The following is a 144179-nucleotide window of genomic DNA, read 5'->3' as shown; positions in this document are numbered from 1 at the left end:
TTTTCTACTGAGTAGAAATAAAAAACATTGAATTAATTATCGTAATAAAATGTTCTAATTAGTAGAATATTTTCTCTGAATAATAGAGAACATTTTGAAATTCATTTTCAGTTAAGGAGAGTTCTTTAATTTTATATACAGAACTTTGACGAATCAAAATTCAAAATTAATGCAGAAGTTTGTTTTATGTTATAAGTTTGTTTCATCTTTGATGACCTCTTTCTTATTTAAATACGTATATAGTTGGTCCAAGTCAAGTTCTAAAAGTCAATAAAATGCAGATGATGCTGTATATTTCTTAGCATGAACAACAATTTTGAAGAGATGTAGTAAAAAAGGTTTATTGTATATTGTGAGTTGGCTTCGGGGTAATTCTTTAAATTGCCGTAATAAAATAAATTCAAAATCGGGGTCTACTTACGGACAAAGATGTTTCCGATGAGCGTGGCTGGCAGACAGAAGACAATCACCAGAATGTCGGCAATGGCAAGGTTGACGATAAAATAGTTGGTCACGGTGCGCATACGAGGAGCACGCAGAACGACGGCAATCACAAAGCTGTTCCCGATGAGACCGATGAGGAACACCGCAATATAGGCCACACAGTAGACAATGGACATGGCCAGCGAATGACGATAGATCGGATCGAAGCCAAAGTCAACGTTGCCATCCAGTTGCTCCCAGCGTAAATTGCTATCATTGTAGGATTTGGTCGTGGACACGGATGAGATCAGGCTCGTCGTTGCCGGCGACATGCTCAGCAAGCTGGCATAGTAGGTGGATGAGGTGGCATCCGCCAGTGCAATGCCACTGTGCCCCATTGCAAGTGCCTGTTGCGTGGAGACTAAAGCCAACTGGGAAGATGTCGCCGATGTTGTTGTTGCTGCGATACTTGACAACAAGGAGCTGGCGGCGGGTGCCACAGTCGCTGTTGCCGTGGTCAAAATGGTACCCAAAAGTGTGTCCGTAATGGTGCCGTTACTCAATTTAATAGCACTGGATGTGCTCGAAAAGTTACTGCTGCTGCTGCTGCTGCTCTCATTGAAATTCAAGAGTTTCTGCAAGTCGACGACATTATGCGTGAAATTATTTGCGCGGTTGGCGACATCCTCCATTATTTCATTTTGCTCCGACATGGGCCAAGCCTCGCCAGGATCTACTGTTGGCATTGTTTCTCTAACTGTGCCATTGCTGCTGCTGCTGCTGCTGCTGCTGTTGGTGGTTAATCTTACTGTAGTTGTTGCCAATGTAGTTCTTGCTGTGCTCGTCACCATGTCGCCAGCTGTATAATTTCGATGTTTGCGTTTGCGAATCTTGCCACTGGAAGCCATCATATATTAGAGAACAAATCTGGCTGCTTTTAATGGCGTCTCGACTTCGGTGTCTGGGCAATTTTGATGTTAGCTCTGATTGCTGTTACTTTTGCTGCTTATATTGGGGTCATTCTTACAAAAAGTCTATAAAATTGGCGTCACTTGGCAAAATGCTGACATTAAAAATAATTCCTATTTGTATTTTTTTTTTGCGTTTTCGGAGTTTATGTTTGTGGTTTGGTTGTTGTTGTTGTTCTTGTTGTTAGTTGGGGTTCGAGGATATGTTGATTTTTTCGTGGCTGTGCCGAATTAAGCAACATTCAATTAACTTGTGTGCACAACAATGTGTGTGTGTGTGTGTGTGTGTTTGGGGTAGTTTGTTGTTGCACAATACTGGCAAGTTTAGCGCTTCCCAAGGTTGATATGCAGTTCGCAAAATATTTGTAGCTGCATACATATATATACCTGTTATAGTTGTTGTTATAATTGTAGTTGTTGTTGTGGTTTTTGCTGCTGCTGCTGCTGCTGTTGTTGTTGTTGTTGTCGGCTGTTCGCCAGTTTGGTTCGGTTGTTCGGTGCTTACGGTTGCCTTGGGATGGCATTACGAAAACTCTGCGAGTCCCTCAAGGACTCGTGTGCATATTTTAGATAAGGCCAAACGTTGGGTGCCCTGGACGGCACGGACAGGCGTACCGTTAGTGGCGGTAGCATTGAACGCTAACGCCGAAAACAAGAGGCAGATGTGGAGGCTGTGAAACTGTCGCTGTTCAGCTGGCTCAGGGACAGGGACATGGCCAAACATTCACACATGCGCAGGCGACATCTGTTATTAACTAATTGAATTGCCATTATTCTTTCAATTGTTTCTTTTTTGTGGATGTGTGCGTTTACTTTTCATTTTTCTTCTGTTTTTTTTTTTGTTTTTTTTTTGTTGTTGTTGCAAGTGCACGTTGAACTCAAAAGAGGCGTGCCACAAAGTACGAATTGGATTCGGCCATGCTCAAAAATAATATAAATTCCATTAGGCACAAGTGCCAAAAGCACAAAACATACTTTGACAAGCAGATCAAACTGAGCCGAACAACCATTTATAAGAATGTTTTTTCCGTTTTATTTTCCTTTTATTTTTGGGGGTGTGTGTGACAACTGTTGGCCCTGACAGACGAACTGGCGACAACAGACCCATTAACCGAAATTCAATGTGCCAGAAAGGGAAGCAGACAGCCCAGAAAATGAAGCGTAAAAACGCTACGAATTTAATTGTGCTTGTGTGGCACTGACATCCTGTGCCTGGCCGCACATTCAATGGTCCATTGGGTCACAGCAACAATGACAACAACAACAACAACAACAATAAGAACGACAACAGCAACAACTGGGACAATTGCAACAACCACAAACTTTGTTTAACAAATCGCTTAAAGGCAATGAGGCCAAGACAAACTAATTAGTTTGCTTGCTGCATTTGGGTTAAAAGTGCAAACTAATTGAAACTGCAACTTCACACAACTCCCACACACCAACACACACACACACATAGAGATAGAGTTCGACTAGCACCTACACAATCACAAATTTTAACACTACGCGTTGTCGTTTCCGTGTTGCCGTTCCATGGCTTTTCTTTTGTTTTGTTCTTGGTTTGTTGGAGACCGCGAGCTGTGAACGGTTGCGTGTCTGAAGGAGCACTGCTGCAAATGCTGCACAGCCAGTTTGCTTTTGAGGTATACGGCTCGCGCTAACTGGCACACACACACACGATAACAGGAGCCGAATGAACGAACAGTTGGCAGAGACGAATACAAAACGACTGAATGTAGGTCCTTGTTGCCAAACCGCGCCCGCCGCCAGTTGCCAGCACTTGGCTTCGTATCCGCTCAAACGCGCCCGAGAGAGTGGGCGAGTGGACGAGTGGTTGGCGGTTGGGTGGGTGGTTCACTCGTCCTTGCGGCTTGTGTACACTGAGCTGAGCAAATTGGGAATGGCTGGTGCCTGAACTCAAACCAAACGGCCCTCAAATGCATTGACAGAGTTATGCTACAAACAGTTGTTTTTGTGGCTGTTATTTTCTCTGCGTTTTTCAGCTCTTTTTTATTTTTTTTTTGAATTTGTTATTTTCACAGGCTCAACATTGTAGGCTCAAAAATTGAAGGACCACATTTGGCAATATACAAGGTTGAATGTCAGAAAATGTCAGGGAACGTCCTGGCCAGACCCTGAGAAAAGCTGCTGCTGCTGCTTTTGCTGCGCCTGATGTGTGGAAAAACACTTTACTTAATCAGGCTTAACAAGAGCCTATGCTTACCCTTCTCTGCCCTGCCTTTGCCCTGCCCTGCCCATCATTTACCATCACTGATTATTGCCTGCCCTTCTCCATCCATTGCCCTCTCGGGCCTCATTTTGTGCCACAATAAAGCATGTTGATGCTCGGAGTCCCATTCTTTGGGCAATACGTTTATTAAGCCATTTGACTGTTTCCCCCCTCTACCTTTTTTTCTTCCTTTTTTGGTTCGCACTTTTATTGTGTGCTATCGTATTGTTGCACTGCCGCAGGAAACGAAAGAAAAGCAACAAGCATTTGCTCTTGTCTATCATTATTGCAGGATACACGTGGGCGCCCACAGCGTATACGCAATTTCCGTTAAAGTTGCCCCATTATTCTTGTTGTTGTTTTCGTTGTTGTTGCTGTATTTCGTTCCTTTTTGCTATTGTTATTGTTTGCGTTGACAATTGCCGCCAGTTTATGCGTTTTTCTCTGATGACTTCCCCAGCGTTATTGTTGCTTGTTTCCTTCTCTTTTGGAAATCGGGGTATATAGTTTTTGAGGCGCCTCCCGTTATGAACATGGATTAGGGAACTGTTAAGCTGGGTCAGCCAATTTGGGACGAGCCAACTCCCAACTTCCAACTCCCCAATGTAAGCCCAGGCTTGACCCCAATTGTGTTTAGCATACTTCTTCTTTAAAGTTTAACGGCAGTTTGCCAAGTTTTCAGTTTCAATTCAGTTCTGTTTATTATTAAACTCGTTAGCATTCGTATGCACTCACTCTCAACCAGAACTCGCAACACAATTGAGTGCTTCCCACCAACTCACTCAATGAGAGAGTGAGAGTGAGTACGCAAATACCCACCCCGCAGGATACGTTGAGCACAGGATGCGCGCGCGCTGTCAAAACAGCTGGCTTTCCTGCTGTGCCACGCAAAGGTTCAAAAACCTTGTGCTTGGTTAAATACACACAAACAAAACGATGTTGATTTCTACACTGCCCAAAATTACAAGTGCTTCAATTTACAGCTTGAGGTAAAGTTCTAAAATTTAAAAATCTAAATCATTCGTATTATGTAAGTCATATTTTTACTACGACGTTTTATACACATGCGGAATAATAACTTTAATAATAATTCCCTTTAATAAGAAAAAGCTACACATTAATTTGTTAATTTGTGAATATAGATTTATTTATTCATATATTTTTTAAATTTTTTTGTGTAATATGTCATTGCAAGGTACTTACAAATATGATTCTAAGATAGTCTAATATTCTCCAAAAAAGTTTGACTGGAACCGTCTTCCAAAACTGCAACTCCCATAGCTTTGAATACTGAATACAAATTGTGTCTATACAATTTTAAAATCAAGCTATTTACCATTGTTTTTGATGTTCATATTTTTCGGTTTGTAAAAAAAAAATATTTATATTCTAAGGTAGTCTTTTCATTGGTTTGTTTTGTGTAAAACTTAAGCAATTAATATTCTTCCAAACAAATTTGGTAAATAGTTTTGTCATATCAATTAAAAATACCATTAATGGCCATTAATACCTATCATATGCCAACTTTGAACTGATTTTCAATTGTTGCTATACAATATAACAGTATAACAGAATTTAACACAAAAGACTTTTTCAAATGTTGTGGAAATTTCTAGTTGCAGAGATCCGGCAAGTCTGTGCGTCAATTCATCCTGTCTGTCTCGCCCGCACAATAGCGATCTGGCAAGTCTGTGTGTCAAGTCAGCCCCATATAGCTGTCACGCTCGCACAAAAGCTGTCTGGCAACACTTTTTTATTAATATAAAGCGAGACAACAATTGTTGCGTTTCGCCGCAGACTCTTTAGACTGTAGACTATAATAGCTATTGAATATGCTCTTTAATATGTTATTGAGACGAATATATGCTTATTTTACAGGAATGCTTGCTGATAACTTTTCCAAGCTTAAGAATGATGACACATTTGATAAACATTTAGTGGAAAATTTATGGAGCGTGACAAAGCCATTGTAGCGGCGATAAACGTTTACCAGCAATGCGTCACGTATGCAGCACAACAGCACTTTATTCGCTCGCACTTTCGAGACACTTCCATAGCACATAAGGGAGACAAATGTATTTCTCGAAGCATCGAACAGGCCGCATGGCCAGCGTATAAATAGAGGCCACAGCTCGCAATGCATTCATTCGTAAAATAAAAGTGTTCAAGTGAAGTTCTATCGTGAAATTAAAAATTCGTTGGGAAATATAGTACATATTGTCCCAGATATTAGTGCTGCTGTACATATATATATTTTTTATATCTTAGATATTGCCATATTGGCAATGGAAAAGTGTAGAATAGCTGTTGGAATGTCGAAGCTGAGGAGTTACATCATGGCACGAAGACTAAAATAATTGCTAGTTTTGAGAGCATTTTTTGCTTTGAACAAAGAAAAAGAAAACGCCCCGTCGTCGTCGTCATCATCAGCATCAACGTGGGCACGTCAGGCAAATTTCACAAATGAGGAAATGGCGATCGAGTTGTGTTCCACCTTTGGCTAGAAAGTTGCTCTTTAGGCAGGCTGAAACTCAAACTGAAGCTGAATCAGATGCAGATGCCAGATTCCATGGCGAGGCTTAAGGCTAAGGCAGGCGAGGAATAGCGAACTCAAAGGTTGTCCAGGATTTAAGGAGTTTGCATAGCAAGCCAGGCTTGTTCTCTCTTATACGTAAGCAATATTTATATGCATAAGGTGTAGTTTTTAATACTTTGTCAAATGACTCATATGCAAAACGTTTTCAAACGTAATGTCAGCGAATTTTTTTTTTTGCTTTTTCAAGTAAACCGATTCTACTTTCAAAATTTCCGAATATTGTGTAATTAACTTTTGTAATTTCTGTATTGCGTAATATCGCATCAGTGGATGCATTTCGATTATATATCTATATATATTCAACCCCAGCGCAAAAGGCAATGTGTTGCCAACTTTGGTCTTGACTTTTGTCTCTCACTCTATCTCTGTCTCTGTTTGACCTTCCGCAGGTGAGCAGCTGGCCTGCTCTTATAAATACCTCGCAATACTGTTTGCAAGTAAATTGTACTTATTCGTATGTATACACACATATTCCATCTCACTCGCACCAACGACTGCTGTCGTTAAGCAGCTGCAGCGGCTGCGCAGTGCATTTGGACCCTCCTTTGTTATATTCATTCTTCTCTACCTGGGTGTTTCCATCTTTGTTGAATACGCAGTTTCTTTGGAAAATTCCAGAACCCAAACGTTTTATACATCTGTCTTGCTTATATTTGGCAATTTCTCTGCTACTATCTACTTATAGAAACTAGTTGTTAATCTTATTTATTTCATTTATTTATGCCATTTTGATCATTCTTTTTACAAGTTAACCAAGCAATATGTATTTCTTTCTCTAAACTTTATAGTTGGGCGTGAAAAGTTGATACGCGAATCGATCGATGGTTGAACTCGTGCCCTTTGCGGGTGAATATGGGCAATTGCAATAGCCGTTAAATGCTGTTGGGCCCGATTAGCCGAGTTTTAACTGATCTGCGATTGTGTCGCGGCCAACAAAGGGTTACTATCTACTATCGTTTCTATCTGAATGATTGATCGTGGAATGAATTATAGGAACCTGTATCGACTTCTCTGCTCTACTAAGACTTGTTCAAAAATGGCGCACAAATTACATATCTATACGGCCTTCTATCGTGTTCACCTATTATCATCGTACCGATATCAATACCGATCAGAAACAGAAATATATCACAGTACTCTGACATCGATCGATAAATAATCGTATCTGGATTAGCAAGTGAACGAGCCGATTGCTAGTTCGCTGTACACCAAAAATCTCCGTCAAATATACTTTTTTTTCTTGTTATATATTCTTTTTGTTGTAAACATAAACTTATTGAAAGTACACGTAATGTGTGGTTCTTAAGCTTTTAATTACCAGAAACTGTTTAAATGATTTTTCTGTTTTTTTTGTACACGTCAAAAATTTAAGAAAACTTGTGTCCATTATTGTTGTAAATACTATATACTTCTCCAGATTATATATACCAATAATAGAAAATGAGAAAAAAAATTTAATGAGCTCACCAAGAGAAAAGAAAAAGAAGCTGCAAACAAAAAAGAATAAAAGAAATCTTAAAGTTACAATAAATTTCGAAACAATTGTTCGCCATATTTTTATTTTAAGCTAAAATTCTAAAATTTCAGTCATCAATTTCGGCACACAAATGGAGCCAGGGCCACTGATCTCAAGAACCGATAGAGAATTGCTTACGTGAACTAAGTATAAAAATATAATGAGATTGTACAAAATCCTTCCACGAAACAAAGGTTACAATAAAGGTATAAATATACATAACGATTTTTAGAAACGATCTATAACCGAAATCCACTAGAATCAATTCTCATATTTCATTTGAATATTGCGTACATATGGCTGAAGAATGATGAATATTATCGCCCACGTTTCGAGGATAATTGAACTCAAGGCCTTAATAAATTATTTTACAGATCAAGTGCTTAAAAACTGGGAAAAGCTGCACATAATTGATAATAATCAACGACCTCTTTTTGAGTAACAATCTTACTTTCAAAAATAATAAAAAACTGAAACTTCCACAGCAAATTGACAAATTTAAGATAAATTCCAGATATCACACACCCCTAAAGAACATAATTACAACACATCGGTCTTTAATATCAATTATTAAAATATGTCGAGCTTTAAAACTCTTCACACAAATCAAAGCAATAATATCTTACGTACAATGGACTTGAAAATTTCCATAAAAAGCCAAAATATAACAAATCGTTACATACTCAATTAAATTCAACAAATATTAAGGTCCAAACGATTACAACCGCCTTAATTGGCAAATAATAATAATACTTTCACAAAGTCAGACATACGAAAACATACATTTTTAAACATACAAGTAACTTATAACATCAAAACAAAAACACATTTGTGATCTTTATATTTTCCCTAGATTATCTTTTGTGTTCTCAACCAATCTCATTATAAATACGGAAATGTCCTTCATCAACAGCTTTTGCAAAAAAAAAACTAATGTGAATATAGGATTTTGGTAATGAAATAATTGATTCAAAATATCTTAAAATATAAATGTGGCTAGTCTCTGCTATAATATTGAATATTGTGTATATGAAAAATGCGTTATATTGAAAGATTATATTATGAAGGCTATGTAGGGACAATACTCAAACATCAAAAATGAAAATTACAAATTGAATGTCTATGACAACTCTCTGAAACTCCGAAAACGGTTACGGTATTATGAAAATAACGAAAGTCTATGTGTTTATTAAAACAGCGTTATAAAATATTATGAATCCTATAAAAGTATCTCTAGGATAGGTAGGTAACAGAATATGTATTAAATTTGAAAAGTATATGTGAAAATATGATTTTGGTTATAATTTATTTATCTTACAATATGAATTTCTATGACAACTCTGAATCTCGAAAACGGTTAGGGTATGGTAAAATATCGAATATTGTGTGTATGAAAAATGCGTTATATTGAAAGATTATATTATGAAAGCTAGGTAGGGATTATACTCAAACATCAAAAATGAAAATTACAAATTGAATGTCTATGACAACTCTCTGAAACTCCGAAAACGGTTAGGGTATGGTATAATATCGAATATTGTGTGTATGAAAAATGCGTTATATTGAAAGATTATATTATGAAAGCTAGGTAGGGATTATACTCAAACATCAAAAATGAAAATTACAAATTGAATGTATATGACAACTCTCTGAAACTCCGAAAACGGTTATGGTATGGTAAATAAAAGAAAATTGTGTATATGAAAAACGCGTTATATTGAAAGATTATATTATGAAAGCTAGGTAGGGATTATACTCAAACATCAAAAATGAAAATTACAAATTGAATGTCTATGACAACTCTCTGAAACTCCGAAAACGGTTAGGGTATGGTATAATATCGAATATTGTGTGTAAAAAAATGCGTTATATTGAAAGATTATATTATGAAAGCTAGGTAGGGATTATACTCAAACATCAAAAATGAAAATTACAAATTGAATGTATATGACAACTCTCTGAAACTCCGAAAACGGTTAGGGTATGGTATAATATCGAATATTGTGTGTATGAAAAATGCGTTATATTGAAAGATTATATTATGAAAGCTAGGTAGGGATTATACTCAAACATCAAAAATGAAAATTACAAATTGAATGTCTATGACAACTCTCTGAAACTCCGAAAACGGTTAGGGTATGGTATAATATCGAATATTGTGTGTATGAAAAATGCGTTATATTGAAAGATTATATTATGAAAGCTAGGTAGGGATTATACTCAAACATCAAAAATGAAAATTACAAATTGAATGTATATGACAACTCTCTGAAACTCCGAAAACGGTTATGGTATGGTAAATAAAAGAAAATTGTGTATATGAAAAACGCGTTATATTGAAAGATTATATTATGAAAGCTAGGTAGGGATTATACTCAAACATCAAAAATGAAAATTACAAATTGAATGTATATGACAACTCTCTGAAACTCCGAAAACGGTTAGGGTATGGTATAATATCGAATATTGTGTGTATGAAAAATGCGTTATATTGAAAGATTATATTATGAAAGCTAGGTAGGGATTATACTCAAACATCAAAAATGAAAATTACAAATTGAATGTCTATGACAACTCTCTGAAACTCCGAAAACGGTTATGGTATGGTAAATAAAAGAAAATTGTGTGTATGAAAAATGCGTTATATTGAAAGATTATATTATGAAAGCTAGGTAGGGATTATACTCAAACATCAAAAATGAAAATTACAAATTGAATGTCTATGACAACTCTCTGAAACTCCGAAAACGGTTAGGGTATGGTATAATATCGAATATTGTGTGTAAAAAAATGCGTTATATTGAAAGATTATATTATGAAAGCTAGGTAGGGATTATACTCAAACATCAAAAATGAAAATTACAAATTGAATGTATATGACAACTCTCTGAAACTCCGAAAACGGTTATGGTATGGTAAATAAAAGAAAATTGTGTATATGAAAAACGCGTTATATTGAAAGATTATATTATGAAAGCTAGGTAGGGATTATACTCAAACATCAAAAATGAAAATTACAAATTGAATGTATATGACAACTCTCTGAAACGGTTAGGGTATGGTAAAATGTCGAATATTGTGTGTATAAAAAACGCGTTCTATTGAAAGATTATATTATGAAAGCTAGGTAGGGATTATACTCAAACATAAAAAATGAAAATTACAAATTGAATGTATATGACAACTCTCTGAAACTCCGAAAACGGTTAGGGTATGGTCAATAAAAGAAAATGGTGTATATGAAAAACGCGTTATATTGAAAGATTATATTATGAAAGCTAGGTAGGGATTATACTCAAACATCAAAAATGAAAATTACAAATTGAATGTATATGACAACTCTCTGAAACGGTTAGGGTATGGTATAATATCGAATATTGTGTGTATGAAAAATGCGTTTTATTGAAAGATATTATGAAAGCTAGGTAGGGATTATACTCAAACATCAAAAATGCAAATTACAAATTAAATGTCTATGACAACTCTCTGAAACTCCGAAAAACGGGTAGGGTATGGTATAATATCGAAATATTGTGTGTATGAAAAATGCGTTATATTGAAAGATTATATTATGAAAGCTAGGTAGGGATTATAGTCAAACATCAAAAATGAAAATTACAAATTAAATGTCTATGACAACTCTCTGAAATTCCGAAAACGGTTAGGGTATGGTATAATATCGAATATTGTGTATGAAAAATGCGTTATATTGAAAGATTATATTATGAAAGCTAGGTAGGGATTATACTCAAACATCAAAAATGCAAATTACAAATTAAATGTCTATGACAACTCTCTGAAACTCCGAAAACGGTTAGGGTATGGTAAATAAAAGAAAATTGTGTGTATGAAAAATGCGTTACATTGAAAGATTATATTATGAAGGCTAGGTAGGGATTATACTCAAACATCAAAAATGAAAATTACAATATGAATTTCTATGACAACTCTCTGAAACTCCAAAAACGGTTAGGGTATGGTATAATATCGAATATTGTGTATGAAAAATGCGTTATATTGAAAGACTATATTATGAAAGCTAGGTAGGGATTATACTCAAACATCAAAAATGAAAATTACAAATTGAATGTATATGACAACTCTCTGAAACTCCGAAAACGGTTAGGGTATGGTATAATATCGAATATTGTGTGTAAAAAAATGCGTTATATTGAAAGATTATATTATGAAAGCTAGGTAGGGATTATACTCAAACATCAAAAATGAAAATTACAAATTGAATGTATATGACAACTCTCTGAAACTCCGAAAACGGTTATGGTATGGTAAATAAAAGAAAATTGTGTATATGAAAAATGCGTTATATTGAAAGATTATATTATGAAAGCTAGGTAGGGATTATACTCAAACATCAAAAATGAAAATTACAAATTGAATGTATATGACAACTCTCTGAAACTCCGAAAACGGTTAGGGTATGGTATAATATCGAATATTGTGTGTATGAAAAATGCGTTATATTGAAAGATTATATTATGAAAGCTAGGTAGGGATTATACTCAAACATCAAAAATGAAAATTACAAATTGAATGTATATGACAACTCTCTGAAACTCCGAAAACGGTTATGGTATGGTAAATAAAAGAAAATTGTGTATATGAAAAACGCGTTATATTGAAAGATTATATTATGAAAGCTAGGTAGGGATTATACTCAAACATCAAAAATGAAAATTACAAATTGAATGTATATGACAACTCTCTGAAATTCCGAAAACGGTTAGGGTATGGTATAATATCGAATATTGTGTATGAAAAATGCGTTATATTGAAAGATTATATTATGAAAGCTAGGTAGGGATTATACTCAAACATCAAAAATGAAAATTACAAATTGAATGTATATGACAACTCTCTGAAACTCCGAAAACGGTTATGGTATGGTAAATAAAAGAAAATTGTGTATATGAAAAACGCGTTATATTGAAAGATTATATTATGAAAGCTAGGTAGGGATTATACTCAAACATCAAAAATGAAAATTACAAATTGAATGTATATGACAACTCTCTGAAACTCCGAAAACGGTTAGGGTATGGTATAATATCGAATATTGTGTATGAAAAATGCGTTATATTGAAAGACTATATTATGAAAGCTAGGTAGGGATTATACTCAAACATCAAAAATGAAAATTACAAATTGAATGTATATGACAACTCTCTGAAATTCCGAAAACGGTTAGGGTATGGTATAATATCGAATATTGTGTGTAAAAAAATGCGTTATATTGAAAGATTATATTATGAAAGCTAGGTAGGGATTATACTCAAACATAAAAAATGAAAATTACAAATTGAATGTATATGACAACTCTCTGAAACTCCGAAAACGGTTAGGGTATGGTATAATATCGAATATTGTGTGTAAAAAAATGCGTTATATTGAAAGATTATATTATGAAAGCTAGGTAGGGATTATACTCAAACATCAAAAATGAAAATTACAAATTGAATGTATATGACAACTCTCTGAAACTCCGAAAACGGTTATGGTATGGTAAATAAAAGAAAATTGTGTATATGAAAAACGCGTTATATTGAAAGATTATATTATGAAAGCTAGGTAGGGATTATACTCAAACATCAAAAATGAAAATTACAAATTGAATGTATATGACAACTCTCTGAAATTCCGAATACGGTTAGGGTATGGTATAATATCGAATATTGTGTATGAAAAATGCGTTATATTGAAAGATTATATTATGAAAGCTAGGTAGGGATTATACTCAAACATCAAAAATGAAAATTACAAATTGAATGTATATGACAACTCTCTGAAACTCCGAAAACGGTTATGGTATGGTAAATAAAAGAAAATTGTGTATATGAAAAACGCGTTATATTGAAAGATTATATTATGAAAGCTAGGTAGGGATTATACTCAAACATCAAAAATGAAAATTACAAATTGAATGTATATGACAACTCTCTGAAACTCCGAAAACGGTTAGGGTATGGTATAATATCGAATATTGTGTATGAAAAATGCGTTATATTGAGAGACTATATTATGAAAGCTAGGTAGGGATTATACTCAAACATCAAAAATGAAAATTACAAATTGAATGTATATGACAACTCTCTGAAACTCCGAAAACGGTTATGGTATGGTAAATAAAAGAAAATTGTGTATATGAAAAATGCGTTATATTGAAAGATTATATTATGAAAGCTAGGTAGGGATTATACTCAAACATCAAAAATGAAAATTACAAATTGAATGTATATGACAACTCTCTGAAACTCCGAAAACGGTTAGGGTATGGTATAATATCGAATATTGTGTGTATGAAAAATGCGTTATATTGAAAGATTATATTATGAAAGCTAGGTAGGGATTATACTCAAACATCAAAAATGAAAATTACAAATTGAATGTATATGACAACTCTCTGAAACTCCGAAAACGGTTATGGTATGGTAAATAAAAGAAAATTGTGTGTATGAAAAACGCGTTATATTGAAAGATTATATTATGAAAGCTAGGTAGGGATTATACTCAAACATCAAAAATGAAAATTACAAATTGAATGTATATGACAACTCTCTGAAATTCCGAAAACGGTTAGGGTATGGTATAATATCGAATATTGTGTGTAAAAAAATGCGTTATATTGAAAGATTATATTATGAAAGCTAGGTAGGGATTATACTCAAACATCAAAAATGAAAATTACAAATTGAATGTATATGACAACTCTCTGAAACTCCGAAAACGGTTATGGTATGGTAAATAAAAGAAAATTGTGTATATGAAAAACGCGTTATATTGAAAGATTATATTATGAAAGCTAGGTAGGGATTATACTCAAACATCAAAAATGAAAATTACAAATTGAATGTATATGACAACTCTCTGAAATTCCGAAAACGGTTAGGGTATGGTATAATATCGAATATTGTGTGTAAAAAAATGCGTTATATTGAAAGATTATATTATGAAAGCTAGGTAGGGATTATACTCAAACATCAAAAATGAAAATTACAAATTGAATGTATATGACAACTCTCTGAAACTCCGAAAACGGTTATGGTATGGTAAATAAAAGAAAATTGTGTATATGAAAAACGCGTTATATTGAAAGATTATATTATGAAAGCTAGGTAGGGATTATACTCAAACATCAAAAATGAAAATTACAAATTGAATGTATATGACAACTCTCTGAAATTCCGAAAACGGTTAGGGTATGGTATAATATCGAATATTGTGTGTAAAAAAAAATGCGTTATATTGAAAGATTATATTATGAAAGCTAGGTAGGGATTATACTCAAACATCAAAAATGAAAATTACAAATTGAATGTATATGACAACTCTCTGAAACTCCGAAAACGGTTAGGGTATGGTATAATATCGAATATTGTGTGTATGAAAAATGCGTTATATTGAAAGACTATATTATGAAAGCTAGGTAGGGATTATACTCAAACATCAAAAATGAAAATTACAAATTGAATGTATATGACAACTCTCTGAAATTCCGAAAACGGTTAGGGTATGGTATAATATCGAATATTGTGTGTAAAAAAAATGCGTTATATTGACAGATTATATTATGAAAGCTAGGTAGGGATTATACTCAAACATCAAAAATGAAAATTACAAATTGAATGTATATGACAACTCTCTGAAACTCTGAAAACGGTTATGGTATGGTAAATAAAAGAAAATTGTGTATATGAAAAACGCGTTATATTGAAAGATTATATTATGAAAGCTAGGTAGGGATTATACTCAAACATCAAAAATGAAAATTACAAATTGAATGTATATGACAACTCTCTGAAACTCCGAAAACGGTTAGGGTATGGTATAATATCGAATATTGTGTATGAAAAATGCGTTATATTGAAAGACTATATTATGAAAGCTAGGTAGGGATTATACTCAAACATCAAAAATGAAAATTACAAATTGAATGTATATGACAACTCTCTGAAATTCCGAAAACGGTTAGGGTATGGTATAATATCGAATATTGTGTGTAAAAAAATGCGTTATATTGAAAGATTATATTATGAAAGCTAGGTAGGGATTATACTCAAACATCAAAAATGAAAATTACAAATTGAATGTATATGACAACTCTCTGAAACTCCGAAAACGGTTATGGTATGGTAAATAAAAGAAAATTGTGTATATGAAAAACGCGTTATATTGAAAGATTATATTATGAAAGCTAGGTAGGGATTATACTCAAACATCAAAAATGAAAATTACAAATTGAATGTATATGACAACTCTCTGAAACTCCGAAAACGGTTAGGGTATGGTATAATATCGAATATTGTGTGTATGAAAAATGCGTTATATTGAAAGATTATATTATGAAAGCTAGGTAGGGATTATACTCAAACATCAAAAATGAAAATTACAAATTGAATGTATATGACAACTCTCTGAAACTCCGAAAACGGTTATGGTATGGTCAATAAAAGAAAATTGTGTGTATGAAAAACGCGTTATATTGAAAGATTATATTATGAAAGCTAGGTAGGGATTATACTCAAACATCAAAAATGAAAATTACAAATTGAATGTATATGACAACTCTCTGAAACTCCGAAAACGGTTAGGGTATGGTATAATATCGAATATTGTGTGTAAAAAAATGCGTTATATTGAAAGATTATATTATGAAAGCTAGGTAGGGATTATACTCAAACATCAAAAATGAAAATTACAAATTGAATGTATATGACAACTCTCTGAAACTCCGAAAACGGTTATGGTATGGTAAATAAAAGAAAATTGTGTATATGAAAAACGCGTTATATTGAAAGATTATATTATGAAAGCTAGGTAGGGATTATACTCAAACATCAAAAATGAAAATTACAAATTGAATGTATATGACAACTCTCTGAAACTCCGAAAACGGTTAGGGTATGGTATAATATCGAATATTGTGTGTATGAAAAATGCGTTATATTGAAAGACTATATTATGAAAGCTAGGTAGGGATTATACTCAAACATCAAAAATGAAAATTACAAATTGAATGTATATGACAACTCTCTGAAATTCCGAAAACGGTTAGGGTATGGTATAATATCGAATATTGTGTATGAAAAATGCGTTATATTGAAAGATTATATTATGAAAGCTAGGTAGGGATTATACTCAAACATCAAAAATGAAAATTACAAATTGAATGTATATGACAACTCTCTGAAACTCCGAAAACGGTTATGGTATGGTAAATAAAAGAAAATTGTGTATATGAAAAATGCGTTATATTGAAAGATTATATTATGAAAGCTAGGTAGGGATTATAGTCAAACATCAAAAATGAAAATTACAAATTAAATGTCTATGACAACTCTCTGAAACTCCGAAAACGGTTAGGGTATGGTATAATATCGAATATTGTGTGATTGATAAATGCGTTATATTGAAAGATTATATTATGAAAGCTAGGTAGGGATTATACTCAAACATCAATAATGAAAATTACAAATTAAATGTATATGACAACTCTCTGAAACTCCGAAAACGGTTAGGGTATGGTAAAATATCGAATATTGTGTGTATGAAAAATGCGTTACATTGAAAGATTATATTATGAAAGCTAGGTAGGGATTAAACTCAAACATCAAAAATGAAAATACAAATTAAATGTCTATGACAACGCTCTGAAACTCCGAAAACGGTTATGGTATGGTAAATAAAAGAAAATTGTGTATATGAAAAATGCGTTATATTGAAAGATTATATTATGAAAGCTAGGTAGGGATTATACTCAAACATCAAAAATGAAAATTACAAATTGAATGTATATGACAACTCTCTGAAACTCCGAAAACGGTTAGGGTATGGTATAATATCGAATATTGTGTGTATGAAAAATGCGTTATATTGAAAGATTATATTATGAAAGCTAGGTAGGGATTATACTCAAACATCAAAAATGAAAATTACAAATTGAATGTATATGACAACTCTCTGAAACTCCGAAAACGGTTATGGTATGGTAAATAAAAGAAAATTGTGTATATGAAAAACGCGTTATATTGAAAGATTATATTATGAAAGCTAGGTAGGGATTATACTCAAACATCAAAAATGAAAATTACAAATTGAATGTATATGACAACTCTCTGAAACTCTGAAAACGGTTATGGTATGGTAAATAAAAGAAAATTGTGTATATGAAAAACGCGTTATATTGAAAGATTATATTATGAAAGCTAGGTAGGGATTATACTCAAACATCAAAAATGAAAACAAATTGAATGTATATGACAACTCTCTGAAACTTCGAAAACGGTTAGGGTATGGTATAATATCGAATATTGTGTGTATGAAAAATGCGTTCTATTGAGAGACTATATTATGAAAGCTAGGTAGGGATTATACTCAAACATCAAAAATGAAAATTACAAATTGATTGTCTATGACAACTCTCTGAAACTCGAAAACGGTGATAACCACACCGAAACCCGAAAACGGTTAGAGTATGGTATAATATCGAATATTGTGTGTATGAAAAATGCGTTCTATTGAGAGACTATATTATGAAAGCTAGGTAGGGATTATACTCAAACATCAAAAATGAAAATTACAAATTGATTGTCTATGACAACTCTCTGAAACTCCGACAACGGTTAGGGTATGGTATAATATCGAATATTGTGTGTATGAAAAATGCGTTCTATTGAGAGACTATATTATGAAAGCTAGGTAGGAATTATACTCAAACATCAAAAATGAAAATTACAAATTGAATGTCTATGACAACGCTCTGAAACTCCGAAAACGTCTGTTAAATCGATATGAATTTTGTTTTCTGTGTTTTTTTTTAACCTGTCTTCTGTTAAATAATTACCTAATAAAACTTCCAAAACTTCTTTTTAATATACATGAAAAATAAATTCCGCTTTAAATTTGGTTTAAAAATTGGATTTGGTTCTATGAAATAATAATAAAAATAAAATCTTTCAAAATCTATGACAATTTTCCAAAATATTGAAATGTTTATGGACTTTTAAACCAATGAAACTTATGCATGTGCTTTTTGAAACTACGTTATATCTAAGGACTATATTATGGAAGGTAGATTAAAGTGTCTTTGGGATTGGGGACTTAGTTTTATTGTTTACAAAACTTATAATTTTGCTTAAAAAATAATAGGAAACTTTATGTTTTAAACAAGTCACGAAAATAAATCGTAATTTTTTCGTTTGTCTAACTAACTTATGTATTCGATGCACATATGGGAACATGACACTGACTTACTCTTACCCCTAATATCAGAATAAAAAACAGATGTCTTACGTTTAATTTTTTTTTTTTTGGTTTCCTAACCCCGATTTTAAACTTTATTCTATTATGATATATGTTGAGCATAGCTATGTAAACTTAAAGCATAATATGTATGTGAATAGCTAACACGAAAGCCAGAAACATTCTCCACCCATCCAAAATATTGTGTTAAACCGCTGCCATCTTTGCATATGTTTAATATTATCACTGCTTTTCAATTCTTAAAATTATCATAATGCCTTTATGGAATCATCAAATATTGTATGTTACAAACTAGAGAAATACTACAATTGTGTACAGATTATACCACAAATTATACTTTTTTTGCATTCGTTTATTTCCACTATATTGTAGTACCCACAACTCAACTCTTATGTTTATTAATTTTTGATTATTTAAAATACTTAAGCCATCGAAACGTCTTCAGTTTTCCCATTTAATTTTTTTTAAAGCTCTCTTACATCGAATATAAAAGTTAGTTACTCAGACTCATATAATTTCCTGCCCCATTTTTGTTCACAGCTTGAAAATATAAACACTGATTATACCCACAAGTTATACATTATTTTTATTTCTACGATGTAACCCCCCACACCTAATTTATATCCCACTTGTCATAAACATACAACAAGAAAGCAACTCCGACTCTTGTGTTTAAGTTTTGATTATTTAAAATACTATACCCACCGCAACGTTTTCAGTTTTCCTATTTTTTTTTTTTTAATTTAAATTCTGAAAATGGTTGTCTACTACTCAAATAAAGTTTTTGTTTTATTATTTATTTTTTCAGATTTATATTATTTCCTGCCCCACTTTTGTTCACAACTTGAAAGTATTAACTCCGATTATACCCACAAGTTACACATTATTTTTATTTCGTTTATTTCTACGATTTAACCCACACCTAATTTATATGCCACTTGTCATAAACATACAACTCCAGTGAAGAAACTACGAAATTTTGACCCATTGCATTCGAAACTATTATATTTTTTAATACTTGACTCTTGTGTTCGTTAATTTTTGATTCTTTAAAATACTAAGCCCATCGAAACGTTCTCAGTTTTCCCATTTAATTTTTTTTAAAGCTCTCTTACATCGAATATAAAAGTTAGTTACTCAGACTCATATAATTTCCTGCCCCATTTTTGTTCACAGCTTGAAAATATAAACACTGATTATACCCACAAGTTATACATTATTTTTATTTCTACGATGTAACCCCCCACACCTAATTTATATCCCACTTGTCATAAACATACAACAAGAAAGCAACTCCGACTCTTGTGTTTAAGTTTTGATTATTTAAAATACTATACCCACCGCAACGTTTTCAGTTTTCCTATTTTTTTTTTTTTAATTTAAATTCTGAAAATGGTTGTCTACTACTCAAATAAAGTTTTTGTTTTATTATTTATTTTTTCAGATTTATATTATTTCCTGCCCCACTTTTGTTCACAACTTGAAAGTATTAACTCCGATTATACCCACAAGTTATACATTATTTTTATTTCGTTTATTTCTACGATGTAACCCACACCTAATTTATATGCCACTTGTCATAAACATCCAACTCCGGTGAAGAAACTTCGAAATTTTGACCCATTGCATTCGAAACTATTATATTTTTAATACTTGACTCTTGTGTTCGTTAATTTTTGATTCTTTAAAATACTAAGCCCATCGAAACCTTTTTATTTTTGCTATTTATTTTTTTTTAAATTAAACTATTCTCTTTTTAATACTTGACTCTTGTGTTCGTTAATTTTTGATTCTTTAAAATACTAAGCCCATCGAAACCTTTTTATTTTTGCTATTTATTTTTTTTAAATTAAAATTGTGAAAATTATTGTTTACAAAAAAAAGAAAAATAAATCTGAAATAGTAAGTTGGGCTGCACAATGTTTATGGATATGGTAGTAAATCATATAAAGTAAACTAGATATATTTTATATATATTTATTAAAACAGCTTTTTGTTATATTTATTGAAACTGACGTGTGTCTCTATGATATGACCTATCCTACAAAAACTGCGATAAGTGTGAAAAACTAATATGAATATATGATTTTGGAATATAAAATAATTGCTTTAATATATCTGATAATATAAAACTTCAAAAACGGTTAGAGGTTGGTAAATCCACAAATATTGTTTGTGTTTATTAAAACAGACTTATATTCAAAGACTGAATGAGAACTTTCTGAAATTACGAAATCGGTTAGGAATATTGTGTATGTGTTTATTAAGAACGCGTTATATTTCAAAAATATATTATGAAAAGTAGTCTACATTAGGGGCTATAAGAAAACTGTGGTAATTTTGAAGAAAATAAATAATTTGAAAATATTATGTTAGGTAATGAAATAATTGCATAATTATATTTTACAATGTGAATATCAGTGACAACCCTCTTTAAAATCCGAAAACGGTTAGCGTATGGTCAAATTCCAAATACTGGTCGAATAATTATTGAAAATGCGTTATACCACTATATGAGTTTAATAAACCCACTGTTCAAAAACTACAAAAATAAATCTACGAAATTTCCCTATGGGATAGGTGATATGCAAAATCAACTTTTATTTTTTAAAATAACTGATGAAACTATGATGCTGAGCTATGAAATATTTATCTTACAATATGAATTTCTATGACAACTCTCTGAATCTCCAAAACTGTTAGGGTATGCTATAATATCGAATATTATCTGTATGAAAAATGTGTTCTATTCAGAGATTATATTATGAAAGCTAGGTAGGGATTATACTCAAACATCAAAAATGAAAGTTACAAATTGAACGTCTATGACAACGCTCTGAAACTCCGAAAACGGTTACGGTATTATGGAAATAACGAAAGTCTTCTATGTGTTTATTAAAACAGCGTTATAAAATATTATGAATCCTATAAAAGTATCTCTAGGATAGGTAGGAAACAGAATCTGTATTAAATTTGAAAAGTATATGTAAAAATATGATTTTGGTTATGATTTATTTATCTTACAATATGAATTTCTATGACAACTCTGAATCTCGAAAATGTTTAGGGTATGGTAAATAAAAGAAAATTGTGCATGAGTTTAATAAAACTATGATCTGTTCAAAAATTATATAATGACCTCCTACTAAAGTTCTCTCTAGGATATTCAAAACAGCGTTGCATTTGAAAAGCTAATGATAAAGTAAGTTTTGAAATATTTATTTTACAATATGAATGTGTATGGCAACTCCCTAAAACTATGGTAACCTTTCGAATGTCGGTTATATATTTATTAAGACAGTTACACCCATTATAATATTGACAGGTAATGTTCAAAAGTCTCTAGGATATGTGTTATACGTAAACTGCGGTAAATAAAAAAAATTGTGATAAAATAAGATATGTGGTTACAATATGAATGTCGGTGACAACTTTCTGAATATCCGACATCGGTAGGAGTATTTTAAAATAACGAGAATTGTGTATGTGTTAATTGGAATTAAGTTCTGCCAGAATCCTTCTCTAGGACAGGTGATTTACAAAGTCTACGTTTAATTTTAATGATGTGAAAATATGATGAAATAATTTCATAAAATAATTGCGTCTATATTCTTAGAATATAAAATATTGCGTCTTTTTATGTGTTAAAAATAATGGGTATAACAACTTTTTGAAAATCCGAAAACAGTTATTTGAGTGTACTGAGTGATATGAATCCTAAAAGCTTAAAGGCAATTGAGTATGGTTTTATATAAGACTAACGAGAGAAATCTTCCGTGAAAGGATAGTTATATGGAAAGTTAGTTTAAATTTAGAATCATAGAATATACAATTTAAAGTTCTTTTATTTGATAGGCTTAACGTCTTATGTTCTTTATACAGAAGCCATTTATAACCCTTATATATAATACCAGAGTTGTTACTTTGTTTCACTTATATTATTATCTCAATATAAGTTGTTTGTTGCTAAAATAAAATCTTTTCAGTTTCGAGTTACAATTACATATATCTAATTTTGGTTTGCTCTTCAATTAGCACCATGGAAATATGGCACTCTTACACCTTTACAGTCACATTTTACCCTTACCAAAAAAACAAAATTTCACTTAACATGGTTCCTTAATCCCAATTATTTTTTCAATCATATTTTCGGCTTAATTCAGTTATACTTTTTTTCGTTCTGCTTGAGAATCCCTAAAAACGCAATTTTTTCTGGTTCCTAAATACAACTGATTTCTATGCATGACTATTGAATTCTCAACTAATCTATATGCTTATATGGAAGTCTGAAATATTCAGTAGTAAATACAAGTAAAAGACGACATGCTCAAGTCAACAATTAAATTAATGAAGTATAATTTGTGACAAATACTACTAAAAATATATGAAGAGAATGAATGAAAATTACTGCTAATTGAAAAAATAAACAGAAACTTTAAAGCTGACAACTTATCTCTCTACAGCGTTGATTCGCAACAAAAAATATGAAAGCTTCGTTCCGTTATCTGATTTTAATTAATATATTAAATATAAAATAATAGTTTGAAAGCTACGTATGAATATTATATTTATTTTTCCTCCTTTCCTTTATTTAGTTCACCTAACCTTTGTTCACAAATATGATTGACAATTATTTACGGTTTGTTTTATTGATGCGTTTCTCAAAAACTTTAATTATTATGCGCTGTCTCACATTGTATCTTTCATAAATGTCAAGAAATCATTAAGATTTAAAAAAAAAAAAGTAATTGCTCCCACTTTTGTAACTCCAACACTGATACAATATCAATTTCTTTAATTTCCTTTACAAAATTAAGTTGAACAAAGTATTTAACCGTAACTACTAAAATCCCCTTTTATTTTATTCTATTTTATTTATACATATCCGTTGATAATATTTTATAATCACTATATATGCAGCATATATAAAAATACTATTCATAAATGTTAAAATAATTTAACTATATAAAATACACAATTATTTCATTTATTTTTATTTTTTTTATATAAAACCATAGTCGACTTTTTTAATCGATTGGCATATAGATACACATGCATGTTTTTCAATATGCAAGTCTATCTATAACTAGTTTCTTTCCCAACTCAATAATGTCGTACGACTAATGAAATGCATCTAGTTTTCGGGTGAGGTTTTAGATGCGTTTCCCCCAGAAAATAAAACACTCCTTTTTGGTATTTAAACTACAAAAAAAAAAAAAAAACCTCACCCACCAAATATATGAACAAAGAGATAAAATATTCAATAAACCAACAAACCCGAAGAAGTCTGGAGCTGATGACCCTTCAACTGCTGCCGCCTGATGTCTGAAGAGAGCAACAAGATTTCTTGGACGACTTGCTGTGACCTGTTTAGCTGTATAAAGATCTGTCCCAGGAAATTAATATCATCCCAAGATGCCAATTAGTACATTTTCATTTAAATAAATATATAAAATGATTTTTAAATAAACTTTGTAATCCCACAATGGAATTAAAATGAGTTTTCTTTATTGTTGCTTTCATATCAAGAGGTGAGTCAAACGATTTGTAATTATATTTGTAATTAGTTTGTATTTTTATTTATATTTGCTTAAAAAACTGAAACAATTAATTTATGAACATAGGACTCGAAAACATTTAATTATTGACAAAAATTCCAGAAGGTTTTCACACACATCAACTAAATTAATTGCGTTACTAATTTCTGTTTCTGTTTTACATCTTGCTCTTTTGCTTTAAAATAGACAATTAAAATGATTTATAAAATCGTTTTCTTTTTGAATATAAAAATCACTTATCTCTAAATGCTTAGCGTTCACATTCAAATTGGAGTCCACGCCTGCAATTTGAGTGGGCGTGGCCTCTTACACAAGATTTTGCAGTTACAGGCCATAATACACAAAAATTGGATAAAAATTCAAGCATTGCATTTGAACTATTTACAAAAATATGTATGTATGTTTTGCATTATTATATTTTCATTTTTATTTTTATGTAGTTTTGAGAAACATCGAATACATTTGTGGAGACCTTTTTTTTTGGAACATCGATAACACGTTTACACTGTGAAAAAAAAAAACAAAAAAAGGATAGAAACAACAAAAAGATGGAAAAGTGGCTGGAATTAGTTGGACCACAATTGTAAATGGGAACATCGACTCGTAAAGTGTTTTAGCTTAACAATTGCAAAACAAAAATAGCTAAGCGATAAACAAATATAATACAGATTAAATTTTTTTTATTTTTGACGGGATGCGCTTAAAACTTGTCCATTCGACAATTTTCAATATTATTTCGAGTGTCAATTGATTTTCCGTATGGTTTTGTCTTATATTCTTAAAATGCATTCTCGCTTTAATTGTTAGTGTGTCGTTTGCTTCTTGGTTTTACATATCTTTACTTAGTGAAAGCTGACAACAAATTGAAATACTTATTGATAGGTACCACTCAAAAATATGTATGCATATTAATTGTTGCCCTCCGACTGCTGGTGCCACATATAACCAACCATATTATGTCAATGTTATGCTATTTATTGATTTGTCTTGTCCGGGTTTGTGGAGCTCAATTGAGTGCCTCTTCTTTGATATTACGTGAATGCGGGATGGTGAAGGGGTTGAGGGGTGTAGGTGGTATGGGTGGTAAAGGAAATTGAATGGTTCGAGTTGTTGTTTGCCCTCTTTGTATCTTGTGTTGCGATTTAGTGTAACGCACTCTCCACTAACTACTTATGTTTGTTTCGCTGTTCTTCAGTTGAAGTTTATATATTTGAAATATATATACGTAGTACTTATAAAGTAACTCTTATATTCAGTTTGCCCACTTTGTATGCTCTTCCAGCGTTTCGCCTAATGTATAGTATGTAGTTATTTTTCACTTGCTCAATACTTTTAGCTAACTAGCAATTAGTTACATATGTATACACCGCGTACAATTTGAAATTTGTGAATCAATTCGCATAACATTTCGCTATTTACATGGATTTTGTTATTTTCATTATTCTTAATTCATTTTTTTTTCTTGTTTTATTTATTTTTATTTTTTTCTTTAATTTATTTTTTGTTGGGAACGCCTTATAAATTTTGACTAGTTATTTATGTATGCACCTTGAAGAGGCTTCGGAATCGTTAGTTACTTTATAAACCGTATTGGTTTTTCATTTTCGTTTAAGGTTTCTTTATTTGTTTGTTTGTTTTGTTTTTTTGTTTTTTTTTTTTTCAATTAGGACAAAAATGTTTTGTGTTAATCGCTATGTAATCGAGGGAAAATGCTAGTTTCTGAAATCCTTTGGATACAATCTTCTATCGTTATCTTTTATCTTCAATGCCTGCCTGCCTGTTCTTGTTGTTGCTGTTGTTGCGCTTTCGTAAGAGCTTTATACAGTTGTTTTGTTTATTCTAGACCTATATCACCGCTTAATTGCCTTAAACACTCTAATTATTTTAGCATTTCTTGCTGATTCATTGTTCTCTTTGTTTGTTTGGTTGGTTGTCGTGTGTCTTTAGAAATTAGTTGATTGATTATGAACGTGAGTGCTGCTACTTATTAAAGTTTTGAAGATCGAATTCTTCAGTTTACTTTATCTTATGCTCGCGCTATGTCTGTAGCTATAATGAATCATACAATATACATATATATATATACATATATATGTGTTTATATACATATATATATATATGTCTATATGTATGCATGTATTTATGTATCTTTTGCAAGGTATTAATTATGTATTATGAAACCAATGTGATCCTATGCAAAATGTTATTATTATTATTATGTATATATATATATATGTATGTAGTATGTATAGGTATGCTTATTCTGTATTATTTTGCACTGTACATCTAAATACATGTGTACGCCATGTGGATTATTCATTTGCTTTTGTACAATTTGAAAACAATACGAAAACTAATTAAATCTTTCACATACACATACGTAGTTGCTAGAAAGTGGTTGTTTTCTTCTCATCTTATTAATTAAGTATTTTGTTTTTTCTTGTTTTGTTTGTGTGTGTACTTTTGTTGTAGGAAACATTTTGGAAATGATATAGAAAAATAAATGCATCGAACACTATTTAGCATACAGAATAATAAGCTTTTAGCTCCTATTCGTATATGTAGTTGTTATTTTGTTGTTTGTCTTTTGCTTAATAATTTTTCTTGCTGCGCTTTTTACTTTTGTTCCTTTTGTTTTTTTGTTTTTAATATTTTCTTTGTTGCATAATTGTATTACATATAAATAAATAGCATTTTTTGTTGCATATGTTTATATTTATTTAAATTTCAGCGCTATATTTAGCAAATAGGCGCGTTTTACTATGCCTAATACAAACAGCGCTTGCTCTAAGGCTTTATTGCAAACCATTTTTTGTTTCTTTTCCATTGAATATTGTTTTCCATTTGAATATAATATGTCGAGTTTAATATCAGCACTTAAAACTAAACAAAACAAAGGTGTGCTCATTTAAATATAAATGATAAACAAATTAGTTATATACAGCAAAACATATTTGAATCGTTAACGCCTTACATATACAATATGCAAATGTACAATAAGTCTTAAGTGTGTGTCTTGTATACATGTTCATCATCATATTGGGAGTTTTGGTTGTGGTTTTGGGATTAGTGTTGCATATAGTGTGAAATTGTATAATTTGTGCACTCCCAAAATATTGTGTTGCTCAGAAACTCAACTCTGCAACGTCAGCCACGTCAACATGGTCAACAATAGCAGCCAGTTGGCCAAGTGAGCTGTGCTGGCACTCGAGCCCGTTTCGCCGCATTTACCTGAAGAAAGACAAATTGTTATATAAAAAATGTTCGCTAAAGTTTTGCAAAAATTTAAGTTCGCACCAAAAACAGACAGATTGGCTACCAGATGGTGATCTGGGGGCTTCTGTGTGCCGCGATAGCAGGCATCGCCCACAACCAACTTGGCTGCGTTGCCCTCCGTTGGTCTGTAGCTAATGCAGACACCGTGCTTGGTGCCCTTGTGCCGTGCTATAATATAGACAGTGCTGTTCTCGTTCCACGACCCGTGACACGAGTATTCTGCAAAGAACAATAGAAACATTAGTCGTGGCTGCATTTGTCGCCAGAGTCGCCACTTGCTGCACTCACCTTCCTCACCATCGACGGTGCACAGTGGGCTCACATCGATAACATTCGGTGCACTGCAGCCAACCCAAAGCTGTCGCTGTGAATTGTAATTGGTCACACAACCGGGAACGTCGCGACGACTTCGTGTGGCAATAAATCCCACGCTGGTATCGTTGCTACTGAGACCGCCCAGAACCAATGCTTCCTGATGATGTTGATCCTGCTGCTGTTGTGCTGGAGGTGCATTGCGTCGACTGCGGACGGGCAGGCCGCGTGTGTTGGCATGCCAGGAGCTGCGCTCCATTCGCTCGGCATTGCGAAAGCTTAGTGTGCTGTGACTGTAACATATATAAAGAGTACAACTGTAGAAGGACTGTGTGTGTGTACATGTGTGTGTGTGTGTTTGTTTCAAAAAGTTCAAACTATACCCCTTGTGGCCAAATGAGCCGGAATCTGAGCCAACCGATTCGCTGTGATGATGATGGCCATGTCCAAGATGCGATTTGCCATTGTGATTGCGCTTGTGGCGCGTGACAAGGTAGGGCGGCCCAATTGCGCCTCGCAGATTGTACAGGCCCTCCATTGGGCAAATATGCGGTTCCGGATTACTTGCTATTATTGAAAGAGAGACCAGGACAAAGAGAGAATTGTAAAAACCAGACACATACTACTGCTGGCTGTGAACAGATGCGGTGCGTGGCTTACCGAGCAGCGTTATGTAGGCCATCTTATTGAAGTCAAAGTGATCCGAGGCACAGGCATCCTCCAGACGAATCGCCGGCTTGCCTGTTTGTATCTCAATGACGTGCGTGTCCCGACGGTAAAACATCATGCACATAAAACCCGATTGGCTGCAAACGGCAAGGCAAGGCAAGAGTAAGAGTCATGGTTATTCGGTTACGGTTTGATTTCTTATTCTGTTTACTTACCATCCGGTGGTGTAGTGCACCACAGCCATCATTTCGGTTGAGGTCTGTTTGTTTATCTGTTCGCAGAGAGCACGTGTCTCCATATAGCCGTTGGGCTTAATAATGTGCACAGAGCCATCGCTGTAAAAGAAAATTGGAACCGTTTTTATTGGCTGTCAGAGAGACGTCAGTATTTCAACTGACGCCATCGGCACACTGACTGTGTCGCCACTCACTTGGAATGATAATTGTAGACGGCATTGCCCATAAGTGCATGCCAGTGTCGCGGACCCTTGAACCAGGCGGGAAAATCGCAGCGCTCAGCCGCTGGCGGTTTCCGCAACGACATTATACGCGAACCAACCTGAGCAGAAAAAAGCAGAAAAACAAAAACAAAAAAAAAGTAGAAAAGAAAAAAGGGAGCAGTTAAGTGAAAAGCTCTTGTAATGGGGCTGCTTTGTGGATGGGTGGTAGTGGTTGGGTTGGGTTGGGTGAGTGTTGAGTGTTTGGTTGCCTTACCTCGGCGCTGTCTAAGCCGTTGCAAGTGGCGTCGCCGGATTGTGCCAGCTTATACTCGGCATCCTTGGAGCTGAGCATGCTGGGGCCACCTGCAAGGGTTATAAGGGGCTCAGACAATGTTTCAGCTGTTGTTTGTCTGGCAGATTGCTTACCCATCAGCGAGGAGATTTTCTCGTAAACAAAGCAACGATAACGCTCCTCATTCGAAATGGCATGATGATGCGACACCAGTCCCACCAAATAGCGTGAATTGCCATCCTTCCAGGTCGCCAAACAGGTCAATTCCTCAACTGCGAATGCGAATTGAACAAAATACTCTTTTTAGTAGAACTGAGAATCAGCATCAGGATAGACGGCTATTCAAATTCAATAACTTCGTAGACTAAGCAATCTAATTTTGGTGACTTACCCGTACTCTCGGTGCCCTGCACATCGGGGCAGGCCTGAAAACTTAATAGAAGGCGACTCTCCTCGGTGCAGCTCTCGATATTTGAGACTGGTGACTTGCATTCGCCATGTCCGCGATTATATGTGAAGATGAAGGGACCTGGCACAGATTGCAGATTGCAGCATTCAGTTAATTGCACTTGTGGAATGAGTTGTCGCAATTACGGATAATAAAAAAAAACTTACCCTTTAGCGGACACTTGACCGGTTCGGCACTCTCACGGAACAGCGAATAGAGCAGAGCATCGCCCGGTATTTGATCGCAGAGATTCTGTAAAGTCTCACGGCCCTTGCAAAAGTCTGGGGGACATGATTATTTTAAAAGCACACATAAAAATACAATTAATGCAAATCGCTAAAACAGGTTGTCGCACACATAAAGAAACGAAACACACACATTAAAATAGGAAAGTAGTACTTGAAATTGGAAAATTAGGGAGTTGTAAATAGTTGGGATATATAGTACAGAATAGTCAGTAGATAGTTTAGTTTAGTTAGTTAGATAGAAGCAACACATTTAGGTGAGTTTGTATTAATTTTTTTGTTTTCTTTTTAGGATTAAATGAAAAGACAATTCTACAAAGGTCTAAAGGTTTTTTGTTTCTTTTTGTTTTTGTTTAAATTATTTTTGTGCACCGCACTGGAAGCTGCGCCCCGCCTCCCCAACCGACTCTGCGTCTCTGAGTCTGCGCTGCAACGTCGTCAAGAATGCCATTTAAATTGCACAGATATTTGTTTAATTAAGTGGCCGCTCGTTGATGTTGCGCTGCTGAGAAAATTGCGCAAAATGAATGGCAAAATGGATACTTGAAATCAGCATCATCAGCATCAGCATTCAGCATCAGCAGAAATGTCGCTTGGGTGCTATTGCTGTGAAGCTGCACAGAGCAGTTTCGAGTGCGGCACAAATGAGAAACAACAACAATTTCTGTTGAAATGTGTTTAAAGTAAGTAAGAAATGAGGCGCATAACGTTTACACAAACTCAAATCAAAAAGACAAGAGTATTTTCTGCTTTATTTTGCTTTTTTCTTTCAGCTCAGACAATGCCCAATATTTTTCATGTTTTTTCTTATTTTTTTTTGGCTGGGTTGCATTGCTTTACTGTTGTGTGTGTGTATATATATATAAATATATATATAAACTGAAAAGTACAACACGTTTAAAAATATGGAGAGTAAAAAAAAGAACACATGGTCTTTCTGGCTCTCTTCGAGCAGACAAACCAAACCAAACCTAAAGGAAAGTAAGAACAACAAGGCAAAGGAAAATTTTGTTGGTTAACTCTGTGGCCATAAAAGTAGTTTTATTTTTTTGTTTTTGTTGCTAGGGCAAGCATGAACATAAAAACAAACATAAGTTTAAAAATTGTAATTGTAATTGAAAAAAAAAAGTATTTATACTCGTATGCTAAAAATAATTAAAGAGTACTTCGATTTGCAATTGGCAAATACAGTCGTTGATATTTGATATTTTTGGTAAAGGGTCCTCTCTTTTTAGCAATTTTGGAGTTTTGTTTTTTTTTCGCTTTTTTTTTTTTTTTTTTTTTTGATTGTAACTTATATCCGTTTCAGTTATATAATAATATAGATATGGTTAAAAACCAACATACAGGCATAGTCGTAAATATGTATTACAAAATGTTTACAGCTAAATAGGCACAACAAACAATTTGGAGCGTTTTGAATTTGACTACAGCGATAACTAAAAATGAAAACAAGCACACGCAGAGTAGTGTTGGAAAATACATGAAAATTGGATAAACACAAGAAATCAACAAAATGTCTTACAAAAGTTTTATAAGCCAGAATTAATGCAGGACACATATGTGTGTGTCTATATCTGTGTGTGTGTGTGTCTATGTTTGTGTGTGTGTGTCTATGTGTGTGTGTGTGTGTCTATGTTTGTCTGTGTGTGTTTGCGAGTGTGTCTGGGACCGGCTCTTGAGTAACGATTGTAATTAAGTAGCAACTACACTTGATGAAAAGCAAATGGTATAACAAGGCGCTGTTTAGGGCGTGGTGGTGGTGTTTCAGGTGTGTGTGAGTGTGTGTGTGTGGTATGTTTATACTGGTTAATGTTGGTGTTGGCAACAACTACTACCGAGAAGCGTAGTATATCATGACAAGGCAAAAATACGACAGCACAGACATAAAAGATAAACTATGTATAATAATTTCGTATGTAGTTGAAATTAATTTCTTTCTTTTTTTTTTTTTTTTGTATTTGTATTTGGAGTATGTGTGGCGCACACGTATGTAAATTGGTAAATGTATGTGTAATATTTATAGCTGGACTATAATACAGTTGTAGCCCAAACACAAACACAAACACACGCACAAACAACACTTAGAACGAACGGAATGAAAAATGAGACACACACATCTAGTTGTATGTAGTTATTAGGAGTAGTACACACCGAAAAAGGACAATGTAAATTATGAAGAACCGAGAGCAGAAATTGTTGAGTTTCATGTTGAAATTACATTAATTAAATTTAACACACACATTTAGTATTATGTACAAGAAAAAAGAAAAAAAAAACAACAAAAAGGAAAAAAAAAACAGAAACAAAAGAAACATAATAAATGAAAATGAAAAAAAGTACGTAAGAACAGTATCAGACTAACTAAAAGGTACAAACACGGACACACACATATGTTTATTAAAAAGGAAACAACAACACGGAGGGTTTTGGGGTTGGGGTTTGGGGTGGGGGGTTTGGTGGTTTTGGGATAAGGTGTGAACTCATAGAGCGAATAGAGTAGTAGTAGTAGTAGTACAAATAGTAGTAGGGTAGTAGTTAAATAGTAGTAGGTTGTTAGGTTAGGTAGAATGTAGTAAGAAGAAAGTACAACATGTAATTGATAAATGAGAGACAATTATACTAGCGGTCACCGGGCAGCCCATCCCAACATTTTATCATCATGTACAATATGTATACAAAATATGTATAAGTATATAATTTGCATCTATTTATTTTCTTTTTCTTTGTCATTTTTTTCGTATTCTTTTTTTTGTTGGTATTTCTTTTTTTTTTTTAATTTTATTTGGCAAGTGCAAAGAGACGCACAGCACGAGATAGAAAAAAATGTTTCTTTTTTTTTTTTTGTTGTAATTTAGCTGAAATCCTCTAAATTTTGTTCTTCCAAATCGACAAAAACAAAGTGTTGACAGAGAATAACTAAAATTAAATTTATGAGAGTATTTGCGTTTTATTATACAAAATGTGTTTCGAGATTTCAGATTTTAAACGTAAAACAAAAAGTTCTTAAGTGACAAATGAAAAAACTCGGGAAATATGTGAGGGATAGTTTGGGAGCGGACAAAATGAATAATGGATGAAGAAACCCGAAAACGAAACCGTTTTTAAAATAATTGTTTATGCATTTGCAATATGATTTCCAAAGAAGCGGGCCGAGGCAGTCAGATTAAAAATAAAAAATAAATATATATATATATTATATATATATATATAGTTGTGAAATGAAAGATACAACTACGTATTTACAATGTATTTAGATTGAGGGCAACAGATCAGATTGATCAGATCGGATAACCACTAGATTTGTTAATGATAAATGAGAATTCGTACTAAGATCATGCAAATGGACCCATTCCGGAAATCATATTTAAGCTTCGTTCGGTGCCGAAACTGAGGAAACTTCACTCGCTCATGATTGAAGGAGAACTGTACAAAATTGAGGCGATGATTTCACGTAATGATGATTTTTGTTTTTTTTTTTTTGGTTTTTTGTTTTTTGTTAGCAGTGGATTAATTTATAAACATTAATAATTATAATAATCATGTACAAAGAGTTATTTAGGTATTATCCAAAAACAAAAGAGTCAATCGAAGCGCTTTCAATTGGTGACAACAAACAACAGTTTTCAAAAATGATTCGAAATCAAAAAAGAAGTATCAACAAACGAACAAACAAACGAACACAATAAATATATCTGTACAAGAGATGGAGGAAGGAGTCTTTATTTACAGCGTGTGTTGTTGTTGTTGTTGTAGTTATTATTCTTATTGTTATTGTTATTGTTCTTGTGGCTTGTAAGTGGTTGTAAGTAGTTGTAATATCCCTGGATAGTTGATTTTCATTATAATACACAATTGATTTATGCGTTTCTTCTGCTTCTTCCTTCGATTAGACCCAACAACAAAAATCATAATAAAAATCCAACCAAAAGCACGAAAACGTACCGTAAAACAAATTAAGATGAATGGGGTTTATGGCACGACTTGTCTATATATACAATATATATATAATATATACATTTGTATGTATGTACATTAACAAAAAATTGACAACGGAACCGAGCGACAACAAATTAACAAAATAGAAAAGAAAAAACTCAAACGAGGAAAAAACCAAAAAAAAACAAGAAGGAAAAAACGAGAGAAAATAAAATGAATGAATGAGCACATAAAATATTGCATAAATAAATGAAATGAATTGAATTGAAATGGCAATGTGAAAATATAGTATATAAATACAACAGCGCCAACAAAAACAACTTTTGCTAACAAACAGAGGGACAAAGTGAGATGGCGAGAGGGAAGAGAGAGCGAGAGCGAAAGAGAGAGAGAGACAGTGAGGGAGCAAGGGAGCGAGCGAGCGACAGAGTGGGGCAAGAGAGACACGCGAAATTGGTTGACACCCCGGGCGCAAACAACACGCGACTCACGGCTCCAACTCGACTCCAGGCTTTCCCTAGGTAAATACGGTTTTTTTTTATACTCATATACCATATATATTTATATATATATATATATATATTTTACATGTATATGGTATGCGAAAACTGTACCAACACGCAGAGCGCAGAGTTCAGCTCAGCCCCCCCAATGAAAATGCCAAAAACTATATAAAATAAAATAAAATTGGCTGTTTCCCTGTTGTTGCCCTGACCTGTTCGCTTTAGTGCGGCCAACAAATTACCCAGTCAACGTACCAAAAGCAGGTTGTGCCACACACACACACATACACACATACAGACACCTCCATTCACACACACACAAACACACCCACTCTTATGTGCGTAAAGTGTTGTTGTGGCATAAGAGGCATGGTAAACATTTTTACAGACATTTGATTAAATTTAAATATCCTTGCACGAAAATCGGCTAAGGCTGCTTTTGTTGCGTGTTCCAAACGAAAAACAAACCCAAAATCAGACAGGACTACAAATAAGTGCAAGAGAAACAAAGAAATTAAATTGAAAAAAAAAAAACAAGTGAAATATTAACGTCAAAAAATTGCATTGAAAATAAAGTGAACGAATTGCTAACGATGAACGCAAAAGCAAAAAAAATAATAATAAAAAAAATACTCAAAAATTCAAATACACACATAAAACGCTCAGGTAGACAGCGAGTTTAAATGGGGGCGTGGAGCCTGGAGCCTGGAGAGGGTGGGGGCGGGTGGATGGGGTTTCGCAGTACGATGGCGCAGTTTTGTGCTTAATTATTTTAATTATTTTTGTATGCTGCCTACAGTTCTGCACTCATCTCTCCTTCCATCTCGTTCAGTCGCTGAGAGCGCTGCAGCATAGCAATTAAAATGTGGCCGCGTCGACCCACTTCTACCCCCCAAACCCCACCCCACCCTTCGAGAATGTCCTTCAATGAATGCCCGCAGAGGCTGCTGGCATTTTCAACTCTGAGTGGTATTATCATGGAATTGCTGCTATGCAAATAGTGAAAGCCCAACCCAATCGTCTCGCAATCTGCTGCCACGCAAGATGCTGGCTAAATGGGCTCCACGCAAAATATGAAAAACCACCAAAATTACGCAAGGAGCCCAGCAAAAAGGCCAAGAACACACATACACACACCCAAACACACACACACACACACACAGAAACAAACATAAGTAATAGTGGAGTGGGGGTTGTTTGGGTAGCGGTTGCTTGGGGCAAGATGTCAAGTAGTTTGTGGCAGTGCCAGAGGAATACCTATAACTACTAAGTAGTTAACTACAGTAATTATGATGAACACGCCTATAGCTGGACAAGTAAGCCATGTTGAATTGAGCAATCGTTTTGGATTGCTCTGCTAATTAGGATGGGCTTTCTTCGGATCAGCTTCTTATTGTTATGAGTCCATCTTACGTACAAATTAAAGATGCGTTAGTTTGTCTGAATCTATTTTTATCTTGAATAAATAAATGTTTTATTAATGCAGCGAATTATGCTTGAATTGAGTCTGTGATACTTTCTGTCTGATTTAAGTTAAGGATGCATCTTCTTAATGATAATATTCGACAATATTATTTTCAATCATTGAGTCTATATTTTTGCTTGATTAAAGAGTAAACTTCTTGAAATTATTATTTATGCAGCAATGTAATACTTGATAAGAGTTTGCGATACTTTTCGACTGATTCAAGTTAATTAAAGTATTTACTTGCTTTATGTTTGTTGGCCTATATTTATCATTTAAATATACATTTAGCTGGCTACAGGTCAAATGTGATTTATTTTCATACTCCCATATTGCTACTAAATTCGAAATATCGAAATATCACCTGCAGATAGCTAAATACATAATTAAGCTTTTACTTTAACCTCAACCAATTTAATGTCACCAATTCTACCTAAGGCACTCGTAAACGACCCTTGAGAAAGCATTGTTCTCTATGGTTACACACTCAGTGCTATTGTGATAATCAATAATAGATTAAATATATAATTACGAATCCTTTGATATGATATGCCAACGACTGTGGAATGGGTGCCAGTGCAAACAATTGAGTGTCAAATTTCAGCACAAACTGAATGGAGCCATTTATTTGGACAACTACCAAGTCTGGTTCTGGTTAAATGTAAGTTGCATATTTTTGTGTTTATTGCGCGTAAAATAATAGTTGGAAATTGTTTGAAAATCCGATTTGGAAGCCGCCTCTGACAGTAATTGAAACTGTTGTTGCCTGTGCAATTAACCTTTGTCTTGGCCAAATTGCGGAAATCTGCCTAAAACCAAATTCAATAATTGCAGATTTAATGTTCGAGTAAAGCAATTTAAAGTGTGTACATGTGTGTGTGTTTCTGTGTGTGTGTTTCTATGTGTGTGTGGGTGTGTGTTTCTGTGTGTGTGTGTGTGTGTTTCTGTGTGTGGTACGTTCGGCTTTGTGGAGTGTGCTTGCACAGAGTTTTGAATATTGGAAGCTGCTCTTTTAATCAAAACGCATTCATGCCCGTAGGCATATATATACACACACACATATATATACACACACACACACACACTCACACACACGCCTGCGTATGTAATAGTCAGCGAGCAAATAATGACATAAACCTAATAATGCCATTGTGATATTGAAGCGATTGTTTTACGGACTGCTAATCAAAATAAACAGCCGCCCCCCGCCCACCCCTTGCACGCTGCCTGTCCTTTGAATTATAAATGAGATCTAAAACTCTTGTTTAATATTTAAACAAAATCAAATGAAAAAAAAAAAAACAAACTGACTGTCAAGTCAGTCAGTCAGTCAGTCAGTCAGTCAGTCAGTCAGTTAGTCAGTTATTCAGTTAGGTTGGCCCAAGTTATATATACATAAATGTATATATTAAATTGGAGCAAAATCTTGTGGGGGCGGTGGGCGTATAAGTGGGCTGGCGGCTTCGTGAGTTGGCGCTTTCAAATCGAGTCACAAGTTGACTGGAAGCGGAGCAGGGTCTGACACGAGGGTCTGGTGTTGGTGCTTCTGGGGCACCACTTAAACTAATTTGATTTCTATTGAGGCAAACAAATAATAAATAATGAATTTACATTTCCATGCGTGCTCGTCTCGTCTCGTCGTCGTCGTCGTCGTCGTAGTTACCCGCCCTCCTCTGCCCACGTTGTTTAAGCCAAGTGAAGAACATACTACACTTGGCCAGAACGGGCACTGGCACTGTAACATCTACAGCTGCTGTTGCACTTGCATTATGTGGCAGTGCAATATATTCGCATACAATTATGGTCTAAGCCATACAATTAGTTGGCTATAATTGCATCTAGTGTGTCTAGTGGGTGACGTGGAGACAAGCGAAAACTTCAGCACACTTGACATGACTAGTAAGCGGATTACAGCAATTAACAACTGAACTAGTTGGGCTTTACATAAATATCAGCTAGAAGCCAGAACAGGACAAGCAAGAGGCACTGGCAAAGGAGACCGACCATTGCCAGACCTGCCAGCCAGCATACTTATGTATATTTGTACTATTTCTGTAGCACTCTAGACTGCACTCAAAGGGATTGGATAGCTAAAACTATTCACACACAAATTTAATAGACAGACAGACAATCAGACAGCCAGACAGAGAGAGAGCTAGAGGGAGAGAGAGAGCGAGAGGGAGAGATTGACGCGCACATACAACCAAAGAGTGAACAATGAAGCACAGGGCACGACTAAAAGTTGTCCTATATAATTGCATACAAACTGCGTTTCCACATTGCTAAATATCTGGGGTACTGAATGACTTTTGAGCTTATATAATTTAACTAGAAGAATTTTCAGAAGATATTCAAGCACATCTGTGAAATGATTTTATGTTGAGAACAATTTTCACAACTACTTTGAATATGTATCCAGAAATATTTATCAGAAAATGACTTTAGTCAATCGAACGAAATTTTAACTTTTAAAATTTTAGAAGTTTGTTTGCTTATACTTCCTTAAATGGAGCTATGAAAATGATTTTTAATTTATATTCAACTCTTAACAATATTCAGTAATTATTTTCAAACTAATCATAACCTTTCTCTTAAAATATCTGAAGAAGTTTTTTTTTCGGCATATCATTGTCGAAAAGGATATTAGAATAAAGCTTCGAGGCATTTTGATACTCGTTTATATATGCAATATAAATTTACGATCGATGATGCTACCCTTTTTATTCACTTTACCGCATTTTGTTGCAGGGTATCGACGTTCACGTCAAGTGCTTAATACACGTAGAACCGGCTTTTAGTTTGGAGATTTTTCGTTTAAAAATTAAAGCTACGATTTTTCCCGAAATAAAATGAAAAGCGTACATAAATTCATACATACATACATACATACATTCGTACATACATACATACTTGTGTGGTGGAGACGTACACATAACATGACTCAGAGTGTGGGGTTCTGTTTCAGTTTCAGTTTCGGTTTCTGCTGCTGGTTTTTACGGAATTCGGTATTTTTGGTTGGTGGCATTGCGTGAAGACTTATAAATAAATCATGTTCGAGCGACAATTGAAAACAAAGAAACAAATGAAATGCGCAAATCGGTTAGCGACGACCAACTGAAAACTCGCTGAACGTGCAAATAATTTGGTGAACTTTGCAGAAGAACTGAAGAAAAAAGATTCCTTTGGACCATTATTCTGTATAGGATTATTATGTATGCAATAAGTAAATACATATTTATATTTTCAATATATATTTGCGAGACAATATATATATTTTTGACAAAAATTCTGAGTAGCGTTCTGTGAGATTGATGGAATGGAATTTACAGTGAGATATCTGTGAGAAACTTGGTGTGTGTGTGTGTGTTGGTGTGTGTGTGTGGGTGTGTGTGTCTACGTGTGTGTTTTAGACCAGAGTGATAAACTGTGGTGTGTGTTTTAAGACTAGATCGAAGTTCTAGGAAAACCCCGCAGCTGCGCCAGATGATAATAATGCCGACGCATTGAAGCACAGTAAATATTGTAAAGGTGCTCTCATTTTGCTCGACTATCCATAATTGGATAAACTATGGGAACCGGGTGCTGTGTGTTTTTTGTATTTTGAATTTGCATGAATTTAGATGAGTTTTTATTTACAAATGAGTCGAAAAACGACACGGCCCAATGCAATGTGGCATTTGGGCCAACAAAATACAAGTTTGCTTAAAGGTTTTACGTATAAAGCTCTATGTACGAGTACGGGTAAATACCAAATATATATATATATACACACATATATGTATTATTATTAATAATAGTAAGAGTAGTTTTTAGGTGCGTTTAATGTTCTGTTATATGTACAATAACTATACGAATTGTATGGCGGCCTTTCAAAACTTTTGATTACAACCATTTTCAAATGCAAATTTCCATAAGCCCAATCCAATCGGTAGATTTTCTATGTATGTGCACATTTTTTTTATATATATATATATATATATATATATATTTTCGTTAGCTTTTCACATTTTCAATTTTTATACAGCATACAAACACACACACACGCACACACACACACGCACACACACACACATATATATAGAAACAGAAACGGAAAAAAGTAAAATCAAAATATATATCGAATATATTTTGTACATATTTGAAATGCTGAATTGAAATCGATTTGTATTCGTGGTTGTTGTTCTTGTTCTGGTTGTTGTTGTTGTTGTTGGATGTTTGCTGTAGTTGTTTAGTTATTGCTGTTGCTGTTGTTGTAGTTGGGAATTGTTTAAAAATATTGAAGTAAAAGTAAAAAATATACATATCATATAAATATTGAATAGAGTTTGCAAATATATATAGATATATGTATATGTAAATGTTTTTCGTAAAAAATATATTCAGAACAAACAATTCAATTCGTTAAGAAAATGTTGTTAATATATTTACACAATTTATTTGTATTTTTTTTTTTTTGGTTTTCTTTAAATTTTTAATTATTTACAGATAACTTGAAAACGAAATCGAAATAAAAACGGAAACCAAGCAGAAATTAAGACAAAACACAAGATTTGTTTAACTTAAGTCGGTTATTGTTTTCTTAAATTCTTTTCGGGTAAGTTCGGATTCGCGTATTCTTTTTTTTTTATATTTAATTTCCTTTATCGGCTTTTGTCGTTTATGTCAAATATTTTAGGCTTTATTGCGTTTAGTTTGCTTTTTTGTTGTTGTTTTTTTTTCTATTTTTTTTTTGGTTCTGTTGGGACGGGTTAATCTGCTAATCCGCTAATACGTTTGAGAATCGCAACTAAGTAGCTTAATTGGATTGACACTAACGATAAATAGTTGATATATGGATAGCTGTTGTTGTTTAAGTTGTAAATTGTATCGTTTGGATAAATTGCAACGTGTGATATGTTGAGAAAAATATACAGTTCGTATTGTTGTTTTCTTTGTTTTATATATATATACATATATTAATTTATTTTTACTTTTTTATTTTTATTTTTATTTTGTTTGCTTGATTGATTGATTAAAGTGAGTTCGAGTTTAAGAGAGAGAGAGAAAGAGAGGACCCTCCTTTTGCCATGACAAACGTAAACGGGGAGAATTTTGATTTTGATATATATCATTTTCGTATGCAGAGTAATTTGTTTGTTTTGAGACTATTTACAAGTTTGGTTTGGTTTGGTTTGATATTTATTTTTTCAAAAACGAAACAAAATAAATTTGTTGCTTTAAGGCCAACGTAAGAAATAAATACGTTAAATAAATAAAAATAAAAAATAAATAGATATTTATAATAATTGAATAAATTATATTTAAAGTTACAAAATCAACTATACTTTTCAAAATACAAAATTAGAGAATCCTTCAGTTTATGTGTTCTTTTTTTCTTCTTCTTTTTCTTCTTTTGTCAGCCTTTCGAATGCAAAAAACTTTTGTATTTTTGTTTTTGTTTTTGTTTAAAAATAAAATGAATAATTGTAATAATAATATAGGGGTATAAATAAAACGAAAATAGTTAATAAATGCGATTCAATGATAAGGTTATGTTAGTCATGTTGGTTTAACTGAGGAGTAGATCGAAATGTTTAAGAGGTGAAATGAACGAAAAAAAAAAACGAAAAGAAAAGAAAACTGGTATTTTTAGATAGCGAGTTAAAAGAGATAGAGTCTTTGTATTATTTGGTATTTTGCTTAAGTTTAGAAGTAATAAAAAATATAAAGTTAATGCTTACAATCATTCATATCGTCATTGGATCTCATTATGTACTGATCCGATGATGATAGTCTTGAATGCCCGTTCGTATTGGGATGAGCTCCCCCCCTATGATCACTTTGTTTTATAGAGCTACGCATCGCCAGTGCAGATGGATTCGACTGATGCATATACATACTATCACCTTCGCACTCACTTTCTTTATACTGGAGCACATTCTTATGCTTCTCATAGATAACCAGGCAACGATGACATCCTTTCCTAAAAAAGTTTTTGGGTTGCAACGGAAAAGTTTTGTATTTTGTATTTGGTTTTTTTTTTTGTATATATTAGTAAGTTTTATTTTGTTTTGTGGTAATTGGTATTGGTATGGGCGTTGGCATATGTATGTTGTTGTTGTTTTTTTCTTCTTCTTTTCTTTTATCTGATTTTGATCTGGACTGTACTGTGTTGGACTGTATGTTTTATGTTGTTGGCTTGTTATCGGTTTTGGCAAAAAAGTTTTTTCGGTAGACACTTGAATGTAAAAACAATAAGCGTTTAGTAAAGTTGACTTAAATCGAGGCTGCTTAACTTTAGTTGGAAATTCATGTTCATATATTGTTTGGTATATATATGGGATGAATGAAATGTTTTCGATATTTCGTTATTTAAAATACATATTTATGTAGTAGTAGTAGTAGTAGTAGTAGTAGTGCAAATGAAGCAGGAGACGACACCCGACTACATTTTAAACCCAGTGATTTATAGAGTTACTTGATCCCAAAAAACTGAAGCAACATGTAGTATATAGTATATAGGATTCTATATGTGTGTGAACCAAAATGGATGCTGGTTGGATATACATATATACATATATAAATATATATGTATATTTAGATATACTTGTATGTAGTTGTGTATATGTTTTTGTTTTTGGTTTTGTTTTTGTTTTTGTTTTGAAGCCAACCCAGTTCCAAATTGGCTACTTTTGATCAATTGAAGCTATATATTTTTCGTTAGATTGTATGAAACTGAAAATGATTATAACAACGAACTGAAAGGACGTACACTTAATAACTGAAGAGTTAACAAAATATATGTTCTTCAAAAGTGATGTTAAACAATCTGTAATAATTCAATTGAACATTTCAAAATCAAAATTGATGTTTTTTTTTTTTTTTTTTGGTTTTTGTTTTGGTTTTTTTTTTTTTTTTTGAGAGAGGTTAGGCAATATGTTTGGGGCTTTTGTTAGTTTCCTAGTTGGTAAATTGGTAAATGGCACATACGATCATATGTAGTACGATACTTAAACTGGATTTGTTTTCAATATGTTACAATTAGTATTATTTAGATGAAAATAAATGGAGTACACGACAAAAATTGTTACAAAAAATTAGTCAAATTTCCGTTTATATTATAAAAAATGGTTACACAAAAAAGAAAAAAAACACAAGCGGATGTCAAATTACATCCATTTGGTTTTCTTTCCACAAAAAGTTTCAAAATCAGAATATTAACAAAAATATATACACATTTCAGCTACAACTCAAAAATCGCATGACCTTGTTGCTTAGGCATAGGATTATTTCTTATTTATATATATAGATGTATATAGTTATAGATATTATGTAATTGGAAACATGGCAAAAACAAAAGTAAAAAGAAAAACTTAAGATTATTATAGCAGCCAAGAGTTATGATAACTTTTGTTACGTTTGTTTTACCATAAAAAAAAAATCATTCAAAACTAAATCAAATTCTTTCGAATTAATGTACAAAAAGCAAAGTTGTTATATATAAATATATATGTACATATATATTTATGGTACTAAACAAAAGATGCATAGGAGGTTAAGGAATGTTGCGCGATGGCACCTTTAAACCTATAAAAAAGTTGCATGATTTAGTTTTACTTTAGAGCATTTACAAGAGTACACGACAAAAAAATATATACATATATATATAAAGGAAGGTAGAAGGCTAGATTGGCTAGTTTCAGACTTTGGTACTTTGGCTTGACTCGGGCATTGAAACGAAACTCACACAGAGACAAGAGAGGCGATAAGAGGAAGGGGGAAAGCGGGGGAAGGGGGAACGCGGAACGGTAGGGAAAAACAAACTCGTTTCATAGGCAAAGTTAGAAGCAGATGTCGAGACGAGAATGCTCTGACGACAGGTTTTTCGAGGCAGTGCCGCCTAGTATATCTAACTACATATAGATATATGTAGGTGTATGTGTATGTGTATATATGTTCATATGTATGTATCCACGTCAATGCCTCTGCGCTCTGTGTGAGTTAGTGAGTGAGACTGTGTGTGAGAGCCAAATGGCGCCCAGTTATTGGCCAACGTTGCAGCAGCACCATTTGACGTTCCTTCTTAATGGGGTTACTCTGTTGCCCTGCTAGAGCTGCTACTGCTGACTGTTGACTGCCTGCATTTAGCTTGGCTCTTACCTTCGCACAGTTTACAGCAGCTAGCAGCAGCCACTTGCTTCTTCAGTTGACAAAACGAAAACTTATTCAATTACAGGCACTTGGCGCAGCACACACTCAAAAGTCAAATGGTTCAAAATTGGTACAAAACATAGATGTGTATAACCTACAAAAATAAAAGGGGGGAGCAGCCAAGTACAAGCACAAAGTACAAGCACAAGTACACTTCTGACGCCTGTTCTTGTTCTTGTTCTTGTTCTTCTTTATCTGGTTCTCTTTAACATCTTCATCTTGTTGATTAACATGATTTATCTTGCACTCAATCTAATTTTTTTTCTTTCTTCTTTTTTTTTTGCCAGCCAATGTTGATTTAGCATATATATAAAATACATACATACATATACAGGAGACTGTAGTAGGATTATTATTTGTTGTTGTTGTAGTTGTTCATATTGTTGTTGTTATTATTGTTGTTGTTTTGGGGTTGTACTTACTCATCGACAATCAGATATTTGTTACCATCGGAGGCCGCACACCTGCCGCGATAGCTGAACTGTGATCCCTTGATGTGTATGGATTGCTGATAGCCCGATAGGAACCAGGAGCCCTCCCATCTGGCCGGAAATGTGCAATTTGTGGGCGCTGCAAGCGGAATACATATTTATTAATAAACAAATAACGGCAAGCCTATTAAATTATGAATATATAAATATATTTATAAACGTTTTAATAGCCAAATAAGTGAACGATCTTTGAATTGCACAACAATTCTGTGTGTGCTGTGCTCCTCAATGTGACCTCAATTGCGGTCCATTGTTCATTTAACGACACTAACCAGCATCAGCATCGGCAACAAGACACACACATAAAAGAGCAGTTCCCGAAAATGTTTCAATAATCAACAATCTGGCCGAGGCTACCCAAAAACGTAATAAATAAAATAAATGCCGTTGTTCACTTTCTTCGCTTTGCTCTTTTCTAATAATTGTAATGTCAATTTTTATGCCAAGATTTGTGGCTTTTTAATTTATAAATTGTTTCAATTATTATTATTATGATTGTATTTAAGTGCGTGCGCATAAGTGTCAGTTTATAAGTGCCTGCCTGCCTGCCTGCGTGTGTGTGTGTCTATGTGTTTATATATATATAAATATATATATAAAAATATATATGTATATATTTGCCTCTAAGAGACCAACAATTTACGACCCTCTGCCAGCGCAAGGGCGCATAAATAAGTTGAACAAGGCGGCAGCAACACACAACCAGAAACGGCTCGTAATAATAATAATGTTGCACACACACACACACACACACACACACACACACACACACACAGCTATACACAAATACACGCACACTCATGCTCGATGGCATAAAAACTACCGAAATGGCAATTGTGAATATTAAAAAAAAAGAAGTAGAATCAAGCATAAAGAGAGAGTGAGAAAGAGAGAGAGAGAGAATCAGCGAGTAGAGAAGCCAATGCATAGAAGAAAGGCAAAAGAAAACGAATCGTTAGGCTAAAGGCATGCGGCACAAGCACAGCCCAAGCTAAGAGCAGGCAACAACAGGGCTGAACACACACACACACACACACAGAGACACACACACACACACATACATACAAAGCGAAAACAATAAGTATATCCAATGCAATACATACAAATATACACACGAAATGGTAAAACCACCCTCGATGTTGGCCAGGCGATTGTAGCTTTATGCCTGTGTTCTGTTTCTGTGTGCACAATTGCCAGCCAGCATTGGGCTTAAGGGTGGTGCGCTGAACGGGACGTAGAGAGGGTAGTGTGGGGGGAGTGTGCTAGCCAGCCGGGACTAGCGACCGAAACGGCAACGGCAACCGAAACCAAAAACCGAAGCCGAGCGCTACGCATTCAAATATACAAAAGTCGCCAAGCACAAGTAGATGTGATAGTGTGTGTGTGTGTGTGTCGATTCGTGCAGAGTCACACATACATATATATATATAAATATATATAGCATACAGCGATACACATTTTATTTTATTATTCCTTGCCTTTTATTTTACTTTACTTTATTTTGTTTTACTTTTTACTTTTTATTTTTGTGTTGCTTTTGTTCCGTTTTTTTTTTGTTTTTTTCATTTACGTTTTGTTGTTTTCCACATTTGTGGCAAACAAAAGGTGCTCCTGCGCAGGATCAGCGAAACGCTGTGAACTCTGAGCCCCCCCTCAATCTTTCTGCTCCCTACCCTCCCCCCGGCTAACCGAAGTCTGCCCTGCGCCCGCTGTTCCATTGTCCAATGACTTGTACATTTGTTCAGCGAGCGAGTTTGTTGTTGTTGCTGTTGTTATTGTTGTTGTTGTTGTTGCTGTTGTTGCTGTTGTTTCTGTAGCTGTCATAATGCGCGGCCCCATTGGCAATCCCTTCCCTCCCTCCAACGGCAACGCCCGCCCGCCTACACACGCATGTGTGTGTGTGTGCATAAAGTGTAGCATACTTTACAGGGCAGCCCAAAAGCGAAGCGAGCCGCGCGTTGTAATTGTTTCGCCAATTTCAAGTGGCGTGCATAATTCCTCCAACATGATTCAATACATTTGCCTGAGTGCCTGCCACAGCAGCAGAAGCAGCAGCAACCACAACACAGCAGCAGCCGCAGCAGCAGCAACGACAGCGGCAGCTACCCCTGAATTTTAGCTGCAGGACACAAGAACCCGAATAAAACTACACGCTAAAAGCAAATATAACAAAAATATACGCAACGCAAGCAAGCAGACAGAACGACAGACAGACAGACCGACAAACAGACAGATAGACGGACAGACAAGCGTGCAAATACGTATGGACAGTTGAAATAACGGGCTTTACACACACACACACACACACCAACATAGATGTTTAAGTATATATACATATATATATATATATATTTATATATGTATTTTTTTTTTTGGCATGTTTCGTGTGGATTAGAGTGGCTCAAATACGTTGAGGGGCTCTCGCAAGGACTGGAGTGGGCACAAAAGAAAACCGGAAAACGAGAAAATGGGAAAAGAAAATATTTAAGTAACTCAAAGAGTTGCATTTGGTATTTCGCTCTCATCGAGAACTGACAGTAATCGAGGGCATTAACATCGTATCGTAGCCTAAAGCCTCATCGGATATATTGCCACAGAATAAGCCTTTTTTGCGAATTTTCATTTAAAGAACTTTACACTTTTCAACTACAGGCTCTCTTAAAGAGCTTCGAAATCAGTGCTGTGTCAACATCCTTTACAAATAATATGTTCACAATAGAGGCTTCATATATTTATGAATATATATTAACAAATAAAATCATTTTAGTCGAGAGGGTTCGACTAAGAGATACTCTGATCCCAGCCATTAAGACTATTAAATCGATTAAAAATTGCCCGAACAACTGATCTTGTTTACAGTCAATCATATGTATATATATAGAAGAACGGACATGACTAGATCAACTCAGCGGTTGTATTTTATGGAGTCGATGCTTCCTTTTCTTTACTTTACTCAGAAGTCTTGAGTCTTGTTGTATATATTTTAAAAGTACAAACAATTTTTCAAAACTCAAAAGCAGTAAAAATGTTGTACAAAAAGTCCATTCAAGTATATCGCATAATATGCAAGCAATTAAGTTTAATTAGTTGACTATAAGCCAGGTCATAAAAGTGGAACCGGAACCGCAATTTTATCGACTGAAATTCACAACTGGAACCATTTTTGCAACAACAAGTTACAGAAACCTATATTAATTGTTTATATAAAAACAGAACAAAATCGAATACGTAACAAAAATGAGAACTAAATCATAATAGTTGGCCAGAACCTTTACACTTAACGTTTCCGTACCAGAATATGATTCGGTTTAACAGCCTTTATATAGGACCACAAATATCTTTTAAAAATACATGATTTTTTTTGATAGATTTTATCAGAAGAAATAACTATATAATGAAGTTGCAGAAACCGATATTATTAATGTGTAAACAATCATTTTCAAACCAATTCATTGATCTACATTTTACATACCCGAACCGGAAACGAAACAGAAATATGCTTCGGTTTTACACCCCTGCATAAGAGCAATAAAAAAAATAACATAATTGTTTTACCTACTACTCATAACTTTTATGACAGTCACTTTTACCAGTTCGAGAAACAATTGTTGTTGTTGTTGTTGCAACATGTGTGCACTTATCTGGTCAAGTTGTATCTCTCGATCTCGCTGGATGTGTAATGACAGCTTTAACGCGCTAACAGCTCCTTAACCCAATTAAAACGCCCCTGCTTCCTCTCCGCACCCCGCACCACACCTTGTCTGTGTGTGTGTGCCTATGTGTGTGTATTGTGGGTGTGGACACATTAAGTGCTTATGGCAAGAGTTCTAGCTGAGGGCGCAAAGCTGGACCACCCTTATTGATGACGGGACAATGGCTATACACACACAGATACACACACACACACTGACAAGAGCAGCTCAAAGAGCATGACGCTTCGTTTTAGACTCATTTGCGTTTGCATTTGGAATTTGGACTTTCGTTTCGGTTTTGGGTTAGCAAGTAGAGCATAAGGGCAGCCTGGTGAGCGGGGGTAGCGTGTAGAAGGGGGTGGGGGTTGGCGGTTTTGAGCCAGAGCGCCCCGAAATGCTTTTGTCTAACTTGAGTGAATTATGGTCAGCGGTCGGTGGTCGACCAGCGGTTACTGACTGTTTCTGTTTGTTTCAGGCAATTTCCGTACAATTTGCCATTTGTTGTTGTTTTCGCTTGTTGTTTGTTGCTGTAGCGGCTGTTGCTGCTGCTGCTGTTGTTGTTGTTGTTGCTACTGCTGTTTTCTTATTGTTTTCGAATAAAAAAAAAATTGTTTTTGTCTTTTTTTTGTTGGTTGATTTCTGGGTAAATTCGCTCATGTTGAAACAGTTGAAACGCATTATACGAGCACGCAGATCTGTGGTCACAAAACTACTTATGGATTCAATTGAGCATGACCGAGGCGCAGATGGAAATGTGGAAGGCGGAGGGGTTGTCGCTGATAAAGAGATAGGGAGACAGGGGGATGGGGGTTGGGACACAGACAGACACAAGACACAAGCTGTGGCAGCTGACGCTTTCTGCTCTTTCGTTTTTTTTTTATGTTGCACACTAAAAATTATGCTCAAAATTAAATGAAATCTTATTTGTCGTTCAAACAACACTTGGAGTGAGGAGTTTGATGGGAGGGTGTTGCCCTGCAACGGACCCTGCACCATCGAGCAATAGGCTAGTTTATCTGACAGAATGTTTTACAATTAATACAATTTTAAATGCTTGCGCACTAAACTGAAATGTTGTGCACCACAAATACATGAATACAATCAACAGCAGCAGTTAAGATAACATAATTAAGCTGGCTGCCGGCGTAAATTAATATGCTCTTAACTCTAGCTCAACATTTAAAGAGCTTCGTGTACATAATTTCAAACGGAAATGTTGTAATGTAATTGTGTGATTAAAAAAAATGATAATAATAATAATTAGAAAAAAATTGGTATCTTGTAGACCAATGCCAAATTGACGTCAACTAAATTATGCTAAAAATTAAAATAAAATCTCTGTATAATATAGTAACTTGATCCGGTAGGCTCCGACATATTTGTTAAATTTAGCATAGTTGGCTAAATGCCAGGTTTTATTAAAATAGCTTTAAAACTGAGGCAACAGTTTGCGCAGAAGCCTCAACTATCGATGCTAATCAATTATATATATATATATATATACATATTCTTATTGGTTCGCAGACAACTCCTTCAATGCATTTTTCACTTCACTAGAAAATTCTAATACCTTCTACAAGAGTCAACAAAACCAATTGGAAATTAGTTCGTGAACAAGTTTTACGTACACAAAGATTCAATTAAATTTTGATCCATTGTTGAAAGTTTTGATTGTCAACCAAATAACAAGAATTAAACTTTAAGATTGTTGAAAACGGCCAAGCAAATGCTTAGATAAACTAAACTAAACTAGAACTTTCATTTGTAGTTACTAATTCACGCAACAAAAATTGGGCATTTTACCCACAGTGTTAGGTTTTTGGGTTGGTTGTGGTTGTGGGGGGTTGTAGGGGGTTCGCGATTCAAATTATAAATTCTTATCATAGCGCTACTTATCGGCATGCGTTACGCGCAGTCTCCCCTCAACTTGCTCGCTCCACTTACCATCTTGACGGCCGCCCCAGCCGCTTACGGACGTGGCCAGTAGCAGCGTCAGCATCAGCGGTCCCAGCCAACTTTTTGTCGACGTCATGCTGCTGCTGCTGCTGCTGATGCTGTGGTTGTTGCCACATCTCGTTGGCATCCTTGTGATTGGCTGCGGACTCCCACTACTCCTTGTTGTTGTCGTCGTAGTCGTCGTCGTTGTTTTCGTTGTCGCATTGGTGTCGGAGTTGGAGGCGTTGTTGGCCAGCTGCTGCCAGAATTTCAGCCACGTAATGCTAGGAAGTTGATGCCACTCAAGCCGCTCCATTTGCTGTTGCTCTTGCTCCTGCTGTTGCTGTTGCTCCTGCTCTAGACGTTCCAGCGCACTAATATCACCGTTATAGTTAAAGCACCTACATTCATCTTCATCATCATCGTTATCCAGCATCTCAGCTGCGGCTACATCCACATTTTGCGGCAGCATTGCGCCATTTGTGGCCAATGCCGTTGTCGTTGTTTGCGAACTGTTTTTTGTTGCTGCTCTTGCTGCTATTGTTGTTGTTGTTGTTGCTGCTGCTGCTGCACTGTTGCTGCTGATTGAATTTGTTGTTGTGGCCAGCGAGGAGACGACGAGTGCGGCAGTCGACGCATGACTTTGTCGTTCGCGTCGCATTCGCTCACGTCGTTGGCGCCGCACAACCGCCAGACATTCCAAGACGTTGTTGCAGCAACCACCTACAACAATTGGCATAACTAATTGCGACGCCTGCCTGAGATCGATGCAGCACTCGTCGGCATCGTCATCGCCGTCCATTGCGGCTAACTGAATATCACGCTGCAGGAATTTACGCGCCACCGACGCATTTCTTATTAAGGATGAGAACATTGTTGCTGCTGCTACTTCTGCTGCTGTTGCTGCTGCTACTTTGTTCTTTGGGCGCCCTGCTACTTCTGCTGCTGCTGCTACTTTTGCTGCTATCAGCGTCGTTGTCGCTGTGGCATGTTTATCATAATTCTTATGCTGGCCGTATTCCCGCCGCTGCCAACAGCAGCTGCTGTGCTGACTCGGGCTTAGCTCGCTGCTGCTGGCCGCAGGCACATGTCCGCCTGTATAGCAGAAAGGCGGCAAATAGATTAACGACGTGGCTCTGGCTCTCGCCTTGGACGTGGCTCCGTCTGCTGCTAGAGTCCTGTTGCCCGTGCTGCTGTTGTCGTCCTTCGCTCCGTCTGCGCTTGTTGCCTGCTGCATTTGCGGCTGTTGCTGTGGGTTCTGTGTGTGGGGTGACAAAAGACAAGAGTGGAATATTTGATGATTATTATAAATACGAGCAGCATTATAAGGCATAAAGTCATCACACATACACAGTCAGACAGACACAGTCACAGTCTGATGCCAAGTAAATATAAGATATAAGGTGGCAATCACTCTGGCAATTGCCGCATTTGAATTTAAAATAAAGCGCCACCGCAGCGCCATTGTTGCGCCCCCAACTCATGCATTTACATAATACACTCAGAAAAACGCAAACATGACAAGCAATAATTTACATGTTTAGGAAATTAATATCTTAAAGAACACGTCATTCAAGCGATTTATGTGTACAACGTTAATGACGGCAACTTTTTATAAGCAAGAAAGACTAAAATGAAAAATGCTTACTCTTCATCAACAATCCCAAAATGAATTCCGTTTCCATCCATTTTTAGAAAACGCTTTTCTTTTACTCAAAATTACTTTCTCATATTAAGAAAATTAATTTTTTTGAGTGTATTTATGCACACATATATGCATATAAGACAAGAAATAATAAATAAGTTAATGAAATTTCTTAAAGGTCGAAAACCACAAAAAAAAATTATGAAAATTGTTCCACAGTTTTCTCTTATTCCGAAATACTTCCTCATTTAATGAAATCAATTTTTTTCGAGTGTATGTATGAATAGATAGATACATATCTGTATATATGCATATATAATCCCACAAAATTCATTGTTCAACAATCCACACGCACAGCCTAAGCACAGCGACGCAGAGGGGTTGGGGTTGGAGGAGAGTTTGGTTTGGGGAAATACCCAAATGCAGTTGCCACAAGAAAAAAAGAAGAAAACTTCCTCAGCGGCGCATTAAAAAGCAATAAAAATAAAAATAAATATGTGCTTGGGGAGGAAACCAAACACTCCAATCCAAATAAAATGTCCAATGGCGCGTAAATCAAAAATCACGCGCTATAAATGAGAAAAAGAAAAAAAAAAACAACAAAAAATTAAGACAAAATTTATAGATTCCGTATACAAATTTCTTGCGTCTGCGGCATTGCGCGTTGCCTCTTCCGCTACTTTTTCTTTCCTGCATTTAGCGCCTCTGGGCATTTGGGGCAACAATCAAACAATATCCACAACAAAAAACAACAACAAACACAACAAAAACCACTTGAGAGATTTATTTATTTTTTGTTAAGACGTCGGGCATTGAAACTATTTGAAAAAGCTAAAAATTATGTAGGCAAAAGAAAAGCTGACAACATCAGGCACATAATTCAAGTCGCAAAGACCCAAAAACATAATTTGTGGAAGTTACTTCCTCAACACAGCAAAAAGCAATCATGTCCATAATAAGCATTACTTTTGGATAGAAAAGAATGAGTAGCTATTTCAAGGCATACAACTATTAAATTCAGTAAGCTATTAGCCTGAATTTTGCTAAAAAGTTGCTTTTACACCAAACCTTGAAATCTGTTTTTTTTTTTTTGTGATTTATTCTATTTGAATTCATGGGTACTGCAGATTATAATGATTTGAGCTTTAACGACTTATTATTTACTATTTCACTATTACAAACAAAACACGAATAAAGAGAAAATATATATTATTATATTAAAGAAAAATTTGAAATCTTTTTTGTACGTATCGGAATTATGATTAATCCCTTTTCTCCGCTGCAAGTCTGTTTGGAATTCATTATAAATAAAAAATACTGGTAATTTTTGTATTAAAATGCAAGAAGGCTCCGTGCAGCCTGTTATCAGCTGGTGTTATTCTGGTATCTGAGTTACTCGCAGTCAGTTACAATCAAATTTAATTATACATTTAAAATATCGACAGAGTTTAATCCATAACCGGATACCGTAAGAAGAATTTGAAATACAAGATGCAAAATGGAAACCTCTATCAACTGGTAGTCCTCTGGTATCTGAGTATTTCGCAGTAAGTTGCGTCCGGGTGAAACGTTCTCATTTATTTTTATTTATTTTTAATTATCAATTTTATTATATATTTAAAACACCGACAGAGTTATATGATACGTAACTGGATACCGTAAAACATTTTAAAAATGCGTTAATCCTTACGTAACAGGATTGGAATTGGAACCCAAATGTTGAATGCACCATGAACATTTCTTATATGGACAATTATTACAGGAATATACGAATATCAATCACAATTAACGGACACTCATAATGGAAAATGTGATCAATGTGAAATAAGAAATGTTTGGCATATTTATGACTTGCTAGAGTTGAAATCGATTTTATGCCCTTCACAAATGTACGTCTAATTAGTGCTAGATTTTGTGATTAGCAGCAGAAGAATTATAAATCAGCTAGGGTTCGTCAGGGGTAGCACTTCTACACACACACCCACACACACAGACACAAAATACACACGCACACCCACATAAAAGTATGTGGTGGAGTGTACTTAAAAGAGCAATTGCTTCGAATATCTTTGAGCACATTATGCACACTAATGAGTTTGCGAATGAAAGCCAACCCCCAACCCTAAGCATTGTATATGTGGCTGACACAGCCAAAATCAAAAGGCCAGAAACACACACACAGACACACCCCACCCCCAGTAACAACTGCCTGACATTTGGCCAAGTTTCGCATGCGAGTTGGAGGAGAAGACATAATGCAATTTTCATGTTGTGTAAGCGCTGCTCTTAGCCCATCATCTATGCTAATTAAGTTAATTAAAAAGTACCAGCAAAGTATTTGCACTTGGCCAACTTCACGTCATAATCAAAGTTGAAGCGCATATCGCATGGAAGCCCAAGTCATGTCAAATGCTCTTAAAAAGCCAAAAAGAAAACCTGATGCTGATGATGCTCCTCCTTCTCATCCTCCTCCTCCCACTGCTGCTGCTGCTGCTGCTGCTGCAGATGCCTTTGTGCATGTACAGAATGAATGTACGGAGTCGAATATGTGATGCGGAGTTGGAGATTGTAATGGAGATTGGAGCTGTAGATGAAGCTAGATATGTCGCTGCCATTCACACTCTCAAGTGTCTACATAAAAAAAAATACAGAACTTCAAAAAAAAAGAGAAGCAAGAAGAAAAATGTAGAAGCGACCAAGAAACGAGGCCAATTATAAGCTTCATCATTAATTTAAATAAAATTAAATTGGCCACAAAAGAAACGTCGCTCAATAGGCCAAAATGGGGAAGATGGAAATGGGAAATGAGGCGGACAGCAGCAGGCGGTGGCCAATAAAACATTTAGGCGGAATTATAATTTTCTCCAGCTATCTGTCTGTCTGTCTGTCTGTCTGTCTCTCTGTGTGTGTTTCGCTTTATTCATAATTTACGTTTAAAATGTGAAACACCTGACAGCCACCAAATAAAAGCAGACAAAAAGAAAATAGAAAAGGAATTTATGTTTGCATGTTTCACATTAATTTATTTTTCCGAGCGGCGGGGCAAGCGAGCCCGCGTCTCTGCAGGAAAATGTCAGAGCCCAATCCCCTAACCCAGCTGCACGAAAATGCAGAAAACGCCGCACAGCAGGCAATGGGCAAAGCCCAAGAAAAGACGCTATCAAGGCAACAAAAATATGCACACAGGCCACAATTTTCCATCACGTTTGTACTATAAAACAGTAGAAGAGCGACAGCCGCATATAGCATAGCCCGACTCCAGCAGTTAGCTGTGTCTTGGCGGAGTCTAACAGGCAGACTCGGAGTCGCTGATGATGTTGTTGATGACATGCACAGCGCCGTGGCCTGCACTGAAATGGCAAACAGACACCACACCACACCACACCACACTACACAGCACCACATCGCACCACACCAAAACCGAGGAAAACACAATAAGTAAAAGTGCTTCAGTCGAGAATGCTCGACTAAGCCATAACCTATACACTGATTATGGATATCATTTCAGAAAAATATCACCCTGCATTTTAAAAATGATTATTCAGAAAGTATATTTCTAAAAATCACATTTTGTAAATATGTTTTTCTAGGCATTTTTCTAACATTCGCGTTCTTGTTGCTTATATTACTAATAAATTATTATATAAACATTTTAGATAGTTTATTTATTCATAAAACTTAACATTAAAGAAGTCACTAAATTTCATTACTTGTTTCTGAGTTTCAGGTTTACATTTCTACATTTTAGCACTATTTTCTATTATTAAGAAGTAAATTTCTGAAAAATAAGAGAAGAAACCTTTCTAATTTTTAGAATTGTATAAGTTTCTAAAATTCAGCTTTATCTTTTTCAGAGAGTACTGTTCAACTGGTCCAGCTACGACCGAGCTACTCATGCACTTGTTTAGTTTATCATAAATCCAATGCCTATTTGCCGGTCTATACCCCTTTTTGACCGTTTTCTATTAGTTGCAGGGTATTCGAGCGACTCCTCGTTGTCGCACTGCAAAACTTGTCAAGTAAATGTAAACGAAATGAATGTGGCACGGTCACCCATACCACATTGCACACGCTGTGTCCCATCCCCATCCCATCCACTGTCCCGTCCCAACCCGTTACGCTTTGCGTCCTGGCGTCTTATGTCACTTGTTTTATTTTATTCCCATTTTATTATTATTTTTGCCCGGCCCGAAGATGCAGACGACAAACGACAACGGCGAAGACACATAAAAATATTTTTATGCAACGTTTTTATGATTTCCGTCTGGCAGCGGACTGCGACAAAATGCTGCGCTGCGCTGCGCTGCGCTGGACCCGTGAATCCGCTAAGAAGCAACTGGCAACAATAAACACAGCAGCTTCCATCAACGGGCTTCGATGCTCGAATGGGAAAAACACCTCCTTTCCACCTGGTTACAATTAAACGACGACACTTTCTCCCTTCTTCATGCGCAGCGGCTTATTTCTCATTACGATTGAAATGTTTCGTTGCTGTGTATTGTTTGCTCTTTGTTTGCCCATCTCAAATGTGAACGGAACTCTTGGCATCGTTCTGGATCTGGGTCTGGGGTTGGCACTGCTCCTCCCGATGCTGTTGTTGCCACATGCCAGACAATCGACAAGGGGGAGCGGGGTGCGGGGTGTGGGGAAGGGCATCATTTCGCTCCCTTGTCACACTTCATCAATCATTAATTTCGTTTATTTTTAGTGAAAATAATCACTCTTTGAGCAACATATGCGGCCCAACGCCACACGAGTCTCGCATGTGTTTTCGCATATGCACCATGACAAAGTGTTGCGAGGGGGCCACGTTGAAAGATGCGCCGACGTCCAGCTTTAAGCAATTATCAAATGGACTCAGCCGGTACATTTTGGCTTGAATGCGGGGTTAGCTATCATTTTGACTGTGAAATAACTTTATTGGTTTTGTGGCAAATTGTTGGGTTGGTTGTTTTTGTGGGCACAACACTTTACTGAGGGTAGCAAAAGACACACACTCACACACATATGTGTGTGCATATGTGTCCTGTAGAAGACAAAGAGCCTGGGTTACGCAAGGTTAAGCTGGGATAATAAAGTTTTCGACAAACAGTAAGTGTTGCATAAATTGTACAAGAAGCACGACATTTTCAAGACAGGTAAGATAAAAGTATGATTCAATGGGATAGTATTCTACTAGACAAAGTAGAAAGTTGTTAATAAATGAGTTAAGACTATAACTATATAGAAATATTTAGATATTGGTTTGATTTTTTATGTACATTTATTTATTTACTGAAGAATACAAATGAAAAATACAAATTAAAACTAAACCATTTAAAATACAAAATTTAATGAAAATTTAAAATCAAAAGTAATTAAGAAATAATAGATATAAATAGTTCGATTAAATGCTTCAACAATTTTTGCTATGATTCTGAAAATACTTAAAATTGAACTCAAATATGCAAATTTAAGTATATTCAATCAAACGTGAATCAGATTGAGTGCGAAAATAAAGAAGAGATAGGCAACTCCAAGATGAAATTAAAATAACATGAAATTACCACAGTTAAACACTCAGCTCAGAGTTTTCCTAGAGACATGTTAGTACTCAAAATGTACGTTAAAAAAATATGCCCAAAATTAGAGGTAGTCATTTGCACTAACGCACTCTTAATTGTTGATTTTTTGCATGATTAATTAAATTAGCTTGTATATAGTGATATCATTTCTCTCTGCGTTGACTAAAAGACTTGATCTGTTGTCTCAAGATTGTATTGTATGACTGTTATGCCCAACCAACTATAATGATGATATATGCACATCAAAATTTGCACAACGCAGAAAAAAAAACTCATTTTTTTCTTGGAAATTGCGGAGTCTACTTTCTGTCCATTGAGCTTATCGCCATGAAGTAATCCAAGTATTGTAGTCACAGCTTTTCGTTCCCAACACCCACACACAGACGTAAATTAGTCAACACTCAGAAACAACTGTCGAGCAGGAGGGAGAGTGGGTGGGGTATACAGTAGACACCCAAGCGAGTGTAATTCACTTAATGCAACGCATTTCCGTTGTGCTGCGGGTTCGGAAATGCTATCGTTATCTGAACAACACAAAAACCCCAATGCAAAGCAACATGATTTTTATCTATCATGTATGTACACATATATATACATATATAGATATATATATATATATACATTTGTATATATAACAATATGTCGATAACATAAATGTGACAGGAGCGAAGTGCAATTGCAGTGCGCGCACCTCATTGAACTTTTCAGACAACACACAATTTGTCCGATAAGCAAAAAAGAAAAGAACAGGAAAAAAAAGAGAAAGAGAGAGAAAAAATAATAGTCTACACGGCAAACACGATACACGAGGGACGAGGGGACAGGACGGGGGCGTGGGACGAGGGGACAGGACGGGGGCGTGGCGGCGCAAGCGGGCGCTCTAATGGCCACCATTAATAATTGAAAAACTGAAACAGTTGAGCAGCATGTGAGTGGAGGGGAGGGGTGGAGATGCCAAAGCATAGGTTGGCTGCCAAGTCAAAAGTGGGTGTGGGGAGAGGAGGGGCAGTGGGAGTGGGTGACAAAAATCTATAACCAAAAAAAAAGTTATGAATAAGCGAACGAAACGAAAACGAAGCGAAACTGAGCAAGAGTAAGAGGCAGCGACAGCGACAGCGACTGAGGCAGCGACTGCGGAAACGGCAAAGTAGTTTTTTTTTTGTTTAGTTAATAAACCTTTTTTTCTCCCTTAAAATGTATAGCAATTTACAGCAAATCTTAATAGCAAAGGCAAAAGAATTAAAAAAGAGAAATAATGCTAAAGCTGCAAGACAAACCTGTTCTATGTTAGCGTCGCTAGTGTTGTTGTTGTTGTGGATGTTGTAGCAGTTGTTGTTCTGGATGTTGTAGCAGTTGTTGTTGCTCTGCTTGTAGTCACTATTATTGTTGTTGTTGTTGTAGTACATGTCGAGTAAAATGGGCTGGCGATGCTGCTGCTGCGACGCGGCGACAATGTTGAAGCCGCTGCTCCTGCTTTGTTGTTCTGCTTGTAGTTATTGTTGTTGCAGCAGCTTCAGCTTCAGCCGTTTGCAAATTGAAAGAATATCGCATGCAGCATTGGCAAAAATGTACAACCCAACAAAAAAATAAAATAAAGAAAATTTTTATCTTTTCTTTGTTGCTGCTGCTGCGACGATGTCAGACGAATTTTTGCGCTGCAGCCAAAGAAGAATCGCAATACGCCGCGACTGCTACTGAGACTGAGACGGTGACGGCAACAGAATCGTGCGCTGCTCTTTGTGCTCACAAAGTGTTGTCGATATGCGGGAGGCGGGGGGCAGGCGAGGCAAAATAATATATTGGAGCAAGGTGTTTCCAAACAGCGATGCGGCGAATTCAGAGCGTACTCTGACTGCGCAAAAGCAGAGCTGAGAGCAGCGCTTTGTCGTCTCTTGTTGTTGTTGTAGTGTGTGTGTGTGCATCTCCCACCACCACCAACAGCAGCGGCGCAGTGGGCAAAGTTAAGTCTGTCGCCTTGTGTATATTTTGTTGGGGCTACTGCTGCTGCTTCTCTGCTGCTGCCTCTGTGTCAATCGAATTAAACTGAGAGCAAACTGAGTAATTGGGTTTAGATATTTTTCCACACACACCGAGAGAGAGAGTTATCGACGAGACAATGTTAAATTTCTTTCACATCATTTTTTGTTAATTGAGCGAGTTGAATTTGTATTTTATAAAATGCAGCAGTCTCACGCACTAACACACACACTCGCACACAGACGCAAGCACACACACGCACGCGACAGTGTATACAAAAAATCTGCACACAGTTTTTTCTTTTTACTCGATTTGAACTTCGGTTTGGAATTAAACCTTGAACTTAATGTTTTTCTTGCTCGTAGCAGTTATATTTGTTGCAGTTTATTCTACACACCACAGAATTTTCTCACTTTTCTTTTGACAGTGTCTCGCTAGCAGCGGCACAGCCTGTGCGCAGCGAAAACTTCTGCTGCAATACACAAATTCTGTCTTTCTTATTTGCTGCTGCTGCTGGCTGCGCGCAGCAACTGCTCTGCCAGTAGCTGAGAAAATAATAAAATGTCTACGCGACGCGCGAGACGTCCGTACGCTACGATTCTATGAAAAAGAATGAGCGAGTCAGGTAACGGTGTCTAGATATGTTCCAAATTTATTGACGATACATTGCGCGATACTATCGATAACTGTGAACTGGTTCCACGGAGCGACTGAAAAAAACCGAAAACTCATTTGAGCTGCAAGGACATTGTTGTTACTTATTATATTATATTTGATCAATATGAAAATATTTTTATGTATAGAGTTGCGTAAATCTATTGAGTCTGTTCACTTAGTCGCAATCGTTAACAACAGCTACTATTTATGTTTTCGAATTTCAAACTGTCGAAAGATATGAGAACTGTTCTGCTTATTAAATAAAATAAATATCATTAAAATGACAATCAAGTTAATTGTTAATTTTTGCGCGCAGCTTTAGTCTTAATCGCAGTCATTTAACGCTGTTTACTGTTATGCAGCTACTCATCCCTATTTGTTCAGCTTTGCCATGAATGTGCATGTGTTGTGTATATTGTACATGTGTGTATATGTGTGTGTATCGTGGAATATCACACACATCGCTAGGGATTTGTTGGACTGAAATTGTGAATCAGATTTCTTGTTGTCTCCTCCATTCTTTGACATGCGAAGCTTTTCTGTAAACAAAAAAAACACACAACGTTTACACAAGAAATTAGCAAAGTGAAGTGTAAAATATCACTTTGCGACAGCAACAGAAATAACTGTAGTAAGAGATATGCTTCGTATTACAAATCCACACTGGAATCCACTACCAACGACTGACTTACTTCAATTGGAATTCTTCTATTTATCATATCAGCCAAGTCATTTAATTTGCAACTGCGCATTAAAATCGGATGCTTTGTCGAAAATTATTATTTTTAGAAACTTGAACCCGGTTTTGAGCGTGTCACCTTCAATAAAACAGATCTATAAATAAATGTTATTTTGCAACCAATAAGTTCAGCTGATGCAATCTGAGGCTATGAAATAATAAAAATACACTGTTAGATTAACAACTGCTGCCCGCTAAAAAAAATCCAATCAAATGCTCAACCTGCAAGAAATACTTTTTATTAACTAAAGAAGAAGCGAAAACTTTGGTTTGCAGCTACTGCGACGAAATGGAAGTGCCTAATTCCGGCGATTGTTTCCTGCTGGGCTGCATTGTGATCTGTGGACCGTGATTGTGTTGTTGATTTTTGACGACCAATTCGCCGGTGCTGGAACATGTTATGATGCGGGCAGCGCAGCGCAGATAACGGTTGCGGGCGCAGAGCCAATACGTTTTCGTTCCACGACTGTTGTTGCGAAAGTATTCAAAGCCGGCCATTAACAGTTTCGGTTTGCCTTTGGTGCCCTTAACAATCATTATGCCCTGTTTGCGAACCAGTTCTGCAAGAATATAAATACGCAAATAAAAGCACAATTAGCCAGGCAATCGAATGGGATGGGGCATGATTTAAAGTGTTAACTAAAGTATGCATAAGAGATTTTCTATGATTTTCTTTGATTGGCAACAACAGCATTTATTATGAATGCAGCTGTCGTTATGGCTAGAAAAAAGCTAAACTAAAATCCAACTGGAATCAGTTGTTGTGGAACGTAAATTATAGTTGAATTTGGTGTGATGTGGATCCCATGTCTCTCATTGATGCGAATGCTTGGCGTATTTGAGTCGATACACTTCCATGCCACTCTTCAGTTGATGCGTCGTTGCTCGCACCTTGCAGTTGGCACTGCGATAGCGCGCACATCGCCAATTGATGCTGCTCTTCAATTTGCGATCCATGACAAACTCATGCTCATCAATCAGCAGTTTTCGCTTCTTTTTCCGTGTGCTCGTAAAACTCGCAAACAGCATGCAATCTGCAATTGAGAATGAGAAATACAATTAGTGCGAACAATATAATAACTAATTATGATAATTATCTATTGAGCACCAGTTGTTGGGATTACATTTGAAATTGATTTATTGCTATATAATACTAGGTGTATATAAAAATACTGCTGCTTATGTCATATTTCTAGCTGCCATCTTTGGTCAACTCCAGCTGGCGTTTAAGGATCTTCTCCTGATGCGTCCGTTTTCATCGCTGCTGTGATTATGTTTGCTTGTCTGCACAATTTGCCCGTTCAGCGAATGAATCCGGCCGTGACACTTCCTGGCCGTCGTATAAAGACAACATCTCCAATAGGTCTTCTTATTGATGCGCTTCTCCCGCACATAGAAGAAGCCATCGTGCTGCAAGATGATCCGACCCTTTTGGCTCATTACATAGCTCAAGTTCTCCAGCTCTGAAACAATATTATTGGCATATTAATATCATTGTAATTATATACATATATATATACAATATCTATATAGAATAATTATACGCTTAGCAATATCTGCACAATTCTGCTTCTTTCTTTTTTTTTGTTTGCCACATTGGTACAATTTATAATTTATTCTTAGATATAGTTATAACGTTTTTGTTTTTAGCGATCTCAACTATACAAGTGCTATGTCTAATTTGTAATCAGATGATCTAGAGGGCATCGTCTGTCAGCTCGTGCAGCTCGTGCACCTCCTCCTGGTGCAGCTCGAAGCTGACGGCGCCCTCCTCCATTTCGCGCTCGAGCTTTATTTGGGCCGCATCCTGCGCCTGTGCCTGGGCATGGGTCATCACGTGCACCTTGCTCGAGCTGTATTTGTTGCGCTTGAGCTCGGCATGCATGTGCTCCGCCTTGTTGATGATGAATTTCGGTGGATTCTCCTTGAGCATGGTGATCCGTGCCGGGCACTTTAATTTCTTGGTGGCCATCGAGCTGCAACGCCACAGTATCTTCTTCTTGTTCTCGCTCATGATCAGGAATCGGATGCCGTTGGCCATGATGGCCGGTCGTCCGCGCAGCGATTGGGTGAAAAAGACGAGCACATCCTCCGGATTGGGCACCTCCTCGTTGGCCAGCACAACTGCAAATGGAAATGCACACACAACAAACAAAACGTATAAGTAAAAGTGTAAAAATAGTATTGAGTTTAGTTGAGGATTAGCAGTGTGGTTCAAGTGGGATATGTTCGTAGTTGACTTTAAGTTGTTTAGTTTTTTTCTTTTTTGTTTTTCATTTTATTTACAAGCGCACAAAACGTATTTTTGAAAGTCACTTAATCGATATTGAAGATCTCCGCGTCGACATCGAGCCCAACAACAGCCGGCAACAGAGTTGGCACACGGCCAACTCTTGCCGCCGGCAACGTTCTCCGCTGCTGCTGCTGCTTCTCCTTGCGATCCGGCTTGACGTGGCAATGCTGATGAATCTGACGAAAGTCGCTGTAGTCAAACTTATTCATGCAGATGAGAACTGGGCAGCGGACATGGCGATAATACCAGTGACAGCGCCAGAAGAAGTTCGTTCGATTCTCGTTGTTCCGGAAGAACTTGAGGCCGTCCAACCAAAGCAGTTGTCCTCCTCGCTTCGACACCGAGAACTCAATCCTCGGCTTGCTGCCGCTGTACTGGCCGTGTGTCGAAACTGAAAAACGAGATCGGAAAAGTAAAAGAGAATACATTTCTAGGATTAGTTTAAGCTGCGCTTGCTGCAAAGATTAAGCGATTCAATTGCAGTTGCTTACATTGAAAAACCACTTCGACATTTCTTTGCTTTAATAGACACACACGCACACGCACACGCAGACACACACACACAGAGATTAACACCCTTAAGAGCTAGCATTTGAAATACATGTAACTAAAAGTTGAAGCTATGCTTGGACTTGAAGCCGCGCAACGGTGGCGGCGTTAGGGATGGCGATGGTCGCGACTTTTGCGGGGAAGGCGACAGTAGGATAACCTCCTGATCGACGCTATGTTCACTGCTGGGGGCGGGGCACAGCTCCAGCGGCTGCTGCTCGAGCGCTTTCACTTTAACCAAACGCTGCTCACAGCTTTCCACCGCCAGCAGCTGCTGCTGACGACTCTCCACTTCCAGCAGCTGCTGCTCCCGGTTGTCCATCTCCAGCAGCTGCTGCTCACGGTTCTCCTCCTCATTCCGTTGCTCGCCGCCAACCGAATGCTCCTTGACGGCGGTCAGAAACGGTTTGATTTCGATATCATTGCTCTCCATGTGCTGGTGCTGGTGGCACAATCTAAGGATCAGCGTCGACTCATCGTGTATGGCAATGGCCGGACAGCGTTCCTTGTAATAGTTGCGACACTTCCAATACTGCAAATGTCCCCGTTTCTTATTCCTAAAGAAACGGAAACCATTGATGACCAGCAGCTTGCCGCCGTTCTTCTTCGAGTCCGCGAAATCAATGTGAAATGCTGCAAGTGGCCAAAAGAGAGAAACACGATTAGTGACATATTATAATAGATATATATACATATAAAACAAATAGGTGCTAATTATAATGGAATAGTCAATGCAGATAATAAGTAAGAAGTCCGCTGTAATTGTAATTTATTTGGGCTCAATTAACTAAACAACGTGATTTTGCGCTTAAGCCTAAGCTTATTTGAGAGCAACCGGCAAAAGATTGGATTTTGGTTTCCCTCTTTTCACCAGGGCCGCATTGGCCGTCGTCGTCGTCTCCTCGTTCTTAATGATGGCCAGCTGATGGGATATGCTGACGCCCCGATGCAAAAACTTTGGCTTGTGATTGTGCTCAAAGTTGCGCTTAATGATCCTCGCATTACCCGCACTATCCAAGGCGGTGACAACGCGTGCCCGGCAAACCGTCACATCCTGCGGCATGGAAATAGATAAGATAGCTTAAAAATGATTATATTTATGATTAATATAGTTAGTCTGTACCTTGCGTGAGCATATCCAGTAGGTGCGCTTGGCGGAGCTGCGATTCCTGACAAACTTCTGCTCGTCGTGCAGCAGCACGGTGCGTCCACGCTGACCCGTGCCAAAGACCGCCAGCTCTGAAATGGGTTGCAGCAAACATTTAGCAATGATTCACAAAGATATATCATTAAAATAGTGCATAGATTATTGGGCAATTATAACGCTAGCATATCGCTGAATGTTGTACAAATATTTATTGAGATTGATAAGAAGAAAAAAAATGAAAACAGAACGAAATGTTTTATGGTTCTGTTTTTGTTTAGGAATTCTCGTCTCTAGGCATGATTATGCACGCCTGATATGGCCACATCGGTGGGTTTGTTCTTGTTGGTGATCATGTACACCTTGCAGTTGTGATTCTTGCGGATGCACGACCAGTAAACGGTCTCGTTGTACGTGCCACTGCACTTGAAACGTTGACCATCGTAAATGAGGACATCACCGTTGACCGTCCGCTTGTAGCGCACACGATCCCAATCGTCCAGGGTGCGACTGATCTTGCCCGTGATCAAGCCAGTGACGATTTTGTTGCGCACCTTGCCACGTTGTCGGGGCAGAAAGCTTTCGTTGCCATAGTCGCCCAGATTGTTGAGACTCCGTTCGGCAAGCGCTGCAAAAAGAGTAGTCAGATTAATATCATTTACTTTAGCGTCAAATTAACAAACAAATTAGAAAGCACTGAGCTAAATAATGAAATACAACAAAATAGTTCTAGTTATGATTGAGATGAATAGCAACTTATAAGTTTATTTAATTTTTATTCTTATAATTCGCATAGGTTAATTAAATCCAGTTGTAAATAAAACCGTTAGTTGCGACAGCTAAAAAATGAAGAAATAAAACAAAAGTTAAGCGATAAATCATAAATAAGTTGTGCCAAAACTTACCCGAGTCAATATCAAATGAATGCCAAATTTTAACTATTTATTTAATTAGTAACTAATCTACAGTTGGGTTAGGTTGCCTCATTGTGCTAATATCATGCTCGGTAGACAGATGGAACTACGTATGATTGTGTACACCGCTGATGGCGTAGCGCGCCTGTCCATTGTCCGTGGCATTTGTGATGATTCTGGCGCGACATTGTTTGCGCCACTTGCTGCACTTCCAGTAGACCTTGTCCTTGTAGGAGGCGTTCCGTAAATACCGATGCTCGCCACAGTGCAACACACAATTGCCCGCCGCCGTTTTAATATACTGTATATCCTCCATGGTCTTGGCCAGACGCACACGCTTCAGCAGCGCCGGTGCCGAAGCACGCCGCTGTGTACTGATCACCTGGATGTGCACTGAAAGACACAAAACATATTTGGATTAGGAGAAAATTAAATGCACATCGCACAACTTATTCTATAACAAAATATTTATGTGCTTTTTGTTACAATTGAGGTATAATTACTTATGGACTTATGAGTTGCGTCCATTTTTATTTTATTTTTAAGTTAAGTCTCTTAGCCAACTAATAATTCTAACTTGCACATTATGGCTATTGCAATTGCTGCAGATCTTCGAAGCTTAGATTAAGCGATCGCAGCTCAAGCGTCAAATCCTCATCCGTTTCGGTCTTAACAAAACTCGTCATTGCCTTGGCCAATGCGGATGCTTTGTCCGTTTTGACCAGCGGACTGATAATGGAAATACGCTTCTTGCGATCGATGTTGTGGCAGGTATGGTGGCAGGACTCGAGCACAATTTTATGTACGCCCTCAATCACATTGGTGACGACGCGTGCACTGCACTTGGTGCTGCCCTGCAAGATGACAAGGACTTTAATAGATATAAAGATACTAACAAATGTGAAGCACTCACCTTCTTGGAGCATATCCAATAGGTTTTCAGGCCACTGCGACGATTCCGCACATAGTTGTGCCCGTTGAAAGCCAACAGTTTGCAGCCACGCTGACCCTTGACAAACGAGAGAAGCGAATGCTTGATAACAACACCGGCAACATTTAGATGATCCAGTTCATCCAGAGCATCGCAACAGCCATCTGTGAAGCAATTAATATAAGATAAGCAGTTAGTATTTGTGTGCGAAGGACTACTTAAAGTGTAGGCGAGTCGTTGGTCTTTGGTGGGCGGCAACATTTTGCAGATGCAACATTCGGGTTTTGTTAATGAAATTAATGTTTTATTTAAACGAATTAATGCCTAAGACTAAAAAAAAACAGGACTAGTATGGCGGATGATTGTGCTGGCTGCACTTGACGATCACATCATGATCCTCGACGGTGACGACGCGCGCCTTGCACTTATGGGCGCCAGCGCGTGCACAGGACCAATATGTCTTGGCTCCCGTCGCCTTATTCCTTGTGAAGGTGAACTCGCCGATCTTCAGCTTGCGACTGCCACGGAAGCCCGTTATGTAGGAGTAATAGGACATGGCATCTACGGAAATTCAAAGAAACAGAGAAACACATTAGTTGAATTTGCGATTAAAGCATCGAAATCAAAGTAAAGCGCCTATATAAATAGTTGTACAAATAGTTCACAAAATGGGGCACAAAGCTAACTTGCCTTTTTTTTTATTTAAAAAAAACATTGAGAGCGTAAAATGTTGTATGGATTCGAAAGGTCAGTCACTAAAATGTAATTATATAATTAACGATTTTCACTTTTCTTTCTCCGCTTTTTTTTTTTTTGCTATTTACGTATGTACATTAGGCTTAAGACTAATAACTAATAGTTTAGGCGCTGCCCGGCTCATCTTTCGCATCGATTCGCAGCGGATCGGAGGCACGGGCGGCTGCCTCCGCCTCGGCACGCTGTCGCTTCAGGGAACCATATTTGCGGGCCTTCGAGATGACCTCATGATTGTGCTCACTGTTGAGGATGGTGAGCGTGTCCAGCTTCGTTTTTAATCGTGCCCGGCAACGCAGCACGGCAAACTGACTGCAGCGCCAATAGGTGACATCCTCGCGTGTTATGTGCCGATTGAATGTGTGCTGTTTGAGCATAATCTGCTTGGTGCCATACTTGCTGACAATGAAGAACGGCGCATTGATGTCAGCCGCATTCGAGCCACGCAGCTGGCACTCCAGCAGGGCGGCATCATCGCCCACATCTAAGCTGATCTGATAGTCGAATTTGACTGCAATTAAAGAGAAGAGAATGTGAAACGGTTTCAGCATTAAAATAAACACACTGCCTAACAATTGAACTGTTTGTATCTTTTCTTTCTATTCATTTTTTGGGGTAAATAAAAGACTGGTCTTTTGATTTTCATTTGGTTTTCATTTAGTCAACTATTTACATGATCTTTTATATATCATTATGATATGCTAGTCGCATTTGCGCATTTGCAGTGCTTCGCGTGTGCATTGCACTTGGTCAAACGCGGTCGTCGACTCAGCTCTCCAAGTATATAGTGGGCAGGGCAGTTGGGCGTCATGCAGTGATAATAAGTGCGATATTGCATTGCACGGGTTTTCTTGTACGAGCGTCCCTGGATCAACAGAAACTCCCCGTTGGCCGTGCGCCTGTACTTGACGGCTGCCAAAAGAGATTATACATATATTATGCCCGATAAATATAGATCTACAATATAAGCCTTAAGCATTAACGTACTAAAGACAACTAAATAAACTACAAGACATTTGCATTCATTCTTCTTTAATTGTTCGTATATTGGGACAATAGCATTTCCTTCGTCATCAGTTTGGCGGGCACCGAATTGCCCGTAAATCGTGGCGGATGATTGTGGGCATTTTTGCCCAATTTGATGCCACCATCGAATTTGGTAATTGCACGTGCCGAACATTTATTCTCATTGATCCGTTTGCCATTGCCGTCCGAGCAGATCCAGTTGATGGTCGCCCGAAAGCTGGCCTCCTTCTTGTACATATAACCATTGAAGATCAGATTGTAGCCCTGCTTCTGGTTGCGCACAAAGAAATACTCATATTTGTGCATCCAAACGCTCGACGGCAGCTCGGCAATAAATTGTCCATGCTGGCCTGCAATTGAACACAAACAGAAGAAAAACACACACACAAATGTGCAAAATATAAAGTTTGTTTTGGGCCGTGTTCATTCGTCGTTCCTTAATAACAACAATAACGATAACAATCGAAAAAAAAACACACACAGAACATTTTGAGCAGCAAACATTTTATTCAGTTTACACAAACAAATACATACTTGGAACAGATAGATATAACTGTGTACGTACACACATACATACATACATATCTCATATATATACTAAACAGTTTACATTGCGTTGGAAAAACTTTATGGAAATTATAGCATCTTAGTAGTTAGTTAGTGTTTGGGCATGCAGACTTACCAGTTGATGTTGCAAGTGCAAAGTAATTGCACAATTCAAATTAACTGCCATTTTGGGCTGTACATTTTTCTTACAAACATTTTCAGCTCAATTTCCACCCACACTTGAAACACAACAACGCAAAACACGCAGCGACCAACACTTGAACACAATATTTGCAGCGCACACTGATCACATTTACACAAACACCACTCACTAATTTTATGCATTTTACACACATCACGTTTAAATATGGTTTTCATTAAATTCATTTCAGTTTCACAAACGCTGTTTCTTACAAAAAAAAACCCAAGCAAATGCTATCGCGGCGAAAAAAAAAACTATTAGAACGCAGCGAAATAATAACAAGATGGCTGCACACGTAGATACGGCAACGCTGCCCTAACTCAATTCCAGTCAGGTGGCAATATTGTACAACACAAGTACAGTGCTTCTTCTTAACTTGTGATTTCTATTGCAGCGCATAATATATTTTTAATTTGATTTATTATTTAATAAATGTGCACCAAATTGTTGCACAAAACTTTTAACATGTGTTTTATTTCATTTTCGTTAAGCTGCCCACATGCTGAGCACATGTTTTAACCAATTGCCGCCTGTTTATTCACAGCCTCCAGCTCCGTTTCAAGATCGACCACAGCCACATCAACATTACACACCGAGTTAATTCCCATACGTAAACGAGGTCGACCCAAAACGAAGGTGGAGGATGCAGTGCCAAAGCTGAAGCTGCTCGACAAGCTCAAGGCAGCCACCAAGAATGTGACGGCCAGCAAGCCAGCCGTCTATGCCTCGACCACAAAGGGTAAGCAAAGCACTTGTTGCATCCTTCTTGTTGATTGATGATTAACAAATGGATTTATCATATGTGCAGGTGGCGTGAAACTGGTCTATGAGGGGCATCTGTTCAAGTTCTCGTTCCGCAAGGCCGAGTTCTCAGTGTTCCAGTGCTGCTTCCGTGAGCACGCCGAGGAATGCAAAGTGCGCGTCGTTTGCGACCAGAAGAACGTTTTCCCGTTTGATGGCGAACATGTTCACTTTATGCAGGCCAGCGATAAGAGCGTCACATCATCACAGTTTATGCCCGGCGAGGGTATTCCCAGCGTTGAGTCCAAAGCCGAATCGAAAGTCGAGATTTTAATTAAAAAGACCGCAGACACCGAGGTGGAGGAGGATGTCGAGCACGATGGCGAAGTATTTAAAATTTATGAAATTGAAGAAGCCGAAGCTAGTTTAGATGCTGCTGTTGAGGAGGAAAATTCGAGTTCATCACTCACTCAGGCAGCCACTAGCGAAATCATTGATCCCAATGATTTTCGCGAGAAGATCAAGCGTCGCCTGCAGAAGGCGCTGCAAAGCAAGAAGAAATAACTGCCACTTGGGAGACTTGACGATCGATGTAGTGCCTCTAAGCACACAACATACTATACATTATAATTGACATAACAAGCAACAATACTTTACTATATACTACTAAACTCTACTTGATAATCATAAACACAATTTTAAATATTCAACTGAAAATGCAAACTGCAAATTAATCTTTAATTCAATATAATTTGTAATAAACTTTGAGGACAATAAAACCGCAATTCCATATTAAATACAAAACTAGCACGTAAGCACCACAATTCATGACAAATGCCACACACCCACATCGATAATATGTTTTCTTTGTCAATCAATTAATGTCCTTAATGCCTTAATCTAAATCGTCTCTTGCAGTTACCCAGCACGTGCACAATTGCGGCCCGCAGACGTTCCTCATCAGCCGCAAGGGCGGCACTCTACTGACGATCAATAACTTTGTTTATCGCTCCAATCTCAAGTTCTATGGCAAGAGCAATAATATCCTATATTGGGAATGCGTCCAAAATCGTTCGATGAAGTGTCGCAGTCGGCTGAAGACCATTGGAGATGATCTTTACGTAACGAACGGTTTGTCTTCCATGCTTACAGCTCTTATTTCAAAACATATATTAATTTGAAATGCATTCTTTTAAGATGTGCACAACCACATGGGCGACACGAAGCGCATCGAAGCAGCCAAGGCATCTGGCATGTTAATACACAAAAAACTTAGCTCCTTAACGGCCGCTGATCGCCTTCAAGGCTGGAATCGTGCTGAAGTCATATTAGATCAAATTGTTAAGTCTGAGTCGGCGTAGGATCCTGATTAATAATAATAATAGATGCTATCGAATAGTATCAAATCGGAGTACAATTGGTGAATGTACTTTTGAATCTATCACAAATCGTAGCTTACTTAATGCCTTTACATATATTGTCAATTAACTATGATTAGTTACTTATAATCGGATGAGGAGAGCAACTGAACACGGCCTTCGTAGTGAACTAATGCAATTGCTCATGTATTTATAACAAGTCCTAACAAATGTTAACAATCATAACTTTATTTCCTTCTACTATTCAAAGAAAGACATGCTTTTAAGTTAACTTAACAAATGATCAAAAATGTATTGATATAACGATCTAGTTGCGATTGTCGGATTCTATATTAATATTTCTCTCTCTTCGCTGTAAACCTTTTTTTAGCCGAACTCCGCTTGGGCGTTGCATTTTGATGGACATGCGAGGCGCACGAGAAGCGATATTTGATTTCAGTGCCCACCATAAAGGTGAAGACCCGCGCCTTGCAGCCCCTCGAATGCTGGGTGCAACGCCATGTGCCGATTTTGCCATTGCCTCGATGGGTTAGGAATTGATGTGGGCCAATTATTAGTTTGGGCTTCTTGTGTGCTGTCAGACTGAAAACAGCGCTCCCATCAAAATCCTTTCTGATAATCAAACCTTTCCTTTTGTAGCCACCAGTTTTGTCTGCAAGAAAGGCAAAAAAAAGCTGATCAAAAATTTAACTTCAAATGAATTTAGGAGTTTTTCAATGTGTCTATAAAAGTGTACAAGTTAAACGACCATTTGCGATCTTATTATTTGTTGTTTGTGTATTTTGATTACATCTTTATAGTTTTTAGAACAATATTTAAAATAAAGCCTTCTGAAAACGCCTTGTTCCAATTGTAATGGTTTCTTGATGTCCATCGTTAAAGGCATTCAAGCAATCTTTTTCCTGACAACCAAGTCCTATAAGTGAATGTTTACCTGCAAGAAAAAAATGCAATTAATCGTAAATATTCAAAAACTTGAGAAAGATAAAAAAAAGTATGCAAATGAAACTTCTGACTAAATATGTTTGTTTAATTTTGATCATTTGAAATGTACCGAAACTTACAAAAGTATCAATTGTGATTGGGTTTTATTAGGTACATTTTAGAATTAATCTTACTAAACTATATTTAACTTTACCTACCAGTCTGGATTGCACCAATATCTCATATTATTGGGATATCCTAACTGCATTTATCTTCAGCTTGGGTCTATTTGGTTTTAATTCGAAGACAGCAATGCCAACAAATGCACTGCTTTTCTTTATGGCTTTGCCTGCAAGAAATTAAATAGTTGACATTAAACCTAGATGAGGATCATATTTGGTGAATTTTGATATATTTTACAAGAATGTGTACAAATGAAACGTATAAATTTAGGCTTATCATAGTCTTTATTGTTTACGCTTGTTATATATCATCTCTCGTCGAGTGAATTAAATGTAGATCTAAAAACTTACGATATCTCCTATGACTCTATTTTACATATTCATAAAACAGTGATTGTTCGGACAGTTGACAGAATAAAGCTCCCGATTGCTCAGTTTGATAAATATGACTCGATGATTACAACTGCAAAACTGAGTCTAGGTTTAATAGAGAATTAGAATATATACAATTTTGTATCAATTGTATTTTCCGCTCGTTGTAATTTCCGAACAATCACTGCGTATATAAACTATTTATGGATAATTGACAATTGTTATAAAATATATATAAAGGTTTTTACAAAGTTGCACTTAAGATAGGTACTCTATATTTACAGCCGCAACTGGGTGTTTTTAGTAATCCTTGCTGATGTAGACGGCACTGTGGGCCTGTCCTATAGTCTGCAGCTGCGGCAATTGGTGAGCTTGATTCTGCTGACGCTGATGCTGCATCAGAGCCAGCATTTGGGGCGCCTGCACAGCGACCGGCAATGACATGGGCATTGCCAGTGGCATGGGCATGGCCAGGTGGGTTGTTGTCGTCGCAAACGATGCGGCGGGCAGAGACAGTTGCGTTACGCTCGCTGGCTGCTCAATGGCACTCGGGACTGCTGGAATCGTACTCAGTATTTCGGGCTTAGCATTAGTGATGACATTGCTCTTGGCCTGACAATACAGCTGGCAGAGAGGAAGTAGCTCCTTATGGCGTCTTTTGATGTGGCTGAGAAAGTTGCCAGTGGATTTGGTGGTGCCGGAGATGAGGCCGTAGCAACTGGTACAGGTTGCCTGTATGCCGCCTGGTGTCTTCTGATTAGGTTGTATATTCTTGTAGAACTTACCATCTAGAATTTTTGGCAGCGTATTCGGTTTGCGTAAGGATATCGAATCATCGTCGCTGTAACAGGCCATGGCCATGGCAGCCACAGCAGTATCGGCATCGCCAGCTATGACCCCTGTGTTGAAAGCGGGCTCCGTGTTGATCTCCTGCTTAATCAGCACTGAAAGTCAAAGTTAGAAATTGGCATTAGCAAAGAACATAGATGGGGGCAAACTTAATTGCTAAACTTATGTATGTATTGTAAACATTGAATTGATTTGCATAGAAGTAAATAAAATTTATTAACTTTTGCTGCGAGATCAGCATAATTACTATTACGCATTACATAATGACTACAGAGAATATTATTGGAGTTCGGACAGGTCGTCCATGATCTCGACAGTGAATTCCGGTGAGCTGCACTCATCCGCCCTGACCTCGGGCCCGTGAGTGTGTGGGGCGCCAGCAATGCGGAGCGGCACATCGTTCACCTTGGATGTGACCAAAGTGGCGCGACAGCAATGTTTAACGTAGCGGGAGCAACGCCAGAAAACATTCTTCTGACTCTGACGATTCACGACAAATCGAAATCCATTATAGATGAGCATGATTCGCCCTCGTTGCGTAGTTGTATACTGTAGATTTGAGTTCGTCGTCTTATCATCGAAAAGCGCCTTGATGGACTGCATCACACCTAAAATATACATAAAGAGAAGAGAAACAACAATGAATCGTTAAGATGCTGACCTCGGTTGGCAGACAGATTAATCACATAACATTTAACACTACAAGGGACAAAGAGGATATATTCACAAATTTGTCTACATCTTTTTTTTATTTCAGTTAACAAACTCAACATACAATTTGGCACTTTGGTTTATTATGCTACTGCCTAACTACTGCTGCTGCTGCTGCTGGTGCTGCTGCTTGTGGTGCTGATGCTGCCCATGTTGGCTTTGATGGTGGCCAGTTTGTGATCGATGAACTCCTGAACTGTTGCTTCCTGCAGCTTGTCACCGCATATGGCAAATACCTGGCAAACATGGACTGCAAGGAGTGAGAAATCTTTGGTTGGAATCGTATGCCTGTATGGCTGTATAAATGCCTAATATATACTTATGATTGCCTGGAATTTCTCCTTGTCCGGCTCAGACTCGCCCAGTGCAATGCGTTTCAGCTGCTCCTTGCCAATGACCAAATCGGCGACTCGCGATGTATAAATCGGCGGAATTGGTACAAATGCCTTGGCCAAATCTGCCTTGGACACAAACACATTGCTGCCGGCAAATAGAGGAATCGATGCATTCTTTGGCTCATTGGACTTTGCATCTATTTCTGCTTCCTTTTGGTTTTCTTTGTCAGCCGTTGTCTTTGGGGCGGCTATAAAAAGTAGAAAATTGTATTATTAACTGTCAATATATTGATTAGATTTCTAATTATGAACTATAAGGTAAACGAAAAGAAACACAGTGAATCATTTTTGTTTTTATTAGTTTATTGTACATAGTATTTTGATAGTATTTGAAAATTAGATCCTACATTTACAATGCGAACACGGCGTGGCAGATGCTCCGCGTACATAAAGCGGCGTCGGTTTAGCATTTTGGCAGCACTCATTGAGCAACTACAACACTCGCAATATTGAACACACATTTTCAATACTTTAATATTACTTCAATTCACAATGAACACATTTTACTAATGGGTAAATATGAAAATTAAAAATTGGCAGAAATTGTCAGAGGGACGCACGCAAGCACACAATAAATGCCATCATTCAGAGTTGCATTCGACAGCAATCGTCTGCTGGTAATCGCAGTCATCTGGCAACGCCAAAAGTCGCCGGAGTTGAAAAAAAAAGAATTTGTGCCATTTGTGTAAGAATTTATTATTAATTTGATTAACTAAAGCTATTGAATTTGTTAAACGAGTACGAATAAAGTGCCTGTGAAACTTGTTAAAGTCCAGCAGAGCATTTGTGGCTCGCTTTTAAGCCGGCGTTAATTGTTGTGCGACAAGTTGTAATATTTATGTTGAGACATATGTAAATTTTATTTGTGTTTGTAAAATAAACCAAAAAGTTTGTGTACAAATTGTGGCATCGCATCTGTGTTATCGTTGTAATCTTGCAACATTTGTGCTGCATGCATTAGGCGGGTTGCATTGTTGCTGCAGCTAAGTTTGCCTAATCAATAATTTCACCAAAGACAATTGTGATTGACTTTGATTGCAGTTTTCACAAATTTTGCCCAACAATCATAAATCATAAATCGTAAAACTGCCGATTTCATAGATGTGAATTATATCTTTTTAAGCACTCTTTTGCATCTTAAAAGTATTGCAGCCTACAGATGTGCGTACACATGCATTGTATTTCAGCGCGTTAGGTAAATATGTATTCTTTATCAACATGTTGTCTACACACAAAGTGGGGCTGTCTGTTTGACCCCATCTGCAAATCGCAACAAGTTCGGTGTGTAAAAACTGTTCAAGTATTGTTTAAGCCAAATCTAGTTAAATGTTTAACTGAATGTGTTAAAGGCTTAGTAATAATCTATAATCTGCCAAAACATCATCTAACGATAACATCTTTAGCGTCTAAGATTCATAGCTTGTAAGACAACAACTATGAAAACATAAATAAATAAAAAATGTATATAGTAAGAGTTTATTTAGTATATTTATATCGTCAGTATATATATTATGGAAACAATAAAAAATTAAATTAAATTGAATGCAATTGATGTTGTTGTGTAGCGAGAATTTCAATCATTTTTGTAAGTGTTGGTTGTACGTATGTAAAAAAAAATATATTTCTTTTCTTGCAGCACTGCTTAGCGATTTTAAGATCCATTTGCCGCTGCTGACGCGAAAGTCAGCGAAAAAGGAAAGTTTCGATCATCTCGATGTGTGCTTCACGCGCAGCAACCGGGGCAACAATCTGCTAACGATCAATGGCAAACCGTTCACATTGAATCGACGCATCAAGGATGCCTGCTACTGGGAGTGCGTCAAGCTGCGCTGCAAGTATATTAAGTGTACGGCTCGGGTGGTCACCAAATCGAATCAGATCTCTGCCCTGCGTGGCCAACACAATCATCCCTAAGAGATGACCACAAAAAGCATTACAATTTTGACTCGAATAAATATTAAGTTGTAGCTGCAAATATCACACATGTATCTTATGTTCTTCTCTTTACCGATTCTTAAGTGTCTCGTTATTTTTTTGCTTTCTTTTTTCTGCAACTAATTACTTGTACTCTTTGCAGATGGAGACGTTTGGCTGCAGCGCAGCTATAGTATGGTGGCCAATCGTCGTGGCGGTCAGAATCTCCTGTACAGTGGTCACATGTACACCGCTGAGCGTAAAAATCTCACCACTATCAACTGGGTGTGCACCAAGAACAGCAATCGGCAGCTGCGTTGTCCGGCACGCTGTGTGACCACCGGCAATCGGAGCATCAAACTGAGCCGACGCGCCCACAATCATGCCAGCAATCTTTTCAGCATGCACAAGCTGAACGCCCGGCGTCAGCGTCGACGCAGATGCAGCCCGTAATACGCATTAGCTGTTCATATATATATAAATATATACATGCATATGTCTTGTAGTATATGTTGTAGTTAATAAGTCGTTTCATCTAGCTGTAACTAACCCGCTCATTCGCTTAACTAATTCATCATGTATAATCTGTTCTTATTTTGTTGCATGCAGCGGCAAGTCGCCGGCATCGTCGTGCTTATAGAGGCCGCACCGGCTGTCTGCTTATCGATGGCTTTCGCTTTGTGATTAGCTACCAGCAGCGGCAACGCTGCTATCTAAAGTGCTCTAGCTTTCGGAGCAACTGTCGCGCCCGCGCCATACAGAACAAGGTGACGGGACAGCTGCAGTTGCGCAATGGAACACACAATCACAGTCGAGCGCAGCAGCAGTTGGCAGCGCAGCATTACTCTAAAAATTGAGCAAGTACACAAGTCAACCGCACACACACCGTACACACACATCGACACATCCACGCATCCACACACACACACCACCACATACAGACTCCCATATATGTATAATAAACAGTATTTGTAATGCAAATGATGTCGCCTGCTTTTCACTAATCTCTCATCATAATCCACATTTAACCAGTTACCTAAATAACCAATTATCAATTAATATTATTTTATTGTCATCTTTTAGCTGATTCGGTCCAGACGCATTCGATTCTAGCGCAATATGTGCGCTCCAATCGTGGCACCGATCTCGTCTACTACGAGGGCAACACATACACGCCCAACGAGAAGCTGCGCGAGGGCCAGAAGTCACGGGACTGGAAATGCTCCATGTACCACAAGGCCAAGTGTCGCGCCCGGCTCGTGACGCGTCTCACTAACGATGGTGATCTGATCCATGTCACGAGCTGGCAACACACGCATGCCTCAATGTTCATGTTGCAGCAGCCGGAGGGCACAGATGCGGATAGGCTGTGCTTGGCTCCAAATCCACTGTGCACCAGCATACGCCAGATTAAAATGGAGCTGCTCAAACAATAAGCACAACTCTAAACAAAATAAGCTAAAGTTTTTTTTTCTCTGTGCAAATAAAACTTGATCAATGTGCAGCGTTGATTTATTTTGTAAATTTAAATTTTTTTTTTTGGCAGGCACAACTGGCCCTTTCTGAGAACCATCACTAATGTATTTCCTTTCTTTTCAATTTGCAGTTATTACACGCTATCTGCCCGTTGATTCGGTGGTCAATGCACAAGGCAACAGTTCCCTGGTCAAGTGCCCAAAGTTGCGCTTCATTCGCGGACAGCGGAATTCGGTGCAACTGGTCTATGATCAGTATGCCTATGCCAAGAACAATAAGCATCGTGCAACCACCTATTGGAATTGTCGCATTCGACGCACTGGAGTGGCGTGCAATGCCCGACTCTCCACCACAAAGCTGCCGAACGGCAACTACAAGGTGTGCCTCACACGCACGGAACACAATCATGCCCCATCCAAGCGCATCTCGCACATGTTGAATCAACTATCCTGATTTTAGGTTTTAGTTTTTAAGCAAACAAATATATTGGGCACTTAAAGTGCACAGCATTAAAATGACTTTCTGATCTTTAGTGGTTAATCGCTTGCCCCTAAACTGTATTAATTAAGCATCTTTACTAATTGAATTTCTCTTTATATATGTATATGTATGTGTGTATTTAGAAAGCAGCATTGCGATTTACTCGGCCACATCGCGGGGTCGCATGCAGCTCATCTATGGCGGGCAGCCCTTCATTTTTGAGAAGACACTGAAGCTATCGACGGGGGAGGAGAAGCGCTACTGGCGCTGCAATCAGTGGTGGAATCAGAAGTGTCGCTCGCGTGTCTTCACCATCAACGACATTGTCTGTCCACTGAATCGCTTCCACACGCACGAGGAGATCGTGCGACGCAAGAAGCGAGTACGTCGCGTCCCGCCGCCGGAAGCCACCATCAGCATTGTAACGACTGCCAAAATTGTGGAGCAGGCAACGGCGCAACACAATCAACAGCAGCAGGACCAACACCAACAACAATTGCCCAGCGATGCAATACTTACCACCACGTTGGCGGATGAGTCTGCCGCCACCATCGATGTCAACGAGCTGGGCATGCATTTAAAGTACGAGGAGATTGTGGCCGATGTGACCGGCATGGTGGGAGCCACAGCGACCCACTCGACCCATGCACAGCCTCGAATACTTGGTCGCAAGAAGTGAAGGTCCTGGTGGATGGGTATATACGTAGTTTTTAACTTTCTTAATGTCTAACAAATAATAATACATTCAGCTTACATAGTATACACAACATATAAACACAACTATTCAAGTACGCAACTTAAATAAACCTAATTTAGGCTTCAACAGCTCAAACAATTTGATTTACTGCACCGGCAATAAGATCCACTTGGAGTCGCGATCCCCATAAAAGTTTTTGGCACCTGGCACCTACTAACCAATTGGTTCCCCTTTTGCATTCCCATTGCAGATGCGCTGTTCTTCTTCACCAAGGGCCAACGGAAATCGATAAAACTGAATTATGGCGGCCACAGCTTTGTGAAATTCATGGAGAATAGTCGCGGCATTAAGTGGATCTGTGCCACACGCTCAACAACCAGATGCCGGGCACGTGTGCGCACCAAGGATAATTCGCTGGAGGTGCTCCATGGACCGCATAATCACCAGAAGACGTGTCACGAACGTGAACGTGCCAAACAGCGACGACTAACACATTTAAATTGAGCTCTTCAAAATTCCAACTCTTAATATAATGCTTAATACGTACTTTATTCTTGATTTGAAAATAGTAGAAAAAATTTCTTGGATACGCCACAGCAGTGATTACAATATAAGAAAATATACAAATCTTCAACACTTCTGTCCAAATGGGATAACTTAGTCCGGTACTAATGCAGCTCCTCGAAGCAGGGCTCGCACATCCAATTGCTGCCGGGACAAGTGTCGCAGCAGGTGGTGAGCCGCTCCAGATTGGTTTTACCCTTCTTCAGGCAAGTCACGCACTTGCCCTTCATGCGCGGCACGCCCACAAACACGAAATTATGATGATTCGCCGACGTACGCAGAATATTCTCCGGATTGCTCAGATTCAGCTTGGCGCGCACAGGTTTAATTTGAGAGACGGCAGCCACGGCATCCGAGTTGAGCATCAGTTTTGTGGGTGTAAAAGTGCGACGTTTCGCAACTGCATCCGGGGACAGCTGTTTGATCGATGTCCTAGATATGGGAACGCGTTGTGGAGTACGGCGCAGAATCGAGGATGTGCCTGCATTCAGATTGCGTGTTTTATGAATATACGTGAAGGCTGGAAGAGAATAGTAGATGAGTATATATAGAGAATATCGGGCATATTTAGAAATGTCATTAATCAAAGTTAAACATTTGGAGAATGGAATAGTTTTGTCGATTCTTTATTTAATGCCGAAACGTTGAATTAAAGCTGCTATTAATGTTGTGGAGCTAAGTATAATCCCTAGTCATCAGTTGCCGATCTCAATTTAGCGTACAGATAGCTGTAAGGAGATAGATAAAAATATAGTTAATATATCAGCACGATGACTCAAAGCTAATTACAATTATTATGATAACTAAAAGTCCATTTTATAATATTGAACAGACGTTTTACTGCTCAATGTTGCCATAAATCCGGGGCACAAATGTTTTAAGCGGCTTGGGCGCGTCATGATTGTGGTCGCCACGTTGCGCCACTATCGCCTTTTTCTTGGTGGTCAAAGCGGCGGAGCAACGTAATTTCTTGTACAAGGTGCAGCGCCAGAAAGCCACACAGCGGGGCACATTCCTCGAGTGGCAACTGTACGTGTGTCCCTGATGCACCAGCTGGCCGCGATAATTGTAGTTGAGAACTGCGAAAGAAAGGGATATGAGTGGATTGTAATATAAAATACATATTTTATAACTTACAATTTAGACATAGGTTCCAGTTTCAAATTTACAAAAATAATTCTCTAAATATAATCAAATCTATGAATTAATTTCAAAGTGAATGCAATGAAGATGATTGCAACTTTTACTTTGAGAACAATCACTATTTATATTTTAGGAGCTAATTGACGGCTGGATAACTTAGTTTTTGCCTTTATTCGACTTGATTTACTTAGAACCTAAATTGCACTGTCACAAAAAAGAGAATGCCAGGTCCGAGAACCTGCTCTAATCTAATCATGTATGAGCATCAGCGAGGTGTGCATCAGCTCGTGTTCCGTTAGCTGCAGAGTCGCCCCATCGGAAAGTATATGATGCTGATGGTGTTGCGGTTGCACAAACACCTGATGCTCCTCGACCTCCTGCTTGGGTTGCTCCTGCTGAAAATGGGTAATACTATGGACTCGTCCGAGCTTGGTGCGACCCGTGCTGACAGCAGCCAGACGATTGCGCTGAATGATTTTCTCAATCTTTTCCGTATGTGGCGGATGATTGTGTAGTCCACCGGTTATACCCTTTAGCTTGCCATTCTCCAGGACGCAACGCGACCGACAGCGCTGCTCGTGCACTTTCTTGGAGTAGTTGTGGCAGCGCCAGTACTCCTTGTTATTCTTCCGACTGTGACAGTTGTACATGTAGCCATTTAGCACCAGACACGGCGTCGACCAGGGACTCTCAATGAACACTAGATCGCTGTCATCTGTGGGTTAGAATTGTAATTGGGATTAGTGAGGAATGTGTACCATTTATAAGTGGCCTAGTATACGACAGATAACTTAATAGAAATGTGACTAGTTATATTGTTGTAGGTTGGTTTTATTAATTACGGTTAGACATTGAATACAAGTAAAAAAAGTAAAATGTTTCAATTGAAGACTGATGAACTGCTTAGTCAACGATTAGATTAGATTATTAGATGTCGTCTAAGAAGCATCTAATGCAGCTTGACTTTGTTCGGAAAGCGAAGAATTGGCTTCAGCTCCACAACCTGATCGATGAGACCCTCATCCGAGGCATCGACCAGTGCCTGCATTTCGATTTCGGTTGCCTCCGAGGCTGGCACATACAGCTTGCACTCTTTGCCATCCTTGGCGGTCATGATGCTGATGTTGCTGCTGTTAAGGTATTGAGATATCTTTGGGTTTGATGTGCTTATCTCGATGTACTCATCGAGCTCCTCCTCCACATTGTAGAGCTGGCGTTCGCCAATGCGACTGTCATGCGACTCATGATTGTGCTGACGACGTGAGTCCAGAAACTCGCCATTCTTGGTGATTACCACCGCCTTGCAGCGCAGCTTTAGCACATCCGCACAGCGCCAAGTCGTCTGGCCGTTGGCCTGCGTCAGTTTCTTGTTGTAGATGCATCCCTTGTAGACTAGCTGGGCATTCTTCTTCTGGCTGCGTATAAACTTAATGATTCCCGATGCTGCGTTGGACAACACATAAATATAACAGACGGTGGGGGGTGATAAAAGAATGGAGAAGAAAGTGAGTAAAAGTCTGCCTAGATTTAGCGAGCGAACAAACTACTTATAATTATATATTGACTTAGGCTGAGTGAAATAAAACAACGCACATTAAACATTGGCTTTTAACATTTTATTGACAAATAGAAACAGACACAAACAACAAAAAGAGACTCGACAACTACTTACATACACATCTTCACATCGATCTACAAATTTTATTGTGTATGTACACATTTCTACAAACGCTTCCACTAACTCATGGTAATTAACTGCACTAACTGCACGCCTAGAAAATTACAAAACAAGTTATTAGTTCTCACAAAAAAATATATAAATTTCCATCACACAGCTTAGCACAGAACACACAATAAACACAAACTGCTTCAATATGTATAACAAATAAAACACTTTGGGGATCAATTTGGCGTCACTTAAATCACTTCACAGTCATTTTTTCACTAAATTATTTATTTTTATCAGCAGTGCACCAATCAATTCGTGTGTAAATGTAAAATAAACATACTAACAAAAAATATATATGTAGCTTATCTCAACCCTTACACGACAGAGTTGCCACCTTGTGCAATCACAGGGTTGCATTTACGCATTCTGAAAATCGACTATACGGCAGCGCTGTACAGAAATTAAATGAAAATGAACGCAATATGGAACATCAACTTTATTGAAATCATCCATTAGCCAGTACTTAAGACGATATAAACGCACCTGTGTATTCGTAATGACATTAAGCAGACAACGCATTGCATGTGCGTAGCGGTGAAATTTAGCATAATTTGCTACAATTACAACTAGTTCGTTTTATAGAAGCCTAGCAACACATTCGTCCCAAGTATTCATAATCAGCCAATTGTCATAGACATGCACTACCGAGTAACTTTCGCCTTAGTACTGCTTTGCGATTAATCTACAGAATATTTGATGCATGCTCATTGCAACTATCGAGCTGCAACTGACACCATGTGGCATGAATAGCTGTCGCACCAAAACTCTGTATATGAAATCCGTACAACACAAACACACTTCAATAACGAAAGATTCGGCAATTAATGCCGTTATTAGATCTCTCTGGCAGCAAGCTTTTATGTTGCCCCAGACGGATCTGACAACATCTTAACGCATAACGAACAAATAGAAAACAAAACCACAAGTTGCACCAGTATGGGGTTTAGCAATTTCCGTCTAGGTGGCAACGTCACTCCAATTGTTATACACAAACAATGGCAATAAATGCCGAAGATACTTTTCCAGACCTAAATTACATTCTGAAAATGTTAAATGAAATGCAACGCTACAAAATATTAAATTATTACTTCCATTATCAGAGTACCTTCAATTTAAAGATCCAACGATGAGCTTCAGTTAATTCTTCAGGGCTGCTGCTCCAGCGGTCTTTCACGAGTTTTCTCCAAGCTCCTTCCGCAGTTCCATCAAGCGAAATTTTCATGTTGAACACTCTACTTACCACAATTTTTGACATTAAAAAATATACGCGTAAATAATTCACGGGAGCAGCCGCCTCAGCAAATTTGGAATTTGCTTTTTGGTCAGCCCGCTCCTCAGCCAAATACTCTTTTGCGAATCGAGAATAGAGCAAAGGCTTTTAAAAGTTGTACTTATTTAAACTAAAATGGCTGATAAAGCAGCTCTTAAATGTGCATTGCAATTACGGGTATTTGAAAATTTAAGCGATATATGGATATCGCAGCGATAATGAATGAAGCAACAGCAGATTTAAGCGCTCTTTACAACCAACAAGTGAAGGACTTTCGTCGAATTGCGAACTGCGCACAACTTGGCAACCGATTTGACTTGAGGGAATTTGTTAACAATTTGAAAAATGATCTATTTTGGTTGACCCCGTGTGCGAAATTCGCAGTCGACTGCCCATTTTCTTAAGATGAACTAATCCTAACCGATCCATTGGACACGTGACACGTATCTCGGTTCTCAACGGATCAGAACAAAAGTAAAGTGGAACCAACCTTGAGCCTCTGTGCTGCCTTGATCCCCGCCGGTGTCGACAAACGATGAATCGTTGTAGCTCTGCGGCTGCGACTGTTGTTTGACCACCGCCTTCGATGTGGTGGCTGCAACGCTGGCGCTTGTATTTGTTGCTGGCTGAGCACCGGCGTCTTCATTTTCGGTAAAGTAGCTTTCATCATAGCGTATCTCGCCATAGGCATCATCCTCGACATAGGACGTATCGCCATCGCCGGCAACATCGGCGTGCTCTTCGCTGTAGTCTGGTTCCGATTTCGTTGGCATACCCATGGGGAGATCAATGTATTCAGCTTCCTCTTGTGCAGCCTGCTGCTGACGCACCTGTTGCACTTTCGTGTCGCTGCTCTGCACCACAGTCGTCTGCACGGTTATCTGTTGTGGCACATGTTGTTGTTGCTGTTGTTGAGTAGATGTTGCCGTTGTTGTTCCAGTTTCCGTTGTCGATTCGAGGGGGTCAATTACGTTGCTGGCGTTGGCGGCGCTCGCTGATGTTGTCTTTGAGCGCTTGACGGCACCACTGCTACTCTGGCTGCCACGTTGAGCGCTACGCTTGTTTGTCGACACCAGCGTGGCGGTTGTTGTTGTCGCCGTTTGCAACTGCTGCTGTTGTGTTTGTATATGTTGCTGCTGCTGTTGTACGATGGTCGCTTGTGGCGAGGCTGATGTCTGTATGACAATTTGTGTGGTGCCCTTATCATCGAGACCATCGTCAACGGTTTCAATCTTGTAGCGAGCGGTTGCACGCGGCTGCTGTTGGCGCTGTACACGTTGGGCTGGGAGTTGTTGCTGCTGTTGTTGTTGTTGTTGTACCTGTGGTGCTGCTGGTGGGGGTGGGGGTGTGGGCTCTTGTGGCGGCTGTGGTGGTGGATCATTCTGTAGGAAATTGCAATGTTAATTTTAAGTTGCCAACGTCGTCTTTAAAAACACAAAAACAACCACCAGAATGCGCGCGCATTACAAACGTCTGGCTGAAGCGAGACAAATATATATGTAGCACACATAGCATGACATCTCTTTCGCACGCACACTGCTTGTGGTGGCGTGCGTTGTTTCGAGACTCTTCGCTTGGGGTACAGTCAAACCAGCTCTTATACACACTAATTTCGCCGCTGTGTTTGCATGTGTGTGTGCTTGATGCGTGTATGTATTGCGCGCGAAATGCGCTTGGCGTTTGTATTTGTGTTCGTTCTCTTTTTGTCTCTATTCTACTCACATCTGTCAGCCCCTTGATTTGTAGCGACTCCGCTGTGCTTATGAAAGCTGGTAATGCGTCCTGTTTGACGTTCACCTCGCCACAATACATGAACTGGATCAGGTCCTTCAGTGCCGAATGGCTAACGTTATTTAAAAACACTGCAAATAAAAAAGTAGTATTAATTTTTTCTCTGCTTCTGTAGTTTTTCCCTTTTTTTTTTTGTTGTACATACCAAAGGCGTGGGTATTCGTTGGCATCTGCGTAAACATTTTGCGGAAGAAGGGCGAGCAGACCGAGAGCACCAAGCGATGCGCCTTCACAATCTGGCCCTCCGCTGCCAGGGATACGTCTACCAGGTCTCCACGACATAGTGACTCGTGAAAGCCAGCGGACAGATTTGTGTTGAAATTGTTCCAACACAAACTGAATTGCTCGTCGTCCGCCATCTTGGACGAGCGTACAAATCAATAGAATTTTCTGTATCTAGCCTGTGCTTGTGTGTGCGCTGCGGAAAAGAATGAAGAAACATTCAAATTGCAGAAAATCAGCTTAATTTGTTTCACGACAATGCATTCAAACTAAATGTGGACATTTATTTGTTTACAAATGTCAAGACACATCAAAAATGCAAACGAATACAAAAATGAAAAAAAAAAAAGAAAAAAAACTGGGAAATTTTCACGCGTGCCAGCAATCTAAAATGTTGCATATTTTGGTGACTTAATTTTAACAATAGGTCATAAATGTATAAACTTACCTCTGTAGATGTATTTTTATTTTAAAATACTTATTTAATGCACAAATTAAAAATAATTACTTTTCTGCGCTTACGCTGCGCAGATTGCGTCCAACTTTTCCAACGAGTAAGACGAAATAAATGTATACTAGCTAGGGATGAACGATGATTTTATACTGGGTGGTGGGTATGTTATCGATTTATCGATATGCGTTAAATAGCAACATGCAACGATGGTACGATATTGTTCATTACACCAACACTGTATTTTGGTTTGAGCAGCAGCAGTATTGGAAAACAATCAAATATATTTAAAAAATTTGAGTAACCAACCGACAACAGTTAAATACTGAATTTATAAATAAATTTGATATTCATAAATGAGTTTATGTAAATTACAGCCAGCATAAATCTTGATTTTAAGGTTGCTTAAACTATTATATATATTTAATTTTGTATGTAATTTTTCATGTATCTAAAATAACTTTTGTAAATTTCAAAATTGCACAGTTGTATTTCTGTTTGAGAGTAAATGAGATTAAATTGTTTAAATTAATACAAATAGAAATATTGAGATACAAAGTTCCCGTAAACATAAGAGATTCTCTGAAAGTTATGTTTTATTTTAAATAGTATTAAATATGGATATTTTTGTTATTCAAATTTGCTTATAAGTTTAAAACTATTAAATGAATTGAGTGCGTTCATTGATACATTTGAAATGTTTGTTGATTTAAGCTATAAACTAGCCTACACGGTCCAATTTCTATTCAAAAATTGAGCGAGTCATCAGAGTACACTCTTGTAAACTTTTGCTTGAAATTTGTTTACTGAGTGCCACATCAGTGCTAAGTGTGCGAAAATCTGCACTTGAGCCCCACTTGAAAAACGGATCAGAGCTGTAAAAAAATCAAAAACGCCAATTAGCCGGCACGATTATGTGGTAGACAACAACTTAAGGACCTTGCAGTAATAAATATTTCCCATAAACACACGTACTTAAGCTCAAGCAGCGAAATTAAATCTGCATAAAGTGGCTGCGAACAAACAACAGCAACAAAAGCAACAACAGAAAAGACAAATGTACACATACAAATGCGAAGCGGAATTGCTTGTGACTGTGCTGTGCTGTGATTGGCTATTCGTCAGCCATTTTCTTCGCATTCAGCTGTATGCATGCATGTGTGTGTGTGTGTTGGTTGTTCTGGCCGCAGTCGGAAAAGATTGCTTGTTCATTCAGTACGAAAAACGCGCTGACAAATTGAGGACACGCTCGAGTGCGCAGCGGAACGGCGCATCGTTTTTTTGAGGTCCGAGCTAAGTTAGTTCTATACGGTTGCACAAGGGGTGCACCACAGCCACAATCCCCCTCGAAACACCCCCTTGAAATACAACACACCAAGCACCTATACATAATCGTTTGTCGCAGTCAAGTGTCGCTCGTCTCGTTGCTCAAGTGTATATTGGCAAATTGTTGTATTTATTTTAATTTAAAGTGCCAACCCATCAAGTGATTCAAGTGATTTCCAATTGTGGCCAAAGTCAAACAACAACAACAAACAATGTTGCAACATCATCAACACCAGACACAATCCGCTGGCTACTATGACTACAATCAGGCGCCTCAGAGCCCCAGCAGCCTGACCAATGCGGATGCTCTCAATACAACACCATTCTCCGTTAAGGATATACTCAACATGGTCAATCAAACGGAGGCTTACGAAGGTGCCTATGGCCATCTGGAAAGGTAAGATCATACAAACTTAAATTATGCAAATCAAATTTAATAGGTGTAAGCCCATAAATGGATATAGTTAAGTCTGCAAGGAAGATTAAAGAGCTCAAAGAGTACAACTTATGATATGTAAACTTATAAATGGATCTAGTTGCTAATATAATAAGGGAGAAAAACAGTTTAGGATTTCAGTTTAGAATAATATGCAGAATGATTGGTTTTATTTTGGCTTCCTTGAAAATTGTAGTAGTAGTAGTCCAAATAAAAACAAACCAATTTTTAATTGTTTTATAGAAAAATACTATATACTAAAATGAAAATGATTGGCAAAATTGAATTAAATATGAAACCAAAACTTTTATGTTTTCAATTGTACGTAGTTCATCTTCTATTAAATATTGTTCTAAATGAATTCAATCTTCAGCACTTTCTTAACAACATTACTCGCTTCTTTTCATATAGTCTATGCATATGCATATGTATATAAATACGTATATTTATTACTATGTATATTTGTAACTACCTGTCTAAAGCAATCTTTGTTAGACGCACATCTTCGTGGTAGACAGAAATGAGGTGCATCTTTTTTTTTATTTATTTATAATAGGGCTCCATAGGAAATTAATTTCTACCAATTTTCTACAAAAGAATAATATTTTTCTAACCTTCTGCAAAGAGTGTGAGGGAGATAGAGCCAGAGGTAAGCAGAAGAAATCCTATCAAAACACATGAGCAGCATGAATTGCAAATAGGACTAAAGGACAAATCATCGTTATTTATACAAGAGGCAAAGACAAAGACAAAGGCAAAGGCAAAGACACAAGATGCAGACACAAAGTGTTAACAATAAGAAAAACAAAGTCAGAATCGGAATCGGAATCGGAGATGAGTTTGTGGTCGGCCAGGCAGTTGGTCAGTCAGGCAGGCAGGCAGGCAGGCGGCGCCGAGCTTGGGCCTGGTCAACATGTGTGATTCGCATGTGTGTGTCCTTTTCTTTTTGTCCTTTCTACTTTTTGGACATGCGCAGGGCCTCGCTGAGGGGCGTCGTTAATTGTGATGAGGCATGAAATGATGTCACCAAGGGTGCACCGGACAGCAGGAAGTTGCCATTTGCTGCTGCCCGCCATTTCCAAGCTCTCTTGCTGAGTGATGCAACATGTGCTATCCAGGCCAAAAAAAAAAACAAATAGAAAGGAAATCAAAATTAACTGTGAACGTTATTCTGCTTTTCGCAGCGCTGCGGCAGCCTCGGCGCTCTATGGCGCCGGCGAGTACCAGCATCATCAACTACAGCAGCAGCAACAGCAGCAGCAACAGCAGCAGCAGCAACAGCAGCAACAACAACAGCAGCAGCAACATCTTTCACAACATCAACTGCAACAGCAACATCAACAACAACAACAGCAGCAGCAGCACCAGCAACAGTTGCAGCATCATCTTGTTGAGCAGGAGGAGGATGCTTTGGCTACGTCATCCTTGTCGCCGCTGCTGCCACCGCCACATGGTCATCACCATCAGTTGTATGCCAGCTATCACCAGGACTACGGCATGCCCACACACATGCTCCAGCATCCGCATACACATCCGCATCCGCATCCACATCCCCATCAGAGCTATCAGACGGCATATGCGAATGTAGCCGCGTCGCCGTTCTATGCCGGACCCACAGCTGGTGCCTATCAGAGCCCCGCCGGCTACAATTACAATTACAGTGGTTCGGGGGATGTCTATGCCAGCAGCTCCTCCTCCATTATTGCCACAGTTCCGTCCGCCGCTGTTGCCATCAAGAGCGAATATATACCCACCCCGTATGTCACGCCGTCGCCCACCCTCGATCTGAATAGCTCCGCGGAGGTGGAGGTGCATGCCCCAACGCATAAGCTGAACGCCAATGGCATCGCGCAGCGGTTGCACGAACCGAGGGGTCTCAACGGAGCTGGGGAGTGCGCCAAAAGAAGTGAGTAACAACAATGAGCTTATCTGAAATACTTAAGCGATGTAACAATTTCCTTAAATCCAGTATAAAATCAAGTAAACGTTTTTTTCAAGCCCAGAACTTTTTTCTACTCTAAAAAAGAAATCCAATAAATTCAAAATTCGAATATTGAATTAGATTTGCTTAATTGTTAATTTAATATTTCAGTTTTGAAAATGGCGATTTGAAATTTACCTAAACCCAGTAAAAACTACCAGATTTATATAAGTGACTCGGCTTCCATAAATCAGATTATTTATCAAGAGATTTGCAATGCGGTCGTTTCGAAAATCTTTTCAAGACATTTGTTATTCAGTTGTCTCCAAGATCTTATCGAATTCAAAAACTTAGAATCAATTTTTGATTTTTGACTAGGTTATATTTTTTAAATTCATCGCTTTACTTTGTTGATAAAAAATCTTAATACTCTCATCAAAAATACTTTTTTCCATTTATTTTTTTTACAATTATTTGTTAATATCGAGTTTTTCGGAAAACTCTTAAAATATAATTTCTTAAAGCCCTCTTTCTGTATTCGATCGTTACTCATTCGCAATTCCCCCTTTTGCAGAGGAGAGCCATGTGACGTCATCCCGCTCCGAGTTGCGCAAAAACAGCAGTGGAAACAGCAGCGGGAACAACAACAACAACAATAATAATCATAATAATAACAATAATAATGTGTCTGGTAAACCGCGAATGAAACGCAAGCCACGTGTTCTGTTTTCGCAGGCACAGGTCCTTGAGCTGGAGTGCCGCTTTCGCCTGAAAAAGTATCTGACTGGTGCGGAGCGTGAGATTATTGCCCAGAAGCTGAATCTGTCGGCTACACAGGTGAAGATCTGGTTCCAGAATCGACGCTACAAATCCAAGCGTGGCGACATTGATGGCGAGGGCTACGTGAAGCATCTGAAGATGAAGCCGGAACCGTTGCAGTCGCCAACTTCAGCCTCGTCGCTGCCACCGCCGCTGCCCAACCACATGATGTGGCCACCAACTGCGCAGCAGACGCAGCAGCTGCAGCTGCAGTAGCCGGGAGCAGTTATTTAAATTCTAACTTATTACAATCTACGCAGATCTGATGTTTTAGCTAACGAAAATGCCTCATAACTCTAGTACCTTCTTGTTGTATATATATATATTTCTATTGGACAATAAATAAAGTTTAAGCTATAAATTGCAAGGTGAAACCTTCTTGAGTAGTTCGGGATTTGGGATTTCTCTTAAGGCATAACAGATTAATGGTGGATAGCAAAAAATATAGTCTAATATTTCTTATAGAAACCTTACTTGCTTCAAAGCTTCAAAGTCTCTTTACGGATTCATAGGTCTTCTTATCTAGCAACTTTCAACTTCTAATTCAATATATCAATTACAGGGTATGGTTGGTATTAACTTTTGAGTTTTTGGAAATATTAAGGATTAAAACATCGCATGGTTCTTGTGGTATTAATCTTGTAGTTGAATTTCTTAAGTGCCTCTACTTAGTTGTTCGAAATTTTTTATTTATAAAATAATCACATGGTTCTTCCTGTTGAAGTATTTATCATTTTGATCTTTCAATACGATTTTAAGAGATCTATTTCAGTATGTCCATTCAGTAGTTAGATATTGGCTGGGTAAATATCCTAGTCATCGATATCTAACACCAAATTTCAATTGCGAGAATAACATATTACACAACTCAAGGATAATATGGATAAGTTTTTGTTTATTTCCTTTTTGAAATCTAAAAATTGTCTTCAAAAGCATAGCATTTAGATTTCAAGAGATATATTTCAGTAGTTGGAAAAACGATACTATTACTCAATCGCAAGATCCACACATTATACGATCCAAAGGATCACGCAGATTTTAATTTTTAGCCACTTTTTTTTTGTTTTCCACTTTGTTTAAATTTCCGAGGATCAGTTGATCCCTCCTTGCCATTGCCTCAACTGAGTGTTTCGATATTTCATTCACTTTAATTTTGATATGGCTTATTAACAGTACATGTACATATATATATATATATAGATATATATTTTTCAGCCTAGTCTGCTTGTGTGCCGCGTTTGCCGAGTATCTGCCACCGATCCATTAGGCACCGCATCTGCGTATAATTGTTGTCGATCGCCGCATAAATCAATTTTATCAAAACGAAACGATCAGTTTTATGAATAAATGAAGAAAACACAACAATTTCCGTTTTTATTCTTGAAACGAAATGTTTTCCTTTTCGCTTTTCGCATGGCAAAGGGGTGAAGCGGGGAATGAGGGATGAGGGACGGGAATGGGGATCGGATGGGGTTGTGGATCAGTAGCGTTTGGCGGCTTTGCAGGCCTTACAAAGGTTGCTTTTATGAAACGTTTAAGTGGCAGCAATGCAACTGTAAAATGTTTTCCAACAGCTACAGATACACATACAAACAGAGACATACACACAGCTAAAGAAACAGATACAGACACAGATACAGATACAGATACAAATGCAGGGCATCCGAACTCGACATTTATGACAGGCCGCCGCGCATTGGGCTAATATTTTATGTAGTGTGTGGGGGCAAAGTTGTTGTTGCTGTTGCTCTTGCCTCTTGGTGGTGCAGTGGTGGACTGGTGGCATATCAATTACTCCACAAACACATGCCACAGGCCCAGACCGCAACCGGAACGGGAACGAGAACGGAGTACGGGGCAAGTGCAGCTGATCACACTTTTTTTTTATTCACTTATGGTTGGCAGGGGGAGTCAACATTTTGAGTTGGAGCATTTTTGACAGACTGAACTTCTGGATTGGCGTTGGATTGGGTGAGCGAGTTGAGTTGCGTCTGGAGTGTTGTGGTGCGTTGTGTTGGGTTAAATGTCAATCAGGGGCAATCACGCGGGGTATTAGATAAAAGATTGCTGCTGTAAGAAAAACTCCAGTTAGACACTTGCAGTCGAATCTAACTGAATAAATGAATAACCACTGAAAAGAGTTGAAAAGAAACCTTTTGACATTGGTGAAATGTGAATATGTTCCAATCCAACTTAATAATAATAAGGCAATTAGTAAGAAGCAAATAAAAATGTTATTAAATAAATTATTCTAATTTTATGGCAACGGCACTCTCAAATTTAAGCATGTGTGGAAATATAATATGCCAATACTATATAAAATAGCGGATTTTATTGTTAAAACAAAATAAAGTTGATATGTGCGTGGTATATGAGAATATTATTTGTATTATTTGAGATACTCTTGTTCATTCAGATGGGCAGACAGATGAGAACGGCTTTTGATACTCATCAGAATACATATTCTTTATTCCGAGATGCTTTCCTTTGTCTGTTACATACTCTTGAACAACTGCATTATAGCCTTTTTATCCATTTTTAATGGGTCCGAGGTATAAAAGCTCTAAAATCGTAATTAATTATTCAAGCAGCAATACAATATTAATAATAGTTATAGTTTTTTAACGGTTGGAAACAAGTTGTTTCGAAAATATAGACATATATGCTGCTTATGAATTACAAAATAAATATCTTAAAAAGTAGAAGGACTCAAATAGGCGTTGGCAGCACAGTGGCAAACAAAACGCCCCAAAGGACAATGGACATTGAGCGAAATGCATGTCAAGTGCCTTTAAACGTTGCCTAATGGACCACACTGACCCAAAAAAACAACAAACTAAAATCGGAAAAATGGGCTTTGGATCTGGCTGGCTCAACATTAAGGTTTCGTCTTACAATGTCGGCGGCAATATTGCGGCGACGTGTGCTGCATATAGTCTATGGTCTATGGTCTATGGTCTGTGGTCTTTGGTCTATAGTCTAGAGTCTAGACCGAACCGGGACTCGTTGCAGTTCAAGTGGAAAATTTGTCATTTTCCCATATATCACATCGGATCGACGACGACGGCGATAAGGCGAGTGATGCAAGGATCGTTGCATGGCTTGTAGCGCCATTTAATTCATGTTGCGTCAAAGGATCAAAGGCGCCACAAGCCGGCTGCTTGCAGCTGTGCTCCATCTCTTTCCCACACTCTCACTCTCTCTCTCTCTCTCTATCCTTGTCTCACTCGATATTTGTCGCTTTCTCTGCTTTCACCGCTCTCATTTGCATTTCCTCAATTAAAGACGTGACGCGAGAAGCCGCCAAAGAGAGAGTTAGGTAAGCAAAATTAAGATTTATTAACAACAATAAATAAACAATATGCAATGTGCAAGAACAACAACAACAACAAGAACCACAACAATAAACCAATAAACCAACAATTGTCAATTGGCGCAGTTTTTAATAGTTTTCCGATTTCCGCGCTTTTCTTCTTTTACCGCCCGCAAAGCGAGCATTGCGTAATTTTCATTTCTATTTCCATTCCATTTGCCGCCTTCTGCTTTCGCTGTCATTGCGAGTCTTTGTCTTTAATCCCAGCCAGCGCTGTCAAGTGGATACGCAGCCCCCTCCCCGCATATCACTCACCCTCTCCATATCCCTACCTCGAACTATCACTATCCCGCTCAGTTGGAATTAAAGCCTTTGACATTTTATCAAAAAAACAAAAGTAAAGAGCTGAAAAAAAAACAACAACACAAAACCCATTGAGTTTTCCCCTTTGTTGTTGTTCATTTCCATTTGATGTGGTCATAAAAATGGCGAGCTCATTTTACATAGTGTATATATTCATATATATGTGAATATATTTGTTTCTGTTTTATATCCATCAGTCTTTGACTTTGTGTGGCTTTTCAAGTGGAAAATTGTGACAATTATATTCAAATTAATTGAGTAATTGCATTCGAAACTGAACAAGTGTCGCTTAAAAGCATTTGATTTATGGTCTGTGGAAAATAGCACTCGAGTCTTACACAAATCCCTCGCAAGTTGAGGCATTGATTTTGCTTTGAGCTGATGAGTTTCACTTCCTTTCCGCTGGCAATATCCTAAATCACTTCGAGCACCTGTAAACAAAGTCAATTAGAAAACACAGATTACGAACCTTACATTGTTTTTGGGATTATGCATAAATACAAATAGCACATACTATTGCACATTAATTTCTTTCTACAAATACTATTAAAGAAATTTTTTATTTAATAATAATATTGTTTGGCAAATTTGCCAATTTATTGCCTTAATTATTAAGAGAACCTCCTTCGAACATGGCAGAAACTAGCAGAAAAAATAGATTTATATTCTATAAGCTATGTAAAAGTTCTACCGATCATAACAAGCTAAGAAAGTATTCTTGATCAGATGAAAAAAAATGTCCATGAGCGAAAGAAAAATAATAAAAGTAAGAAATGTGTCTACAATCGCTCTAAAAAGTTCTCAACAATATGAATATAATTGTTTTGAAATAGGTTTCTTGGAATATATTATAAATACCAAAAGAAAATTGTGAATGTCTTTAAATTGTGTACAATAAATAATCATATATTATATTTCTATTCCGTATTTATCTAAATATACATAAGTATATTAATTCGAAAAGCCGATGTAAACTGTAACAGATGAGTTTGTTTTTAATTTACTGTTTACTGCTTGGTTGGCCAGCGATGTCAAGCAGTTCACTGCACAAACTCACAAGCAGTATATTGTGTGTACACACAAGTAAGCAGTAACCTGTGTGTGCAAGCAGCAAACGCATGAATTTTGAAATATTTAAAACAGATCGTTAAAAATTTAAAAAGTACGTTCCAACAAAACAGGCAAGTTTATAACTATTATGAATGAAATGCAATTGTTATTTTGTTGTTGTTTTTTCAACCAACTCCTCCTTAAAGTGTTGCATTTCAAGCACCCTTTAAGTAAACTTTATAAAATAGAGATATAACAATCGATATGGTCTTATCGGTGTTGTCAACTGTGTGTGCTTAAAATAAATATGATATCGAAAACACTTGCCAAAATCAATCATAAGTCAACTTCAACTGCAATGTGGTTCAGATTTCATGGCACAGCACTGAGACAATGAATCTTAATGCAAAGCAAAGCAAACAATTGAAGTGCTCTTTGATAAACCATTAAAGCGAATTTAATACCACAAAAACAAAACAAACATTGTGCAGAGGAGAGACAGGACAACGACAAGCAAGTGTCGCTTATGGGGTGGTGAGTGTTCAAAATCAAACACGGAATCAAGCAAATGTCCCAAGTTAATTGAAAATGTCTATTCATCATTCGCATTTTGTTGCCTACAACCATCCATCCCTCTGTAATTTAATACCTGTTTGGTGTCGATATTGAATAAACTATTTGGAGATAATCGCATCAGTAGTCGTCACACATCAGACAGCAGCAGAGAATTAGCGTCCTGCTGGAGGACAAAAGGCAGAAAGGACGCGTGGCAAGCATCATTATACTAATTACTCAAGTATTATTAAAATGCATTCAATTGAAAACATATAACGAGCAGCAACTCAACCCTCAACCCTCCTCCTCCACCTTGTGCATCACTTTGAGCGCACTTGAAAATTGGTTACTTACTTACCGCAAAAAAAATAATAGCAACAAAACACAGGCTCTTGCCACCCGCCGTTGTTGGTTGCTTTGTTGCAATAGCTCCCAACTCCTGACTTCTGCGCCCGAGGCGGCGACGACCCATTCGGCATTAAGAGTCATTGAATTGGCAATAAAAAGATTATATAGCCCGAAGGTGTGAAGTGTACCAGAGAACAGAAGCAGCAGCACCAGCAGCCAAGCACCAACAATAGCCACCAACAAGCACAAGCACAAGAGTGAGAGTAAGAGTGAGAGAGCGAGAGCGAGAGCAGCTGTGCGTGCGTTTTTCTCTCAGTCAGCATATGGGGAGATATTTCACTCAATCTGGCAAGGCTGCAGAGTGCGAGCGCGCAGCCATTTTGCTGCGACGACCAATAGCAGCGCCAACTGACTGCGGCCATTAGCCAATGACAGGTTTTGGCGTTGTTAAAACACTCAAAGACACTTTTAAATGAGATTAGTGAAAGGGAATTACTGCAAAAATAAGTGTTTAAGGAAAAAATAAAAGCTTCTGCATATTTATTCTTGAATTAATAAAAGCTAATTTAACTGTCATATTTATTTAAATATATATATTCTGTAAAGTAAATTTATCAACAACCATTAAATTTACTTGAAGTGTGTTGGAGTTTATCTGGTGGCTTTAGACAATTCCGCGTAAATTCTAAACCAAACAAATATTAGTGTAAACAAGACAATTGACTCTAGGATCGAATTTGACTGTACCCCCAAAAACCCTAATCGATTGCCCAATAGTTGCCAACACAATGTAAACAATAAACAGGATGCACACACTTCCAAAAATAACGCACACTACAGCGTCTTAAACAATGCACACAATTGTAGGATTTTACGCTATATAACATTTTTATTTTATTTTATTTTTTTTCTTTGTTTACAGCACTCGCACTCGCATCACTTGAGAGCAACTCAAACGCTCTTTTTTTGTTTGGCCAATAGGCATTCGGCCTGCCCACGCCAAGCAGCTCAAAATAGCACGCAGAATCCACCACCACCATCACCATCACCACCACTACTAGCACCAGCAGCGAACAGCAGCAAGAGTGCGCACCACTTGAGTGCGGCACTCTGTGAGTGATTCTACGCCGGGATCATTGGCGCAGTTATTTAAAGAGCACACGGAGCGCGACAGCCGAGCGCATTCGTGACTCAGCCTCTGAGACGTGAGCAACCCCTGACGCAAAAGTGAACCGACAGTTTTCAAAGTGGTTTCAAATCAACCCAAAAATATTGTAGAAAAAAGACAAACCAAAACATAAAAAACGTTAAAATATTAATTATGTTAAATATGGAAAGTGCGAGTGCGGGCGCGGCAATTGCGGGCCTGAGCAAAACCCTGACGACGCCCTTCTCCATCAACGATATCTTGACGCGCAATCGACCCGCGATTCCCGCGCGTCGTCTGTCCAGCGTGGATCTGGACGCTGACGCGGAGCTGGCCGGCAAAAGCATGGATCGCAGTAGGTCCAAGTCGCCGCCGCTTTGTTGTCGCGATTTGAGCATCTATAAGTTGGCGCAGTGCAAACTGGGCGCAGAGCATCCGGAGAGTGCCAACAATCGTGGCCAGTCGGCAAGCTATTTGCAGTATTATGCAGCCGCTGCTGCCATGGATAATAACAATCAGGCAGCGGGCTCCTCAACGACGGCTGGCGGCTTGCCCGTTGATTATATGCAGCGTAAATTGGGCTATTTTGGCGCCGCTTTGTCCGCCGCTGCCGCTGCGGCTCCGCTCGACATGCGACGCTGCACCAGCAACGATTCCGGTAAGTTTTTTGCTCTTTGTTCGTGCTAATGGACTCGCCATTGTGCCGCTTTTCGCTTTTTGTTTATTTGCTAACTGTTTTTCTTCTTTTTTTTTTTTAACAAATTTGCAATTTTATTTATAGACTGCGACTCGCCGCCGCCATTGAGCAGCTCCCCCTCCTCCTGCACAGCGGGTGGCTATGGACGCGGCAATTCGCCGCTCTCCCACGACGATAGTCTGAGTGGTGGCAGCGGCCTCAGCCGCAAGAAGCGCTCGCGTGCCGCCTTCAGTCACGCCCAGGTCTTTGAGCTGGAGCGTCGCTTTGCCCAGCAACGCTATCTGTCCGGTCCGGAGCGCAGTGAGATGGCGAAGACGCTGCGTCTGACCGAGACACAGGTGAAGATCTGGTTCCAGAATCGACGCTACAAGACCAAACGCAAGCAGATCCAACAGCACGAGGCGGCACTGCTCAGTGCCACGAAGCGGGTGCCTGTCCAGGTGCTGGTACGGGAAGATGGCAGCACTGCCTATGCGCACTTGACACCAGGAACGGCTGCTGCCGGCTACCCGCACGGCCTGGATCCGGCCCTGCTCAACATTTACAGGCATCAGCTGCAGTTGGCCTACGGTGGATTGCCGTTGCCTCAGGTGCACTTCCCCTACTTTTATCCGCATCCGAAGGTGCCACAGCCAATTCCACCCCCAAGTCAGCAGAATGGTCTCTCCTCCAGCTTCGTGACTGGTTCGTCGGCATCCTCGTCGCCAACGCGCAATCAGCGCAGTCCCTGCCCAAGTCCCAGCCAGGCTCAGGTGCTCAGCTTGGAGAGTGGCGCAGAGAGCAATCATTCTGGCGGGGAGGACTGTGAGGAGAATGTGGAAATTGATTAGATTCAATGGAATACTTGGCGCTATTTGGCCTTTGTGATAGCAATAGAGAATGGTCCTTAGTCTTTATTTGTAGCCCAGTTGGTGCAAGAGAGAGAGAGAGAGAGAGAGAGAGAGAGAGAGAGAGAGAGAGAGAGAGAGAGAGAGAGGGAAAGAGATGCTTGGGGTTAGTTTCTGAGTAATAGCTTTAGTAGCTTTAAGTTTTAGCAATACGCCAATATATGTATGTTAAAATATCAATTTAAATAAATGATATAATGAAATTAAATTGAAATGTGTTCTTAAATAATTATTTTGGAATATTTGGTAAGTGGAACTGGATATTAAAGTGAAAAGAGTAAATGGTAAATGCAACTGAAAATAAGGCAAAGACTTCTTCAACTCTTTGGAAATTATTCGCACCGGAAAGTTTGTGTGGCTGGTTAATAGCTAGACTTTATTTAAATCCATTGAAAACCCAACAATTAAACCATTTAATTCACCATTATTAATATCTACATAGAATAACATAACTGAATCTGAAGTCAACTACTTCGCCACACCCACGACTCCCAGGTCAAATAAAATGACAGTAAAAGTCAAACAATAAATCCAAATTGAACAAATCGAAACTGATTTAAAATATAATTAAATTTTAATATCTTTGTTTGACCTCATTTTCCGACTGAGATCCGTTTGAGTTTTCAAAGTCTACTTCAGAAATGACAGTCACATCACGCAGAAAGTGCCTCAAGATCCGCTCAACTGAAGTGTTCCATGCGTGTGGCCTGAATCTTGGCAAAAAAAAATGAAATGATAATGATGACGACGACGACGACGACGACTTCGCTGGCCACTCAATGTCGGCATAGAAGTGCTTCAATGTGTCATTTCCCAGACGGATGCTGTGTTTCTGACCCACTGACTACCACACACACACACACATGATACACTCTTAGTTTGCAAGGCGCTTTTGCACAAGATCAGCAGCCATAGGATAGAGTATGTCGATGTCCTTAGGTGCACAGCTGGTGGCTGACGACGACAAGGATATGGCTCAAGTGTGCACAGCGTCGACAATTTCGACCATGTTTACAAACAAACAAATTTAAAAACGAACACAAATCAGTCGCTAAGGATTGTCGCCACATCATTGCATGATCATCTGCACTTCAGACGGTAGCCAGTCGCCTGGCAACAAAGTTGCTCAAATTACAAATTGTCTTTCGAATTGATCGCTGATTGTTGAACTAATGCCAGCACCCACCCCCCCTGCCGCAGCACCCCTTTTCCGATGTCTTCGATTTTGTACTATTTGTGCAAGTGGCACGTGGAACTAGCAACTGTATAAACAATAGTTCTACAGTTCCCTCTGGTTGTCCATGTCTGGCCGCATTTTTGAGCTAAAAGCCACAGTTAAAAGTTGACAAATTTGGGACACTAAAATCAATTGACAGTTGTAATTACTTGTGTCAATAGACGGCGTCCACGCGAGTGCTTCTGTCTAGCTAAATATTTTTGGGACGACCGAACTCTTGCCATAATTCATTTTTCGCGCCACTGCAGGAAGTGCTCTAGATAGCCTAAGAAAAATATCATAATATCTTGGCCCCTATGCCAAAAACAAGAAAATACATAAAATGCAAAAACAAACACATTTAATGAAAAGCAAAACACGCCTCTGAATAATAAATAAAATAATATTAGCAAAGTGTACAATTATTAAATAATAATAGAAGAATCCGCTTTTTAAAAAATATTCTAAATATTATTAGAAAAGGGCAGAGTACGGGTAAATATGACAACCAGAAAGGTACTTCTGGTTTGATTGAGCACTAAATATTCATAATCTTACTATACAAATACATTATATTTTAGAATTATATAACCATTATCGTTTGACATATTTTACTATTTAAACGATTATAAATACCAATTTAGAAAAACATTACCTATAATTAAAAAAGTTTATATTTCCCAATTCTACATTTCAGATTAATATGAATTAAGTGCAAGTATTTTCCCTGACTTTCCCTGACTGTATAAATTCATAACAGTATTGCTCGACAATCCATAACTAATATATCACCCTGTAATTTGAGTATATGTTGGATAATTCAATTTGTTGATGGGTTACGCTGCATGTGGCATAGTCGCACATATTGATTTCTACAGGATATATTATCCCCTCATTTATGTTGTCCTACTGCCTGCGGCGGCTTCCCTACTAATTTGTATATACTAAAACGTTGTCGAGCGCATTGATTTGTTTATGCAACCCTTTTTTTTTATGACACATGCACATGATCCGTCTGACACAGTCTGCGGCAGCTACTTGAGGACAGTCCTTTTAACAGGCCGCCTCAGAGTTGATGCCTTTTGGTGAATAATGCAAATTAGTCACGGTTGCATGTGGCGTATGCGCAATCTTTGAACTGCAATTAGCCGAATGCTGGCCGCTTGTCAACGGACGCCAAATCAGCGGTCAGCAAAAATAAACAACAAATTCTGAACAATATTTGGTTAAACATTTTTGGGGCCAGCATTCTTAAGCGGCCATTGAGAGTGCATTTAATGGCAAATGCCGTTGCAAATATTAAAAGCAACAACAACAACAACTAGGTTGCCAACCAGCAACATAACAGCAACGTACAGAATCCAGAACGGATAGATTAAAGTATAAACAAAATGCACTTGCGCCGCCTGAAAATGTTCACTTATTGTAAAATTGTAAAATGCATTTTCGATTTTCTCCTCCTCGTTTTCATTTTTCGTTTTTCGTTTTTCTTTTTTCGTTTTAGCCCATTTGCATGCACTTTGCTTTAGCGTTTTTAGCGTTGTTGTCTCATCGTTCATTTAATTCACCCCTCCCTTCGCCCCCCACACTTGCCCCTTTGCGCTGCCATCGGACTGTTGGCTGCTTCTGCGTCTGTTGCACACATGTGCGCCAGCCATAAAAGGAGCGTCAGCGTCATGAGGATGACTATGAGTGTGTGAGTGTGTGAGTATGGATGGGATTGAGGATGAGGCTGAGGCTGAGGCTGAGGCGAGTGCACCGACTGACACTTCGATTTGCAGCTAACGCTTTGTTTGCTGAAACTATTGTGTTTGTTGTTGTCGTTGTTGTTGTTGTTGCTGTTGCACGTGTTGTTCTTAGGCGGGCTTGTTTATGGACCAGCCAAACTTCTTGGTAGGAATAACTCTACGACAAATTCATCAAGCTATGCACAATCAGTATCGCTCATACCCTTAACCGGAGTCGATCGACTTTCTCACATTTGTTAGCTATTCAAAGATGACTCTTTAAATTTTGTTTATTTTAGTTTGAGTGCCTCACTTATAAGTGCTAATTTAATCTCTGTTTTTTCATTAACTTTTTGTTGATCTATTATGGAATAAGATATGAAATAACGAATTTCTATTTTATGTTTGTTATATAACTAAAATTGTTTTTAGATATCTAACAAATATGCATAATCAATGTAATTGTAATTCTTCCGATTTAATTTTAATCTTTGCGTATCTCAGTAGCTTGAATGGGCCTGTTTTTACCTCCTTGATTAAAATAGCTTCTGAAAAACTGCTCAAAATAATTTAAAAAAATTATAATAATAAGAATGGATTTTTAAGTGTATTTAAGTTTCGGTTTCATTTAACATATCAATATTACTTACTTGTTGTGTTATTAAAGTTGTACTCATGGTTTTATGGGATCGACGACCACGGACAAGCAGCCAGGCAGACAAACAAACGGACAGACAAAAACACACAGTTGAGCAGAAGGAGCTGAGATTGGACCAGGGCAAACGACATTGCCTAATTGGCTGGAGGAGGGTGAGCTGTGGAGGATGTGGGTAGGGATACGTAGGGCAGTCCATTACAATGTTCGCTAGTAAATGAAAATGTTCTCTCCCCCGCCCCCCGTCCCCCCAATACACTGTAAACAAAACAAGAAAACAAAGTATAGGAAAATGATGCGTTGTGCTATTTATGTTTATTTTGTTTTGAAAATTGTGCGTTTAATTTATAGTTAATTGTTTTTCAGCATTTCATTAACCAACGAAATGGTTGACTGTGTGCGGTCCCGAAATTTCATGGGAACCCAACCCACACACCCCTACACACACACACAAACCAACAAACCCACCACACTACACATTGACACCCGTCTATGGAATTATATTCGTAGCAATTGTTGTTGATGATGATGCTATTTGCGCAAGTTGTTGAATGGTGGTGAACAACCCCCCACACACACACACACACACAAACACACACGCACACAGTCAGCTCTTTGTGCCCCTTGTCTTGCTGCTCGGGATTTCCATATGCGCCGCCCAGTTGCCCAAAAACTAACGGCACTCGCCCTCGGCCCAACAAAATGGCCACCCACCTCAACCTCAACCGCTGCCGTCGGCAGCTGCTGAAATCTTTGCGCAATGTGGCAAGCAGAATCTGCCCCACTTCCCCACAACGCTCTCACCCCATTCGTTGGGGCACTCCTTTGCTTATTTGGCTTGAAATAAAAAAGCATTTAAACGATTTTGGTAGCTCCAACGAGTAGACGAACTAAAAAAAACGAAGAAGACGAAGAAGAAGAAGAAATTGGAATGATAAATGTTTTGGTTTTTGTGATTTTGTTTATTGTTCAAATTTCGCCTAAAAAAATTTCAAATTTTACCGCATGTATAAAACGAATCTTTTATAGGCGTCCATTCAAATCGGCAAATGCTCGAGTTCAGATCCTAGTTGTTGTTGTCGTTGTCGTTGTTGTGTTGTTGTTGTTTTGTGAGCTGTTTAGATAAAAATTTGTGGTGTAGCACACACATGTGCCATTGGGGCAACTTAATTAGCATTTTTAATGGAGCTGCCGACTCGTAATGCTCGACAATTAAAGACGCTAAGACACAAACCAAAATGATTTCAATGGAAGTGCGCGTGAGATTCGTTGAGCTTCTTGCACAATATTCGGGTTTTTACAAATTTTTTTTATTATTTGTTTTTGGCCTTATCAGCTGCCAGAGCGCTACTAATAGGCCAGCAAAAAACACTTGAAGTTTAGCCCTATCAATCGGATCTGATCTGAGCTGCTCGAATCTGTTTTTTCCACTACATATTTGGCAATGTAAAGTGTTTTTTTTGTTTTTTTTCTTTTGCTTGCTGCTAAAGAAAAATGATGTTGAAAAACACATTCAACATTTTATTCTAAACACTTGCCATGAATCAGTTTTCCTTCCAAGATGACGCTCATTGTGTTTGACGCGTTCTGTTTTTGTTCTTTTGGGATGCTTAACACACCTTTGGGGCACTTTGGGCGCTGCTTAAACAACTGGCGATCTCCGTTGTTGATTTTATTTATGCATATATTTATTTGGAAAATCATAAAAAAGCAAAGCGCTTAAAGTCTGTTTAAGTGTTCATTGCTTAGAGTAAACAAATTTATATGTGAACATTCTCCAGTGAATTTGGTACATTAAGCCATTTTCGCTTAAGAGCCAAATAATGCACACAGAAAAAAAAAAAACTGTGATAAAATACGCTTTTCTTTTCTTTTTTTTTTACCAAGTTAAGTCGCAATTGAAATTTCCAGCGTCATTCGTAATAGAATTTGCTTCAAGTAGGTGTATAATTTTTATAATAAATAAAATAATATAACTTAATCAATCATGAACGTCTTATTTCTAGTTTATTTATGATTTATATACCAAAAAGCATCTGCAATGTTCCTAGTATAAATATTTTGGTATCTTTGAAGTATTTCGACATTGGACATTTGTGTTATATGAGTCTTCCAAGAGAGTCTCCTGACCAAATGTACCCCGAGGTACTTAACAGTAACAGTTTAAAGGCACTGGCAAGTCTCAAACAAAAGTAGGCACAGTTTGTGGCAATGAATGTTGTATCTTCAACGTGTGTTGCAGCTTCGTTGCCTGTGGCAGTCAGCTGTAAAAATTGTATACCTTTGAGCAATTCCAGCATTTAAAGCTGATTTAAGTTTCAATTAATCGTACTTCTAACACAGAAACACAACACACAAATGCCAAGTCAATCTTTCCGGGCATAGGCGGAGTTACATTAACACACTCATGTGGAACATGAGCTAATTGGAATCTTAACACAAGAATTAACTCAAATTTTACGGTACGCATAAATCAACTCCATCAGAAGACTGCTGGCCATTGGCAACACCAACACAATCGTTCTCCTTCCCATTTCCTTCTGCTACACATGCTTATTCTTTGTCTTGCTCTTGCATCTTCTTAACGCTTCGTTAGTCCTTTGGCCTTGGCTTGTGTGTGGCAAGTAAAGAGCGCAAATTACGATTCAAATGAATTCCACCCACATTTTCATAGTGTCATTTTCTTTATATATATTTTTTTCATAATCATTAAATGGGAAATTTACTCGGTATTTCTTTAATTATCATTTTTTTTTTTGCCTTTCTGTCTCCGCTCTGCCTGCTAATGGCCACACCCACTGCCTCCCCTCCCAGAGCAACCATTAGTAGCAATTTTCAATTTCCTTTCTGATGAAGCACATGGCAAGAGAGCAAATTACATGGCACACAGCACAAGATGAGCCATTCCCATTTTATTTCTTTCCATTCACTTTTCGTTACTTTTTTTTTTTTTTTTGTTTTGTATGTTTCTTGTGCTTAGTCCTGGCGCACGTACGCAATTGTCCTGAGTCCTGAGTTATCTGAGTCGATTCGAATAGAAGATTTTCTTGCAATTTTCACGGCGCAAATGAACGGCCATTATGTTGATCTCAAGTGAAAGCAGCGTCTGAAGTGAATTTCTAACGAGCCGAATGCCAAAAAGCCGTCCAAAAGTCGACGACCAACTCGCAACTCAGTGCGTTGCTGTGAGTTATCCTTTTGGCCCTGCCTGCGACTGCAAAGGACATGCTTCAATTGAATAAGAAGAAAATTACACTTAAACGTTGCGGCGTGTTGCCAACTACCTACAGCACCAGGGGAGTGGCCACCACCAAACGACAGCCAGTCGGTGTTATTATGGCCAAGATGGGTCAGCATTTATTGGCTGCCTTTGATTGGATTGCATTCATCTCAGGTTAGATGAAACGATGCCTAAAGCTAGTTCAAGCAACTTGTTCCCTGCTCTCTTATGGCATACTCTTACTGAGGAATATATGAAATCACTGATTCATATTCGATTACAAACAGATTGATCTTGTTTTGGTCATATTAACATCAGCTTCAATAATAATTACGTCTGCTAGAATCCTTAAGCCTCTATTTGTTTTAGAGTCACGAATTATTACTTCAATTATATTTGAATCTTAAGAAAACATGAATCTTATACAAAATCTTTAGTTCGTTTTTAAATTTATAAAAGTTTATTTGAATAAGCTAAATACTGAAATGACAGATGGCAGGGTATATTTCTAATTTCTCAAAATATTTTCTAAAACTAAAAGATATATATCTGAAAAATTGAAAAATAGCCTTTTACTTATAGGCTTAAGTCCATAAACTAAGCTCAGACTCAGAGATTGGTACTGTTTGCCTATTTGCCTACTGCAAGTCACTCAATTAACTCATTCACTTGAAAAGCCATTCAACAATTGGCTGAACTTCGCCTCACACTTTAATGTCAGGAGCAATGCTGCCACATCCCCACACCACCAGCCCCCACCCTGGTGCCGTGGCAAAGAGTTGTTGCGAGTTGTTTACAGCGCCAGCCAGAAATTCCAGCCAACGACAAATAAGCCCCAAACTGAAGTTTATTTGCTCAAGCCGTTGACAGACAAACAGTTGCCGCCTCGCACACACTCGTACACTCACATACTCATACACTCACATACTCATACACTCATACACTAGTGGGTGTCTATGCACAACACTCATACGCACTGCGTGCGCCACTTGCATTAACATGTCATTAGCCAAGACTGCTGTGTGTGTGTTCGTGTGTGTGTATTTGTCCGTATCCGTGTTTTGCATGCCTGTGCTTCTGTTTGTCTGTTTATCTGCGCCTTTGTTTACAATAAAGCGTAATCATGTGTTACTAATACCAATAATAAAGGCAATGGGCAATCTAACCCTATGCGGCACATGAACTCTCTCCTCTCTCTCTCTCTTGCTCTCTCTTTCTCTTTCTCCTGCTCGTGGAATGGGATTTGGATTGGATTTGCTGCCGCTGGCGCTGTCGTCGCACCCACTTCAATGTCAGTTCGTGCATGCATAATGAGCAGCTCCACCAACTTGTCCCCGGGGCGCACTCGCCTCAAGTGCACTTTGCCGTGCTAGTCTGTTGGGGAGGGGTGTTGGTGTTGGTGGGGAAGAGAATGCCTGTAAGCATTCCATTGCAGGAAGCAACTGTCTTTTGTGGCAACATGTTGTTTATGGTACGAAAGTTGGTCAAAACATTTATAGACCAGGCTGAATACTTGATGATTTGGTAAGCCGCTCACTTGGCCAACATTCATTCATGAGGCAATCAAATTCTGAATTCCGACACAAGATGAAGATGTTGAAATCCATTTGAGATTATGATGAATATGATTTTTATTGAGTTCAGACGTATTTTTCAGCTAAAGATTTTTTTAGCGTTTTTTTGTTGGTTTTTTTGCTTTTTTTTTGTTTAATTTCTTAAGAACACTTGGCCTGGCACTCTGGCGCCTTAAGTAGAATTCATCTATGCGTATAATATATACATATATATATATACATATATATATATTGTGAGTATGTATGTGAGTCAGCTATTGATTTGGATTCATTAAATACTTAAGTAGACGACTCAAGTGCCAAAGTTTAAGTGTTGGGGTTATTATTGCAAAAATATATATATGCATTTGCCTACGTAAGGCAACAAAGAGCAGAGACCAGCAGTACTTAAACATATGGTAATGAAATGTTTCCAACATTATTGAGATATGCATGGTATGTGATGTGCATGCTAAAATGTATACCCAAAATATCAAGTACAGACACAGGTCAAATAAGTTTGCTAAAATTGAAACCTTTAGAACCAAAAACTTTAGATTAAAACTGCATATTTTTCTCGACAAAATTGTTATAATTGTTAATTGAAAATAAAAATATATATAAAAATATAAAAAACATACTATATACTATTTACTGTTTCTTGTGCTTTTTGCTTTTAGTTCCAGACTTTTTAGCAGATTTCTTAACGCAGAAGCATAGCAGTAATATGGGAATTAGCATAGAGCCCAAAATGAAAGCAATTACATCGAGCGAGTAAAACTGATACCAGGCAAGAGAGACGCCTGCATCTACCATGTGAGGTGCGCCACGATGTTCAATGATGTAATCAATCCAGAACATGGCCGTATCCATGGGGCTCAGGGGCCGTTCCCGAAATATGCGCGAAGCACTCTTCATGGTATCTCTGTACTTGGGATTCTCAAGCAGCGCCAGCAGCGAGGAGCGAAGCTCCTCTGCGGAGATTGTGCGATAATCCAAGCCCAAAGCATAGCCAGCAGCCTTGCCCATATTGATGTTATAGTGTTGATCACAGTAGACTGGCATGCCCAGCACGGGAACTCCATATTGCAGCGCCTCCTGCATGCCAAAGAGTCCGCCATGGGCGATGAACACCTGGACATTGGGATGTGCCAGAATGTCGCCCTGTGGCATCCACTTCTGGATCATCACATTCGCTGGCAGATTGGGAAAGCTGTCATTTTCGAATTTCCACAAAACTCGCTGCTTTAAACCGCCGAATGCATCCAGAAACACTTTCAGCTTCTCGGGCGGCAAATCAGCACTGCGAACTTGTGAACCTGTTCGAAAAATGAATATAAAATTATTTTAGAACAGAGCAGAAAGTTATAGTTAAAGTTGCCAACTGCCAAATATTCAATTAAATAACTTATCTAAATTTGTATACTTTCTTGCTTCTTTTAAATAAATTAGTCGCTTTAAAATTGTTGGAAATCTTTGAGTAAATATTTTTAAAACTATCAATTCAAATACTAAATAAATAGTAGGAGTTCCAATTGATAACTCACCTAGACTGAAGTAAATGGCGCCATGTGTGGCCCCATCTAGAAACGTTTGCAGCTGTTGTGGCAGTGGCTTGGGCGGCAAAATATGCAGTCCGCCCACAGATATCATATTGACGGATATAGGTCTGGGTGACTCCAGTGGCATGTAGTTGTTCATCAATATGGCTGAGATGTTTCGATGCAGCTGCTTGACTGTGGGCACCACATCCAGCACATTGGAGAAGTGTTTGCGCAGCACAGCATCGTGTCCGGGATAGAATAGAAAGTTGCGCATTAAACTTTCTGTGCCACAGATGAAAAAATTGAAAAGTCGCTCCGCGAATGTCATTCGATTGGTGTAGGTTAGAAAACTGTGTGGATTATACGACCAGGGTGCGATAATGCCGGCCAATTCCGTAAAGTAATTGGTATTGCCAAATGTGGAAACGGTGATAACTGGTACCTGATATAGATGACCCAGAATGAGGGCGCCATCATTGTAGAATTGCTCTGCCAAAAGTAGATCGTATTTGCCCAGCTTATCCTTGGCATTGATGAGGGCCTTCACTGCAGGCTGTCCAAATGCAAAGTCCGTGCTGTGTATGCCGATAACGTGGAGCATCCGAATGAATGTGAGCGTAGTCACATCAGCCATATCCAAAATGATCTCTCTGTTTGACATCTCCTTCACTATAAATACAATAAATACAATTATGTTAACCTGTCAGGAACATCATTTGTGGTAGTTAAGTACTCACTCTCTGTCCAAAAATCGTAGGACTCCAGAAGAATTTCTTTGTAATTGGAACCCAAGTTTTCGCTCTCCAATGAAAAGGGTGTAATGAAAGTCACCTTAAACAAAAACATTCTGCTTAGAGCTCTCTCGATCTTAAGTAGCAAAACACTTACCTCGTGTCCGTTCTTAACTAGTTGTCTTATAATAGAGTTTGTCATCATAAAATGACTTTTGCCCGGAAAGAAAAACGCAGCCAGAATTCTTGCTCCAGTTCCCAACTGGAATTCCTGAAGTGCGACCAGACTTATGAGTAGAAATTTGAGGGCACATCTTGCTTGCTGAGAAACAATAAATAGTCTATTAGTTTTTGAATTGTTGACCAGGTCACAATCAGTCAGTAATGTGCTTATCTCCTCAAGAGAGTTGATAAGAGGCCAAGACGTGATTGCAACATAATTGCCACTACAAGCTCGTATATCGTAAGGTCACTAATACATATTTATGATGCCAGTTCACATAAATCCAATGTCAAGTTTCGCTTATCAATTGTGCAACCACTTAAGTTTGTTTACTCACCATTTTGCAATAATAATATTATCGGAGAAATCGATCGACTTGTGTCTCAGCCTGACGATGAAACAGTACTGAAATACCATTCGAGTGTGTAAAATTCATATTTTACGCTCTCATTTTGTTTGCCTGAGGTGATAACGTAATCACAATAACATTTGAGTAAACCAAAAGAGCTCAGTAGCGTTAAAAACGGCAACCTGCAATCTAATTAAAGAGCATATTTAATAAATGCATATTTAATAAATGTATTCATAGAGACAGCTCAATGGACGTCATCTGTGAATGAATAATGGAGAGCGTTGACAAATTTATTTGCTTACAAGCTGGTCTTTTCTACTATGGATCACTTAAAATCTGGTTTGTGCACTTCTTAAAATTGTTGTTTCGTCCTATTAAAATGTTCTCTAACAAAAATAATCATTGTGTCGAAAATAAATGGCAAGAAGTATTCGAATTTGTTTAATTAATATTTATATATAGAAAAGTTTGAATATTTCAAATATACTCCATCAAATGTATACCATTTCAAATGATGCCCATTTCAATTTTGCAATTTTCATAGTCATTGATTGTACAATCTGTGTGTGTTTTTGTGTGTTAAAAACTTATTTCCTTCCCGTTTTGTCTGTCCCACACTAACTTAATTCGTTTTTATGAACTTTCAGACAAATTGGGCGAAACATTAGGAAATCGTAAATAAATCATAGGCAGTTGTCTAAATCAAATATTTGTTTGCCGTTTGCTGTAAAAAATTGCCACCCACGCGCAGAGCACTGGGGGCCAAAGGGAGGACGATGGATTGTTCGTAAAATCCCCATACTTTCCCCATGACAGCGACTAGCGAGTAGTATATAGTGTGTATATGTATGTGTGTGTGTGTGTGTGTGTATATATAGCACACATATTTTAAAAATGCAATAAAACTCAACGCGCCAATTTGTAGGCAATTAAATTTTGTTTTCGTCTAGGAATTTTGATTTGAAGGCGACTCGAATTGAAACTCTGACGTTCGGGTTCCGATCCATTGCATTGATTGACTCAATCTGGCATTTTGGTTTTTGTTGGTTATCATCATAATTGTCTTGATGATGATCACGATGCCATTGGGCTTATTGTTGTTTACATGTGTCATATTTAGCCAATGTGTGTTTTTATTGTTCTTTTTCTTGTTTCTTGTTCATCAGCCATGTACACAAATTAGATTTGGCATTTAGCTTGAACTTTATTTGTTGCCACATGCCACATTGAAATGATACTTTGTTTATTAGCACGAATTGGCCAAATAAATGCAACAGCCTTTTGCGGTAAATCATCTGATTGCGAAGAACCTTGGACAGTCACCGTCGCCGTCGCCGTCGCCTCTCTTTTAGGTGCTTCTCAAGTGGCGCAACCGTTGAATACTACTATGTACTTTACAGGGGCATTGCACATTTGTTTTCTAAGCAAAATCGCATCCACTTTGAATCGCGCAATCATTGCAATGATCTCAAACTCAATCTCAACGGCTGCAAAAGGCAGCCATAAATTCCACACTGTACACTCAGAAAAATAAATCGTTATCGAGTTCACACACACCTCGAAAACCTTATATCAAAAACGTTTTCTTTAATCAAAAGCGTGTTTTGAGTTTTCGATTTGTAATCTTAAATTGGAAATCTTATCTTAAATTCTTATATCATAATCAGTAGTATTCCTGGGTTTTCACGATATCACAATATGAAAATTGATCAGCTTGCAACGAGTATTAAAGATCTTAAACGAAGAATTCGAATTTGAGTTCTAATTCTTGATGCAAGCAATTTTCTTCACATTTAAATGTGAATTGATTTTGAAATCTTGAGTGATCTGTGCCTATTTAGGAATATTTAAGTAGGTGGCATTTATATGCCAGCTGCACTTTCATTTCGAACATGTATACTTCTCCGAGTGTAGGTCTCCCAAGTGTTCCATCAAATTGAAGCTTTTAAGTCTCCTGATGCTGAAGTGCTTGCGTTCTAATTTTGCATTGGGGCAGGCTGGTCAAATGCGCAATTAGCCACTATTACATTAATAATACGCGTACTTGTCTATCCCAATACCAGAATAATTGAACCTGAAATGGAAATATCGAAAATCAAATTGAATTCAAATTTCAAATGAAATGAAAAGCGCACATTGGCCAAAGTGAATCGCCAGCACTTAAGAGCTTAAAAGTAACGAGAACAGCAAACTGAGGCGACTCCAACGAACAGCAGCACCACACTGCTCTCCTTCTCCCCTCCCCTAGATATGTGGCTGACCTTCAGTCGGCGCCGGTGGCACGGTGCCACAGTGGCACGGTGGCAATCGGAAACCGTCGGCATGGCTAGCGTCCGTGAACTGATCATCTAATCATGCGTGTGGCTTTTGTTTATAAATCACGCCTGCTGCACGCCTGTGCGGCTACTTGTCGCCCAGGCCGAGGCCCAGACTCCGGTCTCACTTGAGTGTGTCGTCGTCGGCAGGACATGATCAATGTGTGGGAATGATCTCAAGTGGGCGAGTGGGCAGACACAGATTCAATTCAATTGCTGCAATATTTTGACCAGCTTGTCAAGTGTTGTGGCCCAAGGTAGCAAGGCAGCGCTCTGACAATAATTATTGCCGCCAATCCTTGTCTAGACAAGGCTTTGTTCTGCGGTGGTCCTCAGCCCATTTGTTATGTTTGTTATGTTTGCTATTTGTTATTTTGATTTGCGCCACAGGACACGGCGGTTGGCCACAATTGCGACACATTAGCAGCGACAATGTTTTGTCGCCCCTGAGTGGCGTAGTCTGTCGACTACAACTGCAACTGGCTTCACGACCACACATTGCTAACAAATAACCAAATAACCATACTTCAAATAAGCAATGCGCACACAGCAACAACAAACAACCGCAACAACGACACACAACACACACACAACACACAACCACATTTAATGCACTCCATATACAAATCAGTTAGAGCAGCATCCATCACCCTCCCCTCGGCCATTGTCAGCCCTATCAGGTGTGTGGTGGCGTTGACTTTGCGGCTCCCCTTTTTGGCCCGCGCCCCTCCCCCAACCAACCCATTTTAGAAGGGCAGCAAGCGCAAATTGTTTATGCTACTTTGGGCGCAATAAAAGCGGCGCAAGGCATTCAGGCCATGTGGGTGGTCCGCTATGCTCAGCATATGATCTTGGTGGTGCTGCTGGGTGCTGGGTGGTTATGTAAATGCCAATGAGCGAGATACAAAGAGCAAGCGAGAGAGAGAGAGAGAGAGAGAGAGAGAGAGAGAGAGAGAGAGAGAGCTAGAGCGCCGCTTGCTAATCACCGGCAACTCTTCCAAGTCGCTCGTGTGGAATTAATTTGGAGCATTGTATTTATGCAGAAGGATGTCCGCATTGCCTGGTGTAATCCCTGTGAGAGCTGTGCCATAATTGAAATTGATTTCTGGTGAAAGCAGCCACTTGTAAGTGGCTGTCGGAGTGGCAGCTATATACATTTATATATATATATATATATAGAGTATGTGACTCTGGAGTGGCAGCCGCATAATTTGACTTAATTGTGTCATTATGTGCTGCTATCTATAATGAGAGACAGAGAGAGAGAGAGATAGAGAGAGAGTGGGGCCTGGGAAAAGTAGGACTACTCAAGTCAAGTGTGATTTTGAGCCCATTAGCGCTGATCTTTGAGTTTGTTGACCTTTCGATAAGCGCGGAGTGGCATCTTTTGCCCCCGAAAATCGCTTTACAGCGACAGCCGCATAATTTTGAATATTTCACTTTGTTGTTTCTAGGTGGATCTATTTATTTTCACTTGTCAACAAAATCGACATAATTCACATTTTGATTTGTGACTCACATCAAACAAGCAATGGAAAACAAATCGCTGGCTAAATCATTTCTCATTTGCGTAAATTTGCAAATTTCAAAATTTACGTCTTCATAATTTGCACTCAGTTTTCGCAGTTTTACGATATTATGCGAGATGCGCTATACATTAGCAGCAATTTTTTTTGATTGATTTCTATTTTTATGGTCCAGCAGGGCATGTGCCCAAAATGCTAACAAAAAAAAAAAGCGTGGTAAGCAGCAAAGGCGCCAGCTGCTTATGGGAACTATATTTAGACATTTAAGCTCAGTGGGTATTTTTATAAAATGGTGATTAATTATGATATTACGATGTATTAAATAAAAGGCATGTAAAAACGTCAATTAATTGTAATGATTAAAAAGTTTGACAAAACAACAATTTATTGAATTTGAATTTAACGACATTTTGGTTTGTGTTTAGGCTGTGCTTTTTGTTTAGGTTCGTTGCTCAACTGAGCTTTATTTGGTGTGTGCATGAGTGCCAGTAATTTGGTTGGGAGCCTCACTACTATGCTACTTAGCGAAGACATCATCCATTTGCGAGCACTGCTTGAGCAAGAGGTTGAAACTGCATAGTGAACTAGTTCGGAGCTACAACAAATACCAGTATTTTGTGTAACTACTTGATGGAACCGGCTTTTAGTCCCGACAACAACCAATTATGCAGCTAACTGCTTGATAAGTCCTTGTCGTGCAAGCAGTAAATGCAGACAAACTTTATCCGTATATTCCAGCAAATTGGAATTACCTCAATCCAATTGAAAGCTAGACCAATTGAAAAATATCCCTCAAGGAAATATTAATAGGGAAATTCAAAGTAATTCCAATAAAGAAGAAAAAACAGCTTTTTAACTTTAGTTGTTTTCAATATTTATTTAAGATTGCATAAACTTAAAATTAGAAATGTGTCATAAACTACAAATCAGTTAATACAATAAATATGTATTGTGTGGCGAATTTCTTATATACATAGGTATATATAGGTATATATGTATATATATATGTATATATATGTATTATAGACACGAATCACAAGCAAATTATGCGAAATTTAATACTACAATTAGGAAAAATCATTATAAAAAAAGAAAATTGTTTTGCGTTTTCATTTTTTGGCAATTTAGAAGTCGCGTGTGTGTGTGGGTGTGTGTGTGTGTGCGTGAATTTTCATATCATAATCAGAACAATTTACAAATTGGGCTATTCACGTGTGTGTGTGTGTGTGTGTGTGAGTGTGTGTGTGTGTGTGTTGGGGAGAAGTTGGATTAAATTTCATCACTTTGATTAGTGGCCCAATTCCGGCTGTGGATTGTAGAGCAGTTTGCCATCCGAGTAACGCATTAGGGTCATCATCTTCAGCATGCGCAGATCTTCCTTGTCCCGACTGCTGCTGGAGTTGGCGTTGGAGTTGGAGTTGTGGTTGTTACTCAGATTCGATTGGTTTTGGTGGGTGGTCCTGCATCGCGTGGGATCTGCTGACTGGTCGGGTCTTTAAAATACTCAAGTCATTAACATTCTCTAAAAAGCAACTGTTCGCTGACAATTTGTTCACGCTCTGCACATCCTTTTTCAGCTCCTCCATGTCCCGCTTGAGTTTGGCCCGACGATTCTGGAACCAGGTGATCACCTAGCAAATATATAGATATATATAGCATAAATATGTATTATATATTTATTTTAATACTCACCTGCGCATTGGACAAACCCAAGCCGAGGGCGATCTCATCGCGATCCGCTGGCGACAGATATTTCTGATAGAGAAAACGCTTTTCCAGCTCAAAGATCTGCTGATTTGTAAATGCAGTGCGCGACTTGCGCTTCTTCTTTGGATTGGATCTCGTCGCAAAGATGTTCAGCGTGGAGGGATCTAAAAACAAGAATCATACAAAAAAATGTGTGAAATGTCATAAATTATGAATCGATGTGTCTTTCTCTCTCTCTACAAAAAGGTTGATTCGATTTGTGATTTGTGAGTGCCTCTATTAAGTTGAACTATCTGAGCATTGTTGGCTTGTTGGCTTTTACAGCCCTTTGAGCCCACTTTCAATTCAATCAGCACAGTTGAAACAATTTTTAATACACTAATTCCAAGAGGCCAACAAACCAATGGAATTCATAATAGACACAAATCGCTGGGCAGCAGTAAAATAATAAAAAAAAAGAAAGAGCGTTGGCATAATCTGAAGCGGCTTTGTTTAACTATACTCTATATATAGAAATCGCTTGATGTTGGCCCGATCGTCAAGTTTTTATGGGCGTTCACGCTGCCACAGTTTTGGGCTTGATTCTCTGTTGGAGTTTTTTGTTGTTGTTGTTTTTGGTGTTTCTTTTTTATTGGCAGCAACGCGTTGAATGATTTCCTTGATGGGAATTTTGTTGTTGTTGTTATTGTTGTTGTTGTTGTTCCTGTTGTTATTGTTGCTGTTTTCTTAAGCGTTTCGATTGGGGATTTGATTTGATTTGGTTTTGATTGCTAGGTATTTGTTTTGTTAGCATGTTTAAAGGTAATACGCCAGCTGATTGATGTTTTTTTTGAAATTATAAATTCGGCTTCGGCGGCGGAAATCACATTAGGCATTGTTTATTTTATTTATCGCGCGAGCTTTTTCAATTTTTGCTCGGCTTTCAATGGAATTCAAATGGATTTTATTAATGCATAAATTTCAATAGACATTTGCTCCACACTCATCTCTCAGAATGGCAACGGAAATGGCTGCCCGGCGAGGAGCAGGAAGTCTCTTTTGCATTGGCAGCTGTGCATTTTAACCCCTGACCAAAAAAAAAACGACAACGACTTCAATTGTTGTTAAACATGATGGACAATTAGTAATTAAGACGCCCATAATGAATACAATTTGCTCCTTGAACGGCCAGCAGCCTGTGCCCTTTGTTCATAAGGGGTTGGTTTGCGTCTTCTTCCGTCCTGCCTTTGACCCGAAGCCATTTTTGACACCCTTGTGATGTGTTTATTGTAAAGTTCATTTATCTCCACTCGGCTGCAACACGCCCATTTCTAGTAGAGCTGTAGGCAAAGGAAGTGCGCCTATTATTACATTTGTCTATCCAAAAGAGTGTATTTTTTCACCTACTCACAATATTGAATGTAAAGTCATGTTGCAGTATTTGAACAGTCATAAAGCAGACTGGGGCAGCTACAACTCTTTGGCAAGTGTATTGTTTGATGTGAATCATAATACAATAATAATAATAATCTTTATTACACTGTATAAATATTGCTAAGAATTACATAAATCGTATTTATGAAATACGCTGACTGGGCTAACAGAGCAAAGGGGGAAAAAGGAGCAGTCGGAAAGGGAGTAGCAATAAATGTTTGCAGTTATCGAAATATTTCACAAAATAATCATAAATAGTATGCAATGAGCAACTTTTTAGTTTAGCAAATACAACCATCAAAAAGTTATTCAATATAGGATTTATTATACTGGTTGAGATCGGATTACAATATCATTTAACTGTAATTCGTTCGAAGGATGAGCTAGATTGTTTTAATCTCTTTTGTTTCAAAAGATATCCTTTGAAAAATTACCCAATTTGGGCATTCCAATTTTTCCACATTTTAGGAGAATATTTTCGAGATCGGACCACTATATCATGTAGCTCAAGTAGCAACAATTGGTCAACAGATGAAAAACTCTTTTGTTTAATAAGTTATCATAATCAAACTGACTTTCTGCGTGTTATGTTATGTTCCTTGTAAGAAACTCTCAATAACTGACTGTAAATTGTATAGATTTCATAGGAACAATCGGAAGTTTCTTAAAATATAGAGTGTAATTCATATTCGGGGTGCCTAAGTTAGGCGTTCTCTCTTGTTTTCGATTAGTGGCGAGTATTAAGTTAATTTCGTAAGCATATTGCGAGTTGAGAGTTTTGTAATAATCCGATGTTTACCTAAACAATTGTCTGCGAGCTGTGTAAGTTAATAGAGCCGACATTATTATATGGCAGCTGCATGAAATTGAAGCGAGTTGCCAATTAAACTTTGGGCAATGAAGGCCGCCCACTTCAACTATAGGTTGTTCGTTCGTGCAACATGTAAAAAGACCACGCCACGCCTCTCATTAGAGTCAGCGGTGTCTCGAGTTGACCAAAATCGATATGCTGCTATTTGTTTTTTTCTCTCTGTTTTTATGGGTGTGTGTTTTGGCCATTTATTGCGCTTTATTAATTATGAAAGCAGCACTGTGAGAGGGGGGTGGGGTTGGGAGGGGGCTGGTCAAGTTATGCGCTGAGCCCCCAAACTAGTTGGCACTAACAAGTTACATGCGGACTAACACATTGGCCAACGAATTGGCCAACTGAATTATGGCCTGCACCCACAAAGCAGGTCGAAGCAGGGGCGGAGGATGATGGAAGTGGAAGTGGCAGAACAAACAATGTCATCAGCATAACTAATCACAATGACAGCAAAGGCGAATGGCGAGTGGCGAGTGGGATAGGGAGAGGGAGAGGGAGAGGGAGGAAGAGAGGATGTGTGTCTGTGTTGAAATACAGTGAGAAAAAAATAATGAAATTTTATTTAAAAAGCAGCTCATCTTATTTATTTATTTTTCAGAATGTACATTTTTAAGATGGAAGGAAATGTTGAAGTGCTTCTTGAAATACAGTGAGAAACAAATGAACTATTATTATTATTTTATTTCATTTTGTTAAATCTATTATATAATTTCTCGTTGTTAATTGTCCCTTTCCAAAATATGTTTCTAAAGATGGAGTTTCTTATTGAAAATTAATGATATTATTGTCATTGCCAGTTAAGAATAAGAAATAGAATATGAAATATGGATTATATATTTTCTTAAACAGTAGAACAATGAGTAATTGATTATTATTTGCAATATTCTTATTTTAATATGAAGACGAATCTCGAAATATATTGGTGTATATTTAAAACAACCAGCTAATAATATAATTACTTATATAATTCGAAATAGTTCATCTATCGACGCAAAGTTTCGCGCTCTGTTTTATTTAAATTGATTGCTCTTTTTTTTTCGTTCAGTGTAGTCAAAACAGGAGTACAAAGTAGTTGTAGCTGCCGCTTCTGCTGTGGGTGTCTTGGCCAAAATAAGCATAAATTATGCCAGTTGGCCAGCGTTGCTAATTGAGACACAAACACAAAATGACGCATTGTGCTCAGAACAAGGGCTTGGTTCTGGCTACTCAACTGACACGTCCCAAATGCCATTATGTATAGATATAGTAAATAGACGTATATATGTATTTGTCGCCTTTCGTGCCTTATCGCTGCCAGATCAGAGAACTGGGCCTAATGGCGTTGGCGGTAATTAGATAAATTAAGTAGCTGCCGCTCACACATAAATTAAAAGCAATTCATTAAACCTCACTGCACTTTTATTGGGCGCATTATAATGGCCAGATCTGCCAGTGTGGCTAAGTGAAAAGTACATCAGAAAATCAGTTGGCTATTGAGCCGCTTAAGTGTCAAAAAGGAATGAAAAGCAGAACAGTGGCAATTATGTTAATTAAGAGGCAACCAAAAACAGAGCGAGAGATAGAGAGAGAGAGAGGGAGAGATAGAGGGAGAGAGAGTGCAAGAAAAACGATTCAATTAAAGCCAACTTGAGATCAATCAGCTATCAGCTGCGATCAGCCCTCGGGCATCGAACGAGCCCCATAATAAAGTGCAGCATCTAATCCGGAGCAGAACGAAGAGCAGCAGCCAAAGTAAAAGCCCGAGGAGATTGAGATCTAGAGATCATCAGCACTCCATGGTGTATGTGTGTGTGTGTGTGTGCTACCAAGATGAGTATCGCATCAAAGCATCAAAGAAAAGTGTTCGTTGAGCAGCACACACAAGGTGCGCTGGTTTCACACGCTCATCAAATGCTCGGCCCGGCGAGTTGGTAAGATGAGCTGCTCTACCTAAGGTTGAGAGGTGTACACCAGCAGCCAGGAGAGCAGCAGCATGACATGTGGAATGTATGTGTGTGTGTGTGTGTGTTGTGCTGTGCTGTGTTGTGGTGTGGCAGCGGAAGACTCAATTAGAAGCCGATTGTGGGGATTTATGAGCACAAGGAATTTCACATTTTTCGGTTTAGCCTGGCTAAATACCTGCCAATAGCTTTCAAAAAGCTTCTTTTTCTTTTTTTTAAATTATGACAATGCGGCGACCTTCTAGCGAAAGAGCAAAAGAGCCGCAGCGACAAAGAGTTTTGCTAAAAGCGTTAATTATACGCCCCAAACCCCTTGGACCCCGGCCCAATCTTAGGCTCCAAATTGCTGGAAGCGTTCGCAGCGTTGCATTGAGTCGAAAACACAAAAAAGGAAAGAAAAAAAACCAAAATAGTGGGACCACAAATTGCGTTGTCCAGAAGCTCGAAAGCGTAATCAAAAACTAATTTTAATCCTGTTTGGGGCCACGCTGATGAGGGATCAGATTAATGCGACGCACTCACTCAGCGTTGCAGCAACCGACACCGAAACAAAAACGACACAAGGGCAAATCACTAACAAAATGCAAACAGGGGCGTCCCTGGGAGGGGGGACTGGGAGGAGGCAACACAGCACAACACAGTTGTCATCGAGTAATCTAGCAAGTTACTTCTGATATTTTTATTTTTTAATGCTGACTAACGCCATAATATCTAGCAGGGCTGACTTGGACCCCCTTGCTTGGTTCCTGGCTACGTCCATGTACGGAACAGAACCAACTGAGCCGGGGATCGCCTGAGCATTTTAGCGGTAGGTCCACATTAATTTATTCTAAATGGCTTTTTGAAATCTCCGAAACAACACAAGAAATTTACTTATGACGTTCAAGAAAAGGAAAAGAAACATAATATAACCACAAAATCCCCAGATAAAGATAGACAGAGACAGAGAGAGAGAGAGAGAGAGGGGGGGGGGGGGAAGATAGATAGTGAGAGGGAGAGTGAGAGGGAGAGAAGAGATGAGATGATGATTCAGATTCGGCTGGCAGAGCTGGCTGCATACCTTTTCTCACTTTGGCGTGTCTGCGTGTTGTTAGCAACGAAATTGATGAGTTCGAGCAGGTTATAAAACTCGATACCTTTTGGCTACCTTTGTTATTATTGTTGCTGTTGTTGCTGCTACCAAAAGCCGAAATACAATAACACAAATTAATATAAGAAGATGAGACAAATTTAGCCGCCGACAAAAGAGAGTTGCGCTTCAAAACAAGCGATCCACAAAAAAAAAATAAAAATAAAAACCCAAAGAAAAAAATCGAACGCAACGCTCCATAACGAGAAAGTTATAAATTTAGGTATTTTCATTTAGGTCTCTATGGGTTTTAAATGTTCGCGTCGTCTGTGTAGCTATACAGCTAACCATATGGGCTCCCATTCTCTCATTCAACTGGTGGGGTCTCTAACTGTCATCGTTGGCTGCTTGTTTACACGCTCGTAACGCGCTCTATAATTTCTTAAAGGCAAATCGGGTGCGGGGCAGATGAAGTTGGGGTAAATAGCGCGAACTAGTTGAATACGGTATCCACTTCCAAATGGAGCAGTGAGTTGGCTGTATGAAATTATCTATTTAAATATATCTATGTATATAGTATTCATTGTCCAGCTTCTCTCTCTATCTCTCTCTCTCTCTCTCTCTATATCTGAATAATAATTCGGCAATAAATCTGCCTTTTAAAATGTTTAAGTTCAACTTATTGCCTTCTTATTCAAAATCAAAAAACTAAAAGGTTCTATTTTTTTTGAAGCCATTAGTAAAATATTAATAATATTTATGTTGAAGTTCTTCATATATTCTTCACTGAAAAATAGAATAGAAATTCTGAATTTGGAAATGTTTCTGCCTTATCAAAGAATTTATAATATGGACAATAAATTCTGAGACATGAAATAAGTCTTCTTTATGGTGTTATTAGCAATATACATAAATATCTATGGACAGATAAATAACACAAATTAAGTGAAATTCAATAAAATTATGCGAAGGCATGTAAATTTTGCGGCACTTCTTTGCTTATTTTGTTATTTAACTAATGGCTTCATAGTCAGTCTAAATTTTGAATGAGGTAATATATATTTTTGCATTGGAAGAGTTCGATTTCCAGCTCATCAAATTCTTGCTGACTTTCTTCGCCCCTTTTTGGGCATTTGGGACTGCGTAAATTTCACTGATGTTGTCCCGCAGCTATTGTGATTGCTGAATTACATCCTGCAAACATAAACATGTCCAATAATTTGCAAGTGCTGGCAATTTGCGATGCCAAAGAACATGTCAATGGGACCGCAGGGTCCGTAATCAACTGTAGGCCTGTTATTAATAGCCTCATCAGTGCCGGCTAAATTTCTTCATATTGTCGACGACTTTCTTTTAGTTAGTCGCTGCGAACATGAAAGGGGATACCAAAAAAACCAAAAACATGAATGGGTATATCAACAAACCGTTAGCGCGCCATTTTCCTGGATGGCCCACAAAAATGAAAAGCAAAAAAAATATATGTACATATGTGTATATAAAATAAAAGCGGAGCGCCAGCAATCGATCGAGCGAGCAGGAATCTCAAACTCAATATATAATTGCAAGCCACGATATACTTGTGTTTTTTTGATATTTTGATTGATTTTAATGGCTGGCAAATCAATTGCAACACCGACGCAGCCAAACGAAGCGCCGAAAACGTGGTCATCCTTAATTCAATAATGAACACGTAAAGCTATGCTTAGCCCAAACTATGGGACGAACGACCACACACTGCTCCTTCCCCCTTTCCAGCGATCACCGATCACCGTTCACCGATCTCGCCAATCTCGAAGCTATGTAAAGCTTTAAGGGGGGAAAAACTGCGTCGTCTTCGTCTTTGTGTTCGTTTTCAACTTCGTCGTCATCGTCGTGTCGGCCCAGGCACAAAGCGTCGGCGCTCTTTGATCAGTATATATAAAATACTATGGCCACGCCCTTTAAAAGGTAGATTAAACGAGATGGCGCTCGGCCAACGTATACTTAAGTTAACGTTACGTAAAGAGCAATGAAGTCAGTCAGACGGTAGACGACGACGACGACGACGTCCACTTCGATCTCAAGTTGGACTTGCATGGTCTTACATCCCCAGGCGCACTTGGCTGCAGTCGCACGATTTGCTCAGACAGTGGATGGGAATGATTATTTTCCACTAATATAATAATATTATGATAATACATATTAAACTAAAAGGATGTGTTTGCAATAGTTTAACCGTTTTTCTGTACGTATTCTAGTTTATTGTATTAGTTAATTTAAGATTATTATTCCTATTTATTTATTTATACAATAACCATTAATGTAAATTATTCAATTCATTTGAATCACAATGCGCAATCTCTTTGTTCATTTCATAGAATACCGATCCATTCACTATAATCATAAATTATGCCACTTCTGATACATTGTTGTGTTGATATATGTTATTGCGTCCATTAGTCAATCTCTGATAACACAATTCGCCAATATTCATTTTATTTATTTATTGGACGTTATTTATCTAAGTTCATAATAGCAAGATATTTATTTTATTTATTCATTGAAAGTGAATTTATTTGCATATATATTTATATACATTCAATCAATACTAAGCTCAGTATAAAATTGGTTTTGATCTTCTATTGTGATTGATCTCTTTGGTCATTTTGTGCCACAGTGCGAGAATTGCTTGGTCAGAGCAGGAATAATAAAAATTATGTAGCGTTGCAATTTGGTTGCAGACACCGATGCTGGGGCAAAGGCAGAGTGGAAGACTCCACTCTTCAGACTCCAGAGCTTCCTGCAGTCTTCATTCCTGTGTGTGTGTGTGTGTTTGTATTTGTGCACTTGGCACATGGCTTCAGTTTTTTTTTTGGGAGCGGGTCCATTGAGTCCATTGGCTGCCGCTGCCACTGCTGTTGCAGTTGACTTTGCCTTTGCCTTTGCCGTTGTCCGTGCTACATCATTTTTATGTTTGCACGGCTTTTAGAAGCCACTGCCACAGCGAGTGGCAAGACGGCAGAATTGTGTTGTTGTTGTTGTTGGTGGTGGTGGTGGTGGCTCAGGGGCATGCATCCTTAAAGGGGGTGACAGCATTCGGCGGCATTGTTAAGTGAAAATCTGTATGTGCAATCGCTAACATCAGCTAACAATGGTCATCATCATTAAAATGCGATCAAAGAGCGGCTCGGCTTAAAGATCGCTCGTTACCAGCCTCCAATCCGCAAAGCCCGCTTCCCAACAACCGTACGTAGTCCAGGCTCTGAATCCTCTGCACTGATTAAGTGACCTTCTGCTCATCTCCTCCAAAGTAGGCCAAACGGAGGCTGTACTGGGACGGACCAGTGTTAGTTGGCTTAATGTCTTTATAAGTAGCATGTGCGTACGCATATAACTACTATATACTTATATGTACGCACGTGTGTGTGTGTGTCTGTGTGTGCTTATGCCGGTTAGTGGACTTCGATAGTTTAGCAGGCCAGGAAAAAGCAAAAAAAAAGTTAAATAAAAAAAAGTGCTTGTAATCAAAACCGTTTAAAAAACTACACACTAATTGAGTTAGAAGTTCGCTGGGACTTTGAACTGGCCGACAGATGAAAGGGGCCGACGTTTTATTGGTGGCACAACAAAATGCGTTGACAACAGCATAAAGCCAACAACAATGCCCCCAAGCAGCAAGGCAACAACAGCACATCCATAGATGAATGGATCCAACGACGACGAATCGACGAATCGACGAATACACGAGTAGACAAATGAACGGATCGAAGATGATGATGCTTTGTTAAACAAACCACCGCTAACATGGCCCAGAGACATTGCTCAATAAGTTTGGTAACTTGGTAACTCGGCTGCTGCCTAATGAGCATTAACTTAATTTGTATTACAATAAACAACAGCAACAACAACAAGAACAACAACAACAACAGCCAGCTGAGGAGCCAGACGAAGCGTTGATATTATGACAAGCTGTCATAAATTACAAATTAATGAATCTGAGACTTTGGCAGCACGCAATATCTAAACCAGGATCGATTTTGAGCTATACACATGCGACTCGAATGATACCCTGTACACACAAAACAGGGTAGCTTTGAGTACTATGAAATTTATGTTACAGAGAGAAGAAGACTTGTCTTATTCCATCCACGCGTTGAGTCTAAGTCGGTCTGTCTGTTGACAGTTCTGTCAGAAAGAAAATCGATAAATATCGATATGCGATACCATATTTTTGATTGAATCTGGATCGTTAATAGAGCCAGACGCATACAATTTAATATATATACTTTCGTATAGCAAGAATATTTATCAAGATCAAAATTTTAATTATTGGATACTTCTCTCATTTCAACCAACTTTTGGATGAAAATCATTTTTAGAGTTACTCATTACTTTCGAATTTGTTAATGTGTGAATACATTTCAATTCCAGCTGTGTGTTTTTATGTCCTTATTATTATATATTATATTATTGAAGAATACATTTTCCACAGTTTGTGTTTTTATTTGTTGTGCAACTTATTATAATACTTATTATCTACAAATCGAAGTACAGGTACAAAGTATCTCAAAGTCGGATACTGTCTTTATTAGAGCACTCTCACTTTGTGCTCTGTGTTGAGGTAGTACAGCAAGAACAAAGCAAGGGGCCAAGGGGACAGTTCAGGAGGGCAATCAAATCAGAGACAGCAGGTAGCCCAGACTAGAGTCTATGGTTCATAGTGCGATCCATCCAGATCTCAGACTCGATTTTCATCGATGTGATGATTCTTACTCTTGTTGTTGTTGTTGTTATTGTTGTTGCTGGGTTTGGTTCTTCAGGTGGCGGCATTGCCACCGCATTGGCTTGCCTACCTTACACCTCAGGGAGAAGAGGAGCCAAGATCAAAGACCGCACTGCCGACTTAATAACATAAATTAATCTTCTCATTGTTAAGCAAGTCGAGCGAGTAGACAGAGAGAGAGAGAGAGAGAGAGCGAGAGAGAGTGAGAGAGAGAGGGAGAGAGTGAGTGAGAGTGTAAGAGGGTGGGGTAGAGAGTGGGAACTGTTGCATGTGCATGCGTGCCGAAAATTAGAGAGGAACGCGCAATCGCTATGCTAATCTGCAAGTGATCTGCAGTCGGAGCTCTTCACTGGACTAACCAGATCCAGTTAACGCAGCGCACGAAACACATACAGAAAGATAAAAAAAAACGGCATTTAATTTAAATTTGAATTTAAGTTAGAATTTCGATTTGGATTTGATTTCATTCATTATTTCGAGCGGTGTGTGAATGAGCGGGTCAGGCGAGGGGCGTTTCACTTCGGATCGTGGAGGCAAGCGATGAGCAAAGCAAATCAGTTGGCAAAGTTAGTTTTTTATTTATTTATTTTTTTTCCAGTTTTTGTTATGCGTGAGATCAAAGTAAACATGCCGCCGGGCCAAGAGATGACGAGGAAACAGGGATGAGGTAGGCAATCAAACGTGGCAAAATATGTAGACGATTTTTTGATCGAACAACGATGATGATCATCATCAACTGAGCAACTGATCAACTGAGCAGCAGCAGCAGCAACAGCAGCAGCAGCAGCAGCAACAGCAGCAGCAGCAGCAGCATCAGCAGCATCAGCAGAAGGCATTAAGTATTTGAAATGACTTTCCGGCATTAGGCATTCGGAGAGTGGGAAATGAAACGAGCGCAGCAAATTAGCTAATCAACGCCCATTAGTAGGCAAGGGTATTGGAATTTATGATAAATTTCCGTTAATGTGCCACGCAGCAGCAGCCTCAGCAGCAGCAGCAATAATACTGACTGAGGCACGAGCAGAACTCACAATTCAAAAACAAGTTAATTTTCAGCTTGATAATCCTCATAGTCTCCCCCACCCTCCCCTGCCCCGTGCACCCGCCTCTGGCAATCGGTTACGGGTCAGATTCGAGTCCAGGGATCGTCGCTGTGATAAAGCAGCCAACTTTATAACTCACGCAGCAGGACGTGTGTGTGTGTGTCTCTCTCTCTGTGTGTGTGTGCGTGTGCTAATAACACATAATTTTCTTGTAAAACAACCGCTGCGCATCGTTATCGTTATCGTTATCATTATTGCGAGTCTTTATGTGCGCCTGCATGTTCACTGCCACTTGGCCAAAAGGCGTTGGCTGACTGCCTGCTCCCCGGCTCCCCCTCCCTCTTCGAATGCAGAATGCCCGGGTTGGAACTTGCTCAGTTGCCCGGGACAATATTATTTTATTTATGTTTATCGATATTGCCAGCCAGATAAGCAGTCGTAATCGCAAGCAGGCAGCCAATCGATTGTATTACTTATGTTGGTGCGCTCGTAGGTTTCCCTTTTAGTGGGCGCCATAAAATCACCAGTTGCCATAGTTGCCTTTACGACACTAAAATGTCGGATAACATGAATACAATGCAAAGAAAGAGGCAGAATGAAAGGGGCAGAGACAGAGAGAAAGAGAGAGGGGCAGAGAGAGACTGCGATCACATTTAATCGAAATGAAATTATATTTAATCAGCTGCTTGGTTAAAATTGCTGGGTTCTCTTTATGTTAAATTTGTTGGGTTTATGAAACAAGGAATTTAATAATTAAAGATGTGCATTATACTTATAAGGCTTAAAGTGAAAACAAGTAAGAATTCTATAGTCACTCGACTACAAGACTATCCTGAACCCATCTGACCATTTTATTATACTTTTATTGCGAAATTTCCCTTTAAAAAGTTTTGCACACTCAAATGTAAGCATGCATGGAAGTCAGTTAGTGTTTTATCTTGCTATCCCTTCAGATCAGGGAATAATATGTATCAATTGTAAGGATATGCCATTAAAATAGCGTCGTTTATTTAATAAAATAAACTTGTTAAGCGGTAGGTAAACCTGAGTTTTATTTGCTTTGTTGATGCTGATCAAGAATATATATTCCTGCACTTTGAATGGGTTCATAGTTAAGTCGCTATTATATAGACATAATGAGATAATGTAAGTTATTAACTTTTAGGGAATTTAAATGCGATTGAAATCGATGTTGTTAAGACTTATTGCAATGGCTGCTTTGGAAACGAGTTTGTAAAACTGATCCAGCGCCGATGTCACTGACATGCTGCTAATATAAGCAGCGTCCATTTGCATAGCTGTTGCAGTTGCAGTTGCAGTTGCATGTGGAACACGCCAAGAACTAGTTACAGTTATGGACGTTTGTCATGACAAATAAACTGCGCGCGAGGTCATAAATTAAAGTATCAAAATGCGTGTGTCGCACGCAGTCGTGCAACAAGGAGTGCAGGGGTGGAAGTGGGGTGGGGGGAGGGGGTTGTGGTGCTCTGGTGTTCTGTTGAGCTTGGCACACGAACTCCGTGCTGAAGGCAGTGGCCACCACCTGACGACATGTCAGAGCCAATTGTTAAGCCGTTGATATATGTTGTTGCAAGCAACTACAGACAGTTATATAAGCAGACACACACACACACACGCACACACAGACACACACACACACATGTATATATAGGTATATGTATGAGGTGGGCGTGTCACCTTTTGCGCCTTTGGCGTGTGTAATTGCAATGCTCGTTGAGGCGAGTGAATAAAATATGAAAAACAATAAATTTACAACATTAATATGCAAAAATTTGAGCAACTGTTGTTGTTGTTGTTCTTTTGTTTTTGTTTTTGTTGCAGCTGCAAACAACGCACAGATTTATTTAATTGCCAGCGACAAATATGCAAATGTATGTGTGTTGTTGTTGTGTGTGTGTGTGTGTGTTGAAAAATGTATGCACACATTTTTGTTGTTTGTCAATGCAGTCCGCCTCGCAGTCGCTGTCGCCGTCGCCGTCGACGTCGACGTCATTGTCGTTGTCGCCAGCGTCGAGCTCGTGGAATTTATTTAATTAAATCTACGCCCCGTTGGCTGCCGGCCACGGCTCTGATCTGCCAAATACGCATAAATTGCGTAGTTTATGCTCTTTGGCATTTTCTGCAAGCCAATTTTGCCGCAGGGGCATTGAGGCAGTTGCTGCTGCAGTCGCAGTTGCAGTTGCAGACCGCAGTTGCGGTCGCTTAAGCGCCCATTACGCATACGCAGCGTTTGCCGCGACGCTTTTTGTGGCAGTTGAGTGGCCGCAACTGGCCAACAAATGATGCTTTATGACAATTTCGTTGACGTTTACAAATGTTATCGACTTCTGCCCAACTGTAGCCGAAGCCGAAGCTGAAACTGCAGCAGCAGCAGCTCATTTCAATTAACATAAAAATGCGTTTAATATGCTGGAATATGGGCAGAATATCTATTAATTACTTATTAATATATTAATTGCAAATATATTTCTGAAAAATAGAAATACATATGCTTCGCTGAAGTCAATTGGAATCTCTTTACCATATCTCATACTTATTTATTAATGTATTAATTAAAAACCCAAAAACATTTGATTAATCTATCTATTTGATCAGAAATACTTTTCATATTAAAATTGAATTTGAGGAACTCAAATACCACATAAATTAAATACCCAGGAATTTAAGAGTTGTTCTAATTTAATTTTAATTTTTAATTGTGCAAAAAACACAAAAACTTTCATATCTGTATTTGACCCATTTCTCTAACCCATTTTAAATTGCCGAATTCTTGCCACATATTCCGAAATTCTCCGCGTATGAGTCAGCAGAAAGCTTATGTGAAGAATTTAAAAGGAATTCACATCATTTACCGGCTATTCCACACACACTCATACCACACACTCACACTCAATTCGATACACTCAGAGAGTCACTTGGTCAGATTTTGTGTGTCATATAACTTAAGTCCTTTAGCTGTTTTTATACTGCCAATTGATTTGGTTGTTCTTATACGCCAGACTTGCTGGCAGCGAATATATATATATATATATATATATGTAGTTGTTGACAGAGATATGAATACACTCGAGTGTACTCAAAGTTGCTCTACTGAATGGTATCTGCTTTCGATCGCTTTTGTTGGCCGCTTCTTATGTATGTTTGTATTCTTGTCTATATATATCAATCCAGTTACAGCTGCCTGGCTGGGCCATAAGTAGCTTGGCCATTGTTAGCCACGATCCCAGCCAACCAGCAGCAACAACAACAACAAGAACAGCAATAATTTGGAATACATTGAAAGTGTCGAGGGGCAACAAAAGCGCATAGTTAAGCATAATTTAATAGATACGCGGCCAAGTTTTGCAGTCTTTTTATGGTTGACACTATTGTCTAGGCCAAGTTTGTATGTGGCTGTCATAAAGTGATGAATGCATTATTATTATTATTATTGTTATTGTTGTAGCTGCTGCTGTAGCTGTTGCTGTCAGCCTGCGTGTTGCTGTTGCTGTTTCTGTTGCTGCTGCTGCTGCTGTTGTTGTTGTTGTTGTGCATAGTTTGTTAGGTCTTTGTTGAAAAGCGTTAATTGAGTGTTGCGAATGTGCACCGGCAATTGAAATTGTTTATGACTTGCAGTTGTTGTTGCAGTTCGTCTAACAATATGCTGCAATCGCCAAAGACTGCGCCTAATGGAATAGCGGCATTATTCACATTTGAGTTATGCACTTGGCTAATCAGCGGCGACATCTAACTCAGATCCTGCACAAAAGGATCATCAAACTGAAAGTACTTTTCCTCAAACTCGCACTTTACAATGCCTCCATTTGGGTCTAATTAGTGGCTGGAGCCGATTAGCTGAGATGCTTTATTAATATTAATTCTCATTGCGGGAATTGACTGAAGTTTGGAGGCACTTGAGTCAACACAACTGGCAACGCTACCGGCAGCCACTTGAAGGCGTCTTCCATGCAGTCAATATCCATTGAAATTTTCCGATTCGTTTCTTGTATTTAGTGCATTTTAATTGCCGTAATTAGCGAGAGCGAGAGCGACCCAAAGACACTCAAGTGGCTTCTGAAGCGCTCCAGCTGCCGACTGACTGCTCCGGCTGGTGATGCTGCTCCAAAGAATGGCCGCCAAGGCGGAAGCAGTTGACTGGCTGCCCAGCCATAAAGATACGCCATAAATTAACACCAAACCGATTAGTGAAAAGTGCCGATCCATATCGTTACACATGTTTTGTGTGTATAGTCGTCCGATAAGATCGAGTCCGAAGTCGCCCGGAATCACTTGGAATATTGGCACATTAAATTCAATTAAGCTGCTGACTTTGATCGATAGCTGCGATAGCAGCCCTGCTTTAGGTCCAGGCCAACTTCGGGCCTTCCTTAATGAGGCTGTTAAGACACTTAGCCAGATATAATCATTTTTATAGTCTTCGGTAACTGGCATTGCTGAATGCTTTATGTCCTAAACGTGCTCTGATACTAAGTAAACTATTTACAAGTCTATTCAGTCTATTAGCTGTTATATAAAAATAAATTTTAAAATATAATAATAATTGTCATTAAATTTGATCGAAAATATTCTTTATTTCGTCTGCTTATCGACTAGCTAAATTTTCAATATATTCAGTTAAGATGAGCAAGTTTTACTTTAAAGTATTTTGATATTTCTAGTGTGTAATTGAAGATTTGTATTGGAATTTGATGTAATTTATTTGGCATGTCATGTCAACTAGCAGACATGTAAATGAAATGATGAACACCAACCTAAAAAAAACGAAAGACCGATCCCCAGGTTAAGTGGCAGTTGGCCAACCCTTGTGCAGTGTTTTTGAATTTGTGTGTTTTTATGTATATATATATATTTCTTTTTTAGTTTTTGGCTAGTTGGCCCCTGGCATTTGTGTTTAACACTTTAATTGTGATTACAAGCTGCAATCAAACGGCAACAAAACGTATTGGAATCAAGCAAACAACACCAGCAACAAGAGGCCGGAATGAGGTTGGCTGGGGAACCAGTGTTTGACTGCCTGTATAAATGACTAACTGACTAAGTGACTGACATTGGCACTCGAGCCGGCGGCTAGCGCTTCCACTTCCACTTTTTGACTTGGGCCACGGCCAAAACTCTGACTCTGACTCTGGTTCTGGCAGTGGCTTTGGCTCTGGCTGTGGCTCGGGCTTGGCTTATGTGGATGGATGCATGTATAAACAGCAACAGTAACAACAAGCGCGTCATGTCGCTGGCTTTATTAAATTACTTGTCAAAAGTGCACACTCACACTCACACACACACACACATACAGAAACGCACGCGAATCTTGCTGTCTGAGCTGGCTTAAACTGCAACTGGCCAGCTCGAAAACATGAAACAGCCCGACAACGACGACGATGACGCCTGCACATAAGCTACTCACACAAGCATATGGGCTGGAGGGGTAGAATTACGGGGTACTGCCAGTATGGGCAGGGCCTGAAGTACGGGGCTTAGGGTAAGGGTATACATATCGCATAAGTATAAGTATATTCGCTGGCATAACAAGACTTGTCACAATAATTCCGCGTCAAACTCAGCGCACAAGAAAAAAGGGAAATGTAAAAAGCAAAATAAAAACGAAAAAATTGCCGTAAAACTCAAAATCAATTATTGCCAATGTGAGGTATTTTTATTTTTATAATTTTTGTTAGCTTTTGAGTTGTACGCAAAACGTATACGCGTCGTTGGCAGCGACACCCGCAAATTACTCACCCACTCGGCAAGCGGACGGCGATTAATTAATCTTGTCAACGACTGCAAGTCATTTACCTTCAACAGCAATAACAGCAACGGCAACAGCAACAACAACGACAACAACTGCAACACGACAGTGCATCAAAATAGTCAAATTAATTTTGTTCACACTTTAATAAACGATTAAACAAATACGCAGTGGCAGCTACAGTCTGTGTCCCCTCATCCAGCCAAGGGCCTTGCTGTGGGCGGAAGAAGGTGTTAAACGTTTTGTTGACATTGCCAGCAACAACAATAACAACAACGACAGCAGCCGCCCCCTTTTGTTGTGTGTTGAGTTTTATGTTGCTGCGCATTTCGGGGAAGAAACATTTTTCACAGCTTCCAATGATTTTAGCGTGAAGTTTGTCGCTGACTTTAGGCTGGTTGTTGTTCCTGTTATTGTTGTTGTTGTTGCTGCTGCTGCTTGTTTTCTTGCGGTGGTTGTTTATTGCTGCTGCTGCTGCTATTGCTGCTGCCTGCTGTTGTTGTTGTTGTTGGGCGTTGTTGGCTATGCATGTAAACAACTTGTGCATTTTTCCAAATCACTGAATTTCTTTTCAATTTTGGCTTTGAATGTTCGAAATTGTTTGGAATTTGTTATGCTTTTATTATGGCATTTGGTTTAGGGTATTTTCAGGGTATTAGTAATGTTTTGGGAGGGTTGAATGCGCCCTTCCCGCATGTAAGGGTGCAGAGTGAGGACTTGTAATAACAATTTGGAAAGTCAACGGAAGCAAAAGGTATTGATTGAGATGATCATAATAGAGATGTGTCTGTGCGATAAATGAACTGTGAAGAATATGTTAAGATAATTCAATAAGCTCTCAGGCTGAATTTTGGTGCATATTAAGTCAATTATTACAATTTGCTAAGCGATTAAATATCTGAAATGTAAATCAGAAATACTTTATCAAACGCAAAAATTACGTACAAAATTGGATAACTTATTTATTGGATCAGCTAATTCGAATATTGTATATATAATCTAATTTAAGACCTCTTCTTAGATATCATTGTCAATATGAATACAGAACTAAAATGGTTATACAATCTGATGAATGTTTCATGTAGGATGAAAAACCAAAAGAATATATATATAAATATATATCCAGCTTGCTGTAGGTATTCTACTTTACATCACTTATCGCTCATTCTATCGAATAAGAGTCACATTATTCATGTTAGCAATTCGTCATGACTGAAGTTCTTGTATCAAATGGAGCACATGTCGCTTGCTTGAGTTGAACTAATTGCCCGCTGCTCAACATTAAATTTTGCATTATAATGCGCATTCATCTCGCATCAAACGAGCTGCGATCCACTTTCTGGATCTAGAGCACAACTGCTGAAGTGTCGACATGCAGTTCGAACCCATCAGCTGAGGCACCTGCCGGCGCAACTAATGGGTCAGAAGACACACAAGAAAACACCTTGTCTGCTTGCCTGCCTGCCTGCTGGGACACTTTTGCGGGCACTTCCTTTGGAGCAGACTCTGCAGCCCGCATCTCGGAGCTCCTTAATGTCAGAGCTGTGAAGCCGTAGCTGTGAATAATTTCCCCATCCGCTAGTCTGAGTCTGTGGGGCCCTCTTTGGCTCGTTTGTTCGGCATCGTTGCTAATGATTTCAATGCATTCATTTATGCTGCCTTTTCAGCATTTATCATCAAAGACTCAATGTAGACAGTACCGGACTTTCGAGCCGTGCCCATGTAAATATGATTTGTTGCACTTTACCATTTTCTCGTTTAACAAACATATCTTTTTGTATCCTTGCAGAAGGTATTACAATTTTGTCATAGTTGTTGGCATAAAAACTTGGATCCTACTCAGTACAGATATTATTGATTGTTATTAGTTGTGCATCTAGTATCTATGAAAAACTCATAGGCATATAGATTATAGATATGCTTGATAATAATTTGACTGTCATAGAAAGAGCCTATAAAAAGTTCATGGCCATCGAACCAGGCTTCGGTGTAAACAATCAAATAAATATTAAAGTTACGAGTTGTGAGCAAGTAACCTCTGGTTGACAAATGTGTGTTAACTTCGTGGTGCCAAAGATTGTCGATCTTTCCTATCTATGTATGTTGGCAGTACCTGTTTGCTAGTGAGGCACTATGAATTGCGATGGGCTAATTGCCCACACCGAGACGGAAAACTGGTTTCTCTAGGCGCCAAGTGACCCATATATAGAAACCCCTCACAAAGCACAGCGATAACGAGCAGAAGACTCCGGCTAGTCAGTCAATCAATCAGTGAGGTTTTCCCGGTGCATTTTGGCTGCAACTCCCCATTTGCGTTTGGCTGAACGCATCAATTTAAAAATGAATCGCGAATTCTCTTTACTCCTTGCCTGTGGCCAGTTGCAATTGCATTGCGGATCTGGTCAATTGCCCAATGGCCCAAACGGGTTACTTGGGGCATTGGCTGTTTTCTTGTCTTGTTTTTTTTTTTATTATTTTTATTTTTATTTTTTTTTACGAGAGAAAAAGCGTTTTTAAATGGCTTTTGGAGTGCGTGGCGCGGGCTTTTGATGTGCCTCTTCACATGCTGAAAATTCACGGCTCTGGCGGTCTGCGTGGTGATTAATGTTTGGCATAAACGCGAGTGTGAATGCGAATGCGTTTTTAAGAACTTTGACAAGGTCCTGACTTGCCCTGGGCCGCCCATATGTCTGGCAGCGGATCTGGCTCTCGACTCTCGACTCTGAAGTCAACTCATTTGTTTTGGCTACCCTTTTTATTCTCTTTGGTAAGGCAACATTTGGCTGGGCCTCCCATATGGCCTCGTCTGATAAAGTTATTGCCAAAAATTGTGTGTATGCAATTGTCTCTCTCTCTCTCTATCTCTATCTCTCTCTTTCTCTCTCTATCTGTCTCTCTCTCTCTCTCAGTGTTAGTTGTCTTGCTGTCGATGCTTGATTTTCGCTTGTCTCTATATACGCTTTTATATGGCCGGCTTGCCGGCTTTGATCTTGACGTGGCGCGGAGGGGTAATGGGCCTGGCTAAGAAAAATGCAACTTGAGCTCAATTAGTGCTCATCAAAAGCGTGCAGGTAACACCTTCAATGCGTTGCTTTGCACACCCCTTACAGTCTGACATATATATATATAAACATATATATATGTATATATATATATATATATATATATGTGTGTGCGCCTTTAAGCAAGCGAGTCACTTGCTGTTGTTCGGCTGCAATTTGCACAAAGGAACTGTTGTTGTGGACCACCCGTGTGTGAGTGTGTGGCATGCAGCCTCGCGGCAGGAGGAGCATGGCTCGGAGTGAAAGCAAAATTGCTGAATTCTTATAGCTGCTGCTTACAAGAACTGCCACGCAATTTCGTTTTGTTGGTATTTTGCGAATTTTTAATGCCCCAACTAGGCATTCAAATGCTTTATGGCCATACAACACGCTAACTCATATTTTTGTTGCCAATTTTACAACAAGCACATTTTTTTGTTAAGAAAATCACTTTTTTTTTGCTTATTTTCTTCGAGGCGCAACCGTTAATTAGCGAATTTGTTCGAGCGCCAGCTTGTCAACTTGTTGGCTAGCTAAGCTCAAAGCCATTCAGTTTTTTTGTTGTATTTATTTTTTTGCAATTTTGCATGCCATTTCACATAGAAGCAACCTCCCAAACACAGTTCCAGCTGTCTGTAAGAATTTGTGATTTTTTTTACGCGCCTGCAGTCATTTGATTAATTTTATTGAGGCAATCGATTTGCGGTTTTAACTTTGTAATTTTCATAGTAGCCTTAACTTATATATATATACTATTATTTTTTTGTATTTATTGTTTTTTCTCCGGTTTTAATGTCATTAACAAATTTTTGTTGAAACGTTGCGCTGCTATTAATCATTTGAAATGAATTGTTTTTTCACTTTATTGGATTTTCTTTTTGTTTGCTTGATTTATGTTTGAAAACTGTTGTTGATTTTTGCCAGCCACTGTTTTGATTATCCAATGGGTTAATACGCCTTGTGACGCGCTTACCCTTTCCCGCTAAAGCATTTAAAATGAATGAAATTGCATTTTGAAATCTTTACGATTATTATGCGCACTTGATTCTGAAGTGTTTCACTGAATTGTTTATAATTATTCGCAGATATTGCAATTAGTTTTAAGGTTCAATACATATGCCAAATGTTAGTGAAACACGGATATTGCTTTGAGCTTAACTCCATAATTAGTTAAGCTCTGGTTTTCGATCAATTATATAAAATAATACTCTAAAATTGTAACACTCTTATGCACTTAGTATCGTTGTAGTCAATCTCTGCACTCGCTAACTGCTTATTAGTTGATTTTATTCAAGCTACAAACAATTTCCATAATAATTAATTATACAGTCCGAACATATATCATTATCAGATGTTGAAAGACCAACGGCTCTGAGCAAATATTGTAACTGGGAATTAAAAATCAAATTGCCACTAATATGTCTGATATATATCTGGCTAATGTCCATGTACATATTGGCTGCATGTTCTATGAGCATAACATCGGCATGGGCGTGCCACTTGTGGGCGTTCGATAATCATGGCACGCCATTTTGGATGTCACGTTGCCCAGACAGATGTTGGAATATATATATATATATACAGTTGCATCTATCCTTTGTTTCCTACACAGGAAAGCAATTTCGCCATCAACTCATCCAACTGTCGATTTATTATGACTATGGATAGATGTATAGATGGATGGGTGCATTGATGGTATGCCAGGCAGTTGATGACGTGACTGAAAATTGCATTCTAACAATGTTGGTTAAAATCTAGTTTACATGGTAGTTAGCAGCTGGCGAAGCAGCTCGACACATTTTCTGCTCATGACTTTGTAATTATACAAATTACAATATATTCGATGATTTTTGGCACCCTCTTGACTCAACATTAAGTATACGTCTAGTTGAACTAATTTGTTTCGACTTCGCCCGCGTGTTGTGTAAAATGTTTACACTGCTATCTGTCAAATCAACTGTCAACTCAAAGTGCCATCATAAGATCTTTTTGTTGTTAGTCTTCTTGTTGTTGTTGTTGTTGTTGCTGGTTTGGTTGTTGTGCGTTTTGTGGTTCATGCTTGGCTGGTTTGAGTCTTTGGCTGCCATTGCGGCAGTCTTTTGTCAAGTGGGAAAAGTTTTTCAGTAATTAAATTGCAATTAAGGCTGCATCCGTTTCTGTTCCCCCTCCCTCTCTCTCTCTCTCTCTCTCTCTCTCTCGCCAGCACGATCTATCTCTCTCACTCAGTTGTTGCCTCTTTGTGCGTCTGTGCGTTCAATAACTTAACTGTCTGTGCCAATTGTCTTGGCGTTTTATGAACAGCAGCTGCAGAAGCAGCCCGTGCCACCAGACCTCCACCAAATACCCCCTGCCTTTCAGCCATTATTAAGCATTATTCTTTTTTTCGTTGATAATGTTGTGCTTATAATTGACGAGCCCTAACGACAATTTCATTCTACGAAATCGCAACAGCTTTTCAGCCATTTCCACGTTTTCCACTTCCATTTCCATTTCCATTGTAATTATCTGGATATGTGTCGCTGTGCCCGCAATGAGGGTTATTAAGAACTTAAAGTACTCCACCTAATTACTGCCAACTGCTCTCAGCCGGAAGTGAGCAAGAATCATTGTCTGCTCTCTGTCTATCTCTCTCTCTCTCTCTCGCGCGCTCGGCTCAACTGGCGGCGATCTGCGCTTTTGATCAACATCTTATTAACAAAGATTGTTGCAAAGTGCAACAGAGAAATTGCAAAAACCGGATGACTGCATGGTGGCAGCCTTGGGAAAACAATTTTGTGAAACGTGGCGCTAAAATATCAGATTTGCTGACGCAGGGCCCAAAACTATTGGACTGCAATGCATACACTAAAAAAAAGCCACAAGATTAAATGAAAAATAAGAAATTCCTTAAAACTGTTCTTGGAACTAGTTAAAGCGATTTTTAAAACATCTCAAAAATAAGCGATTTTTAAAACATCTCAAAAATAAGAAATAAAGTAAAAATTAAATATAAATTATATCAGAGATTGAAAAAAATTGCATGTAAATAAAACTGCTTTTGGGACTAGTTAAAATAGATTGTTGAACCTTTTCAAATATCTCAAAAAGAAAAACAACAAAATGAATAAACTATACTATGAAAAATACACAATATATACAAATACAAAATATAAAATATATATAGAGAAACAGTTTAAGATTTGTTGTTGAAACATCTTTAGATATTTCCTTCGTCAAAATATTCGCTTAAATTTTAAGATCTACAAAAAACTCGCCAATTACAACAGAATTATGACAATATTATTTACTTTCAACTGCGACTAACTTAAATATTTTGAAAATTGACACTTTTTGCAAAATAATTAGTGTATTTGTCGACTTTCACCAAATAGTAACTTGATGAGAGAAAACCCAATTTTGGGGTTTCCCCGAATTAAAAACAAAAACCGTCAATAGTACTTTAATTTGCCTGAGTGTACAGGTATAATAAACATAATCGTAAACAGCATTGTAAGCGTCAGCATCATAATCATAATCAGATTGGTGGCCAGCAGTCAATGCCAGTAGCCGCCGCATAAGTAACTGATTAGATGGGCATCCAGTTGCCAGTTGCCAGTTGCCAGTTGGAGGATGCCACGAATTGTGGCTGTACGTGCGGCGCGTAAATTCAATTTCAGTAGCCGCGATTTATATATTCTTTTTTTTTTGTTGTTGCTTTTTTTCTTTATGGAACTCGCAACAATTGAGTCAGCGACGAGAGCTGATGGACTGGTCTGGGGTACAGGTCGCTGGGGTAGGTTGCGGGGGGTTTGCATGGAGCTTAACGAGAAATCAACGCCGCTAAGCAAATTATGCCGAACGATACGCATGCGCCAGATCAGCGTTGATCAGCGTTGATCAGAGATTGAGAAAGGCAACAACAGCAGCAACAACAACAACAACGATGGAGGCAATCAAAGAGGAGACCAAGAAACCGTGTCTGGTAATGGCTAAAATTGATTTAGCCACCTCGAGGCTGCCTGACCTTACTACTGTTTTTACGCTTTAAGCAGAATCTCATCAAGACGTAATGACAACAATTGATCAATCGCTCCAGTCGAGCCAAGTTAATGATGTTGCTGCCTCTGCTGTTGCTGCTGCTGCTGCTGCTGTTGATGTTGACCAACATCAAATCAGTTTAGATTTAAATCTAATTTATTTGCGGTTGCCTACTCGTCTTACTCTTCTATGCCACACTCACCCTGCTCCTCATCAAAGTTTTTGGTGGATAGCTGGAACAGTGCATCGAGTGGTGTATCTCCGCCCGCGGTTGCTGCTCCCACTGCTGCCACGCCTGCTTTCTGGCTGGGATCACTTGAGGCTGCTGGTTTGTTTGTTTTATTGGCTTCATCGAGGGGGCAGCAATCGGTGCTGCCATTGCTGCTGCTCGAGCGCTGTGAACGCTCCGAGCTGCCATCCTCGGAGGGTATCGGTATTCGGGCGGGATCCATGCTCATCTGGCGCAACAGCTGCGCCTGAAAGTGCTCCTGCAGCTGCCTCTGATAGTCCCATGCCAAGCGCTGCTCATAGCTATGGAGCAGGCCGGGCGGCAAAAACGGATGTAATCCGGCATGCAGCAAGGGCGCCGCCTGCGAGACTGTTATGGGCACCTGTAGACGCTCCTGCAGCAGCACAGATGGAGCTGAAGCTGCGGCTGCAACTGGAGCTGGAGTTGGACCTTCAGTTGGAGCTTCAGCTGGTGTCGCCGCCGTCTTCCGATCATCGCCACAGCCCAAAATGTCGGCTATGGAAAAGCTTTTGATGCGTTCACCTGCCCCAAATTGGCTGCATTTGCGAACACTTTGAATTGTCGCCGGACTGCGAAGCATTCGCAAGCGTTTTATGTTGAGCGGCCTCATCGTCGGCGGCGGTGGACTCGGCGAGCCCACAGAGATCTCGGATACGGCCGGACTGCTGCAACTGCGCGTTGCAATCATTTCTACGGGACTTGGCGTGCGTTGCGGCATTGTCTAAAATTCAGCGTTTAATTTCACATCAACTAATGCTGGGCGCACATTTTTTCACATTCGAAAACGCGTCGGCAAAAACGCGAACGGCGAACAAACGAACAACGTGCAACGTTCAACATTCAACATTCAACACAACGTGAACTCGACCACTTTTGGGCTCTCCTCGTAAAAATGGCTTTGTATGCTTGCGCGCTCTCTCTCCCTCTCTCTCTCTCTCTCTCTCTCACTCTCTCTCTCTCTCTCGCTCTCTCTCTCTTTCGCTCTTTTGTCTCTCTGTCTGTCTGTCTCTCTCGCTTGGCGCTCAGTTTGGTGTCTGACTGCCTGCGACCGGTTTGGAGCGTCAAACGTGTTTGATGACGTCACAGCTGCAGCTGCGCAGTCCGCCTTCTAATTGGAAATATTGCTGCCAAGCAGAGGCGTGCTCTGCGTGTGTGTATGTGTGCGTGCTGCAACCAATCAGCGCACAGCTCTCACTCACTTACTCACTCACTCGCTCACTCATCAGTCCAAACGGGGGGCGCTGTCAACGTCTGCGAACGTCATCAATTTTTTTTACAATTTGACATGCGCCTGCTCAGCTCAGCGAGGCTTTCTTGCGCTCACTCGCTCGCACGCTCTCTCTGTCATGCCTTCTCATTCGCCTTCTTTCCACGCGGCTGACTGTGTTAATTATCGTAATTGCTGCTGCTGCTGCTGTCCTCTTTTCTCTCTCGCGCACACACAGACACACACAGAGACACACACATGCTCACACTTCATCTTCCTCTTCTTTTACGACTACTCCTGTGGCAGCTGCTCGTCGGCGCACTCAATTGTCATCAATAATGATGTCTAGTTTTCGAGTCTCTTCTTGTACCGTTTTTTTTGGTTGTTGTTACTTTTTCGTTCCCCATTTGCTCCGTTCGCCGTTCGCTGTTCGCCGTTTTGCCTTTTCGGCTTTGTGAGCGCCTATTTTCGCCGCTGATGTATTCGCTGACTGCGGCAATTTAGCAAAAGAAAAAAACTCTTTAAAATCAGCTTTGGGAAGGTGTCGCCGTCGTTGTCATTGCCCCATTCTCATTCTTATAAACAAGTACACACACACACACGCACACATACATACATGCATATATACATTTATATATATATATACATATTGCTTGTTTATATGTGTGTGTGTGTGTTTTGTTTGTTGGCACACATCCGTTTGTCTTGTCGTTTTGTTTTTTTGTTTTGTCTTTTTTTGCCAGCTGTCTTTGCCATTGCCTTTGGCTTTGCCTCTGTCTCATTGCCATGCTTGTTGTCCCTTTCGCCCCTTTCCCATCTGCATTGCATTGCATTTAAATTGATTGCAGTAAATCACATTTGCCTTTTGCTCCGTTTGCAGTGTTACGTATACGACATGTGCTACATGTGTATTAGTGCTTCCATATCTGTCTGTGTGTATGTTTGTTTGTGTGTCTTATTCAATTTTTGCTTCGTTGTTTGTCCTGGTTTTTTGCCGACATATCTCTTGCATGCAAATGTCTATTTAACTGCAATACCCCCTACTCCCCACGCCACAGTGGATTTCAGCTAAGTGAAATGATGCAACTGTTGAACCGGAATCGATAATACATTCTCAGTACTCTTCCAAAAAATGTATTGTTAGCTATGCCACACAGAATATGGCAGGATCACAAGTGATAGAAATAAACATGAAAGAAAGTTGATGATTTTATATAGAAGCAAAAATTCAATCATTAACTCCGTGTTTTTTTTTTTATTATAAAAAGTAAGGAACAACCATCTTGAAATTAGTGATAATATTTCAATTGAGTGAAATATCTGGGAAAATGTTTTGGTGGAGGGGGGTTTTAACAAGTCAAATTCTTTAATGTAAGAAATTATATATTTAAGATTATTTTTATTATATTCTTTTTTGTTAGTTTGAATATTATTATTAGTTATTTAATTATTATTATTACTTCAATTTTGTATTATAACTATAAATTCAGTATATATTATTTCTAGGTATTATTTAAATTATGGCTAGAATTTGTTTAAAGTATACTTCAATGTGTAATGTAAAATATATTTGTTGATATATTATTTAAGGACAATACTGACCGGGTTAAAGGGTATATAGGTTGCGACACTTTCACATTTGGGCTTTCGCTTTTGTTGTTATCTTTCAATGCCGTTACCTGGCATTTGCCGTTAGTTTCTTTCGTCTCATTTCATTTCGATTCGTACTGTTTTTATTTCGCTTACGTGTGGCTTGATTAATGCCTGCACTTGACTGACTTAAATGCAGTTGTTTCTGTCTTTGTTTGTTGTTTTTGTCTTGGTTTTTTTTTTTCTTTTTCTTTTTTTTTTGGTTCAATTTAGGATAGTTGGCGCATAGCAACGCTTCCGTATGTATGTAAGCAAATACATCAGCTGTTGTGTGTCTCTCTGTGAGCATATTCAAAATCAATTACAAACTGCCACTTAATTGGGCGCCTCAATAGACGCGACACGCCCTGTCAATCACAATTAGCATGCGCCCCTAGCAAAACCAAAATCAAAAGCAAAAGTAACTCAACTCGACTCAGTCGAAAAGGCACTCGACTCTGGGCCAATTCGACGCGCCTCTAATTCTGCAAATTCATAAGCCAAATGCAACATATCGGTATCCTTTTCATTAGTCAGCACAAGATGGCCGCCGCCGCCGCCGTTGTTGTTGCTGTTGTGTTCATTAAAACCTCATAAATAGCTAAAGTGTTTATTGTCACACAGACAGACAGAGAGAGAGAGACAGACACACAGATATGTATTATTTATACAGCTGGCAAGCCCAAATCCCCAGGGCAGCAACTCCTGAGAGGGCCTCTTCATACGAGTATTTGTATACAATGTCATCGGCTTTTGGTAGTTGTCGGTTATGGTTATGGCTATGGTTTTCTATACGGCTAGGGGTAGGGGCATCATAGGGAGGAAGTTGCAGCAGCAGCAGCAGCCACGAG

General features: G+C 38.3%; 9 protein-coding genes and 1 long non-coding RNA gene across 44 annotated transcripts in view; 5 read left to right on the top strand and 5 right to left on the bottom strand.

Annotated features, from left to right (window-relative positions):
* LOC6567542 (neuropeptide SIFamide receptor) overlaps nt 1-1363 on the bottom strand; it is a 13362-nt gene extending 11999 nt beyond the window's left edge. The window contains exons 1-2 of one of the 2 annotated variants that reach the window (XM_001993812.2): nt 1233-1363; nt 422-1145 (exon numbers count right to left, since the gene is read on the bottom strand). In XM_001993812.2, the coding sequence (XP_001993848.1) occupies nt 422-1145; nt 1233-1334 (826 nt within the window). In that variant the 5' untranslated portion in view covers nt 1335-1363. Of the gene's footprint in view, nt 1-421; nt 1184-1232 lie in introns of those variants that run through there. The other variant, XM_043214977.1, reaches the window with a different exon arrangement.
* A 4146-nt stretch (nt 1364-5509) lies between these two features.
* Nucleotides 5510-7505, top strand: LOC116805788. Its single transcript, XR_004365393.2, has 2 exons — nt 5510-6295; nt 7009-7505. It is a non-coding gene; the product is annotated as an uncharacterized LOC116805788 (long non-coding RNA).
* A 19970-nt stretch (nt 7506-27475) lies between these two features.
* LOC6567544 lies at nt 27476-60262 on the bottom strand. Of its 4 annotated transcripts, none has more exons than XM_032740311.1 (15): nt 58954-60262; nt 50477-51725; nt 44772-44919; nt 41880-42121; nt 30175-30297; nt 29951-30088; nt 29694-29831; nt 29542-29630; nt 29259-29386; nt 29044-29163; nt 28820-28965; nt 28543-28726; nt 28136-28452; nt 27869-28066; nt 27476-27802 (listed from the first exon to the last, which is right to left on the bottom strand). In XM_032740311.1, exons 1-15 carry the CDS (start codon nt 59080-59082, stop codon nt 27705-27707), a joined length of 3447 nt encoding a protein of 1148 aa, XP_032596202.1. In that variant the 5' UTR covers nt 59083-60262; the 3' UTR covers nt 27476-27704. The 4 variants fall into 4 exon arrangements, with proteins under 4 accessions (XP_032596202.1, XP_032596203.1, XP_043071167.1 ...); XM_032740312.1 differs by having other exon boundaries at nt 30175-30288; XM_043215232.1 differs by having other exon boundaries at nt 42057-42121.
* Nucleotides 60263-61263: 1001 nt separating this feature from the next.
* On the bottom strand, nt 61264-86820 carry LOC6567280 (modifier of mdg4). Of its 27 annotated transcripts, none has more exons than XM_032740037.1 (6): nt 86695-86792; nt 86170-86442; nt 85956-86095; nt 84724-85615; nt 65015-65130; nt 64637-64945 (listed from the first exon to the last, which is right to left on the bottom strand). In XM_032740037.1, exons 2-6 carry the CDS (start codon nt 86381-86383, stop codon nt 64712-64714), a joined length of 1596 nt encoding a protein of 531 aa, XP_032595928.1. In that variant the 5' UTR covers nt 86384-86442; nt 86695-86792; the 3' UTR covers nt 64637-64711. The 27 variants fall into 27 exon arrangements, with proteins under 27 accessions (XP_032595935.1, XP_032595942.1, XP_032595938.1 ...); XM_043215022.1 differs by lacking the exons at nt 64637-64945; nt 65015-65130 and adding exons at nt 66458-66803; nt 66863-67044; XM_032740032.1 differs by lacking the exons at nt 64637-64945; nt 65015-65130 and adding exons at nt 67184-67441; nt 67878-68144.
* Nucleotides 76099-78019, top strand: LOC6567281. Of its 3 annotated transcripts, XM_032740056.2 has the most exons (4): nt 76099-76155; nt 76597-76806; nt 77038-77323; nt 77484-77570. In XM_032740056.2, the coding sequence occupies exons 3-4, from the start codon at nt 77070-77072 to the stop codon at nt 77512-77514; spliced, it is 285 nt and encodes a 94-aa protein (XP_032595947.1). In that variant the 5' UTR covers nt 76099-76155; nt 76597-76806; nt 77038-77069; the 3' UTR covers nt 77515-77570. The 3 variants fall into 3 exon arrangements, with proteins under 3 accessions (XP_032595947.1, XP_043070958.1, XP_032595946.1); XM_043215023.1 differs by lacking the exon at nt 76099-76155 and having other exon boundaries at nt 76739-76791; XM_032740055.1 differs by lacking the exons at nt 76099-76155; nt 77484-77570 and adding an exon at nt 77958-78019 and having other exon boundaries at nt 76745-76806.
* LOC6567248 lies at nt 78517-79650 on the top strand. Its single transcript, XM_001993827.3, has 3 exons — nt 78517-78544; nt 78630-78728; nt 78974-79650. Exons 1-3 carry the CDS (start codon nt 78517-78519, stop codon nt 79507-79509), a joined length of 663 nt encoding a protein of 220 aa, XP_001993863.2. The 3' UTR covers nt 79510-79650.
* Nucleotides 86821-88235: 1415 nt separating the features above from the next.
* Nucleotides 88236-91509, top strand: LOC6567250 (muscle-specific homeobox protein tinman). The gene is made up of 4 exons (XM_043215069.1): nt 88236-88420; nt 89644-89690; nt 89775-90365; nt 90955-91509. Exons 1-4 carry the CDS (start codon nt 88236-88238, stop codon nt 91413-91415), a joined length of 1284 nt encoding a protein of 427 aa, XP_043071004.1. The 3' UTR covers nt 91416-91509.
* A 6613-nt stretch (nt 91510-98122) lies between these two features.
* LOC6567251 (homeobox protein bagpipe) lies at nt 98123-99709 on the top strand. Its single transcript, XM_001993830.3, has 2 exons — nt 98123-98633; nt 98757-99709. Exons 1-2 carry the CDS (start codon nt 98150-98152, stop codon nt 99500-99502), a joined length of 1230 nt encoding a protein of 409 aa, XP_001993866.2. The 5' UTR covers nt 98123-98149; the 3' UTR covers nt 99503-99709.
* Nucleotides 99710-108501: 8792 nt separating this feature from the next.
* Nucleotides 108502-110836, bottom strand: LOC6567252 (UDP-glycosyltransferase UGT5). 2 transcript variants are annotated; one of them, XM_032739915.2, is made up of 6 exons: nt 110766-110790; nt 110363-110527; nt 110212-110305; nt 109917-110143; nt 109478-109824; nt 109164-109249 (listed from the first exon to the last, which is right to left on the bottom strand). In XM_032739915.2, exons 1-6 carry the CDS (start codon nt 110766-110768, stop codon nt 109228-109230), a joined length of 858 nt encoding a protein of 285 aa, XP_032595806.2. In that variant the 5' UTR covers nt 110769-110790; the 3' UTR covers nt 109164-109227. The 2 variants fall into 2 exon arrangements, with proteins under 2 accessions (XP_001993867.2, XP_032595806.2); XM_001993831.3 differs by having other exon boundaries at nt 108502-109249; nt 109478-110143; nt 110766-110836.
* A 4790-nt stretch (nt 110837-115626) lies between these two features.
* Nucleotides 115627-141322, bottom strand: LOC6567253 (homeobox protein Nkx-3.2). 2 transcript variants are annotated; one of them, XM_001993832.3, is made up of 4 exons: nt 140445-141320; nt 116314-116492; nt 116167-116252; nt 115627-116114 (listed from the first exon to the last, which is right to left on the bottom strand). In XM_001993832.3, the coding sequence occupies exons 1-4, from the start codon at nt 141208-141210 to the stop codon at nt 115910-115912; spliced, it is 1236 nt and encodes a 411-aa protein (XP_001993868.2). In that variant the 5' UTR covers nt 141211-141320; the 3' UTR covers nt 115627-115909. The 2 variants fall into 2 exon arrangements, with proteins under 2 accessions (XP_001993868.2, XP_032596135.1); XM_032740244.2 differs by lacking the exons at nt 115627-116114; nt 116167-116252; nt 116314-116492 and adding an exon at nt 125025-125054 and having other exon boundaries at nt 140445-141322.
* Between the last annotated feature and the right edge of the window lie 2857 nt (nt 141323-144179).

The sequence above is a fragment of the Drosophila grimshawi genome, unplaced genomic scaffold (genome assembly GCF_018153295.1).
Source record: "Drosophila grimshawi isolate 15287-2541.00 unplaced genomic scaffold, ASM1815329v1 contig_311, whole genome shotgun sequence".
NCBI lineage: Eukaryota > Metazoa > Arthropoda > Insecta > Diptera > Drosophilidae > Drosophila > Drosophila grimshawi.
The sequence above is the reverse complement of the archived record's forward strand: the minus strand, read 5'-3'. Positions and strand labels throughout refer to the sequence as shown.

Excerpts from the sequence above, each read along its gene's own strand:
- LOC6567544 (XM_032740311.1), bottom strand. The coding sequence starts at position 59,082 with ATGTACTACAACAACAACAACAATAATAGTGACTACAAGCAGAGCAAC. Across the intron at positions 51,726-58,953 it reads GCGACGCTAACATAGAACAG|AACCCACAGCAACAGCCGCA; the intron begins GTTTGTCTTGCA and ends CCCCACACACAG. Across the intron at positions 28,067-28,135 it reads CACCGTCGATGGTGAGGAAG|AATACTCGTGTCACGGGTCG; the intron begins GTGAGTGCAGCA and ends TGTTCTTTGCAG.
- LOC6567281 (XM_032740056.2), top strand. The coding sequence starts at position 77,070 with ATGGTGGCCAATCGTCGTGGCGGTCAGAATCTCCTGTACAGTGGTCAC. Across the intron at positions 77,324-77,483 it reads CGTCGACGCAGATGCAGCCC|CGGCAAGTCGCCGGCATCGT; the intron begins GTAATACGCATT and ends TGTTGCATGCAG.
- LOC6567252 (XM_001993831.3), bottom strand. Across the intron at positions 110,306-110,362 it reads TAGTTAAGAACGGACACGAG|GTGACTTTCATTACACCCTT; the intron begins GTAAGTGTTTTG and ends TTTTTGTTTAAG. Across the intron at positions 110,144-110,211 it reads CTACGATTTTTGGACAGAGA|TGAAGGAGATGTCAAACAGA; the intron begins GTGAGTACTTAA and ends TTGTATTTATAG.
- LOC6567248 (XM_001993827.3), top strand. The coding sequence starts at position 78,517 with ATGCACAAGGCAACAGTTCCCTGGTCAA. Across the intron at positions 78,545-78,629 it reads GGCAACAGTTCCCTGGTCAA|CATCGTGCAACCACCTATTG; the intron begins GTGCCCAAAGTT and ends AAGAACAATAAG. Across the intron at positions 78,729-78,973 it reads TGCCGAACGGCAACTACAAG|AAAGCAGCATTGCGATTTAC; the intron begins GTGTGCCTCACA and ends GTGTGTATTTAG.
- LOC6567280 (XM_032740029.2), bottom strand. The coding sequence starts at position 86,383 with ATGGCGGACGACGAGCAATTCAGTTTGTGTTGGAACAATTTCAACACA. Across the intron at positions 85,616-85,955 it reads AAATCAAGGGGCTGACAGAT|AATGATCCACCACCACAGCC; the intron begins GTGAGTAGAATA and ends AATTTCCTACAG. Across the intron at positions 73,950-84,723 it reads AGGCAGCACAGAGGCTCAAG|TGCTGATTAAGCAGGAGATC; the intron begins GTTGGTTCCACT and ends TTTGACTTTCAG.
- LOC6567253 (XM_001993832.3), bottom strand. The coding sequence starts at position 141,210 with ATGCCGCAACGCACGCCAAGTCCCGTAGAAATGATTGCAACGCGCAGT. Across the intron at positions 116,493-140,444 it reads AAACTTTGATGAGGAGCAGG|ATCCCTCCACGCTGAACATC; the intron begins GTGAGTGTGGCA and ends TCTTGTTTTTAG. Across the intron at positions 116,253-116,313 it reads TGGGTTTGTCCAATGCGCAG|GTGATCACCTGGTTCCAGAA; the intron begins GTGAGTATTAAA and ends TATATTTGCTAG.
- LOC6567250 (XM_043215069.1), top strand. The coding sequence starts at position 88,236 with ATGTTGCAACATCATCAACACCAGACACAATCCGCTGGCTACTATGAC. Across the intron at positions 88,421-89,643 it reads GCCTATGGCCATCTGGAAAG|CGCTGCGGCAGCCTCGGCGC; the intron begins GTAAGATCATAC and ends TGCTTTTCGCAG. Across the intron at positions 89,691-89,774 it reads CGCCGGCGAGTACCAGCATC|AACATCAACTGCAACAGCAA; the intron begins ATCAACTACAGC and ends AACATCTTTCAC.
- LOC6567251 (XM_001993830.3), top strand. The coding sequence starts at position 98,150 with ATGTTAAATATGGAAAGTGCGAGTGCGGGCGCGGCAATTGCGGGCCTG. Across the intron at positions 98,634-98,756 it reads CTGCACCAGCAACGATTCCG|ACTGCGACTCGCCGCCGCCA; the intron begins GTAAGTTTTTTG and ends TTTTATTTATAG.